Here is a 144,179-nt window from a genome sequence, read left to right as displayed (position 1 = left end):
GCCGATGGCCTGCCTGACCGGCCTGGTCTGCCGTGGTGAAGTGGTACCATGGGCTGCTGTCTCTTTGCTCACCCCGAAACTACTCAGATCCCTCTCTTAAATTAGTTTCCATGGCATCCAAGGGACCCGGGGACCGGTGGGAAAACGCAGCCTTCTCCACCAATCGCCTAGTCAGACCGATCAGGCAAGTTGACAGAACCCAAAAGGGGCCAGAGTTTGTGTGACAAGAAATGGTCGCAAAAACACCCCGCACAGAAAACAAAATTGACCATGACTAATGATTATTTGCCCCCGATACAGCCAAGCGTGACAGACTGCGTGACAGTGCACAAAGGGACTGTCAGGTACGACGGTGTCAGCTGGGCGAGAGCACATGTCCGAGGCGCCGTCGCGGTCATTCTCCCACAAAGGCTCCCCCGCATCGATGAACACATAACAGTCCGGAAAGAAAGGGACCCCGCGGTATACTTCCTGCGCGACAGTATCCAGGTTCGACTGTATCAGGTTCATTATATGCTGCGCAAGATCGCCATGGCACACAGACATTTCCGTGTTCCTGCCCGTCATCACCAACGCTCAACCGTCCACAGAATACTCAGACATTATAGCGCTCATTTTCATGATCTCGGTATTTTTCGAAACTCGCTATTATTGCTCTTTTCTGAGCTTTCCTTTCTTGTATCATAATTTCCCACATTGTGCAACTACACGTCTCATCCTCTTTCTTTTGTTTTCACCTTACGCCTTGCTTTATGTATAGTGTTCTTAAAATTGGTTTTCTTAGGGATTGTTTTTTTTTAGGTATATACCCCTGCAGTTTCCGGCGTTTTTTTACTGTATGTAGTCTCTAGCGCCCACACAATACGGTTGTTCCTGGGTAGGGTATAAAAATTATTATTATTATTACTATTATTATTATTATTATTATTATTATTATTATTATTATTATTATTAGTAGTAGTAGTAGTAGTAGTAGTAGTAGTAGTAGTAGTAGTAGTAGTAGTATCAGCAGTAGTAGTGTTTTTTCATATTATTAGGGTTATACGGGATGAAAAGTTTCACATTGAGTCATTGGAGAAGAGCGCCTCTAACAGGCAACTGTACTTTTCTATATACTTTCGTATGCACTGTGAGAAACGTGGAAATCGTATCGGCCTGCTCGACTCCTGTGATGAACTAGTGCAAGCAGTCACTTATTGTTTTTCGCGGCACATTTCTCTCTCATATATAAACCACCAGCTGACAGCACAGTCCATCAGTCCCGCTCTTTTGCTGGAACTTGCAGCTGGGTACTGCTTGACGAGAATCTCATCAGCGAATGCCTTAAGCGCATGAGGTCCCCTTTATTCTGCAGCCCTGATGACATCCTGGCTGCCATTATAGGCACCTCTAGATTAGACATATTTTAGTTACCTCTGGCAGTATATTTTTCGCCGTAATGACATCAATCTTTACCAAGTGTCTAAATAATTTCCTTAGCGCTTCACTGTAAGACCGCTGGCATTTTTTTTCCCTTTCTCTTGAGTGTTTCGAGCTATCAGCCAATGCTGTTAGTTCGGCCATCGCCGAGCTTTCTGAAATAGTTATTCACAGTTCACTGTGGTTCAGTTCAAAAAAGAGATAATGTCGTTAAAAATCAGCCTGGACTTCTTTCAGGCCGCTCATCGATTACCAACCTTGTCAGATTGATAGTGGAGGTTCCTATGCCTCTAGTGTAAAAGAGAAAGGTTGTTTCAATGTAAGCTGCGTCCTAAGCAATGCCTTTTGAGTAGCCTATCATAACGTACTGCTCGAGAAACTTGCGCTTTACAGTGTTGAAGCTGCTACAGTACATCTGCTACGCAGCTATCTCATCGACAGGGGCTGCTTTGTTAGCGTCAATGATCAATGTTCTGTTGTCCATGTGGTATGTTGTGATGTGCCCGAAGGTTCTGCGTTAGGTACGCTTGTCTTCTGAATTTTTATCAATGACCTTTAAACAGCAGCCCAGAAGTCTTCGTTTCTTCTTTACGCTGACAGCAACAAAGTATTTAAGGAGATACCCATTATTCAGGACTGTTGCTCTCAGGAGGCCATGCTTTTATCATTTTCGAACTTCTGGCAAGTCAACGGATTCGCTTTACCTTAATTTGAAATGCTAATTAAGTCATCTGAATTTTGTATCGGGGCGACAAAGAAGGACCGAGTCTATAGAACAAATTGTTTACAAAGGACAGAAGTTAGCACAACAGGAAACGGTCGAACAGTTTAATAAACATTTTGTGTATCGCGATACCTATGTTACTTCTGCAAAACTTCCTGACCTTACTTTCCCTCCAACTCAAAACACGCTCTTTTTCCAGCCTACAGTTGTTCATGAAGTGCATACAGTATATTTTAGTTGTAAAAACTCGTCATGCATTGATCCTGATGGGATACAAATAAGACCCGTAAAATTTGTGCTCCATAAGATCACTGGGCTACTTGCACAGATATACAACTTATGCATCTCAACTGGTGTTTTTCCTGCAAAGATGAAGAGTGCGAGAGTAAGAGTACTCCATAAGCAAGGCAACAAGCTAGATATAAATAATTACCGGCCCATATCTGTTCTCCCTACTTTTTCCAAAACTTTAGAGAAAATAATATTTGCACGTTTAAACTCATTCTTTAATAAGCACAACTTAATTAGCGAATCTCAGTATGGGTTTCAAAAAGAGAAGTCTACAGAGTTAGCCCTACTGCATCATAAAGAATATATCCTTACCAATTTCGAAAACAAGCTCATAACTCTCGGTTTATTTGTAGATTTTAGTAAAGCGTTCGATTATATTAGCTACAATATTATTTTTCATAAGCTCTATCGTTATGCAGTTAGAGGACTTCCTCTTGAATTTATTAAGTCGTATTTTCAAAATCGACGCCAATATGCACAGATAAATAATTTCAGGTCCCAAGAGAGGTTTTTACTTTCTGGAGTACCTCAAGGGAGCATTCCAGGTCCTTTGCTTTTTGATCTATATGTTAACAATATTGTAAATATTCATTTCAATGTAAAATTTTTGATTTACGCAGACAACACCAGTGTATTTCTAACATCACGTTCTTATACCGAGCTTATCACAACATCAAATGATGCGCTCCTGAAACATAGCACATGGTCTAAGAAAAACTGTTTATGTGTAAACCCAACCAAAACTAAAGTTATAATTTTTCGTCCAAAAGGAAGCACCTCCCCTTTACTACATGGCATAGCCTATAATAATGCTCCGATTGAATTTGTAGAGCGCATGAAAATTCTAGGCGTGTATTTTTCTTCATCGCTGCTATGGAATGACCATGCAAACTTTGTAACGCAAAAACTGAGTCAGATAACAGGTATAATAAGCCGTAACCGTTACCTTCTCCCTATATCAGTTAAAGTACTACTATACAACGCCTTATTCGCCTCTCATCTTAATTATTGTCACCTCGTATGGGGCACTACAACTGATACGAATTTAAACAAATTATTTTTATTACAGAAAAGGATAGTACGCGTCCTAGCAAATGTTCTGTATGATTCACACACCGAGCATTTATTTGACAAGTTTAAAATTATCACAGCTCACGAAAATTAACAGGAAAAACGATCTATCCCTTGTTGAATTATCATGTGTAGAAAAACGTGTCCCCTCACGTTTCACAAGAAACACAGAACCCTGGACTGTGCACCATTTTAGGACTAATTACAGCTCACAAATGCTAAAAAACAACTTACCAAGGCTTTTAAATGCTTACAACAAATCTGGCATTGATATATATGCCCTTACCCCATCAGAATTTTCTCGACTAATTCAGTGTGACTAATATTAATGTTTATATGGCCAGCTCTTTCAGAAGTGCAGATTAGATGAGCTTACAGCTTTTTGTTCACATTTATATTACATGTATATTGTGTATATATGTTTTTTTTGTCTGTCATATGTGAAACGTTTTGTAACTTCATTACGCGCAACTACTCACTTTTTATGCATTCTTGCAAAACTGTGTATTTTTTTTATTGTTAAAAACACGCGGCAGCTCCGCGCTGCCCATGTCTTGTGGTCATAGGGGGCAGGGTGTTTTTTCAAGCTGCACTTGCAGCTTTTCTTCCCTGTCTCCCCCAATCTGTTGGAAATAAAGATATATTCAATTAAATTCAGTCTTCGTCCAAACTCATATTATATTCTCATACTTTGTTTATCTTACAATGTAGACCAGCGTTGCGTTTTCGACAGCACCTTAAGCTTCTCCTCCAAAGTACGTAGCAACGCGAGGCCTGCGGCACCTCGGTTCTGTTTGCAGATTTACAAGAGATTTTACCTCACTGGGATGGAATGGAAAATAACAAGTCTGATGGCATAATTCCCGAGCATGTGCAACGAAGTTCATGAGCATAGCGTGTGTGTGAGCGAACACATTAAAAAATTCTTGAAAGATTGCCTGTGGCATTTAGCACAATTCCATTCATTTGCCAGGTCTACTCGAAAAGGCGGACATTACTCGCACGGTAAAGTGAAGTGCATGATCGATTGGTTAACGAAAATGCACTAATTAGGTATTTATTTAATTAATTACATTCAGGCACATATTGCAGTTTATAAATTGTAGCCGGTGAAACTGCAGGCATATCGACTTGAAAACAATTGTGAAGATGACACCATTTGCGATGCGCGCCATCAAATTTACGTTAAGAAAAATTAATAGGCGTTACACTTACTTTCTTAACAAAACATCAGTTTAGGCATTTAAGCACAAGAATAACTTTACCTCCAATGTGTTTCTTCGCAAAGTTTGAGAATCAATATCTCGAAAGTGGTGTAATCCCCAAAATTTGTTTGAAGCGGATCCACCTTGCGCACTCCACGGCTTGAATTTGTAACTTGCAATAACAGCCTCGAAGTAATTAGTTAAGCACCTATTTAATATATGATTGCTAAATATTGAAACATGCAATTAAATTTGTCGTGCAAATAATGTTCACCTTTTTGAGTAGACAAGCTGAAGGACTGAAATTGTTCTATCTGCCATGGGCAATTTTTAATAATTTTTAAACGTGCTCGCGCAAACATCCAGTATATGCACGTCCTTTTAAATAAAAAAAAATTCAAGTTTGAATAATTATCCCACACTTCCTTCACTTAGCGGAAGACATAATAGTACTGACATCTTCTCTTTGTACCTAAGTCAGGTCATTTTTAGATGCATGGGTCTGCAAACTTCTGTTTTACTGCAGGTTTCACAGAAGACTGCCAGCAAACATAGACCCTTCCATATTCCTGCCTCGTTCAGCAGATCTAACCACAAAATGTAAATTATATGAAAATGTAATTTCTCCATCTTGACAGTTTCAGAACGTGTTTTATTCTTTTTGTCCCTTGCATCGCACGTTACTTTAAGCCTTCTTTCTAGCTGCACTCCTATCTTCTCAAGTTTTTTCGGTCGTTCCAAATATGTACTGTCTCTCAATTTCGCGTTATGGCTGCATTGTCGCTTATTGTGTAGCAGCTAATCCAGTCCTTATTATTTTATTTGCTTGCTCTGAGCACCAGTGTTTAGCTTTCAACGGTTCCTGGACGTAGATTCATTAATCAAATATAACTGCCATATTATAGTTATTATTATATTACAAATATTGCGTCCAATAGCGCACCAACATGACCTGACAGAACATCAGACACGAAAATAATTGTCAACACAGGAATGGCGTACAGAAAGCAATGCCTGTAAATGTACTTCACCTGTAAGTAACCTGACGGGCACTTGTCACCGGAATGTGGTAGAACGTGCCATCAGTAGGGACTTTTTCACACGCCGCTCGAATGTCGTCTTCGGGCCACGCGTCCGGGCATCCCACGACCATGTAGACCCTCAGGTGGAAGTTCGCCTCCGGAACGCTCACGCACGATACACTGGGCGTTTCCGTGACCGAAGTCTCGCTCAGCTGAACGTCCCAGCAGCAATCCCTGTAGACGTTACAGTTGGGCGCGCGCGAACAGGTGACCACGTTAGCGTCGTAGTAGTGCGACCTGATGTTTCCTTCTGAATGACTGCTGAAATTCGTGGGACATTCCTTGAGCGCCCGCAGCAGGTTGTCCGGAAGACCTCGGTGCACCGTCTCTGCTCCTGTCCACGAAGAGTTGCCAGTCCGGCTGCTGCCCTGAACACTCGGTGTCACATGTGCCGCAGTACTCGCCGAGATGAGCCACGCTACGCACGAGTACAGAGCTTGCACGCTGCGTTGTGACGAAAAAAAAAAACGTTCCATTCGATTACCTTTCATTTATTTCCGCCTTCAAAGCCCAAAGGTGTTGCCTAAGGGGCATGTTGTTAGTAGCTCAGAACTCTAACGGGACAATAGAAACAGTAACAAACTAAATGGTATGAAACATATATATATATATACATATATATATATATATATATATATATATATATATATATATATATATATATATTCATGTTGTTCTCGAATTGTCTATAATAATAATAGATTAATAATAAAGATTAATAATTAATTAGTACTAATTATGTAAAACATAATATACATATTTATCAGTCGCGCGTGGTGAACCACGGGGGCCAGAAAAAGTATTTGAATTTGCATTTGTTAGTCATAAGCATATAAGATCTCAAGATGATGCGGGGACAGAAGGCAATTAGTACCTGACTGAAATCCTTGACCATGCAAGCAGCGGCACTGCAGCGCACACTAAATATGCGCATTAGCTACAAAGAACTTTTAGAATTAAATAAAACATTGCACTTGATGTTTAAGTGTACAGCGGAAATGTATCTCTAGTTAACGTAATGGTATATAGTCGATGTTATACACAACGAAGTACAATCAGCATAAATAACTTGCAATAATATAAAAAAGTCAGTGGATTTGTTCGACGCTGGAGAATAACAACAGAATTTCAATTGAAGCCATTTCTTTCGAACATTTGCAATACTTCCTTCAGTTTTCTGTAATAATATCGCATACTGTAACAAGTTACTCGCATGCAAATCTTTAGGTCACTTGTTCTGAAGTTTCAAAAAGCCAGTAATTAATCAACACACGTTACCTCGCTATAACAATTATCATGGTGTCCTCCCTCCCTTGCCCACACAACTTGCGCTACATTTGATATCGGAGGAGTTCACCGTTCTCATAAGGCAGCGCAATAAATTCTACACTCATAAAGCTCCACATAGCTTGCATGCGTGAATTTACAGCAAATGTCGTAATTAGTCAACTGTCTTTGAAGTGTACCTGCATATTGCCTATAACGCGCCCTTAATTTTCCTTACATATAAGCAAAGTGTCTTGTTTAGATCATCGGGAACATCGCTGAAACCAACTATGAACGTCTTATGACGCGTGAAAATAGTGGGAACGACGGATCTCTAATTATTTGCAACGCTTCTAGCTGGACTAGGATGGCGGCCAAATGTGATATAGAAGATAGCAGCCACGTCACACGCTGTATAGCTCTTAAAGACGAACTTTTTTTACGGAGAATGAGTTTGATCCGACCGCATTTACCTTCGCCCAGAAATTCGATAGCGTACGACGAATTTTCTATAAATATGGTTTTGTGAGTTTTATAGTTCTGTCAGGGCAGTGGGCTCAGTTCTGCTCCGCTCGTTATAGACATCCCCACAATGCTCTAGAGTGCTTGCATCCGTAATTTATTGCGAAAGCGCCATTTTTTTTTCGCTTGGGTTTCCACGCGGCATAACGTCGGTATGAAACATGTGATCTACTTCACGATACATACGGCGTCAGGGTTTGCTCTTAGCTGCCGAAAAATGTGCTGTGGTTGCATTCACGCGCAAATCCGTCTGCCGCTACCCGATCTCCATTAACGGTGTCCTAATACCTTATGTCTCCCACCACAGGTTCTTGGGCATTATCATCGACCGCGGTTTGTCATGGTCGAGGCATGTTAATATGTTGAAGCAAAAACTTAGTCTCTTTTGCCATGTTCTTCGCTTCGCAGCAGCCATGAAATGGGGCCCCACAGAAGGCTCATTACTAAGACTTTATCAGTCTCTCTTCGTAGGCTACATTGGATACAGCCTTCCGATACTCTCAAACTTGAGCATTTCCTGCTTACGGACATTAGAGAGCGTTCAAGCACAGGCACTCAAAATATGCCTCGGGTTCCCACGGCGTGCCTCCAACAAAGGCACAATTGAGTAAACCCGCGTATGCCCATTATCGATATACCTGTCCCACGAACCACTTTGTGTGTATTTACGCTTACTGACACGACACCATTGCCATCCATTGACGTCGGTTCTACATGAGCGGCCATACAGCAGTTTAACAAGTGCACTCCGCTGCCATCTACCCCATATGCCATCAGTCTATGCCCTTCCATATCACCCCGTCAAACCACCGTGGGTGATGGTTCAACCTTCCGTATGCGTACATGTCCCCGGCATACTAAAGAAATCATTGGTTCCCGTCAGTGGACTACAACAGCTTGCTCTCGCGTACATCTGTTCAGAATACCAGACATATGTTCATGTTTACACAGACGGCTCCGCATCACCAAAGGCATCGACAGCAGCTGTGGTGATACCAGGCCAACAGATGACTCGAGGTTTCATTCTAGATCATAATTCTACATCAACCGCTGCAGAGCTTGTGGCTATTCGGGCAGCGATTCGCCACATCTGCGGGGAAAGACCTCAAGAGTGGTGCATTTTCACGGACTCAAAACCCGCGCTGCAAATTTTGGGATGCTTCCTGCGCTCCACCGCATGTCAGGTTCTGGCACTGCAGATCACCGAGCTACTTTCTTGCGCTCAAGAAAAACACCACCGCATAGTGTTCCAATGGATCCCGGGACACTGTGGGCTCAACGGTAATGAGATGGCCGATACCGCAGCAAGGCGTGCCCTCAGCAATGGCCTGCGAACTGTAGTGCCATTCTCCAGACCGGACATCACATGCCTCCTGTTGGAATTAATGAGGAGTGCGACGTGAAGATACTGGGACCAGCCATATGCTCGTCACGTCCGCGCTAAAAGGCTGGATCGCGATATGAAATTTCCTATTCTGCGTGGCATTCCACGCCCTCATACATGCCTGATACACAGACTGCGATTAGACGTCGCCTTCACGCGCAAATATTTGCACAATATTGGACAGACAGACTCCCCGGACTGTTCAGTGTGTGGCGCTGGAGGGACTATAGAAGATGTGCTCGTGGTGTGCCCTGAGTATGCGCGAGAAAGGCTGACGATGGCAGATACCTTGAGACATTTATACAATGGACCACTGTCGGAGGACCTCTTGCTAGGCGCATGGCCACAGAGTTGGCAGACGACACAGACAATGCGTGCTCTTTCACTTTCCCTAGGCGACACGGGCATGGACTCACGCCTGTGATACCAGTTGTGTAATGTGTCCTTCACCTCGTTCCTCCCATTATCATCCCCCATTGCGACCCTTTTTCTTACCCTCTTCCCCTTCCCTTACGTAGAGTAGCAGGCCAGATGCTCCATTATCCAGCCGATCTCTCTACATTTTCCAGTCATTAAAATACTTCTTAATTAAATCCCTAAAACAGGTATATTTTGAACTTTACTTGTACATTACCCATTAGCTGGTCCTTATGGTCAGCAAACAAGAAGAAGCTGCCTCCTTTAGTTCCGCAAGAAGACTAGACGGACCTAATGCACCACGCCTGAACAAGTAAAAAAAGCGATGGCTCAGTAGCTATTTCTAACGCTTCTAAATAAGCTAGAAATGTTAAAAGTACGCGATAAATTGCACGAAAATGCTGCATATTCCTTCAACGAATAAGATATCAGAAATGCAGTGTTCTTTTGGGGACATTGGGAAACAAAGCTAACAGCAGCGTGATACTTTCAATTACTTGCTTGCAATTTTGTTAGAGTGTATTTGATCAACACGCATTTACCATAGCACATAGGCTTGGCGTACTGTTCCCCCTATTTTGTTCCCCCTAGGCGCTTTGTCCGCAGAGAACCATACGCATACTAGTCAGTATCCTACACCAGCGACACAAAAGATTTACCGGAGAGGTTGCAATGACATCGTAGGGAAAGTGATTCTCTGTAGCAAGTACGTTGCCATCCGTCGAGTCCCCAGAGTGATGGCGGCGAGTGATTGTTGTTTCCTTTTCTCGTCTGCTATACCGAAAGTGTCCAAAACTCTGCCATGCGAAAGTCCACTTGGCTGGAGAGAAATGAACACGCGCCGAAGTGCGCCACGCGGTGGTCGGGGCAACACGAGAAAAACGCATGGGCTCTGGGTAGCTCTGGCAGGGCGCGGGTAGTGAGAACAAGAAAATTGATAAGGCTCAATGTGTCCTCGTCTGTAAAAATCAAAGTAGAAAAAATAAATTAAAACGTAGTTACTGTACTGGCTTTCGTGTCCTGACATGGTTGCGTTATTGCAGGTGAAAAAAATGTTTGTATTCTTTTCTGTGACATGACGGCGGCACTAAACTACCACAATGCGTCGTCTTATCAGACCTCGCTGCGTGCTTTGCCTCGTCTCGTTAATTGACATTAAAAAAAAGATGACGGTGGGCAGGTCATGTAATGAGTAGGTTAGGTAACCATTGGACCATTAGGATTACAGAATGGGTGCTAAGACAAGGGAAGCGCAGTCTAGGATGGCAGAAGACTAGGTGGGCCGATGAAATGAACTTCGCGGGCGCTTGTTGGAGTCGCTTGCTGCAGGACACGGGTAATTGGAGATCGCAGGGATAGGCCTTCGTCCTGCAGCAGACATAAACTAGGCTGCTGCTGCTGCTGCTGCTGCTGCTGCTGCTGCTGCTGCTGCTGCTGCTGCTGCTGCTGATGATGATGATGATGGTCCCATGTACGACTTTAGAAAATTCATTGACCTTTGGCGTCATATGTTTAGGAAAACATTAACCCCACAAAGTTCCGGATTTGAAAATATAACGTGCGGCTTTGCTAATGTCAGTGCACCTTTCGCATCAAAAGTTTGTGAGAACTTTATGCCCCTGCAGTTTCGGAATTGAATTCCATTCGCTCCGTGGATATCGCGGCGTACACTATATGCGGCGACAAGCCCGCTCGCCATCAAAACGCCCTTGAAACTGCGCTAGCATGGGGCTCCTTGCGTTGAATGCGGCTCTATAGCTGCATGGGCGTTGTCACAAAATCCAAAATCCGGCCCGAATTCGCGACATTCGCGCCGAAATGTGTTTTCGAGCGCGAAAAAAAAAGACATCCCAGACATAACCCAGAATGATTTACGGTGCTGGGGGTTGTTGTGGTCGGCGGTGCGTGACAGCACGAACAATATTCCGGGTGGTAGGGACTGAGCAACTCGCCCCTCCACCCCCCCCACCTCCCCCGGGTTACGTCTTTGTCTCATAGTGCGTGGGACCTTCATAATCGTTTGGCCAACCTGGGCACTCTTTGGATCGCATGGTTTCTCACGAAACTTACTGTCGACATTTGTGGCGCTTGTGTCTACGAGAGATGTAAGCTTGGCTGTTCACGAAGCCCAGCGTGCGGATTGTGTTTAGTTCACGGATTTCGACGTACACTTCGTCCTTCTGGATTGAACGACGTTATCAAGCACTTGTTAAATGAACGTTCTCAGCAATAGATCGTGTTATAATTGCAACGATTGGCAGTAATTAGGCATGAGTGGAGAAATCTATTGCCTTCATGTGATTACAAAGAAAAGTTATCAGTCCTACTACGGCGTCCCTCATAATCAGAAAGTGGATAGCGCACGTAAAACCCCATAGTTTACATAAATGAAGATACATGAATGCCTGAATCCGCGAGCAAGAGGACCAGACAAATTCATGTAGCACCAATTACTCCCATGCCAGCTGAAAGATTGCGCCACCCTATTGTTTATATTATTTTTTTTGTACCAAAATATATTTCGAAACACGCCCACGGTTCTTTCCGGCCGTCGAGACTACGTAACAGATAGCACGTGAAAAGATTGGCACTGGTAAACGCACTTCCCTAAAACTGCAGACTCCTATCTCGTAAGAGAATACGCAGAAAAATATCCGTGCATTTTGCTGTCAAACAAAGGTATTTAAACTATATATTTTTTATGCGAAGCATACTACGAGAGCTCAACCCAGCTCCTCAGGCGCGGTGGTGTCGCCTTCATTGACCTTTGACCCCATGCCATACCACGTGACAGCGTGACGTCACGACAGAGGAGAAACGGGACTCCAACTCGCGCCGTCGCTCGCGGCGTCGCGGCGGTATATAAGCAGCTGCGCTTGTTTCTAGGTGGCTTTGGCTCAACTCTTGCAAAATGGGCTGGGTGGGAATCGAACCAGGGTCTCCGGAGTGTGAGACGGAGACGCTACCACTGAGCCACGAGTACGATGCTTCAAAGCGGTACAAAAGCGCCTCTAGTGAATGCGGTGTTGCCTTAGAAACGAGCTGTTTCTAACGCTCAGGCGTGCGTCGCTTGCTCAGGCGCACATTTCGTTGCCGCGCCGAACGCTGCGTTGCTCGACGCTCACCGCGTCCAATGCGGGGCGCGCAGTCGCTGCGCCGTAGCCCATTGTCTTACACCCCTTGGCGGGTCGACGGGAACGCTGTCGCGTTCCACTCTTGAAGGTGAAGCAGAGTAACGCATGAGTTGTTTCTTCGTCTAGCCGAACCAAATATAGCCAAGCAACAGCAGTTCACCAGGCTAAACAGTGGTTCAACAACTAAAATAAAGGCTAGTATGCTTCGCATCCTGCGCTTAACCTTAGCTAAGCCACAACCATTTTTATATCCTATACATCAATAAAATAATATGCCGCCCCAAGCTGTGTCATCTGCTTCAGATACGCAGGTGCTGAAATAGAAATGATTTTTCAATTTAAAATTGTCCTGAAAATTTGTCAATTTAGAGAGTTGTGCTTGCTTAGTGTGTTTGTATGGACTGACTTTATGTATGGCTTCTCAGTGTTTCCCCACTGCGGTTGCCCAAGGCTTCACAGCGGTAATTCGATTTTGTTCATCGTGTTGAAGAGTAATGGCATATTCGACTGGTTGTATGAACGTGCACTGGAACGTTCCAAAAAAAATCGCGTAAATCAATACCTATGCTTTACAGCGTGCGTAAGCGGGCCCCAATGGAAATTATTTAGCCCAGTTAAAGACTATTGGCTCAGATTTTATTACCATACTTTAGATTTAAGACTGATACATGCCACAAGAAACCAGAGTGCTCCAGATTGAGCAGTCGAATATGATTCAAGAAAGTTTGACGCACGTGCTTTCATGGTAAAAGTGCTACCTTAGGAATCGCGATTAACAGCGCGTTATCACTGACCTGATTTTTCGTCGTTCTCTGGTCTTCCCGAGCATCATCGTCTAGTCTAGCGAGTGGCTGTCGATGTGATGCGTTTTGTGCCGTATCTCTCCTGAGGTTTATGTAGGGCGTTATCTGCTTTTGCGCATAATGCCATCAGAGACTTGCGCAACTTACGCTTACCGCCTAGCAATGGAGAACGGACATTATTTGCATTATGTATCTTTGCTCTGTAGACATTCTGGCGTCAGCGAAAGCTTCTTTCCTGCTCCTCACAATCTCGAAAGAGCAATAAGCGGAGTTCTAGGTTTCGCGGATTCACTAATTTGTCGTCGCTTCCCTTTGAGAACACTCGGTCTTTGTGGATACTGCACTAGATTGCGTGGGCGCGTTCGGCTGTCGCATATCGCTCAGATAACGATTCGGAGAACGGGTGAGGTGGTTGCCAGGGTGCTGTTTAGCGGCCTCAATCTGCCCTTTGGCAGCTTCATGTAAATGGGTATATTATATGATGCGTAGGACAAGAATAGGGAGCAGACGCTAATAAGCGCAATTTTTTCCTCCTTGGGCCTTGCGTACGCAGTGGAGGCGGCCGAAGCATGCGCGCGGAACATTCACGTGGTCACGCAGGACATGTTTGTATAGGGTGCGCCAGCTAACGCAAGCCAAGCTATTTGTTTAAGGTGTTTGATTTGTTTAACATAGTGCTTGCCGAAGAGAACAGATGGCCGAACACTGTATAGACCTCCTTATTGTGTTTCCAAGGTTTGTTTCCAACTGTGTTTCCAAAATTGCCTTCAAGTTTGATACAACAATGAGTATTTTTCCGGTCTGTTTCATGCAATTACTGATAGGTATAATACGGTATATAATATTGAGCATGCCTACGATGCTTCATGCATATTTCGGCGTCGTTCATTAGAGAGTCTTGTGGCCCTTTTGTCATGTTAATGTTCATGATTTCACTTTTTCATATAATTTTTAATTAACTTTTTTTTATATACGCATACACTTTTGTATGAAACACAGTTTGCCCGCAATCACAAAAGAGACAACTTATGCAAAGAATGCAACGGAATGCCGTTCGCGCAACTCGAAGGTTAGTGGAGGGCACAATATGGGCGTCATACAACCAGGAGGTGGTGCCTTGACCGTCTTTGCTCTTTCGTAAAAATTTTCACCAACGAAGAACAAGAGAAACACTCTTCCGGCATCCGCGACCCCTGGCATGCTCTATGAAAACATGTGACCTCTCCCCTCTGCATTCCACTGGCTGCGTTTTTCCATCTTACATTTCTCACGCCTTGTAGACACCCTTGAGTGTACGCGTGTTTCTGTTCACAGGCTGCCTACGCTCTTTTTTTTTTCTTGCTCAAATGAAAGTACGCGTGTTGGTAATCATCACACCGCACGTTTTTTTTTTTTTGCTTCAATCTTGCAAAGAAAATGCATTAGGTGAGCTCTGGGTGCGTGCAATCACACATTGATGAAGGCCGGACTGGCGGCCGAAGCGTCTAAATTAAATGTTGATCTACGCTTTGCTACGTGAGGCTGCACTTCTTCCAGTATATATATATATATATATATATATATATATATATATATATATATATATATGCCAAGCACAGCGGCGGATGACGCTGAAGACGGTCAAAAGGCGATGACGCTCGCTGAAGCCGCGTGGACTGCCATCTTGCATACTAGTGAGGGTTTTGTCAGTACTGAAGGATATAGCTGGTAACATGCAGGAATTCTATAGCATTAACGAGAGGGTGACAGGTCTTGTTGCGAAACTTAATAAGAGGTGCAAATTTAAGGTCGTACAGGTCTACGCCCCTACATGCAGTCATGATGACCAGGAAGTCGAAAGCTTCTATGAAGACGTGGAATCGGCGATGGGTAGAGTGAAAACTAAATACACTATACTAATGAGCGACTTTAATGCCAAGGTAGGCAAGAAGCAGGCTGGAGACAAGGCAGTGGGGGAATATGGCATAGACACTAGGAATAGCAGGGGAGAGTTATTAGTAGAGTTTGCGGAACAGAATAATATGAGGATAATGAATATCTTCTTCCGCAAGCGGGATAGCCGAAAGTGGACGTGTAGGAGCCCGAACGGCAAGACTAGAAATGAAATAGACCTCATACTTTGCGCTAACCCTGGCGTCATACAAGATGAGGACGTGCTCGGCAAGGTGCGCTGCAGTGACCACAGGATGGTGAGAACTCGAATTAGCCTAGACCTGAGGAGGGAATGGAAGAAACTGGTACATAAGAAGCCGATTAATGAGTTAGCGGTAAGAGGGAAAATAGAGGAATTCCAGATCAAGCAGGTATTCGGCTTTAACTCAGGAAGAGGACGTTAGTGTTGAAGCAATGAACGACAATCTTGTGGGCTTTATTAAGGAGTGTGCAATGGCAGTCGGTGGTAACTCCGTTAGGCAGGATACCAGTAAACTATCGCAGGAGACGAAAGATCTGATCAAGAAACGCCAATGTATGAAAGCCTCTAACCCTACAGCTAGATTAGAACTGGCAGAACTTTCGAATTTAATCAACAAGCGTAAGACAGCTGACATAAGGAAGTATAATATGGATAGAATTGAACATGCTCTCAGGAACGGAGGAAGCCTACAAACAGTGAAGAAGAAACTAGGAATTGGCAAGAATCAGATGTATGCTTTAAGAGACAAAGCCGGCAATATCATTACTATTATGGATGAGATAGTTCAAGTGGCTGAGGAGTTCTATAGAGATTTATACGGTACCAGTGGCACCCACGATGATAATGGAAGAGAGAGTAGTCTAGAGAAATTCGAAATCCCACAGGTAACGCCGGAAGAAGTAAAGAAAGCCTTGGGAGCTATGCAAAGGGGGAAGGCAGCTGGGGAGGATCAGGCAACAGTAGATTTGTTGAAGGATGGTGGGCAGATTGTTCTAGTGAAACTGGCCACCATGTATACGCAATGCCTCATGACCTCGAGGGTAGCGGAATCCTGGAAGAATAACATAATCCTAATCCATAAGAAAGGCGACGCGAAAGACTTCAAAAATTATAGAGCGATCACCTTACTGTCCGTTGCCTGCAAAGTATTTACTAAGATAATCGCAAATAGAATCAGGCACACATTAAACTTCTGTCAACCAAGCGACTAGGCAGGAGTTTGTAAAGGCTACTCAACAATAGACCATGTTAACAATGTGAGTCAGGTGAGAGAGAAATGTGCGGAATATAACCAACCCTTATATATAGCTTTTATTGATTACGAGAAGGCGTTGATTCAGTCGAACCTGAGCAGTCATGGAGGCATTACGGGATCAGGGTGCAGACGAGTCGTCTGTAAAAATACTGAAAGATATTATAGTGGCTCCGCAGCCACCGTAGTCCTCCATAAAGAAAGCAACAAAATCCCAATAAAGAAAGGCGTCAGGCATGGAGATACGATATCTCCAATGCTATTCACAGCGTGTTTACAGGAGGTATTCAGAGACCTAGATTCGGAGGAATTGGGAATTAGAGTTAATGGAGAATAGCTTCCTAACTGGCGATTCGCTCAAGATATTGCCTTGCTTAGTAACTCAGGGGACCAATTGCAATGCATGCTCACCGGCCTGGAGAGGCAAAGCAGAACGGTGGTTCTAAAAAGTAATGCGCAGAAAATTCAAGTAATGTTTAAAAGTCTCGAAAGAGAACAGCAGTTTAGATAGGTAGGGAGGCACTGGAAGCGGTAAGGGAATACATCTACTTAGGACAGGTAGTGACTGCAGATCCAGATCATGAAAGTGAAGTAATCAGAAGAATCAGAATGGGCTGGGGTGCGTTAGGCAACCATTCTCAGATCATGAAAAGCAGGTTGCCCTTATCCCTCAAGAGAAAAGTGTATAACAGCTGTGTCTTACCAGTACTCACGTACGAGGCAGAAACCTGGAGGCTTATGAAAAGGGTTCTACTTAAATTGAGGACGACTCAACGAGCTATGGAAAGAAGAATGATAGGTGTAACGTTAAGGGATAAGAAAAGAGCAGATTGGGTGAAGGAACAAATGCGAGTTAATGACATCTTAGTGGAAGTCAAGAAAAAGAAATGTGCATGAGAAGGACATGTAGTAAGGAGAGATGATAACCGATAGCCATTAAGGGTTACGGACTGTATTCCAAGGGAAGGGAAGCGTAGCAGAGGGCGGCAGAAAGTTAGGTGGGTGGATGAGATTAAGAAGTTTGCAGGAACAGCATGGCCACAATTAGTGCATGACCGGGGTAGTTGAAGAAGTATGGGAAAGGCCTTTGCGCTGCAGTGGGCGTAACAGGATGATGATAATGATGATAAAGATGATGATAGCTTTTTGTTTGCATCTTCCTACTTAACATATCTGCTTGAGGTGGACGTTCCCTGTACCTCATCACGGACCTTCGCAGTGGTCGGTTCGTCGAGCCTTCTTTGATGGCTGCCGGCGATGACAACTCGACTCAGCCGCCTCTGACTCCTGCTAACACTTCGACGAGCTACATCTCTCCTCCGCTCCACCTCCGCTCCTCCGCTTCTCGTGATCCTGGCGTATTTTCGGGCAAAGATGGGGAAGACGTCGAGGACTGGATCAGCCTGTACGAACATGTCAGCCGTAATAACCGGTGGGACCATACTATCATGCTCGCCAGCGTAGTCTTTTACCTCGGTGGCACACCTCGAGTTTGGTTTCGGACACACGATGATGAGCTCACCAGTAGGGATTCGCTTAAGGAAAAGCTCCGAGACTTGTTCGGCAACCCGTGCGGTCACCAACTTGCCGCGCAGAAGGTGCTTCCCGGCTCTGTGCACAAGTCAACAGAGCCCTATGTCACGTACATTCAGGACGTCTTCGCTCTGGGCCGCAATGTTGACGCACACATGACTGAGTCAAACAAGGCTTCCGACATCCTCAAAGACATTGCCGATGACGCTTTCAACTTGCTCGTTTTCAACAACGTGGCGACGGTGGGTGCAGGTATAAAAGAGTGCCGCCACCTGGAACTGGATAAAAGCCGACTTATCGACCAGCAGAGTGTCCCTCTGCCCAACACCCCAGCGACATCTTCCTATGCCGACGCTCCTCGTCCTAACAACTCTGGCGATGTTACCCGGTTCGTCCGACGTGAGATCGAGGACGCCTATCCGGCTGCCTTCGACTCCAGCCCCATCAAAGCACCTGCAGTCACGATTTTCCTGATCCAGGCAGTTGTCTGCGAGGAGTTCGAAAACATGGGTCTTCATACCATCTGCTCGGCCCATCGCCCTCATACCCACCCGGCTTCTTCGATTCCGCGTGGTCCCGTATCGTCTTATTTACGACGTCTCCGCAACCCATCGAAATGGCGCACTGCTGACGACAAGCCCATTTGTTTTCACTGCCGTCGAATCGGGCACATTTCTCGGCACTGTCGCAGTCGCTGGAGTTCGCCGACCCGGTGTACTTATACTGCCTACTCTGACCCCTCAGGTGGCCCTTCTCGTCCCTATTCCGCACACTCCGATAATGCCGCCACTGATTATCCTGCGCCGAACCGCCCCTATCCTCCTTCACCAACGACCAAACGACGAGAATCTCGCTCTCCCCAGCTCCGTCGCTCCTTTTCGCCGACTCTCTTCGGACGCCACTCCCAGCCGAGAAACTAGAGCATGCAGATACTCGAGGAGACGCTGCATTGCTCCCTGCGCCACCAATCCTCTACTGACGTTGCCCACTCATCCTAACCATCTTGACATGCAAGTCGACGGTGTTTCTACATCTTCTCTTATTGACACTGGGGCGCATTTGTCAGTCATGAGCGCTGACCTTCTTAACCGCCTGATGAAAATAACCACGCTCTCCACGACACCTGTCATTCGTGTCCCCAATGGCAGAACAGCCCCCGTAATTGGCATGTGTGCCGCGCGCGTCTCTTTCGCCGATCGCTCACTATCGTGCTATTCACAGTCATCGCCCACTGTCCCCACGACTTCATCCTCGGCTTAGACTTCCTCTCCGCACATTATGCTCTCATCGATTGTTCCGCCAGTACTCTCCGCATTGACCTGCCTCTTCTGGATCCCGCAGAACCACACCCCAGTCGCCTCAGTTCCATCGACGTGGTTCGCTTGCCACCTTCGGCACTGACTTACGTTGACTTGGTGTCATCCCCGCCAGTGCCCGACGTCACTACATCGCGGCTCCCATGAAAGACCTCCTGCTTACACACGGGTTCGCAGTACCTCAGACCGTTCTATCGATTACCGCGAATATTGTCTGCCTGCCAGTGGTCAACTTTGGCTTAACGACACAAGGGCTGTCACGCGGGATGTCTCTGGCCCAGCTTTGCTCATTCAAGGATCAATTAGTAGCATCTTTCGCAGTAGACGACAATTCAGCCGATCGTCCTCTGCCATCGCGGTCGGCTACTTTTACCATCGCCGACTTACAGAAAATGATTGCGCCCGACAGGCCGTCTGAGCACGCTCGTGAGCTCTACCACGTTCTGTTTTCCTGCCACGATGTTTTTGACTTTAACGATCATCCTTTGGCTCAAACTACAGCTGTTAAACACCGCATTAATACCGGTGATGCCCCTCCTATTCATCGCCGCCCGTATCGAGCGTCACCGGCGGAGCGTCAAGTTATTCACGCAGAAGTTCGCAAAATGCTTGTCAAGAACATTATTGAACCGTCATGCAGTCCATGGGCGTCACTTGTTCTACTGGTAAAAAAGAAGGACGGCTCATGGCGCTTCTGCGTGGATTATAGGCACCTTAACAGGGTTAGATCTGTGCTTATTGTTCCAAGAGGAGCGCGTCTGTTGGCACTATTAGGCTAGGGCAAAGAAACCACTGCTTGAATTTTCTTTTTGTTATTCCAAACTTTTTAAACAGGGGATAACTTACTCAGCTCTTAGGTCTGCCAATGCTAAATCATGTCCACGCAGTATGCAACAAAGTTTTTCACAACAGATAGATAGCCTCACGAAGGCTAGTTATCGTGTGCATTTATTATCACTAAGCTGCGAAAAGCTTTTAAAATGCGTAAAAAGCTCCACTAAGAAATAGCAATAACAGAAAAGAAAAAAAGGTTTCCGGCGATGCCCTAGGAACATAGGTTATCCCGTGGTTTACGGAACGTGGCCAACAGATATGACATCAATACAGTTTTCTCGGCCCCCCTCAAATTGTCTATCATGTGTCGTACGATAAATAGGAAACTTGAACAAGGTGGCAAAAAAGAAAAGAAAAGAGTAATGCGCGTTAGACATCGGTCCCTTTTTGTGCCTTGTAACGCTGGTATAGTTTATCAGATTCCACTCAAGTGCGGGAAACTTGCATTGGACAGAGCGGCAGGTGCAATAATATTAGACTAAAAGAAAACCAACATCTTCTTAACAACCTTGAAGGTTCACATGTAGCGTCACATTGTTTCAATTGCGGTTGTAAACCTTTGTTTGAACACACAAAAATTATCTCAAGACACAAAAGCCAAACCCCACGGGAAATAATTGAGGCATTCCACATCAAAAGATTAGGAGGGACTTGCGTTAGCCACGCATCTTTGTCTCTGTAGAATGTGAATTACAGTATTTTCGCAGCACGTGTGTTACTCTAAAGTAGTGTCTTTTTCGTGTGTCTATTGAGAGTTAGCTCTCGTCCTGTCTGCTTCTAGTCTGTGTCCGTGTCACTTCGCGCTACGATATAAGAGTATGTATGCTAAGCACAATTAAGGATAAACTCGCTATCATACGCTTTTCTTGATTGGCGCATTTCAATAGACTCGCGCATGCGTTTTTAAGGCATTCCTCCGCGGAGGAAACGTGGAGTAGCGTTGCTCAAATGCAACGGTGCCTTGAATGAAAGAAGGCCTCTCTCCTCAACTTGGCTGAGTCGAGCGAAAGCGTTGAGTGAAGGTGTGTTTAATCATACGGGGGCTAGTGTAGAAGGTCACGTAAATTGAAGTTCAGCAATCACTTTGAAGCGAGAGGCGCCAGTACGCCGCTGCTGCCGCTGCTGCCGCTCTGAATTACAGCAGCTTTGTAGTAGTAGTAGTATAAGAATTTTACTCAGCCCAAAATTACAAGCCGAGCACTTCGACCGCCTGGGTGGCCAGTCGACGCTGTTCTTCTTCACCTTCAGCGCCAAGCCAGTCGAGCCAGGTGGTGATGGAAAGCGAAGTGGGAGGATAGGAACTTGATTACTAAGCAGCCGGACAGTAGAATAGGCAATGGGATAGGTCTGCAAAAGTAGTGGGGCAGTTGGGACCGGAGGGGTCGGAGCGATAGCGATAGACAAAGAAGCGGGATAGGGTAACCAGGGCATTCATTTGGACGTGCCCCAGAAGGCCAGCTTCCGGCATAGTGAGTGATTGATGAGTGGGGGGGGGGGGGGGTTGTGGTAGCGGCGCTTGTCGAGCCTGAGGTGGACGTAAACTTCCTTGACAGAGCGGCGTAGTGAGAGTCCCCCAGAATCCTCTGACGGCCTGGACCCGGGGAATCAACGGTGCCCGGTTAAAAGCGTGATGGGCGAGCTGATGCCCAGGGGCCCAGCAGAGGAAAACGGTGGAAGCTTGCAGTGCGGTGATCGCTCATTCGACCACCTGTTGGAGTGAATGGGGTAGCGTGTGGTTCTGTACAATGGCGGCTTGGGAGTTGGTGTACATTGTGTACTCTGGGAGCGAGGGAAGGGAGGGAAATGATTGTGGGACATGCACAATGGCAAGGACCTCGAGAGAGAGAGTGCTTCCGGAGGGTGTAGGTACGGACCACTCACGTGAGCTTCAGTTGGGGATGGTAGATAGCGTAGCCGCAGGGACGTCAAGCAGCTGCCAGAAAGGCATCCGTGTAGGGTACCTCTCTGAGGGAAATGATGCTGCGTAGCCGCGTGACCACGGCCGGCATGCAGGACAGGGGACAAATTGGTCGGGAGCGAGAGGATGTGAAGATCGGGGGCCGGGGTGGATTTTGGAGAGGTAAAGGTGGAAACGGGAATGGGAGAGATACCCGCCTTGGCCAGTAACCATTGACCCTGACGGGTAAGAGAAAGCCGGGCAAGTTGGGAGTCATGTTGGAGAGAGAGAAGAGAACGAAGAGGATGGAAGAGGCCTGTGGTAAAGAGCTTGGCAGTAGAGGCGGTGACAGAGAGGTTGAGAGCTGCCTTGTAGAGGCCCACAAGGGTGGTATCGAGGGTGTTAAGCTGAGTGTGGGTGAAGGAAACGTAAGGTACAAAGTACAGGAACTTGTTGAGCGGGAGCGCAAGAACAACTCGGCACGCATGTGCCCCGTGAAGGCCCGAGCACCGAGTGACAGGTCCTGACAGTGGGGTGGAGGGCTTGCACACCCTTGGCTGCATGCAACGGAAAGCCAAGAACTTTGCATTGGGGGACAATAGGAATGGGAGCGCCGGCAGGATGGAGAGAGATGAGTGCATTGTGGCAGCGCTGGTATGAGGAGAAGTTAAGAAGATGCTCGGATTTCTCCGGAGCAGGAGACAAGCCAGCGGTGGAGAGAAAGGAGTTGATGAGATCGAGGCCACGTTGCAGGTTGTCCTGTACGTGACCGGGAGAACCAGACCAACACCAGAGGTTGATGTCGTCGGCATAAACGATGTGATGAAGTTCAGGAATTTGGGCTAGTTGGGAGGAGAGAGGGGTTTTAGCAAGATTAAAAAGGGAAGGAGAGAGAACAACACCTTGAGGAGCGCCACGGGTGAGCGGGCGGGGGTCGGACAGATGTGGTGTCCACTCGTAAGCGAACCACTTGGTTAGAGAAGAAGGAGCGGAGATAAGAGTACATGCGGTTGCCGCAGTCCAGCAATGAGAGTTGAGACAGGATGTAATAGTGCTTTGTTATCAGTAGAGAATGAATTAGAGGCAAATGCCTATTTAGATCGGATGCTTTGCCACGCTTGCCTGACATCGTGCTTGCTAATTTTTCGTTAGTAAGCGAACACTTATGCAGTTTTTACGGCTAATAAATATACGAGCGTTACGGTTTGTAGTGGTTAATTACATTGCTATCAAAAGGGCGAAACTGCGACGTTCTTTTTTGTTTCGATGGCACAGCAGCTTGCTTCTTCGCGCATGATAGATACCGATAACAGACGCGTCTAGCTGCTAAGAGCATCGCGCTTGGAAATGTGACGTAGCAGATAGGCGTTTACGTTGACAACGTTAGCTGAGCTTGTGAGGGCACCTTAGTATCTGCCTGACATAGGTTAGCATTGCCGCAAAAAACGAGGCCCAAAAGCCTTCTTTCGCAGCGAGCAACCACTCCATGTTACACTGAAGCGGAGAATTTGAGAAAGCTGAGGTATTTCGGAAAGGTGTACTGCTGCTGACTGTAGCTGGGATAAGATGTTGACTGCAGACTGCACTGCGCGTGTGTTTGGCGGAAGCGTACAAGGTTCACCGGAAGTACTGTACGAGGTACTTGCGTGGCCGCCATTTTCAGTATCCTTCGTTGTTTATGTGGTTGTGCGGATGTGCCAGCCAATCGCGATCTACCTGAACCTTACAATAGACCAGAAAAAGAGCTCTGCTTCTCTGCAGTAAACTCTGCCTAGCACACAGCTCTCCGCCGCACTTATGTAAATAAATGTATGCGAAGGAGAATATACTACTCCTGTTCAAGCGTGTAATAAGATGAAAAGCACCGTGTGAAGAGTAAATACATCAAAGCACGAAAAGTGCCTAAGAAAGAGTCCTTGTCAACAGTTCGATAGTCATCGCAGAATTTCGGCAGCAAGTGTCGGAAAACTGTATGCAAAGGGCATGTCCGCCTTGTGCATGAAGCATCTACATTGTTTACGCTCGAAGAAATTCAGTAAGTTCCTAGAAGCGACAAATAGATGTTCAAGCATGTAATCCAGATGAAAAGAGGTGCAGAAACAAAAGGACAACAAAAAAGTGGAGGGTCTTTTTTTTGTCGCGCTGGAAAATCTCTTTGTCCAAATTAAAACTCGCCCAACTATCTGCCTTAAATTCCTTCCAGAGTGCTGGAACCGTGCCAAATATATGAAAACACAAAAACGCCCCACAAATCTCCATCTACTTCCAGTTGTAATCTTCGTGTGCAAGGCCATGCGCAGGCTTTGTGGCGGCGCTGCCAGTTTGGCATAGTATTCATAAGGAAGCGCCGAGGGAGGATTTCCGCTGCAGTATAATGTTCTTCATACATAACGCGCTTGCAATCGTGGGGATGCGTTGTATCCTTATAGGGTTTCAATGCTAAACACATTACCGTCGACGCTCATCGTGAGATGGGTTGTGCCGAAATTATTTTAGAGCGTAGATCTTAGGCGCCCGTTCCTGTGGCTAGCGTCGGCGTCAGCTTTGTCTCTCGTAGCCGAGTGTACGAACACAGCGAAAGGTGAAAGCAACCGCGGAGCCCAGCGGGATATGAAAGTCTCTTTCCAGCGAAGCTGTTGAAAACCGCTACTACAAATGTTGAGGGGGTTACGCAGTGCTTTATGGCTTTAACCTAACCTAACCTATAGAGTAATGGCAGTAGTGCTATTTTAGAGTAATGGTAGGAATAGGAGTAATAGCAATTTTGACAGCATGTCTTCACCCACATCGGTACTCCAACTACATTGAAATCAGTTGCTAGGCAGGTAAATTTTTGTATGAAAGGCTAGCGACGTCCCACCCCACGTCGCAACCTAGCGTCACCATGGTATGCTTGCGAATCTTTACATGAGGAGCGCTCTGCGTGCTTTGTGTTAATATCCCGAGCGCCTTATCATCAATTATGTGGCTCGGCTGCTTGTTTTAAGCTTGTCCCTTATTGAAACGTGTGCTGTTCTTTATGTTGTACGCCTGATACCAAAGAATGAATGCCCGGTTCGCTTCACTTTGCTGAGTGCTTATAGAGTCTTCGTTACAGAGCTTTGAGCCATTTCATTATTGCAACCAAGCTGTCAATCGCTAACCTCCCTAAAAATTGTGGCGGCAAACAGAAAACGCCTTGCGGCAAAGCCAACTTGCTCGAAAATGCTCAGTATCTCTCAATATTTATTTATTATTTATTTCTTATTTATTATTTATTTCACAATAGCCCCAAAGGCCCTGTAGGGAGAGCATTACACAGGATAAAGGTTACGCAGATGAGGCAATGAACAGTGTAGAAATGCAAATAGAGCAAAATTGGGAAAAAAATTAAGTACAGTGAATCAACGTAAAAACACAGAAGAAACCAAATAAAAATAGTTAACAGTACAGCAAGTTTAAAGGATTTGCTCCAGCTATGAAAACGTCACGGAGACTTTGTTTATTGGTGAAAAAAATTCACTTTACAAATCAGAGAGTGAACCGTTATATATAAGGTATTTATGTTACTGCGCAGAGCATCTGTAAATTTCGAGGAATTTATTTCCGTGACGTTGTGCGATGGCAGATTATGCCATTCGATCGCGGCGCGAGGTATAAATGACTGATCAAATGCGGGAGAACGACACATGATGCATTCCACTTTGCAAGAATGATCACGACGGGGATAAATAGCTGAAGGTTTACACATAAACTCGGTTTGAAGAGATACGTGATAGTAAAGCTCATGGAATAGTGTTATACGAGATATGTTACGACGAATAGAGAAGGCTTCAAGCTTGGCGCGATGTTTTAATGCTGTTGCACTCGTTTGCCGTCAATAATCTGAAAACATGAAGCATACAGCATGGTTCTGCAGGGATTCTAAGTCAGTTATTAGGTATGTGGGATGGGGATACGATATGGCTGAAGCGTACTGTATTTTAGGACGTATTAGTGTTGTACAATCGCGTGTTGACAATTTCCGTCAGTGCACGGGAGCAAGTTTGATGATATGTTTAAGGAAATCAAGCGAACTAATGTAGATATCTGGTAAAATATTATAGGGAAATTGGTCACTAAGACGAGTTTATCATTACGAAGAGTTTCATTTACTGGTCATAATTAGTTCACAGTGAAGTTGTAAACGTTACAGAATTATCGTCTGCTGTCGATACATGGGCATCTACGGAGGGAATGTGGCTACAGAAAACAGCTGCAACTCTTGTTTTATGTAAACCATCCCTGAACGAATTATACGAAAATTACCCGCTAAGGTGACTCATACGTTATGCCGAATTTCATTTGCTTTTCATGAATACGTAGTTCACAGTAAAGTTATAAATATTGTTAAATTCCCGTCTGTTGCCGATACATGAGCTTCTAGGGGAGGGCAACGGGCGGCCACATGTTTGTCCACTAGAATGAAACTCTAGTCTTTCCAAGTATCATTCCGCTAAGCAACTAGGAATAACGCAAAATCGCTAATTACAAACAAACGTGTTTTGTTTTGTGCACTCCATTGGACTGCGCCCCGGTCAATGCCTATCGTCGCTCGCGTCGAGGCTCGGCTTAACCGCCACCTGCGTCTAAACGGAGCTCCGTCGCAGCTGTGTCGACAACAGCTGCGTTTTCAGAGCGGCGTCGTAAAATCCTTTCGGTGGTATATTTCTGTTTATGTGTTCCGTAGAGCATGACATAGTGCGCACCTGATATTTTTTTTTATTTCACATGAATCACATAGACATAATTTTATTTACAGTTACACACCAACAAAACTCTATACCAACATAATTTAGTACCAACAATAACATAAAAAATAATGCCAGCAATAAAAAATTAACTGCCTATGTCGTAGTACGGTTACGATTTTCTGACGTGTGACCCACATGCAGTGTGCGATGCCATTTATATATATTATTGGCAGTACTTTCGTTAATGATGAGTCGCGTGATCGACAGACGCGATGAGCAACCAGAGCCGACAACGTGCGTTTTCCGACAAGGGGTGGCTCAAGTGCGTAGCCGTGCATCTACTGCAGGTACGTGGCGTTGTTCCCACTTTCAAACAGACTCCTCGACGGCGGCTGTTCCTGCATCCCTCATTAGTTACCATCGACGACACACCGAATAATAAGCTGCCAGCACGATAACGTGGAGCCGCCACGGTTGCTTAGTGGCTACGGTGTTGGGCTCGAGTTCGCGGGATCGAATCCGTGCCACGGCGGCAGCATTTCCATGGGGTCGAAATGCGAGAACACCCGTGTACTTACATTCAGGTGCACGGTACAGAAGTCCTAGTGGCACAAATTACTGCAGTCGCCCAATATGGCGCGTCTCATAATCAGACCGCTGTTTTGGCACGTAAAACTCCATAATTTAATTTTTAATTACAACAATGTCTGCTTGTGGGGGTGTCTGTTTGGGGAGGGGTGTGGCAGAGGGCTCTCATAAAGGTTGTCGTTAGCTTCTTGTGGTTATTGTTTGCGTGAATTTTATGCAGCCGCCTACACTTCCTGCTCACATATTCTTTACCTTTAGCATCAAGTATGAGTTACTCGTGTTGCTACGGGATGTGCAAATTCATCAATATTGGCTATGCATGTGGAATGCGCGGAGTTGTGGCAATTTTATTAAAACTAGCTTCATTAATATCGTTATTTTACGGAGGCCATCACAAATGTTTCGATCTACATACAAACGTCTTTTTCTTCTTAACAAGTTAACAATTATGCCAGCAGCAACATAAGAGTGATGTCACGCTTGCTTGAGAGCAGTTCTTCGTGGTCCAGCTCTTTCACAACAGAAAAATTTACATGTTTTTTACCTATTTGCCCCATTTTCACGTATATATTCATCAAGGAATCCTTCGTAAAACCGTAAATCCGCAATCCACACCTACATTACGCTAATGCGCGTAAACTCCACGTAGCACCAAGAATGGGCTTTTTGTCTGCAGCCTAAACATTTTGCGTGGCTATGTCGTGTTAAAATGCCGGTTTGATGTCATTTCGATAAGAATAAACGAAGCACTGGGGATCGACTTCATTGTGACCTTAGTGGAGTTCGCAGGTGTGTCTGATTTGAACACGTGAAACGCCTGCTTTTGAGCATTCGCAAATTTCGAAATATGGCGTGTACGTGTATTTATAAACGCATATGCCTGCTGTCGCTATCGGAACCATCGCACGAGTATCTAATGGCGCCCGGAGCGGGGCACATGTATGTGACTAAGAACGGCAGCCTTTCAGTGGAGCGGAATGTCTAAATTTTGTCATTGCGCTGACATAATACATCGCGGTCCAGCAGCTTCCAAAGTGTGGACCGTCATCGCTCCACGGACTAGGATCAGTCGGTCTCCGCAAGTGCGACGGTTACTCTCCACGCAGCTCGTCTGTGGAGTGACAACTCTCCGGAGCCCGACTGTCGAACGGCTTGGCCGGCACGGTCAGCACGACAGTCATGTTGTCGCGGAGCCAACGGCGCAGTGGAAGGTAGAAGGCCCTGCGGTTGTGTGGAGAAGTAAGTCGCTTGATTTGTAACATGCCCGATAAGATACGTGACACCGGTAGCGTTTCAAAATATTTTTTCGCCACAGCCAATGTGATGACACGGCGCCCCTGTCCACTATGGCCCCAAATCGAGGTACATCGTGCCAATGACTTTGTGGAAAAAACAAAACAAAAACATTTTCAACCGCTCTAGAACTTTGCAAGAGCATTTTACGAACAGCACAGGAAATGTGCCCAATCTCCTGAAAACTAAAAGGACCACAATGCTGGCAATTTTTTTTTTGGAATAAGAAATATCTATGGAGTGATGCGTGGGCAAAGCTTGAAGAGAGTGTCGATTGTTAGATGTCAAATCACAATTTTCCCTTTGACGAACCTTCTTCCACCTTCTGGAATTCTACAAAACTAATTTCGTATATTCGATGTCCCTGTGCTTCTAGTTGTTGTAAAATAATATGCCCTCATTCTGCTATCTGCTAGCCTCCTGGTTACCTCAGTTACTAGAGAAAACCCACCAGAAAAACAATTTGGGAGAAGCTTTTAAGCTTCACCTTTACCTATAGAAGCCGATTAAAAAACCCCTGACTGCTTCTCACGCTTCCCAGCAACTGCAGCTTATTTAACCGTTATGTGTTCCAGGAAACGCCGGAGGTGATGTGGGCCGCATATGCACGTAGGCGAGCGCCATCTGGATGGTGTTGCAATGAACCGGGCGCGCTGGTGTATGAACGATAGAAACGCTGGAAAAGGGGCTTGTGTTTGAGTTTCCGCTTGAGAGAAGTATTTTTTCAGGTACATTCAAATTAATATCCGACGCTATCATGTGTGTAGGTTGTGCGTAAATAGTACTTCAGGATTTTTCTGACGCAGTTTACTTTGACAAAATCAATTCATTCGGTAACGTCCGTGCGGTACACGTAGCGCCTGCGTGGTTGGGTATGCGTGGCTTGGAAACATTTCTCGCTCACAAGATGCTCGACGCTGGCCGCTGGATTCGGGACATCAACGCCCGATTTTGTGCAAGACGGGTCCTTCAGGTTATCGCGTTAAAAGTTGGTCCAGGGTTGGATCCTCCTGACCAGGATGAATTTATTTTCAACAGCGAAGCTTTCTTTCTGGCATGCGCATATGAATTTTCTTTTACGTTTGCGCTACAATCAAGTGGAAGAAAATTCGCCATTTCAAAAGTCATACTTTGGTCAAAACACAAATTGCACCAAGAAAATCACAGTACTGTGCTGCACAAGCAGCTCTGTCATAACGCAAGCTGTAGGAGCGCCTGCATTTCCATTGTCGGCAGCACACACTAGAGGGTCTTCGCGGCGAAGTCTCTTCGTGTCATTTTCAGGAGGACGATCTGAACTTTCCGCCTGGCATGGACAGAGATTTGTAGCTTGTGCTGCTTTCTGCACAGAAGTCTGTTGAGCCCGACGTTGCCTGGTTGCAGCCGCGTGTAGCTCTACGATTCCCTTCTTCAGCTGCGGTTCATACCTTGCGCAGAGGCGCCATGACATATACCAAGAGTAAACACAGGTGGCCAGAGTATGCGGCGCACATGTAACGTCCCTTGACCTGTGGCACTATACGGTGCTGTTGATGATGGCGATGATGATGTATTGACATTCCATTTGAAACGGGGTGACGACAAACAGCGTGCTTGAGTTGACCAGGTCCAGTTACATGCAGCACGCAACTGCTACATGCAACTGTTACATGTCGGAACACCTAGTGGAATACAACGCAACTGCAATGCAGAGTTAGCACATATCAATGATATGTGGAGCGAATCTCACATCACGTGACAAATAGCCCTATGCGATGATAATAATGATGGTGATGCTTCATTGCCATTCCTTTTGAAATTAGATGGTAACAGCCACCTAGCCTGACTGATCTAATAGGGTATGGTGCGTCTGTTTTTCATTCCATAATTTTTGTGCACATCACCCTAATCTTCTTCCTCAAGCCTTTATCTACCTTGTAATGCTACCTACGCAAGTGCTACATGGCGCGCCACCTGCTGTAATAATATGCCACGGCAGTAGAATGTGTGTACATATCGACGCTACAAGGCGCGCCTCTCACATCGCGTGACAAGTGGAACGATACAATGATAATGATGATGATAATGATGATGTCGATAGTTATTTCTTGCCGTTCCCTTTCAAGCAGGGTGGTGACTGTCAACTAATAGCTTGATTTAATCCGGTATAGAATACATGTTGGTTTTTTTCACTCTAGCATTTTTGTATTCATCTCCTTAATCTTCTTTTTCTTCCTGGTACCTTCTCTATCGCTTCTTGCCTTTTCTGCTATACTTTTGTCTTAGTAGAGGCCTAATTGTGCTTCTTGCAGGTGAATTAGTCCGAGGCGATGACAGACAGCGTGCCATCACTTGCATCAAGCGCGCCTCTTCGCACTACGTCCCGCTGGGATATGGTGTAAGGCTTTCCACGTGGACATGGCAAAGCCCAGTTCCTGTTTCTCCAACAGCGAGCCAATGGACCCCGACAACGACTAAACCGCCGCGAAGGGCAAGCGATTGAAGGGAAAATAGCTCAAGACAACCAAAAACGTGAGTGAGCAGGGCCCCAACTCCGAGTTACAGCATTGCTTTTGTGCTTCTCGACGTCTCTAAGAATTTAAATTCTGTACACAGACAGATTCTTAACGTCTACCTTGGTAATGTGGCTCCCAAAGGAATTAACGAAGTGCGTTTCAGCAACAATAAAAACGTACTCACAGTGGAAGTAGCGACGCATTAAGCCGCCTTAGAAAAGGTGGTAACCGTGCGCATACTAAGATACATAGAAATACGGTCGTTCATCTTGCACAGTGGTCACAATAGGCAAGTTTTACTTCCGAATTGACATCAGCGACGAAGAGCCACAAAGGCTTCTGTCTTCAACAGTGAAGCTCATCGACTTTCACCGCTTCGGTCGCTCGACGAGCGTGAAGCTTCTTTTCGAGGCAGACGCGCTACCTGATAATGTCAAGGTGGGCTACGTGAGTCACCCGGTGAGTCCTTATGTGCCCCAAGCACTCCATTGTCAGAAGTGCGTAAAGCTAGGCCGTGTTAGCGCTGTCTGCACAGGCCAGGCGGCGTGCCTCCGCTGTGCCGGCAGCCATGGCGTATTTTCATACACAGTAAAAGAAACGAAGTGTTGTAATTGCGAGGGACACCACGAGGCTAATTCCAAGTATTGTTCTAAAGAGAAAAAGGAGATAAAAATACCGAACAAAATGAGCAACAAAAGTATATCCCACAAGGAGGCGGCAGCGTCAGTGTAACAGCGGAGGAGACGAACGCGTCATCGGCGTGGACAAAGTGTAGGTCAAAACGAGAGCTCTCTGGCTCCGATTCCACAGGCCCCGCAGAGTGTACTTGAGTCGGCATCAATAGATTTCTCTAAACCATTGCGTCAAACCATTGCTTCAAAGCATTGCTTCAAGCCCGCCGCGCAAACGTGGAATCGAAAGAAAGGCCCCGCTTTCCGCCGCGCACACGGGCCTTAGACTGTCATCGCGAGCAAGGACTCTGTACTCAGATATCACCATCGGACTCTATCATCAAAGCTATACTGCGACAAATAATGCACGCCCCGCAACTGCTACTGTCTGCTTTAAATATGCCAGTGGCGCTAACAGTGACAAAAATTATGAAAGCTATAGACAGTCTCCTAGCTACACTGCAGTAACTTCTACCTCAGCCCGCGAAGACAAATGTGCTGTGCTGTGAAGCGTACACGTACGCGTTGCAGAGAAACAGTATGTTGTGCTGTCCTGATCATATTCAGCATACGACCACCCTCCTTCGTCTTCACAGCCTATCTCTGTTATTCCCCCCTACCCCTTGCCCAGCGTTGAGTAGCAGGCTAGAGGCACTTCACTCAGGCCGGCCTCTCCCTTTTTCTGCCATTAAATACTCTCTCTCTTATATTGATACCTACGCAACGGCTACATGGCTTGCCACCTGGTGTAATAATATGCAACTGCAATGGAGAGTGTGCACGTATTGACCATACACGGCGCGCATGTCATATAGCGTGAATCGCGTTTCTTCTCGCGCGATAGGGCGCGTTTTCGCTGCAAGCTGGCAAGCGCTGGCGTGGCTCTGTGGTACAGTGAATGACTTCCGCGCAGGTGGCGTGGGCTGAATCCTGACGGGGAATGGGCATTCTTTTTAGTCGTTCCCTGCGATAGGTGCGACGGACACAGGCGGCAGCAATGGCGGTTATCGCCAACCGAAACGGCTATAGGAAAGAGTCCATAAGAGCTTACGTTGTAAAAATAAGTTATAGGAAGATATATACGAGGTTTTCAGCAGTTTTGGAACTGTTTGCGTTGCATACGTTGTCATGGGCCATGTTACGCCTGTAAAACAATAGTAGACCCGACAGTGCACATTCTTGTCGCACACTGGTATACAATAGATTACATTTGTGACTACAAATATCGAAAGACTCTGGAAGGAGGATATCCATACGCGCTATCAATGATTGCTGTGGTGTCTATCGTCCACGTCTTCGTCACCCGGTTGCATCTTCCATTATCCCTCGTGACGGACGCCAATGTATAAAATTAAATATTCTCTGCGTGCAAGTGAGCTCTCCCCTCAAGATATATCTTAGCTGCGCCGTATTTGCAGATTTTTAGTTGACAAACTAACGGGTATACGTCACTCAATGTGGGCGAACATTTGTTTTTTCCCTGCACCAGAATATTCCAACAAGGCATGTAGTAAAACCATAATGCCAAAACTGACGCTATGAGCACAGTACCGGGGTCGGACGACGCCACAGGCGTAATTGAAACAAAGCCACAAGTGGCTGGAATACTAAACTTAATGTGTTAAGCTAGGAAATGGCGGGTCTCATTGCAGCATGTCTCCTGTTCAGTATACTGATGTGAACCGGGGACATGCTGCAATTACCACCCTGGTAAACAGGGTGGCAGGGTGGTACTCCTTATTCCAAAACGTATCGCCATTAGGTGACTGTCTCCGCAGGAGCTCTTTTGGCGTGCGCACCTTCGACGCTAAACTTGCAAAGTAAATGATTCGCTCACAGCCTAATAACAGCACCCATTTCAATAATCTTCGTGTAATTGTGCCCTGAAAAAGGTTTGTTCACTTCCTTCGGCGCTCATTAGTATTTGGCTCAGGAATCGAATAGCTCTGAATTTTTATGGATACTCTGCCTCGAGTTTGCTTCCTTTTAAATAGCCTCCGCGAAAACGCATTGTTTTGAAAGCACCTACAAAATAGAAATGAAACAATGCGTGCATTCTCTGTTATTTTGCTCCATTTTTATGGAGACAAGAGGCCACGGTTCTTATAGTAAAGATCACCTGCAGCGAAATTCCCTATGGTGCCGGAAGACCACTTTCGGATATAAACGAGACTCCATGCAAAAATGAAATGCTACGGGAGCCGTCATTAAAAATGAAGCAAAAATATATATTATTTGATGTCAAAACTTGAACGAAGCGCTGTCATTAACTATCATCGAAATAAAACAACCCCGGAATATCGAAAGCAGTGCAGCTCCACGATTGCGCGGCACGTACGGCACACTGGTAATGTGTGAGTTCATGATCTGTCTTGACAGATCAAATAAACAGTGGTCGGTTGCCCTCAAAGAGATTTGACCGGCAGAATTTCTTACGAGAGTCATTTCGATCTCTTCCATTTTGGTTTTTGCTTACGAAATGGCTGTACAAATGAAATAACCACCAAAGGATGTTGACCCTGTTTCTATGGTAGAATCACATTTCGCTAAAGTACATTACTGCCTCATGTAGTTTGCCTGCATGCAATCTCGCTACCAGAACCGACCTTCTGATAATACCATTGTAGCGTAGCATAGAAGTGCGGAGCACGAGAGGTATCTGCACGGTTCAGAAAAACACCATAGTGTTAGCCGGCATGTATAGCCAGAATCGTACTAAAGTAAAGTGGTCAAGTGCCAATTTGGTCGCCATCTTTAGAGTAATAAAGCATAGGTGGACGCCACAATGCGACCGCGCATGGTCATGCCTCATGCTCTGTGCACACGCCATAAAACAAACAGACCTGGGCCCGTTTTGACGAAAGCATTCTTATGTTATAACCGTTCGTAAGAGCAGATGCTAGCTAATATTTATGCAAGACATACCAGTAGAGAAAGCCGTCGGTCAATGGGGGAAACATCATAAACGTAAAACTTCGCGAATTCAGTCCCTTGGTCCTGCATCTACATAGAGGTAGATGCTGGGTTCCACTCCAGGCAAGTCCGATTTATACAATGAACAATTGTGACTTTTGTGGTGCATACTTTTAGCGCCACCATTTTATCGAAATGTTGGCACAGAAATGCGAACAATTTTAGCGCAGGTGGTCATCTGACGGCGCTTTTTCTATACAAATTGCACCGACGTATTCTCAAACTGTGCGACATTTGTCTAGCGATGCTTTTACGCCACTGATTGCAATGACAGGTGCAGGAGCATTAGCTCAGCAGGGCGTCAGGAGACGTTGCCACCCCTGCTTCCGCTCGCTTCTCTGCCACGGTATTCCGCTCGATAGCTACAATTAAAACGGTCAGAAACCAACGCGAGCTCACTAGCGTCGGCGGCAGCTCACCACAGGTCCATGAAGAGCAAGGTAATCCATAAGAGGGCGCACGATCCGCAGCAGAATGCGGTGAGCATGCCCATCACCAGGGGCGCCTGTATCACCATCTCGACACCCTTGACGACCGCGATGACGATTATGATGGTGTCGCACAGGTACTGGGTGAGCATGGACAGCAGCTGGAAGACGTCCCGCCGGTGCTCCTCAGAGACGAGCCACATCACCACGGGCTGCAAAACGAGGCGGTGCACTGATTGGTTCACTCGAAACACTCGGTTTTTTAACCAGGACTAAAGGCTAAGCGTATGCGAGTGTTTTTTTTTCTTATTATTTTGTCATCAGAATCAAATGGTCGCGGTCAAGAGTGGAACAAACGACATTTTCCTCAGGAGCAGAGCGCTACGACCCATGACTAAGCGGAAGGTAAGATCATTCGGCACTCACGCTCTCCCCACAACCTCTCCTTGACGTAGAAGTATGCATTTGGTGTTTAATAACTGTGTCTGCTGAAAGTGTTCTCCGACCTACTTTACAGAAACGCGTACGGATAAAATGGGTGGCGATATCAAAGTATCAACTGATAGACAATGGACTCGTATATTTATTTTCAGTATAGATTGCAAGAAGCGTTCGCTCATTACCTAAATAGGCGTCATGCCATGCGCACAGACACACAAAGAAGACACACCGCAAGAATTTGCTGTCGAAACGATGGCGTGATGTGTAGTGCCGACAGCGGTAAATGCGTGTACTGTGTCTAAGGGGGAACGTTGCGTCGCCCCACTTCGTTCCCTTGAGCTTCTTAAGATATTTTTTAGGAAGAGCCGCAGTTAACCCCCTCATTCATAACATCGGATGCACGTCAACCATAATGTACGCCCAATTTTGCCAAATTTCAATGCTGTGGCTTATAGATTTATCTCAATCCAGTTCAACCACACACTTCTCAATCGTGTGTGATTGAACGCAACACTTCTCATCTCAATCAATTCAACCACACACTTTTAACTTTCCCTACATATCACGCATAATTTCCTATTTTCGCAAAATATAGCCAAATTTACGGGTTTAGATCACCGAAGACTTTATGGGCACATCACATAACCCACAAATACAGCGTAAAAATTGAACTTTCAGTTAATATTTTCATAAGCGAAACGTTAAACTTGCCCCATACATCAGCCGTAACCTGTCTCCCATTTATAGCGAGAATGAACTTGGCGTCACGTTCTGTTCTCTTGGGACGCTGGGAAACGTTGAGGATATTGTTCATATATACTAACGCTCTCAAACAACATTTTAAGGGATTTCTTGTATTTGCTTTAATTTATGCACACAAATTAGCCCGCTGAATTATGTATGAATAGTAGAACGCACTTCTAACGCTTGGGAGGGCTTGCTTACGTAATTTATTGCGATGAATCTAATATAACAACACACTTTATACTTCTCTTACGGATTACCTATAACTTCGCTCCTACGTCCATGAAATATGAACACGGTGGCTTGCCAAGTTCACTGAGGGCACCATTGGTGCCTTGTATAACGTATGAAAATAAGTAACGACGTTTTAGAAAATATTTCCAGAGCTAAAGGTCCCGTAACGATAATGTTTTATCAAACGTTACATATACCAAGCACCAAAGTTTCTTAAATTATGGACTCATTGTCAAATGAATTTCTCTCAGGGCATTGGAAAATCCGGCGTATAACGGCCATCTACCTTTCGAACACATTCCATTAAATTTTTCACAAAGAATAATTTATCCAATTGATCCAACTTCCCATTCTTCTTGGCCATAATTTATTTGCAATTTTCAGCAAAATTTTTTTTGCGGGCCGACACAGTGCTCAGAGTAATGAGCCATATATTGGACTGTGGTGTAAAGGTTATAAATAGAGATAAGGGGGCCTCGAAAGGCTGGCCAACCGTCTAGAATGTGCCGCTTTTAGCAAACAATACATAGGTGAGACTGGGCAACCAATTCAGACAAGGCTCAACCGTCATCGTGCAGTTACAAAACACAATTTGCCTAAAGCACTAGCCAGCCACTTCAATGAACATGGTCACATATTCGACAAAGCAACGCTCTATATACAGTGTGCTGAATATTTCGCTGTGCGTGTTCAAAAAAGAAAAGAAAGTTTTGTGCACGCCACCGCACTGTTTTTGCTCAGATTTTGCAGAACAATTGCATTTGGGCGTCAACTTTTTTTAGTATAAGAGTTGGCACAATTAATTTCCAGGTTTTTAAGAAGGAAGTGCGCAAATTTGCCTGCACATATGGGTATGCGAGCTGCTGCCGTGGCGGCGCAAGCATAAACTTGTCTCGCCGCGTCTCGCCATCGGCATCTTCATCACCGTTCAGCGTGGATTCGTCCATGCTGTCCTGGGAACACACTAAATCACTTCTCAAGGACAACTCATCTGCATTCTCTTCGGTTCATTTTAACATCCGGAGTCTCCGAAACACCACGATGACCTCAGTACTTTCAATCATCAATCATACGTTTTCTTTCATATGCTTATCAGAGACATGGTTGTACGGTTGTACAGAGACGGTAACTTGTACGGGATTTCCGGCTATGTGTCCAAATATTGTCATCGGGAGAGTAATCATGGCGGTGGTTCTGCTATTCTTGTCAACACTGTATTGTCTTGTCGGCACCGGTTCGACTTGTCCTTTAGGACCTCACTCTGTGATTCAGTGTGAATAGAAATTGACCGTAATGATTTGCCAATGAATAACGGTAACACCATCATAGCATCGATTTATTGCTCACCTTCTTCATCATATGCAGAATTTTGCTCAGAATTTCAACTAATACCCAACGAATTAATTCAGGAGAACGAGAACATTGTAATCTGTAATGACATCCATATTAACATTGCTGACCTAAACAGCCCATCCTGTTCTGAATACGTGCACTGCTTCCCTAGTTGCGGGTTTCCATCATTAATACAAGCTCAAACTAGGTGTGACCCAAATGTTCTGATACTTTGATTGATCCTTTTTAATCAGTTTTACTACCGACTATAATACAGCAGGAGTGCTAGATTAGGCTATAACAGATCATTATTCTGTATTTTTATGTTTTGGTTTCAAACAAGTTTTTTTATGTTAGAGATAACGTGCGCATCCATTTTGACTCTAAAAAGTTTGTTTACATCATTCGAAAGACGAAATGAAACTTTGTATATCAGGACAAAAACGCAGAAACTGCATTTCATTCTTTCTCAGCTCACTGCACCTGTCGGTCAGTGTTCTTCTGAAACTAGAGTCATGCATTGGTTTCGTACACGTAGGAATCGTTGGATCACTAAGGCACTTATGCATTCGCTAATAAAAAAAACAAAATCTTCGTAGGAAGCTTGAGGCAGAACCGTTCAATTATTCCCTAAGATGTCGGCTAAAAACTTACGCTAACATACTTACTGCATGCTGCCCTGAAACATGCTAAAGGCGAGTACTGTCATAACAAGAATAAGAAAAACAGTAACGATACCGGACAGAAATAGGATGTAATTTAACAGCTTCTTAACACCAACGACTCTAAGTCACGCCCAGCCAGCATAACTTCTAATAAAAATTGATACACCGATGCTAATGACATAGCTAATGCTTTCAGCTCTGATTTCAGCGGCCCATTAAATGCAGATAAAGACACTCAGAACTCACACTGCCCAGTCTTCCGCACACTCGCCATTTTTCTTTGTTTCTCTACCCTACAGTAACAGAGGAAGTTAACCAAATTAGCCCATAACTAAAGCGAACTAACCCCGGGATTGATGAAATTTCCCTTGCCAGAATTAAATTGGTATCGAAAAGACTCTTGCCAGTCTTCGCCCATTTAATCAACAGACTTTTTTCCGCTGCTGTGTTTCCTCAAAGCCTCAAGGCTGGAAAAATAATGTGCATATTTAAGAAAAGTGACCGTCAATGCATTAACAATTGTTGCCTAATTTGCATTTTACCATTCTTTAGCAAAGTATTGAAAAACTCATCTACAACCGTTTAACGAAATATTTATCTAAGTTTACCTTATTATCCGATGATCAATTAGGTTTCCGACAAGGCTCTCTACTGAAATCGCTCGAATAGCTTTCACTGACATAGTTAAACTAGGAATTGATAAGGGCCTACTCTTTGGAGCTATGTTTATTTATTGCACTAAGGCATTTTATACAATTAATCACCACATCCCCTTTCACAATCTTGATTTTTACGGCATATCTAGACCACCTTTACAGTTTATTCAAAGCTATCTTACTAATCAAACGCAGGTTCTTCACATAAATGATTGTCTCTCAAGACAAAAAATCACTGACATAGGCATTGCCCAAGGATACATCTTGGGGCCCCTTTTGCTCTTGCTATTCATTAACGATTTACCGCTCAGACGGAAACACACTAAATATCTCCTTTATGCTGATAATACCGTTCGTTATCGGAATTAACCAGACAAATTGCTCCACCCACTAAGAACGGCCATACACCACCATCCACCGAATCAAAAAAGAGTTCTCAATCTGTCAATCCTCGCAGTGTCCGGGCCGGGTAAGTTTTCCCGTGTTTTTGCTTAGGGAAAGTTACTACGTGCCTCCTGGAAGGTTTGAGCTTACGCTGAAAACGAGTACTTAGTAATTATATCTTGCAAGAATCTTAAATCAGCCAGACATGTTAGACTTTCCACACAAGTTGCCCCGAAGATTGCTTCCATTTTTACTAAAACCGAACTTGGTATCTAGTGCAGCTACGCTGTGGGACACTGGGAAACATAGCGCATGACAGCCGGTGGACGCTTCCAGACACCTGGGGAAGAATGTTGTTTTTCCCGAATGGTATAATTTATTCAAATACTTTGATATAAACCACTCATTAGCCGTTAAGTTCACCTTATTTAGACCAAATTTGTTATTGGCGATTACTTACAATACTTTTAGAAAAGATTAAACATTGCGTCGTTCGTAAACCGCCCTTACAACGCACCAGAGTGCTTAAATTCGTAATTTAGGGCAAACTGTGTACTATACAAATTGTGTTATCTGAACGCAGGCTTGAGATCAACACGATACCACCGCGCAAGCTCTCTGCCACGTGCTTTTTTTTTTTTCATTCTTCGCGGGCTTTTCTGCAACCCGGGAAAAAGGACTACGCGAGACGTATCGTAAAGGAAACAACTCGAATGGTGGTTTCTGAACGCGCTCTACAAATATGCGTATCATTCTTCGGGTCCTCAGCCAATAAGTAAAAGGTTGGGTAATTAATCTTAATTAGTGAGTTATGGGGAAAACAAACAATGCTCTGAGTTACTAACGCTTACTGCGAATAGTATGCGTTCAGTTCAATTCGCTTCCGACGCGCCTTCCGCATTTAGATTCTTGGCTCAAGTTATGTGGGACACCCTGTATAGATAATATTGTGCAAAAACCGTAATCAATATATAAAATTTTAACTTTTGATACACATCAACCATAGCATTATGCCCGTTGTCCTCTAACGCAAAAATGTTACCACTTTTGGCTCTCTTATGAAAGCCGGTAAGCTTTGCAAGCATTGCATATAACGCTTCTAATCAGGCAAGAAACGATCGTTCACCAATTTTTACTGAGCCCCTAGTTAACCAATATCCTCTAAAGTTTTCCTGCATACCATAACATGGCCACTAATGCTCTAAGTATTAGCTCCGTGAATAATTTACATCTCCCAGAACACCATGAAAAGCAGCATATAGCATTTCCGAGCCCTTCTAGTCCTCCTAACAGTTTTGGTGTAAAATCTTTGGCGTTAAGTATAAGCCACAAGTGAAGGTTCTAAGTTCTGCATCACAAATGTGGCCCAAAAAACACCGTTCTATTTCTTTCTAATATTTAGAAGACTGAATACCGTGCGCTACAATAACTTTACTACTTTTCCGGACACTGTAAAGAAAGTACGTCAAGCAGATATCGTTCTTTCTCTAAACAAGGAAAGCTTGCTTTTGCTGTATTAGGATAATGAAGGCTCTTTAAGGGCTCCTTATTCAGAAAAAAAGGGTTCAGTGGCGATTTAGCAACACGTGCAAGAGAGCTGCATCAGCACTACGTCGTACCTCTTCGAAATCCCGAACTCATGGTTTAGACCGCGTTCACCACATTGCAAAGTGTTTTGCAGGAATGGAATGGAAAACTTTATTGCCTCTTTAAAGGTTTTAGCGGGTCGAGGCCGAAGTCTTCATTCTTGAAGCTTGAGTCCTCTTCAGCCATGAATGGGCCCCTAGTCCAGGGCTCCACTGTGCCGGGCCGCCTCGCACGCGTGCGCTATTAGAGCTCTTTGAGTCTCTAGCTCGCAGCTGGTGAGCCAGCTCTCCCATTGCTCCGCACTTGGTGTTTTGTGTTTGTGAAATGCCTGGTTTCTTGTACACTCCCATGTAATGTGGTATAATGTTGGCTTAGCTCCACACTACGGACAGGTTGCGCTATACTGCGTGGGGAACATCCTACTTAGTATGTGTAAGTTTGCAGGAACTCACTCGACACACTTCCTGCCTCTTCGAGGAAATAATTGCAACTAACAGTGACCCAGATAAGAACACCTTAAAATTAAATTATGGGGTTTTACGTGCCAAAACCACTTTTCTGATTATGAGGCACGCCGTAGTGAAGGACTGAGAAAATTTCGACCACCTGGGTTTCTTTACCGTGCACCTAAATCCAAGTACACGGGTGTTTTCGCATTTCGCCCCCATCGAAACGCGGCCGCCGTGGCTGGGATTCGATCCCGCGACCTTGTGCTCAGCACCCCAGCACCATAGCCACTGAGCAACCACGGCGAGTAGAAGAACACGTCTGTTGCACTGCTATATAAATATATACTTGGTGTCCCAGTTAACTTGAACTAAGATTAAAAAAGAATCCCAAGAGCTCTAGAGAAATCGTGGTGACTGCATAGTCTTACCATAGTCGTGTGTACTTACAGCCAGTATTTTTTTCATCACGAAGTATTAATTAATTGCTTTTAATTGGTGAAACGTTTATGTATTCCTTGAATCGCAAACATATCAACTACAAAATTATAGCGCGACTCAAATAACCTCCGAATCAAGCATATCTTTCGTGCGTTGCTTTTTCCTAGAAAAAACAAAAGCGCAAGAAACATCCAAAATGCGAAATAAATATGTAGCTGCAGTGGCAGCTTGATCCTTATTTTGTATTTTCGGTGTTTCTTGGGCACGACAGCTCGATACAGGGCTTATCGCTATGTGATGCTGCTGTGATGAAACGCCGCTGCCGCATTGATAAGCGTAGCAGAGCCGTAGTGGGGGAGGGGGGTATTTAGAAGCTTGGAAACCGTGAGGGCGCACTTGGGACCGTAATTTGGCGCGCTCATCTTGTTCTGTAGATAAGGGTGCCCAGAACGTACGTTCTTTTTGTTCCGTTTAGCAATAGAAACAAACCTAGTACAGGCTATGTGCGTCTGATGCGTTTTGGCGATTCTGTATGGACCGCATATGCTGTTGTCGATTACGTAAATCATTTTTGTTTGTCGTGACAGTGGACAAATAATAACGGAAGATCTCAATGGTACCACACCAGTGACCTCCTCTTTAAGAAGGCAATCATGCCCTTCACGAATGATCAGAAGGCTAAAATGATCCTTGCTCTCGGGGCGGCGCACGGCGACAAGAGGAAGGCAGCCAAACTATTTCGGATGTCGCATTGTGGAGGACGCCCTAGTTCATCAACAGTACTTAGAACGTACGAAGTCCTTTGTGAAGTGGGTTGCTTCACAAGAAAGCTGCACAGGACTGCGACGGTAGTTTAAGAAGCGGAAACGGATGCTTTGGCATTATTTGATGCTAACCCTAGCGGTAGTTTGCGCGACGCCAATGTGCAGGCCGGAACCTCAAGGTCATCAGGTAGGAGAGAGACAGAGAAAACAAGGATAGGAAAGGCAGCGAGGTCAACTAGAAGAGCATTCGGTTTGCTTCATCAGTCTGTAAAATTTTAATAAAAGGTCATAGGCACGCTTACCATGTACATCTTCATCAAAAACTTGAATACCGAGATTTTGAAAGGAGACTTGACTTTGTCAATTGAATTATTACGAAATGTGAAGAGGAACCAGACTTTCTCACTCGCCTGCTTTGGACGAATGAGGCTAATTTCCTCAGAAACGCACAAGTTAATCTTCACAACGCACCATAATGGTGTGATAGTAATCCCAACTGGCTGGCACAAACACGACAGCGATACCTGTGGTCGTTTAATGAGCAGTGCGATATTTTTCATGGCAACATCATGGGACCCATAATTTTTTACAACATGCTAACAACGCAACCCTACGTCAACGACATCCTCGGGGGCCCAGTGAACGACGTCTGCGGCAAGGTTCCACTTACACACCTTCGGAACATCTGGTTTCAACACCATGGCGCTCCTGTGCATAGCAGTAGTTAGCCTCGAGCGTGCCTCGACAAGCTTTCTTCTGGACAGTGCATTGGCCGGAACGGACCGGTAACCTAGCCTGCGAGGTCGCCGGACATGACACCACTGGACTTCTTATTGTGGGGCTACGTGAAAGATCGCCTGTATAGCAGCGAAACTGCCACACTAGATGCCCTAAAGACAAAAATATACAGAGCCTGCCGCGATATTCCAACGTCGTTGGTGAAAGCTGCAACAGCATAAATGTTGGAAAGAAGCGAGTACTCTACTTTACTTCAGACTTTGATCTGCTTCAGCACGTGCTATAAGTGGCAGTGGAAAATAACCGCTCTAAACTGATATAAAGTGTGAGTAACGCACCTTCATGATATCACCATATCGTTACATAAAAAAGCTTGCGACAAAGATAGAAAGAGGTAGAGAAAACTTCTTTGTTTTGCCTCTTTTCTGAAGTTCAAGAGACAGAAAGGGTAAATGGCTGAACCAGTTGCACCTTTAGATGTTTCTTTGTGGGCCACTGAGACGCCTTACGTGCTTTTGGTTTATTCTTTATATAAATAAATTCCTGAGTAGCTCTGTCCTGTTCTTCCGAGAGTTGCCTTTTTTTCTGTTTTGGTACTCTTTTCCACACTGTTTCTTTTTTAAATTGGTTGAATTTCTCTTGTAGCTTTGGTTTATTACACGTCAAGGTTAAAGCTATCCCGAGTGCCTCATGATCGAGCACAGCCTTCTTGCGTCCGCAAATGCTGACGCTTATCGTACCCCGCTAGTTAGGTCGCGAAACCTCTCGAGCCATCCCACATGATGAAGCCTTGTAAGATGCGTCGATAAACGAATCCAGCCGTATGTCTTTCAAAGGTTACTTAGAGGCGTTTGAGAAGAGGATCGCGAGCGCACATGTATTCCATGTATCGTGTATTTCACGTTCTTGCGTTTTTTTTTTTGAAAAAAAAAACCAGGCACACTTCACCACGAAATAAATGCTTGATTCGTAGGTTACTTAAGGTGCCCTACAACTTCGTAATTGACATGTCTGCAATATAAGCAATAATTAAGAAGGTTCATTAATTAAAATCAATAAAGTATTAAACACTTTGGGAAGAAAAAAACACTGGCAGTATGTACGCACGACTGCCGCTACTATGCAGTCGGCACGATTTGTCTAGAGCTCTTGGGATTTGTAAAGGTATTGCTTCAAGTTAGCTGGGACACTCGGTATATATATATATATATATATATATATATATATATATATATATATATATATATATGTATACATATATATATATATATATATATATATATATATATATATATATATATATATATATATATATATATATATATATGCGCTGCCCTCCTCGTTGCTTTTGCTGCAGCGATAGCGATATCTCTTTTGTTTCGGCTCCGCTAGTCTCGCGGCAATATTGCGGTGTCTATAGATACCTTGGTCTTGACCTTGTATTCGTACTTGTAGTTGCAGAGGTAGCAACGCGTCACGCCGTTTTGTAGAATACGTTTCTCGAGGCATGACTTGTGCGAAGTGGATATCGTACCTGGGGAAAGAAAGGCGAAGCTCTGTTGTCGTGTTTCATTGCACTGTCTGTATGGTGATTGAGCTTTATGTTTCTATCTCTGGGAGCTGAAACTCCGGCAAAGCGTATACTCAACACCCTTGCCAAACCCTTTGCTAAAACAACAATGTTTGTGAAATAACATCCGACCTGTATGCATTCAATACTTGGTGAACGATGGCCTAAACCTGGGGCGCGATAACGTAAATCTATTACAAATTGTTTCTATACCATTTCTTAAGCCAGTTCTCCACGATTCGTTAAACATTTTTCGCACCACCCCTCACTTCCTGTCTTTCACGCGACATTGCAAAAACAGCAATTCTCCCCATCTGCTGTTTACACATCAATTAGGCATCATTATATCAAACAAAAGGGAAACAATGTCACACAATTTTGCACCTTGCTAACCATAAACACTTTCTCGATGGGTCAAGATGCTTCTGGGTAGCGCCCACTTCGCATGTCTGTCATGCGACGTCACAAAAGCCCATTAACTCATCACACAAAGTTGTCTTATACGCATTAACAATGCACTAGTAGGAGGAGCAGAATCGTTTTTTTTTTTCGCCGAATATCCGTACACTGCTCCGTTCGGAAAGAAAGAATAGAAAATTCTACTACTGATCGCACTGGCACTGGCTACTCGAAGCTGCGCAGAAGAATATATTTGTTTGCCCACAATAAAATTTTTGTGCAGCAATATAACGTTTTCGAGCCTTTTCGACACATATAGATCACTCTACCAACCCTTCTGCGCTGAGGATTTGTTTTAGCGGCATTTTAGAGCACAGCCCTTAGGCGCCCATTCCTGCGGATAGCATCAGCATCGCCGTCGGCGTAGGCGTGAGCGAGCGAACGAGCATAACAGCAAAGGATGAAAGAGCGAACGCGGGGCGAAATATGAAAGACGCGATCCGCGAACGGCGAAGACCAATGAAAGCAGCCCCTTCAGTGACGTGTGCGGTTGAAACTGGTGCCATGCGGACCCGCCCGACTGCTCGAGGCGTACTCGAATCTGGCCTCAGCCGGACCGCTCGTTTCGTACTATCGTCTACTCCCGTCAGCTCTCGCTCGCGCTTGTCGGGTTTGCTTCGTTTGTCATCATTCGCGCTTGTTTCGGTTGTGATGGTTTCAGATTCTTTCTTACAATGATGAGCCGAAACCGAGACGTCCTCACGAAATGTTTTCTTTTTTGGAGAAAGTGGGCCATATCCGATTCTTTACGACCAGACAGACCCTGATTACAAAGACGCGCAGGCGACACCCAGTTTCTCATTCTCTTTGACTTTGGAACGTGGTATGCCGCAAAGGGAGAGAGCACACCAACATGATGATGAACAGGGGCAACGACGTCATCATTTTATTAAGACATGACTCGCATTAAGCACGAATGAAGAAGAAAGTAAACATACAGCGTACCCGTCAGCAGACGAAGGAAATCGCATGAGACATCTCGGATCTACAGAAAGGAGGCGAAATTTTTGTGCTGTCACCTGAATTTCACATTGGCTCGCCGCCAGTTTGTGAGGCCTGCTCCACCACAGCTGCGTTTTAACGCCGGCAACGTGCCGCGCGCGCTTTACCGCTAGTGTGTATGGAGATTTCTGTGGCGACAATCGCTCCGAGAGAGCGCCAGAGTAACGAGCGTGGTCTGTTCACCGGTGGGGCTATCTATAAGCCATGCGCAGAGCACATCAAAACAAAGCACTGCATGAGCGGAGGTCTGTCTGCGGCAGCTTCTTTGAATCGCGCCCAGGCGTCAGCCGCGCGCTGCCTCTTGTGGTCTCCCGCTAAGTGAGACGATTCATTGCTCCACACTTCGCTCATTTGCAACACGAGACAGAGCTACACTAGACAGATTGTCCGCGCCAGCTAATATATCGCACAAAGAAAACACGCATGGAGCTGAGATCATATTTCGCATTAGGGAGTATCGTAATCGTCTTTGAGTTTTTTACAGCAAAGGTGTCGATGGCTGGAATCTGGGATTTTATGTCGCCCCAGGGAAAAATTCTCCCGTGAAATTGAAATGCAAAAAACCAACAACAAAGGGAAACGTATATCGACTCTCGCATCAGAGCTTGATTTGACTGCCACCTGTGTTTAAAACGGCGCTCCGTCGCAGCTGTGTCTCTGCAAAGATATGACGTAGTGTGTGATGTAGTGTGCGCCTAATAAAGCGACCAAGGGAAATTTTCGGCACTGCTGCGCTCCGCCATTGCTATGGAAAACCCACACGTGATCCGTGCGCCTGAAGAGCAGCGTATTCACGAGGAGCGACAGCGAGAGAAGCGGCAGGAGAGAGAACGTCGACGTCGTTCCAGCCCGGCGGCCCGTGAAGAAGAGCGTACCCGTGATGGGCTACATTAGCGACATGCAAGAGCTTACGATGCCTGTCGCGACACCGAGAATGTCGCAAAGAGACATCGACGCTACGAGGGCACGGTGCCGTGCGATGCTTACGTCGGAGGTTGGCTAAATAGAACGCCAGGAGATTGCAATAAAAACCAACGGGAAAAGCTTTACGTTATAAGTTTCTTGGACTGTGCTGTATTGTATTCTACTGAGTAACGTACATTGTCGGACTTTGTCAATTCAAAACCATCGTAATAAGTACTCAGTGCGTAGACAGCTCATTATCATACACGTCTTTTCTGAATAATACGCTTTAGACCATCGTCGTCACAGGAACGAATACATAACGTTCAGATGTACGTGATATCGTGGCACTGTTTTTATCAAATACTGATGCAATATAGAAGCTAACCACAAGATGAAGGAAATACGCCATTTTATGGGCTTCTTTTTTAAATACTATTACTATTTATCGCACAACGATGACCGACTTCGTACTGCTCTCTACGCGTCCGCAAAACTTTTGGAATGCCTTCATGCAAGGGTGATGCATCTATAGCAAATTCCACACCTTTAGCACCCTGAAGCAGTAGAAACTTGTGATAAGGGTGCATTGAAGGTGTTTTGCAAATAAATACACCCGCTGTCAAAATCTCAAGAGTGCAGGAAGGATATTTTGATAGTCAATACATTCGCAAGAGTACAAGAGTGCAACTTAGTGTATGATATTAGCGGCACTGGCTCACAGTGTCTACACGGAAAAGCCATTTTAGAGCATGTACATAGATCGCCACGCAACGCGGCACGTCTATACATTTATGACATAATTGTGGCCTACTCACGATGTGAGAAAACAACGTTAGTCACTGAGCATATTGTGCTAGCTGGATGCATAATGTTTAGAAAGCTTAGGTCGAGCTTTGAAGTAGCAGTTACTACGTTGAGGACTGCCACCCGTGTTCCCTTATTTTGCCTTGTGAAATAAATTACCCGTTTGCTTCTACCTTGCAACAATACGGCGGCTCAGAACGAAGGCCCATTAGACTTAATTTTGCTATCGTCGTCCTAGGAATTGCATATAGTAGGTATACTCCCATTTCCCCGGGTCAGCACGTCGGTCCTGCCTACCTGTAAAAGTCGAGTTCACGTCCTGCCGTGCACGCACGTCGCGTCTTCAGTACAAGTCTTGATTACGTATGCGTTCCACTCGTTACGTTTTGAAGCACGTGCAGTGTGCGCGTAGGTATGACGCTCAGGACCGTAACAGTTGCGTTTTTTTTTTTTGCGTCGAGTTTCAGAATGCTCGTTGCCTACCTTCGCAGTTGCAAGGCGTCACCAGCGGCTCGCTGCTGCTGTCCCCGGCGCAGAAGCGGCAAAAGCCGTCTCCGTGCTCGTCAGGTGCGGCGGGTACGATAGCGGCAGCCATACTTTCGTCCTTCTTCTTTTCGATCCGGAAACGTTTGTGACCCAGGATAATGGCACATACCCACTGTGGGAGATTGGCCAAGCATGTAGAGCTGCATTCGCAAAATTTGCGATAGATTGTCTTTAAAAATTTTAATGGTGTATTCGGCTGGTCGCTTTCGAGCCCTCTATGGCGGCGTGCTTTAAGTTGGGCGGGTTGAACTCGAGCTCCAGTTTAGAGCCACTCGCCGTCACCTTGGATACGTTCGAGCTGAGTGGACCTGGGAGTGCGACGGATATTTGGCGAATTGCGGTCACGTGGCTACTACAAGTTTCGCGGTTGGTCGGGCGTTAGTCGCAGCGGCTGTGGCCATGGCTGCGTGCAGTGTTTAGACAGGTCGTTTCTTTAAAATTTCGTTTTAAAGCGAAGCTTTACTTGCGTTTTCTCCCAACTTTGCAGGCGCTACCGCTTCTGTGGTGGTCTTGCCGCGCGTGCCACTGAGTTTCTTGAAGGCCACCAGATGGCGCTCGCTTCCGCGCATGCCGACATTTTGAAGTGAGGGAACCTCACAGTAAAATTGAGTATGAAGAGCGACTGAGGAATATGGAAGAAATTAAATGGGTTGGGAGAGTGTTGAAGTACCTGTACAGGAAAAACATTGATTGGCAGTGGAGGAGAAAAACTAGGAAGCTTACCAGCAAGTATGCGGCCTGTAGGGTGGGCAACACAGCAACAAAGAACGTCAAGCGAGAAGTGAGAGAGGCTGAAATAATCTCATGGATGGCGACAATGGAAAGAAACCTGCCATGAGTAACTACTTAAGAGAAAAAAAAAATGGCTGTGGCTTAGCTAAGGTTAAGCCCAGGATGCGAAGCATACTAGCCTTTATTTTAATTGTTGAACCACTGTTTAACATGGTGAACTGCTGTTGCTTGGCTATATTTGGTTCGGCTAGACGAAGAAACGACTCATGCGTTACTCTGCTTCGCCTTCAAGAGTGGAACGCGCCAGCGTTCCAGTCGACCCGCCAAGGGGTGTAAGACAATAGGCTACGGCGCAGCGACTACGCGCCCCGCATTGGACGCGGTGAGCGTCGAGCAACGCAGCGTTCGGCGCGGCAACTAAATGTGCGCCTGAGCAAGCGACGCACGCCTGAGCCTTAGAAACAGCTCGTTTCTAAGGCAACACCGCATTCACTAGAGGCGCTTTTGTACCGCTTTGAAGCATCGTACTCGTGGCTCAGTGGTAGCGTCTCCGTCTCACACTCCGGAGACCCTGGTTCGATTCCCACCCAGCCCATCTTGCAAGAGTTGAGCCCAAGCCACCTAGCAAATCAGTCTCTGTAGCACGCCGCAACCTTCGCTTCTCATTATAACGAGCAGCTCTGTCTCCAGGAGGCATCTCACCTCGTGAGTGTCTAGCAGAGGCAAGCGCAGCTGTATGGCGGCGAGGAGTTACGGAGTCGCCCTCTATCGGAAGCGCCTCGCTGGCGTAGTATGACGGATCACGTGGAGCGCTCCTCATAAATTTTGCTGTCAGCGCTCACTGAATGCACCACGCGCGAGCTCTCGCGGACATTTATGTGTGTACTTTCGAAACGAGAGAAGTTTCTTACTGTCTAAATAATAATCTTGGGCAAACTGAAAGCACACAATCGTTTACAGCCGCTATCTCTTTACCGAATACGTACAGTGAACGCCACTGCACACGGTCGCCGCGATGGAGTCTCCCGAACCGGCTTCTTGCGTAAAAGGTAGGTAAACGCTAAGAGCAAACTATGTGAAATATGGTCTTATAGTGTTTGTATAACTAAATGGAGCGTAATAGAATGAAGACTCAATGCAGCGATCGCGCAGATTCGCAGCGACCGACTGCGCGTCTGCATGCTTGTCCGCGCACTGTTTCGCTTAATCCGCGCGCGCGTTTTCGCACCGTGCCATCAGCTTAAGGCCGCAGAATATGAGCATTTGACAGTATACAAGCAACCATTGTTGCGTGGGCGCTATCAGAGCTGTTCAAAAATAATTTCATTGTACAGACTTCGACGCCTACGGGACTGTGATGTGCCGTCGCGACAATTCAATCTTTTTTTTTCTAAATTCTTTGACCTTTCAATACTATTTCTCGAGTTGCGTCGCACTGTATGTTTATCGGCGTTCTCAGCGTGCAATTTCCCGCTGCTCCTTTTTTGTAATCCAGTGCATTAATTCATAACACAAACATGACCATATGCCATGCTTTCTTTAAATGTGCTTCTTACCGCTGCCTTTCCACTCCACTGAACTTGCCAGTATCTATAGTATCGACAAGTTAATAGACTAAACCGTCATGACATTAGTCGGGCAGCGGACTCGGGAGAGCGTCTCAGTGCGCGTTTTCAGAACATCGCAGACCGGGCGCCGTAGCAGAAATCTTCCTCGCGTCTGTGCTTGCTGTATACCCGAGTGGTAGCCGATGACTGTTTGCCGGTTTTATGTTTTGCGAGCCAAGCTTCACACAGCTACTTGTCCTGCGGCTACGTGCGAATAAGGCTGACACCGGCCTCCATTCCGTGCGTCCATCCCTGCGGCACCGAGCAATAGCCTACCATGTCGCGCGCCTTCAAAGGCAGCCATTACGTATTGTAGTGCTTCCAAGCGTTGTAAAGGAGACACTCGAAGCGGGAAAATTTCGCCACTAAATGAAAAGCGCAGCGTACGAGGGAATTTAAGCTCGTTTCCAGCTCGCTTCGGCGCGCCCGAAGCAGCCGACGCGGCCGCTATGTCCACGTGATCCCTCCTAGCACGTCACGCCGACGGTGGCGCCAGCTTTTCCAGTGGTGGAGCTCGAGGCCATATTACGCCGCGAGCGACGGCGCGAGTTGGAGCACCGTTTCTCCTCTGTCGTGACGTCACGGTGTCACGTGGTATTGAAGGCGACACCGCCGCGCCTGAGGAGCTGGGTTGAGCTCTCGTAATATGCTTCGCATAAAAACGAAATCAGGAAAGAAACAATTTATGCTAACTCAAAGGAAAGTTCATCACTTTTCGAAGCGAGATCGGGGTGCCTCAGAACACGTACCTATAAAGCGAGATATAAGAAGGAAGAAGCATGTGCTTACTGCCGTAAAGCTAGGGAAAGTATAGATCTTGTTTTTTTAGAATGTGAAGACGTCAGCCCAGCAGTCGATTTAAGCAACACTGGCCCCCTTAAAGCTGTTGGGTTCAGCGAGAGTAGTGGAAAAGTAAACATGTCCGCAATAGTGATTGGTAAGAGGCGATTGGAGGTTTGGTGGAAGGAAAGTAGGGAAACGACAAAATCGAAGATGCACGAAAGCACAGTTCGCAATAGTGGATCAGAAAATTTGGTTGTGAGAGCTCATTGTGTTTTTTTTTTATTGTTTAACCTAGGTAGGACATTAAGCAGTATAATAGCAAGAGCTTGGTGACGCAACCCACCGCCCCGTTCCAAAGGGGACGCTCATAACATCCATCCATCCATCCAGCCGACAGGCGCCGCTGCGACAGGGTTTCACAGTTTGCGCGTATGGCACATGCCCTGCTTGATTTACTATGCGACAAAATGCAGGTGCTGGGCTGTGGGAGTCGCGTGCTGGGCTGTGATAGTGTAAAGACCACAATCGTCCATAGCCTGAAGAAAGCGCTTGGAGCTGGCGTCTCAACAGCGCGCTGGCCACGTAGCAGAAGGAGCTCGTAAACACGCGCCATCAAAGTGACTCCAAAGCGTGTATTTATCGTCGAGGACACCCAGGCCCGAAAGAAGCGTCTTTGCTACGCAGCAAAACGTGGTACATACTGCGAGTATGTGTACCCAATGTATACATACAATTATAATAATTCATTGAATTATGTACTTCCCTATTATTTCATTAAATTTTAACACTTCTGCCACCAGGCGATGTGCCACGTGACGCAACGCCAATGCTCAACCCTCTCAAAGATTATGAACAATGACGCACAACAACGTCTCAATCAAACGCGTCTCCATGTGTATTCTGGGGATTACGCAGACAAACAGTATTGGTGCAGGAAAGTTAACGTTTGACATCAACTCACCACTCCCATATTGGACTAAACGTTGAAGAAATTACACATTCGCCACCAACATCACCGCTAATTATCGTCAAGCAGAGTGAACAGAATACAAAGCTTCGCTTACATCGATTCCAACAGTGCTCGAGATCCGCATATTTTTGACAGCGGAAGAAGCGCTGACATGTTTCTGTCTCTGGCTGTAGAACGCTCTGGCAAGCGGCCGAACATTCTGCGGGGGCACGCTTTTTAAGTTTATTATCTACATTCACCAACACATCTTTGTGATCCGAGTTGCCGTTGCGGAAGAGCCAACCGAATGTTCACACCATAAATATTGTACGTATTTCAGGCGTTGCCTTCTTTCGACGATAAAGTTATTCTTTCAATGAGCGGATTGTCCAAGGGAATGCGCAAAGAAATTTTCTGACAATTGTGTAACGAAATTAAGGCAGTGAGCTTTGGGGTTTTAAAGCAGTGAGAGGAGAAATGTGGTGTTGTGAGGGGAATGGGAGTTTTGGAAAAATAGCTTCCAACCACTGCGGTGGCCTAGCAGCTGTGACGATGCATGCTAACCGCAAGGTCGAAGGTTTGATTGCCGCCCCTGGCAGCTGCATTCCAAAGGGGTGAAATGCAATAACACTCGTGTACGGCGCATTGGGTGCAGGTTAAAAATGCTGAAAATTCCACTCTTTGCACATGGAACGGCAGCGAATTCTGACGCAGAAAATGTTGCTGAAAATATGACAAGACGCAGAACATGTTGCTGCCGAAGAGTGCGTTTTCGAGATGTCCGTCATTGCAGTGTTTGTGTCGGAATAATGCCTCTGAAACACCACAAGATAAATATTATTTTATCAGCCATTACCAAAACTGCGACTTCCAAAATAGTTTGCTTGCAGACACCCTGTGACAACGTTTACTCAGTATTTCACTGTGCCGTTCAAGCGAAGAAGCAATCTTAGGCATTGTTTCATGAAACATAACCTTGGCCGTCGTATACAAGCCATTCGTTGCTCACCAATACGTCTTCAAGAAAGCCGACATTTTACACTTCTCCGATAGCTAGACGAGAGCTGCACGCTTGGATAGCAATATACTTTTACGTTACCAGAGAAATACTGTCCATGAACAAAGCCTCTGCGACGGTTGTATTATTTTGCGCACACAGCGCTTCTTTGACTGAAATGAATCCATACGACTTCTTGTGGGCCCCTCACATAGAAAGAGCATGGACCATTGTACAACGATTCACAAGGATTATGTTCCAGTTAACCTTTATGTGTCTTGACGCACCTTACTAGCACATATTCAGTTCTGTGATCCTCTCCGCTGAAACCATGTAATTTTAAAATTACTGGCCGTGTATATTTGTACGGTCGACACGTAGATTTGAAAGTAGTCGACATCTCACGTGTTTTCACCCCAGATAAAGCCTGCGCGTAGAAGCGGCAAGCCCGTATGTGTATATTTTGCGCGACCTATGTTCCTCATGACATCGATACCAAGTTCTGCACCATTCGCGTCGCGCATACATGAAATCAGATTACACAAGGTTCGGAGACAACACAAAGCGGATAGAACCATCGCTAACATTCGAGAAATTTCGGATACATGCGCTCTGTGACAACCTGCGCTGTGCGACAACATTCGTTAAGCGGTGAAACCTGGTCACCCGATCAAGATGAACCAGTACACGTCTCAATACGACAACTGTAAGTAAAAACACACTACGCTCTATTTTTCTGACGCCATCATGGGTGCTATAACAGAAAGCTATTCCAAACTTTTCTATTCCAATTCTGCAATCAGCCCTGCGTGATTTGCCAAAAACGTTTTGGACCACTCCCTTTCGCCTGTCTGTCAGGCGATGTCACGAAAACCGCGATACCTCCCCATCTGGCATGACGTGTACACACTGATTATGAATGATTCGACCGAACAGAATAAAAATAATTATTTGTGATTAGACACCTCTTGCCCATTAACCCTCTGCTATTAGCGTGTCATAGCCACGCACGCTTATATCGCCTTCCGTTTCTCTACCACGGGTGTGCTTTAAAACCACGGCGCTGCAATTTTGCTTTCCTTTCCTTCATTCTTCTCCGCCCTTAAACTGGCTCTCTTCACTACTACACGCAGAGACAAAGCAACAGCGCGCGCATGCGATCCCATAGATGAGATGAATACATATATATAGAAAAGTATCAGTCATAGCTCTCGTAATATAGCCTTCTGGGCCGTTTCGTTTTTTTCTTTTTTTTCTTTGAAAGTAGTCCTATTAGGGTTATTATAATTACACGAAAGTATTTTGCCCACGTCAGCAGCAGTCCTTGAGATAGCTATTCTGGCGGCTAGCTTCCCACGCTATGCGTGCCGCCCTCGCACCTATTTAAGCTTTTCCTAGACGCTAGAGTTAGTATACTATGTCCGCGCAACCTTGAGTGATCGGAAAGAGCGTTTTCCCCTCTTGGCCGGCGGAGAGGGGAGGCTTCGTTCCGGCCGCGAAGCTCTCCACATCTCAGTAAGGTGCCTGGTGGTGGTCTCATGCCGACGATGCCCTCTCGGTGAGCGCATATTTCCCCCCTCATCTTTTAAGAGGTTCAATACATACAAGCATTTGTTCCCAAACCATATTTATTTCAAGGGAATTTTCCACGTCTCAATAATTTATCTCTTCCTATTCGAGTGCTGATTGCCGTGTTATAGTTTGTTAACAAAGCTTTCCCTCAAGTCTAAATATTTTAGGGCAGTTTGTCGTGTGCGTATCATCGCCACGCACGCTTATATCGCCTTCCGTTTCTCTACCACGGTTGCGCTTTAAAACCACGGCACTGCAAGTTTGCTTCAGAGACTTTCCTTTCCTTCCTTCTTTTCCGCGCTTAAACTGGCTCTGTTAACTACTACACGCAGAGACAAAGCAACGGCGCGCGCATTAGATCCTATAGATGAGATAAATATTTACAATTATTATTAGGGTTATAATTATATTCGAGTGCTGATTGCCGTGTTATAGTTTGTTAACGAAGCTTTCCCTCAAGTCTAAATATTTTAAGGCAGTTTTCCTAGTTCCTAAAGCCGCTCGAGTTCACTCTTCTCCTCTGGCGGCCATTTTTCTAAGAAATTATGCCTTCCAACCACTCGGAATCAGCAAAAATCGACTATCACTATATTTAAACATTTAAGGCAGCGGAAACGGACAACATCAGTCCCTTTCCACGTGAGTACGAGGCTCGGAGCAGGAGCTATGGCGCTTGAAAGTAACCTGGGGCCTGACGAAGCAACCGACTGAGCTATCTTTCCGGGCTACATCCAAGGGTCATGAGTTAAAATCACCTGTCATGTTCCTTTTTCCCCCTTTTTTCTTTTTTTTCTTTCTTTTTTTTCATATCTTTTCTTTTATTTTATGACTGTACGGGAACCCTCCTAAAAAATTATTATTATACACATCCTCAATTAGGTATGGCGACACATGTGCAAAGCATAAATACCAGGTTCTCTAGCCGAGTGCCATCCGTGCGGTATAACCGTGATCAGATTGGTCAACCTTGAATGATCAAATAGGGCACCACTGTAGGCTAAATGAGGCGTACAACTCCTGCGGGACCCGCCGTGGTTGCTCAGTGGCTATGGTGTTAGACTGCTGAGCACGAGGTCGCGGGATCGGATCCCGGGCACGGCGGCCGCATTCCCATGGGGGCGAAATGCGAAAACACCTGTGTACTTAGAATTAGGTGCACGTTAAAGAACCCCAGGTGGTCGAAATTTCCGGAGTCCCCCACTACGGCGTGCCTCATAATCAGAAAGTGGTTTTGTCACGCAAAACCCCATAATTTAATTTTTTTAATTTAACTACTGCGGCGACGGTAGAGTATCCGTCTCCCGTGTAAGAGGACCGTGGTTCAAATCCCGGTGCCGCGCAATTCTCCACCGGAAAATAAAAAAAAACGTGTGTTGAGAAAATTGCACAAACAGGCCTGGAGTGCGGCCTGATCCCGGTGACCAGAACCGGTAACGCACTCTCTCACCAGAGCAGGATTGGACACCCTGGTGCAGTACTTGGCCACAACCTCCCATATGAATACAACAATCAAACCCCGGCCCTCAGTCCCCAGCAGCCGCGAAGCAACTGACCACGGCGGCGGTCAGATCGGTGACGCTGCAGGGGGTGCTAAGAATACCTGGATCCGGACAGGCCGCCATTGGAATCTGAACCTGGCAACGTTTAACCTTAGAACGTTATCTAGTGAGGCGAGTCTAGCAGTGTTATTGGAGGAATTAGAGGGTAGTAAATGGGATATAATAGGGCTCAGTGAGGTTAGGAGGAAAAAAGAAGCACATACAGTGCTAAAAAGCGGGCACGTACTGTGCTACAGGGGCATAGCGGAGAGACGAGAATTAGGAGCCGGATTCCTGATTAATAAGGAAATAGCTGGTAACATACAGGAATTCTATAGCATCAACGAGAGGGTGGCAGGTCTTGTTGTGAAACTTAATAAGAGGTACAAATTGAAGGTGGTACAAGTCTATACCCCTACATGCAGTCATGATGACCAGGAAGTCGAAAGCTTTTATGAAGACGTGGAATCGGCGATGGGTAAAGTCAAAACAAAATACACTATACTGATGAGCGACTTCAATGCCAAGGTAGGCAAGAAGCAGGCTGGAGACAAGTCTCTAGGAATAGCAGAGGAGAGTTATTAGTAGAGTTTGCAGAACAGAATAATATGCGGATAATGAATACCTTTTTCCGCAAGCGGGTTAGTCGAAAGTGGACGTGGAGGAGTCCGAATGGTGAGACTAGAAATGAAATCGACTTCATACTCTGCGCGAACCCTGGCATCATACAAGATGTAGACGTGCTCGGCAAGGTACGCTGCAGTGACCATAGGATGGTGAGAACTCGAATTAGCCTAGACTTGAGGAGGGAACGGAAGAAACTGGTACACAACAGGCCAATCAATGAGTTAGCGGTAAGAGGGAAACTAGAGGAATTCCGGATCAAGCTACAGAAGAGGTATTCGGCTTTAACTGAGGAAGAGGACCTTAGTGTTGAAGCAATGAACGACAATCTCATGGGCATCATTAAGCAGTGCGCAATAGAAGTCGGGGTTAACGCCGTTAGACAGGAAACCAGTAAGCTATCGCAGGAGACAAAAGATCTGATCAAGAAACGCCAATGTATGAAAGCCTGTAACCCTACAGCTAGAATATAAGTGGCAGAACTTTCTATGTTAATCAAAAAGCGTAAGACAGCGGACATCAGGAACTATAATATGGATAGAATTGAACAGGCTCTCAGGAACGGAGAAAGCCTAAAAACAGTGAAGAAGAAACTAGTAATAGGCAAGAATCAGTTGTGTGCATTGAGAGACAAAGTCGGCAATATCGTTACTAATATGGATGAGATAGTTCAAGTGGCTGAGGAGTTCTACAGATATTTATATTGTACCAGTGGCACCCATGACGATCGTGGAAGAGAGAATAGCCTAGAGGAATTCGACATCCCGCAGGTAACGCCAGAAGTAAAGAAAGCCTTAGGAGCTATGCAAAGGGGGAAGGCAGCTGGGGAGGATCAGGTAACAGCAGATTTGTTGAAGGATGGTGGTCAGATTGTTCTAGACATTTTGGCCACCCTGTATATGCAATGCCTCATAACCTCGAGCGTACCGGAATCTTGGAAGAACGCTAACATAATCCTAATCCATAAGAAAGGGGACGCCAAAGACTTGAAAAATATAGACCTATCAGCTTACTGTCCATTGCCTACAAAGTATTTACTAAGGTAATCGCAAATAGAATCAGGAACACCTTAGACTTCTGTCAACCAAAGGACCAGGCAGGATTCCGTAAAGGCTACTCAACAATAGACCATATTCACACTATCAATCATGTGGTAGAAAACTATGCAGAATATAACCAACCCTTATATATAGTTTTCATTGATTACGAGAAAGCGTTTGATTCAGTCGAAACCTCAGCAGTCATGGAGGCATTACGGAATCAGGGTGTAGATGAGCCATATGTAGAAATACTGGAAGATATCTATAGCGGCTCGACAGGCACCGTAGTTCTCCGCAAAGAAAGCAACAAAATCCCAATAAAGAAAGGCGTCAGAGAGGGAGATACGGTCTCTCCAATGCTATTCACCGCATGTTTACAGGAGGTATTCAGAGACCTGGAGTGGGAAGAATGGGGGTAAAAGTTGATGGAGAATACCTTAGCAACTTGCGATTCGCTGATGATATTGCCTTGCTTAGTAACTCAGGTGACCAATTGCAATGCGTGCTTACTGACCTGGAGAGGCAAAGCAGAAGGGTGGGTCTGAAAATTAATCTGCAGAAAACTAGAGTAATGTTTAACAGTCTCGGAAGAGAACAGCAGTTTACGATAGGTACCGAGGCACTGGAAGTGGTAAGGGAATACATCTACTTAGGGCAGGTAGTGACCACAGATCCGGATCATGAGACTGGAATAACCAGAAGAATAAGAATGGGCTGGGGTGCGTTTGGCAGGCATTCTCAAATGATGAACAGCAGGTTGCCACTATCCCTCAAAAGGAAAGTGTATAACAGCGGTGTGTTACCAGTACTCACATATGGGGCAGAAACCTGGAGGCTTACGAAAAGGGTTCTGCTGAAATTGAGGACGACGCAACGAGCTATGGAAAGAAGAATGATCGATGTAACGTTAAGGGATAAGAAAGAGCAGATTGGTTGAGGCAACAAACGCGGGTAAACGACATCTTAGTTGAAATCAAGAAAACGAAATGGGCATGGGCTGTACATGTAATGGGGAGGGAAGATAACCGATGGTCATTAAGGGTTACGGACTGGATTCCAAGGGAAGGGAAGCGTAGCAGGGGGCGGCAGAAGGTTAGGTGGGCGTATGACATAAGACATTTGCAGGGACAACATGGCCACAATTAGTACATGACCGGGGTGATTGGAGAAGTATGGGAGAGGCCTTTGCCCTGCAGTGGGCGTAACTAGGCTGATGATGATGATGATTCAAACTGCTTTAGGCTGCACGCACCTCTCCTGCCGCTCACTCGACGTCGCAAAACCGCAAAAACCTATTGCTTCCAAGTGATGTGTACGCGTTACAGATGCATTAATATGCCGAACAAAATTTTATTTTATTTTACTCTGAATAGCCGCAGGCTGCCCCGTTTTGAAAGGAATATAAGATGGCTGCCGCCGATTGCTCAGACACTGGCTACTCACACATGCCAGAGAACATCGGTTTATTCGCGTATAACAATATTTTTGCGTGGCCATATAAGGTTATCAAGCCCTTTCAGCACGTGTACAACACAGCTATGCCAACTTCTTTTTTCCTGAAAATGTGTTTTAGTGGCATTTCTATCCTGCCGTTGCACTCCCGCGCGATTTTCGACCAGCCACCTCAAGCCAAGTAAGGGAAACGGACCGATCGCAGACGCCAATTTCTCCCTCTTCATCCGGTGACCTATTTTCCGTACGCTGGCTCGGCCCCTTTCAAACGCTCTCCACTTTAAGGTGCTCTTTGCCTCTTGTCAGCAAATTAGGTAAGAAAAACCGTTCAATGCAGGCAATGTTCGTTTTGAAAGCAAACTCAAGTGACCTCCTATAAACGAGGAGAGCGTTTATTTCGGCGGTTCAGGCAACAATGAGGGTCACCACCCGAAGCTTGCGTCGGCCGTCCCATAAATTTGATGTCAGGAGGGTGGAATAAAAGCATATTGGGATACATTTACGTTATAGGGACCCATGATACCATTACTTTTGCGCGGATGTGCTCCTCTGAATACTAATATGCATTTCATCAACTGCATTTTATTTATGTGTTTTTATTATGCATGAAATAATATTTTGTGGGTCATGTTTTTATTGTGAAATGTATGTTGTTTTGTTTTTAATGCTTCTGTGCTCACATAATATTTGCAATGCAAGAAGGTGCACTTCTGATTTCTTCTACTGCATGTCTTGTAAAGGGAGCCGGAATCGCTGTCAAGTGAATTCGTTTTCACTATTCCATCGGGCTTTCCTTCATTCAAAGCGGAAACAATTCAATTAGGTTCAAGGAAATAAAGGCCTCTTTTTCGCGTTTACTCTGAAGCTTATGATGAGATATTCGATGAATTTGCACGAAGCAATGATGCCTATTCTTCATCATCAGAGATACGTGTGCGTCGTCGTGGACCGCAGTTGCAATTATGCACACTCTATGTGTTGTTGCACATTAGACGGGGCCCTTGCGAATACTTAATGCCTGAAGTTTACCAGAAATTTCTTATCAGTCACACATGCTAGGAAGTGCTGGTGCTCACAAACATACGGCATTTTCAGGATACGACCTTGACACTTTTAGCATGCGTACACTAATAAATATTTAGGCTCAAGCACTACGTGTTCGCGTACTTCTACCCTGCAGCACACGAACCAAACAAGCGACCTAATAAATAAAGCAAATGATTGCGTTGCTGAATGCATATCACACGATCTTATGTGCAACACACTTACTATAACTTTTCCGCCTGCCCTAATCACAACTTATACTGCAATTTCGGAAAAGTCATGTAATTCGACGAGAGACGGAGACCATTTTTTCAGCCATGGCGAGATGTAAAAAATAGCCAACTTTGAACCTGCCTAGATTGTGCTTACCACTGCAGATACATGGAATTACGAACGAACTGCCTGGTCAATATTTTATACTTAGGCAGTTTACTTTAGGACGCATCTTGAATGCATGATAGCGCTTATTGCTTTACAGTTACCTCTGTTGCAACGTCGTAAACTTGGCAGCGCATTTTATGCGATTATCATTCTTGGAAAACTTTACTCACATTTTGTCGTCAGTTTGAACGAACCTCCCTTCACCCAGTCACCCAAGTTGTCTAATAGCTTGGGCTACTCAGCATGTGCTCGCTGCGATCTTGCCTAAAAGACCACAAAGAACATTTGGTATGGCCGAATAGAAAACTGGCTACTGGCTGTTGTCTGGCACTGTAGGCAACCTGGCTCACTGCGTTTGTGCCACTGGGTATGCGTCGGAACCGACAGCTTCGGTAGTGCGCACGTTACATAAGGTTACGTTGGTGTGTACAGGTTCTTCACCTATCCCGTGCTCTAAACTGGACATCACGTTCCTTCTGGCGGAATTAATGAGGAGCTCGACGAGAAGATAGTGGGCCGAGCCAGACGCTCGTCTCGTCTACCTTCACGCATTTTTCTTTGCCGCGTGGAATTCCACACCCTCACGCTTCCCTGATGCGCAGACTGCGCTTAGGCGTCGCTTTGACGCGCAGGTACTTGCTGCTCATTGGATTGGCGGACTCCCTGGACTGTTCAGCATGTGGTGTTCTTGAGCATATATGATGTGCTCGTTGTGTGGCTTGAGTTTGCGTGCGAGAGAATGACACTGGAAGCTACCTTGAGGCATTAAGCCATCAGACCACTATCGGAAGACCTCTTACTAGGCGCATGGTCGGACAGTTGGCACACGATAGAGGCAGCGCGTGCTTTTTCACGTTTCTTAGGCGACACGGGCCTTAACTCACGCTTGTGACGATAGCACTTATGCGAGGTGTCTTTTCATCTCGTTTCTCCCATCATCATCCCGCATGTTGTCCCTCTTTCTTCTCCTCTTCCACTTCCCTTGCGCAGATTATCAGGCCAGATACTCCACTTTCCGGCCGACCTCTCTGCCTTTTCCAGTCAATAAACTTCTTCGTCTTGACCAAACCCCCAGAATAGATGAACCAAGGCAAAACAAGGAGTATGTAGCCATAAGAGGAACCTTTAGCTCGGGAGCTACACAAATGGGTGTGTAGCCATAAGAGGAGATTTTAGCTCGGGAGCTCCTATGTAAATACATTGGAAAGAATAAATTGCTGCAATGAAAGTGCTCAAGTTTGTTGCACTGAAAAGAAAGAGTTAAAGTATAGCGGCTGTTGCAAGTAGATCTTTATTTACGTATCTGACGTTCTAATAAACATTTTGAATATCGCAAGTTCTCGGAAAACGAAACTATGAAGTTTACAACTCTGTAACTCACCAATGAAAAACGACATCGCAATTCTGTGAATTGTATGAAATAACACATCTAAAGCCGATAAAATTGGTTATACATGGTTCTTAAGTGCACCCCTAACATGTCAGTAGGACATTTGTAAAGCATTTGTTAACATTTTAAGGAATTCCCGTAAATTGAAAGAAATAACATGTTAACTTGGTCCGCTTTGAATGTTCTGACGTATGCAAATTACAAAACTGCGATATCTGTTTTTGGTGCGCAGTTACCGATTTGTGAACTGACTGCTTCCATCTTTTCTAACTTACCGATTTTGGACAATTTCTGTAAAAAGAAGTCATTTATGCCCTAAGTCAAAATCTAGCTTCCAACAGTCACTACAAGTTAAGTTTTTCTGTTAAATGCAAGAAATTTGGTTAAGTTCAGCCAGGTGGTTATCTTATAAAAGAATTTGTGCGTTTTAGATGCATCTGAACAGATGACGTTAGAGTTGGGCACGAGCTAAAGCTTTTTCCCAAGTAAACTGTAATGAACAAATAGAGCCCTTGCATAACAGTTATCTTTGTACTGAGCTCGGCCACGTGATGGATAGCCACTGCAACGAATTTGCAGCCAAGATCCATGCTATTAGGGATACTACACAGTTTCAATTGGGCTACAGTGATTACAAGATTACTACGTCGTGGTATCAGTGGCATTGTAGTTGGCAGTGAGATCACCAAATTGTGTGTTGACGTGGCAGTACGGAGTGTCGCTACTTCTGTTAAGCGATAATTGCATGAATGTCGACATTCATCGTGAGCTGTGTTCTGCGGGAATTTTTTTTTCAGCTACCTTTGTATTTTTCAAAGTTTCATAGAACGTTGCCTTTCACGATCCGAACGATCCATTTTTTTTTTCACGTCGGGCACGGTTCTTTGCGTCGGTTCATAAAAGAATGCCGAGGTTGATTTTGTCAGCGCCAGCCGCAACTGAAGATGTTCGCTGCAGCCAAGGCGGCGGAATCAGACTGGTAGTGCCTTAGTGTCGCCTATACCAGCCTAACATTGATTAGATGATTAAGTTATTATTCCATGCCGGCAACCAAGGTAGCTAGGCTGTCTATGCTCTGGTGAGCGAGTGCATACATTTTTGTTGCAGTCTAAGCCGCACCGGCCACTCCCCTGCTGAGAGATCCATGTTGTTAGCAGAGTAAAGTCCCGTTCGTCTCTTGTCCTCGCTTCTCCGTTGGAACGTGAAGTTTCTTGGGCTATGATCGGCAGTTGTTCATCGAATGCAGACAGCAGGCGATGGAGATTAGGTGTACAAACATATTTATAGGTAAACTTTTCTATATACATGCCAGATAAAACAAATGCATTGCAACTTGAATAATTTAGAAACAATGTCGTACTCTTTGATTGTGTCAATGACTGTTAAAGTCCAGACTTGTTTTAGCGTACATGGTACAGAGCCTCACTGATCTATCAGCAATCCTGATTTCAGCCCAGTCTGAGCGAAAGCATATCGTCCCGATAATTATGACTCAAACAGATAAAGAAAAGGTGCGGTTGCGCCGTTGGCCCCTCGTACAGATTCAATTGCCAATGAGAGTTAAAGGTTTGTCAAGCCACAGTCCAAAGGGTTGTGCTTGCTCTTCAAAGCAAACCTATTGGTAAAAAAAAATTACCGACGATTACGTTACTTCCTAATGCGAAATTTGAGCGCAGCAAATAAGCTGTTTCACCTTTTCGATAGATTGAGGCTTCGGCGGTGCGAACGGCAGGGTCTTCTCGGCGGCGGCGATGAGCTTCTGCTTCAGCCTCGCTTACTGCTGGTTGCTCTCGACGGCGGCGATGAGCCTCCGCTTCGGCGGCGCGAACTGCAGGGTCTTCTCGGCGGCGGCGATGAGCTTCTGCTTCAGCCTCGCTTACTGCTGGTTGCTCTCGACGGCGGCGATGAGCCTCCGCTTCGGTGGCGCGAACGGCAGGGTCTTCTCGGCGGCGGCGCTTAAGGGCAAGATATAGTCCGGCGTAACGCGCGCGCGCGGCCACGCGCGTCGCGGTTAAGCGACGTCGGTGAAAAACGCGCACTCTACAGTCCGGCGTCACGGCGTAGCCGGCGTGCCCAGGCGCGCTTGGCGAGCACAACGCCGCCGGCGTGGACATAGAGCGTGTTCTATTTCACGCGGCTGCCGCTAGACCAGAATGCACTGCGCGCTGCAGCGGCAGCGAGCAGAAGGCGGAATGGCGGTCTGCGGCGCGCGTACTGACAGTGCGGCTGTGGTTTTTTGAACATCCGTGTGGGATGACAGCGCGAGTGAGGACGCCTGCTTGAAGCGATTTGCAACCTTCCATGTGTATACTATGTGAAACGCATGGACCACCGCGACACAGAGCGCAAGAACAACGCGTGGGAAGCTATACGAAAGCAGTGTGGTCTCGCCACAGGTAAGCTGCATTTCGCAGCTCCTGTACTAGCTGGTGGTAGTCGCCGAGTTGAGGGCGCTTGTCGAATAGCTTTCGCATGTACATACATGGTCCGCTTCCGTTTTTGACGTAGCCGAAGTACTAGCAATATGAGTGCGATGTTCTGGCTGTCAGGCGCGGCGGCCGCATTTCGATGGGGGCGAAATGCGAAAAACACCCGTGTGCTTAGATTTAGGTACACGTTAAAGAAGCCCAGGTCAGAAAGAAAGTGGTTTTCGCACGTAAAACCTTATGTTTTTTTTTTCTGGCTGTCAGGACAAGTTAACAGCATCCCGCAAAAGTTTTCATTTTAGCGCACAAACAGCGCGCGGAACGAGAAGCGCGCGCGCTACTCGAACGACGCGCATGCGCCATGTAAACAGCTGTTCGCCGCGGCGGTGAAGTTGCGCTCCCGGACGCACAGATGGCGCCAGCCTCGAGCTGCGCGTAAAGCCCCTCAATCTCCCAAAGTAGCGCCATTCACTTCTCTCCTCCTCCGCTCGGCGCGGCCTCGACGGTGGCGCCGCCGGCAGTGGGCCTGCCGTAGCAGACGACGGCTAACACGCTACGGGAGGAAATCTGCGGAAAAGTTCGTTCGAGTCCTGCGGAGCAGTTTTTTCAATCTAGATCTTGCTTTGTCAGTCGGTAACTGGCCTTAAGAATGTCGTGTCGGATTTGCGGAAGAAATAGAGAAAAGCACCATTATTCAAGGCGTATTTAAGGCGTAAAGCGCGCGCACGTTGAAAGTTCGTGTTGCTGAAACACGACACAAGCACGCGGTGTGCTCAGACACGCGAGTAATTACCAGAGTTTCAGGTTTTGACAGCGCGAAAGTATGTGCACGTGGTTTCGTAGGTTAATTTACGTACCTGCAGGATGCTTTTGTTCGGCCGGCGCGTGAGAGATTCCGACTGTCTGCGGTCAGCAATGCCTGGCAGCAGGGCCGTTTCTGTTCCGCGCCTTTTACAGATGTACGTAGCTCATGCACAGGTTGTGGTGGCCATGAGCAACGTTTTCACACATAGGCGGTATAGATAATTTTAACAACTTACCAGCATATGAAATCGTTATTTATTTATTACAGTGCAAATGGTTAGAATTTGATAGAAAAGAAAGAAGGAACTTGATGGGACAACTGGAAAGATGTTCAGAAAATAATTATCCCCCTCCCTCATTGGCACCAGCAACACTTTTGTTGAAGTGATAATTTTATCTCTGTATACTACGTGCGTCTGTATTCTTTTGCGTTGTAAGTTTTCACAAGGAAGCAGTGTTGCGTTAACTGGAACAGTCAAGGCACACAAGACAGAAGAAAAGTTGATTCTTGGGTTTTACATCCCAACACCACGATCTCATAAGGCACGCCATAATGGGGGCTCTGGATTAATTTTTTTGCAGCTGGGGTTCTTTAACGCACCCCCAATGCACTGGACACGGGCCCGTTTTGACACGGGCGTCAAAAGAAGAGGTTGGAGGAGCCGTGTCACTTAACAAAGCCGCGCGTTCTTTGCCACTTGCTCGAAGTCAGCCCGCCCGATCTTGTGAATCCACACTTTTCTTCGTTTTGCGTTGCGCCCGGCGGATGGTAAAACAAAAAGCTTTTTGCCGTCACTGGGTCTGTTGTGGCAACCGTAGGCGCAGCAGCACGGCATCGCAATTAAGCACTCGGCCCTAACACATTGTATAAAACTACCGCGCTCCTTCAAACCGCCTGCCGTACTTCGTCGCGGAGGCCCAAAAATGGGGGTCGCAGGCCCAAGATTGGGGGTCGCAGCGCGCTGGAAAGAAACGATATACAAAAGCGCGGCGCCTGCTCTGCGCCGGAAATAAAAAAATATACAAAAGCGCGGGGCCCGCTTTCACGTGACACAGATTGGCCAATGGGGGAGCGGAGGAGGCTGGGGCGACAGGAGGAGTGGAGGAGGAAGCGCCTGGGTGAGCGGGGTGGCGGAAAGATCTAAGAATGGCGCTACTTTTGGAAAATTGAGGGGCTTTAGCTGCGCGCGCACGCCGAACTCTAGAGGAAGCAAATTTCTTGCACCCCTGGCGTCGCTAGCGCAGCGTATCCGACTTCGCCTGTCGCGGCCTGGCGCGCCGAGAACGCCGGACTATATCTTGGCCTTAGCCTCTGCTTCGGCGACGCGTACTCCTGGATCATCTCGACGGCGGCGACGGTAAAGGCCAAGATATAGTCCGGCGTTGTCGGCGCGCCAGGCCGCGGCAGGCGAAGTCGGATACGCTGCGCTAGCGACGCCAGGGGTGCAAGAAATTTGCTTCCTCTAGAGTTCGGCGTGCGCGCGCAGCTCGAGGCTGGCGCCATCTGTGCGTCCGGGAGCGCAACTTCGCCGCGGCGAACAGCTGTTTACATGGCGCATGCGCGTCGTTCGGGTAGCGCGCGCGCTTCTCGTTCCGCGCACTGTTTGTGCGCTAAAATGAAAACTTTTGCGGGATGGTGTTAACTTGTTCTGACAGCCAGAAAAAAAGAAACATAAGGTTTTACGTGCGAAAACCACTTTCTTTCTGACCTGGGCTTCTTTAACGTGTACCTAAATCTAAGCACACGGGTGTTTTTCGCATTTCGCGCCCATCGAAATGCGGCCGCCGTGCCTGACAGCCAGAACATCGCACTCATGTTGCTAGTACTTCGGCTACGTCAAAAACGGAAGCGGACCATGTATGTACATGCGAAAGCTATTCGACAAGCGCCCTCAACTCGGTGACTACCACCAGCTAGTACAGGAGCTGCGAAATGCAGCTTACCTGTGGCGAGACCACACTGCTTTCGTATAGCTTCCCACGCCTTGTTCTTGCGCTCTGTGTCGCGGTGGTCCATGCGTTTCACATCGTATGCACATGGAAGGTTGCAAATCGCTTCAAGCAGGCGTCCTCACTCGCGCTGTCATCCCACACGGATGTTCAAAAAACCACAGCCGCACTGTCAGTACGCGCACCGCAGGCCGCCATTCTGCCTTCTTCGCGCTGCCGCTGCAGCGCGCAGTGCATTCTGGACTAGCGGCAGCCGCGTGAAATAGAACACGCTCTATGTCCGCGCCGGCGGCGTTGTGCTCGCCAAGCGCGCCTAAGCACGCCGGCTACGCCGGGACGCCGGACTGTAGAGTGCGCGCTTTTCACCGACGTCGCTTAACCGCGCCGCGCGTGGCCGCGCGCGCGCGTTACGCCGGACTATATCTTGCCCTTAAGCTTCTGCTTTGGCGGCACGCACCTCTGGATTCTGACGGCGACGGCGCTGGGCCTCTGCTCTGGCAGCTCGTTTAGCAGCAGCAGCAGCAGCAGCAGACGGAGGACTTCCATCGGTCGTCTCGCTCATGGCTCAGAAAGAACTGGCAGATAATTTCGCAGTGGCGAACGGCAGCGGCAATTTCGGCTCGGGCGGTGCACATATACAGATCCGCCGCCACCGATCTGGCTCTCTGATTGCCACCGCACAGGGGTTGCATTGGAGGAGGAGCGAAGAAAGGAATTAAGTTCGAGCCGGCGCCCTGACAACCGGAGACTCGCAGGAAGAAGGGGGAGGGGGGCGGCGTGTACACCCAGCGGCAAACGATGGGGGCAGAAGCGCGCGCAGCAAGCGGACAACACGATAAAGGGAGGAGGGAAGAGATAGCAGCGACTGACTGATGCCGCTGACGCTGATAGTGAGTCAACCCCAGCTGCGGAGTTGGTTTCAGGGATAACGCCGCCGATGCCGACACAAACAATATGATACCCTCGCTTCCGCAGCGCTAAGAACCAGGTCTAGCCGTGGGAAGGTGGTCACGTATTCGTCGACGTGCCGGGGCCTACGTGAAATAACCGGCGCGTGGGCAACTGAAGAGCACCCTATCCGCCACACAAGAACAGGGGGGGGGGACCCTTTCCTCCTCTTTCTGCATGGCGGCGACGGTGTTCTATGCAGTCACGTTATCTTGACTCTCTAGCGGCGTCAGCGGCATCCAGCGGTATCAGTCGGTAGCTGCTAGCGCTGGGGGGATGAAAGGGGGGCGGAGCTGGTTACGAGGCCGACGACGACGCGAAACCCAGGAACGGACGCCAAAGAGCTGCGCTCTAAAAACTGTTTTCCTCCTTCCTAAAACTTGTTCGACTCTCATTTCTACGTATTCAGTGACAGCCACAACAAAACACGCCAAGCCCACACAATTTATTGCTAGGCCGTCTGAAACCCTGGTGGCGTCTCTAGGCCGCAAATCACTCGGAAGCTGGGGCTTCAAAACCGCGTACCGCGCCTCCACTCAAGGTTTGTCCGCGTAGGAGAATTGTGACCGTCCATGGGATCCGTTGCTTATTGTCTACAAGAGGACGTTCTCCGCATGCGTGCTTACGAGACGACGTTGTCCGAATGCGCTCTTCACATGCGCATTGCATCTCTACAGCGCACACTGTAAATCGTCATTAGACACCACGCGGGCTTTCCTCTGCACTCAGCTACATAGCCCGACGGTTGCCTTTCGGACGCGTAGGAAAATAGACACCTGCTCTGTACATGCAGCACGTGGTCAATATTGCTAGGCGCTTCTCAACTTTGACGGCGTCTCCAGCAATCCGGGGACAAGGGAGCTGGTGCCACAACACCGCGTACCGCAGTCCAACTTAAGGTTTGTTTGTGTCCACCTATTATGACCGTCGGTGGAATGCCAACTCAGTGCGCACAATACCGCTTTCTCTCAATCTGCACCGGACAACCCTGGCGGCAGCCTGACTCGTCAACCAATGCGGGCCTTCTGACCCCTCATAAAGCACAAACGGTTCTCCCTCGGACTTGTAGGGTAGTGGACCCCATTCTATACGCAAAGCACGTGGGAGACTCGCGGCACTTGTGAAGTAGACAAACAATCAACGCGGCCACACAAGCAGGATGTAACATTTGCCACCCGGCGCAAGTGGCTACGAGGGACAATCATACCAAACAAGCAACGCTTACCGAATGGCTTGCAGACATATGCAGGATGCTCATTCATAAAGCCTGAAGTGCATGTTGCGCTCACTGAAGACATGCTCGTATAGTGGAGGGCTTACGTATACATGTGGCTAGTCGTGAACCACTTGTGGCCCAGAACGATTCAAGTGGTCGCATGCACCCACCGTCAAGTGCTTGACATGCCACGACGGAGCGCCACCTACCACACGCCACATGGTCGGGGATTGGCCAGAATTCCAAGGCGCCCTTAACTGGTATCGCCGCACTGCGGAAACTCAGGAGGATTGGATCTTTCCATGTGCCTTGGTAGCCAAGGCTGTCCTACAATCCCTGTGGGATTTGGTCGGGGAGACTGACGTGGCTGGCCAGATCTAGATCTTCAGCGGCGGGGTAGGATCTTTCGTCACCGTCGGGGGCATCGAGGTTCTAGTGTCTGGTCTTAGAAGGTGACAATGAGCTTCACACTAGCTGCTCTTCTCTATACCATAACCATCTTCCCACACCCCAGCACAGGCTACCGAGTCATCCCTTTTTAAGCAAAATTTATCAATTAATTCGTTTTAAGGCTTTTATGTAGAAGATGGTTCCGCGTGCATTTGGGCACAGGCTGATGATGATGCTGATCCCTTATTTAAGCACAAGTTCTCAAAGTTCTGAGCGTGACTTAACAAGGCAGTAAGCAAGGTAAGACAACTTCCAGGTGTGACATTAAGGGAGTAAGAAAAGATTGTTGTGACATCGCTGATTTGCAGTTGCCGAATAAGTCCGTTATTGATCATTCAGTGGATGCCGATGCCGATAGCTCTGTATCATATACCTGGGTGAATCCTCATCTGAGTGCTCGCCGAGCCAATGAATAAGTAGCCACTTCATAACCACGGCGGTGAAAAATTGCGGACAGAACCGTTGTAAGCATTTTAAATCGCCCATATCATGTCATTTGGCGGGAATAGTTCCACCATGTAGATAAAATATCAGCGTTTAGTGACGCTTCAAGTGCTGAAACGTGTTCAATTATAGAAATGGAGAAATGTAGATTCTTATGCAGCGAACATTCTGTACATTTTGCTTGATGCGTATAATGTGTTTCTATTCCTGCCGCCTAGTCTATAATTGCAAAAGTGATAGAACATTTTACAGCGAAATTGTCAATGGCTACCATCCGGAAAAATCCTGGCCGTGAACGAAAAACGCCGTGCAGCAAAGCCAACTTTCTCGCGGATGCCCTGTAGCTCTCAATCTAATGTGGGTATCTCAAAAAAGGTCACGCTGACTTTTGCCGCTAAGACGACCATATCGTTACGCGGAGTTTAATTTAATTGTAATATTTAGTTAGTTCACAGCGCAGTTGAAAACATTACATAATTTCCGTCTGCTATCAATTCATGGGCATCTACGGAGGGAGTATAGCTACTGAAAACGGCTGTAACTCTTCTTTTCTTGAAACTATCCTCAACGAAATAATATGACATTAAGCCAATAAGATGACTCTAAGATTACACCATTTCATTTACTTTCATAATTGCGTAGTTCACATTAAAGTTGTAAATATTCTAGAATTCCCGTCTGTTGTCAATACATGCGCTTCTATGGGAGGGAAACGGACAGACGCTGGTTTTGTACACTAGAATAAAACTCCAGTGCTTCCAAGTTTCATTCAGCTAATTAACTAGGAAGCATGCTCAATCGCCAATTACAAACAAACGTGTTTTGCTTCGTGCACTCCATTGGACTGCACCCCGGTCAACGCCTATCGTCGCTCGCGTCGAGGCTCGTCTTAGCCGCCACCTGCGTCCAAACGGCGCTCCATCGCAGCTGCATCCACAACATCAGCGTCTTTAGAGTGGTGTGATAGCGGCCCTTCGGCGGTAGTTATGTGTATGCATGACGTAATGAGTGATGTAGAGCGCGCCTGATATTTTTGTATTTCTCATAAATGACACATACATATTTATACGTATAGTGGCATACCAACAAAGCATTGTACCAACATAATTTATACCGCCGTAGCAGCTTCACTGGTGAACAACCTTCGCAGGGTGGAGTGGCTCCTCATTTATTTCATTTGCATCAATGCTTTCGTACTCATCATGTTGTACTGATATGTATGAACCATGATTACATGCGAAGCTGAAACAAAATGACTCGCAAGTTGGGTTTTCTCTAGCGTGCGCCCTCGCTTCACTAGTTAACTTTGAAAACTTAAAACACACACGTTAAGTGTAGGTGATGCATTATGTATCATGTAATCGAGGTTGTTTCTAACTCATGCCTGAATAGAACGGCCGCTCGGGGTTGAGGTGTTCTTGAAAATTTTGAGGATAATAAGAAAAGGTGGTCAATAATACTGCGCAACGTTTAATATATCATTGCTAAGCGCATTGCCCGTCATGTACTTCGAAACATGACCCCATTACCTCATTACTCGTAAGGGCTTTTCCTATGAATACCTGAAGCGTGCACGTGTAATACCAAATCTCATGCTTTTTCCTAAAGCCTTAAGCTTCAGCTTAGTGACGTGGCACAAAGCGCACTCTAACATGGCTCAATTTCTCAAGAGTCGTGCACTGGTCGTCGATGTCGTCCTGTAGCGGCTCTTCGAGGACGACAGAATACTTTTGTAACAGAAATGTGACGAGCAGGAAGATTTCCATTAAGGCAAACACCTCCCCTGGGCATGACCGCTTCCCTGTAATGCAGTGAAAAAAAAATCAATCTTAAGAATGAGAATGTAAGGGATCAAGGAAATGCAGTTTTGAATTTTAACAAAGGACAATACAAAGCACAATTAGCGTGAATGCATTGTGTTATAGCATGAACAATAAGATAAACAATTAGAGTTTCAACATTACGCAAGTGAAACAAATCTTGGCACCAAATTGGTGGGTTTGATAAACGTATAGTTCACCTCCAGCTAAGTTGTACACTCTGCTTTCTTCACATAGTCAAAACTGTTTTGCGTGTAATTCCAAGGTAATATTATAGGCGAAAGCATTTCACATAACATAAATAATGATATCGTATAGATTTTTATGTAAACCTTAAAATATAGATATTGAAATTCGCCATATCAGAATGAAATGAAGTGTAAATGCAGTTGTCGTCGGGTAGGATGCTGACGACCAGTGTATGGTTTGCTATGTGTCGAATTTGTTGGCTGTGCTACGGAAGGCAGTATAAAACGAATATCATTTTTCCGTGGTCAATAAGACTAGATTATAATACACCGAGAGTCCCTGCGAAGATTCTACGTGATATTCAAAATAGGTGTTTTGAAATAGTATGAAGGTTCCTTCGGAGTCCTGCTCTCGGAGGTGGCGCCCACTGGGTGACGTGTGATACATGGCAATTAGTCGCTAATTAACACAAATTAATCATTTGTCATCCAACATTTAAGTTCAGGGGACTCATCATCATCGGAAAATTGAAGCGAACCCTTCTTACTACACATATCGACTTCCGGAACGTGAATAATCCGATTACTCGTGTAACTGGGGCACGACGAATTTCGGCTATTAGTTTTCGATAGCCTAAACTGGGAGGTTGCAGCGAGCGCAAAGCCGTGCAGTAGGCCGCGAGGTGGTATTGAGCTTGCGTAACCCACAGCGTGCCGCTAGTGCGCTGCTGCAGCAAGGAGCCCAGAGAAGCAACGTGCTCGCTGCCCGCTGGAGATCATAGCAATTCCTTCCGCTCGGCATAGACAACACCATGGAAGAAATAGCCGAGGCTCAGGAACGGGCCAAGCTGACTCGGCTATCCATCACGCCGGCTGGCAGGCGTATCCTCGAGGAAGTGTGACTCGCCCCGACCAAGAACATGGCTGACAACACCCAAATCCCCAGAGAAATAAGCGAGATGCTCATAGTCGCACCGTTGCCCCACAACGTTCATCCCGTGCACAACGCAGGTCGTCGCAAGGCAAGGGCGTCGAATATACTTAAACAAGAGTACAAGGACAAGGTCGAAGCAAGCTTCGTGGACGCCGCCGCGTGCCGAAACGACAAGGCTTTGGCGGTTTCCGTCGTGGACACGCTGGGTAAAGTCATCAACCATGCGTCGGTTCGCACGACGAACCGCGAGGTGCCTGAGCAATAGGCATTGCACTTGCCATGCAAGACGGTCGGAGAGACAGGACGTATAGCGATTCGAAAGTGGCCGTCGGGGCATTCCATGAAGGCCGGGTAGCCTGGCAGGTAGTTCAAATTCTCAAAGGCGCTGGACACGGTGACAACTCCATACATTCCATCCTTTGTTTTCCTAGCCATGTCTCGGGGCGATCGAGGGGGTTCCTCAGAACCTAAACGAGTCTGCTCACGAGGTTGCGCGTGGCTTTACCGACGGCGCTGCCCTCGGATCGGGTGACTCTCTCCCCGTACACGGATACTCCTATCACGAACAATGAAATTAATAAATTCTTTCACTTAGAAAGAAGGGTTTTTCCGCCGCCTCATTCCAAGCTTATTGGGCCGTAAGCGGTCACGCTCAAGCTTCTGCAAACTAACTCCAACCCAAATCCGGTGACCCTCACTAATAGCATATATCCTCACGTTTACGTGGATTGTTCTTGCGTGGCCTGTGGCGAGGCTGCTACTTTGTCTCAGATGCTCTGTGAGTGCGGGTCGTTGGTCCCGAAGTTCACCACGAAAGAGTGGGACGCGCTCCTACAGTCTCATCTTTGAAGACCAAATCCTGGCTGTCCAGCGCACCCGCGATCGGGCCGGTAGGCTCGACCTGTTAGCCTCGTCGTGTGATTAGCCGGGTGGGCGTTTATCGCGTTTTCCTGGACCCAAATAAAATTTATTCACTCACTCACTCACTATAACACATCACCTACCGCCTCATATCTCAAACATTTACTTCATTTTGTATAGGAAATTTCAAAACTGTTTTGAGTTATAGTCCTCAATTTCTAACCATTTTATTAAGTATTACGTTATGGAATCTCTTTATGTTCTTAAATCGCAGCACCCATCGGTCGAAGGGAGTTCTCAAAATCGCGGCATGGTGTAAACATTTCTGTGAATTGTTCGCCAACCAGACTATGAGTTTCTACTAATAATTAACTGATGAAGATTCTCAAGATTCAATTGTAGATGTGTAACTAATAAAGTATCTGACAACTAACTGAACTCACCTGCTGTAAATGATACCATATTATCGAGCTTTTCACGTAAGAAGCATCCATCTTTGTCAAGAAATCGGCTAGCGTCGAAGCGATGTGGTTCAGGCCAGAGATCAGTGTCGTAGTGTGCGGCCCACAGATTGAAAACGACAACAGTGCCTCTTGGTATGACAAAGCCATCGACCACGATGTGCTCGTTAGCCCTGCACGGAAGCGTAGTATTATTCCTCCGGGGCTAAAACATAGCCTGCAACTTTGCTGACGGAAAACAGAGGCCGAGCAGTGAAACCAATGACAATTTCTAAACGTTTTTGAAGCGCATTTTATGCTATGTAAATTCAAGACGAAATCTTGCGTGACACAATCACATGCTCGCCGCACGACTGAAAACATGGTCATATGATAATGGCACGCCTCATTTTAGTTCACGGTAACCAGGATTCGAGGGAATACTGTGGCAGGTCCGGCCCATCGGGTTACCTTGTTCATAGTGGGAATGGATAGCAAAATTATCAGGTGTTCCGTGCAAAAACTAGGATTTTATTATAAGGCACGTCGTAGTGAGGGACTCCGGATTAACTTTGACCACCTTGGTTTCTTAAACATGCATCCTATGCATGGTACGCGGGCGTTTTTGGATTTCACCCTCATCCGGAATGAATAGGCACAGCGTATCTGAAAAACCTTCGATTCTCTGTTTTTCCGAAGTCCAGAAGTGGTGTCGCGCCATTTCGTCGCGCCTATCGCAGGAAGGATGCGTAAGAACCCAAGGAATGGAAGAAGGACTGAGACACTTTCGAGGTCTTTCCGTCCTTCCTGGCACAGTGCAGTTAAGTAGCCATAATTGGAATTGTTTTACTACAATGCAATCGAAGGAAGCAAGTACATTGAAACGGACACAGTGTATATTCTTCTCGAATTGACTTTGTAATTGATTTGGGGTGTGGCTACAATGCAGTACAAATGAGTTTCCACAACGGCTTTCACACTGAGAGCAGTCTAGCGACTGCAGTTAAAGTTAGCGCTCCGATTTGTTTGAGATATCTGTAGCATCAGAGTTCCTTCTGTGGAGTTTACGTCTGATGACCTCTTTCTCCGTAGTAAAATTTGATCACTAGAACTATCTTAACTATCAAGGTGATGCATTGTGTGGCACCTACGCACTTCCTTTGACCTAAGTGAAATATCAGTCCGCAGAGCTGACGTATTTATGTACGCGCCTGCATATACAGCCCGAGGACGGCGACAAACATTAGGGAACATTTGACCTATATCATCACCGTGTAAAAATACTATTGCAGCCATTTATGCACAACACAGTGTGTTTAACCGCGTCTACAGGTTAAACTAGGTGCTACACATCGAGCAGTAGTACAAGCTTGCGCTCAGCGAATGACCACACGCAAGCAAACAGAGCATTCCGTTCCACTTACTCCCTCGGTACACCAAGAGGAGGTGTCGGCTTCCATCGGAGGATTTCCCAGATGCACGCCATGGTGTAATGCATGCGCCTTCGATCTTCCCATGTTGGCAACCTCTCGGTACCAATCACTTCGTCGATTTCACGCTGCACTCTACTTTGTACGTCTCGTCTTGTGGCAAAGTTGAGCAGGTGCCATTGCGTAGTGTTCGTCGTGCTGAATATCCCAGCTATTAGGAAGCTTTTGACGTTGCCTACCAGAAACCGCTCTGTTGAATAACAAAAGGTACCAAAGGGTCACTCGACAATGCAGGTTGCTGTATAAATTCATAAACTGCGCACTTGCCCTTTGCACCGGCACGGAAGTAATTACGCGTGTGATTCAGCAATAAATAGGGGCTTAATTCACAAGGCTTTTCCTTCGTTAGTGCTGTTTTTCATTAGCTGATCGCCTTCGCTAATAGTATGTCCTACATCACTATTGGCTGTTCCAAACTCTTTTAGCTTAAGAACGTTTTGTGGATACGGACGCTGATGTGTAGGCTGCATCTTTAGGCATTCGTTCCAGCCTATATTTCCCTTTACGTTTTTATATAAAAAAAAACTGCGTTTTTCACTGATCAATTGGCACTTAACACAATGCAGACTCGAATTGTCAACCGCCATCTGTCGGCTCTTGGTGAAGCACAGTCACCCACTTCGGTTATGACACAGCCAAACGAAACTGCTCGCTCGATTGCATAGCACACGCATAGCTGCTGCTTTCAACAATCTTTTGTTGGGTCCTCCTGCAGCTGTTCACTCCTATAAGTATAGCAAGATAACCGCGGTAACACAGGCAACCTGGGCCTGTTTTTTTTTTAGATCACTAACCGCAATAAAATGAGCAGATAAGCTCATATGCACATGCGAAACAGTGACCCGCCTAGATGTTGTTGATAACCGATTTGTGATAATACTGCATAAAAGTAGCATCTAAGAGACATCACTTTCTTCTTCCTCTCGCGTTTTTATGGTGGCTACTGCAATAGTTGGCATCCGAGAAAAAAAAACTTTCTGCAGTATTTTCTTACCACTTCACCCGTCATTAAATTTTCCCAGAAAGGCAACCCTAACTTTCACACAAAAGAATTACTACAAAGTTACATGTTTAGCCTACAATCATGCATTCACAATATGTAAAAATAAAGTAGGTACTGTTATTGCACATACACGTAGCAGCGTACACTAAATATGCGCTGAGCTCTCTCTCCTCAAGTTGTCGCCGCTTCAACACGCAGTGCATTGCTGCATCCTATGGGCGTCCTGTTTCTGTACTTTTGTTTGCATTTAATCACCTCCTCTTTCTTCTTTGACGGCTCCCCCTATTCGGACACCACACTACAAAGCGTAGCCGCGCGCTTGCAGGGTAGGGTAGCACGCGTTACTGCCCTGTGCTTGCAACAGGTCGAAGAGCTCAAAAATGAGCTAAGTATGGAGCGCGATTCACGGGTGGTAGAGGAAGACTTCAAGAAGCCGAAGAAAATCAGAACAGGAGCGCCATCGTGAGCAAGAATGGTCGTCAGAATGGTACGCAGTCTCCTGCTGGAAAGAGCGGCACCTACCTTGAGGCCGCCACACACAAAAAAAGCAAGACGGCAGGGGTCAATGCTCCTTGTGAAGTCCGAGTTACGCGGAAAAGGACAAAGGGAAGCAGGGAGAGGTAGGAGAGAGTGAAATGGTGATTATCACCGGCGACTCAAACATGGCTAGGTGCTCAGGAGCGACTGCAGAGATGGTGAAAGGCAATAAAAAAGTGCAGTAGTGACATTTCCAGGGTGGACACTGCGTTCTCTCATGGAGCGAGCAAAGGCAAAATGCGCGGAAAAAACCCACGTGTGCAACCTTGTCATAGTAGCAAGTGGGCTAAATGACATCTTAAACAGGAAAACGACAGGCCTAGCCCAACGCTTGGTGTAGGGGGTGGACGACTTGCACGAGCTGTCCCCTCAGGTGCAGATCGTGATATGCCCGGTGCCGGAGGTGCCTGTACGTGACAGTCACGTACGAAGAGCCGTAGTGGCTGCTAATGAGGTGATATGGAAAATGATCCGAGATAAAAGTTGCTGAAGTAAACACGAAAGTGAGAAGGTGTGGTGGTTTTAAACGAGACGGGATCCACTTCAGTTGCAGGCTTGGACGAGAAGTGGGCTGGCGACTTGCTTGTCGCGCTGTTGCTTTTCTAGGGGGCCCACAGGCACTCAGAGGCCAGACTAGGTGGTAATGAAGAATGTGCCCTAGGGGAACTTTAGTATAGCATAAACGCCAAACACAGTAAAATGAGGAAAACAAGAAAAAATTTCACCATGTAATAGGCTACATAAACATTCAGGGCGGCAGAAGAAAGGAAAAGTGGGCAGAGATTGAAGAGCATGTAAATAGAGAACAAATATGGGTGTATGCGGTTGCACAACCGCACCTTAAAGACTTGGAAGAGTCGCCAGTGATTGACCGTTATGTTTGGGAAGGGTGCCACAGAACTAAGTCGGAAAGAAAGGGAGGGGGAGCCGGAAGGCTCATCCATCAGGGAGCCAAATGGAAAAGAGTAAATTAAACATGTCAAGAACATGGTTATCAGGTGGAATGAGTGGAAAGATAACTTGGCCGGGTGTAACGTATTTGAGGACCAGAAATAATTGCACAGAGAAGAATGAAGAGTTGGTGGCATGTCTAAGTGCCCATATTAAGGGTTGCGGAAATGGTACCAAAATTATCCTATTAGGCGACATGAATGCCCAGATGGAGATGGCTGTGCCAACAACAACGAGAAATCAGTGCTAGATCTTTGTGAGTAGCATAACCTTGTTATCGTTAATACAGGGCCTAAGTGCGACGGGCAGACCATGTGGGAAGTGGGAAACCGGCAATCAGCCATTGATTACTGTCTGATGACAGAAGGAATTCATTATAAAGTGAGAGAAATAGTCATCGACGAGGAATGGTATAGCAACGTAGGGAGTGACCATAAACGCATTATTTGGAAAATGGGATATATAGTTGGGAAAGAGAGCAAGGAGCATAAAATAGCCTGTTCAGATTGGAACGCTGAGCAAATAACAAATAGAGTCACAAGCCTCTAGCAAGAACTTTGCAAATGACCAAGCAAAGAGTGGCTATATATTGAGCTTCTAAATCTAATAATGACAGAAATACAGAAAGAGAAGCAGCATCTTCGCTGGAAAGGAAAAAATAAACCGAAAAGCACGTGGCACAAGGAGGTACCAGAAGCAATCGCCGAACGTGATAAAGCATCCCGAGAGCACAGGCAGACAAAAAAATCGCACTTGCCGCAGAATGAAGTAACCAGAAATTCGCACATACCGGGAGAAAAAAGCTATGATTCAAATAGTAGTTCAAGCAAAAATAAAAGGTGAAAGTGAATTTCGTTGTCAGAAATACGTGAGAAAAACAAACGCGCACTTAGAATATTTTGTAACCACATAAACTTATTAGGCAGGAAGTTTGGAACAAGACGACATATCCGAGACGAAGAAGGAAACAAACTGAAAGAGGACGCGGCATTAAATTACATTAGAAAAATAACAGCAGAACCTTTCCAAGGGAATGACGAGGTTGTAGTTCAGGAAAAAGAGAATGAAAGAGAACAAGATGGAAAGGGAGCTGGTGCTGACAAATTTCAACTGGAAGAAAGCCGAAGACAAAATTCCGAAGCGCTTAGCCAGAGGGCTAGACGTGGTTCCCGTGAGGCTGAATAATGAGCTAGGTCCAAAAGGTAAGGAAGCACTGTTGAAAGCAGTAGAAAAAAACGTTTTAAAGATAGATAGATAGAAAGATAGCAAGCATGCGATCTGTATGGTGAGCAACTTGGTAACAAAGAACATCAAGCGGAAAGTCCGATAGGCTGAGATAATCTCGTGGGTGGCGGCAATGGAAAAGAAATATGCCAGGAGTAACTAATTAGGAGGAAAAAACGAAATTAGGAAAGACATATTTTATGATAACTCAAAGGGAAGTTCTTTAGTTTTTGAAGCGAGATCAGTATGCGTTGGAACATGAACCTATAAAGCGAGATATAAGAAGAAAGAAGAAGCATGAGCTTGCTGCGGTAAATGTAGGGAAACAATGGAACATGTTTTACTAGAATGGAAAGTTTCTGCCAAGCGGTCGATTTAGGCAACCCTGACCTCATTGAAGCCCTTGGGTTTAGCGAGAGCATGGGGAAAGTAAACATGTCCGCAGTAGAGATTAGTAAGCGGCGATTGGAAGATTGGTGGAAGGAGGGAAACGACAAACAACGGAGGCATGCAAAATAAAGTGCACAATAGGGATTTAGGAAGTTTGGTGATGGGAATTCATCTTGGGTTCTTTTTACTTTTTATTTTTTAACATAGGTAGGACATTAGGGAATATGTTAACAAGAGCCTGGTAAGGTAACCCACCGCTCCGTTTTAAGGAGGACGCTCATAACATCCATCCATCTGGGGCCCCGCCGGCATGAGAGTGGGCCAATCAGAGGGCGGGCAGTGGAAGGGTGGAAAAGAGGGGTGTAGGAGCAAGTGCTTCGCTGGCACGCGCCGTTTCGCCCCATGGATTCCGTTCGGCGAGAGAGGCAGCGAGAGCTCGCATGAGAGCAGGAGCCTTGGTGTAGCGAAAATCCCGAGATTCGAGAGCGAGAAGCGGAAGTAAAGCGCTGGCGAAGGCAAGCTAACCCACAACTTCGAGAATAGGAGGCCTTGCACAGACGGCGACACGAAGAGATTCCTCCCACGGAGGGTGCCGATGAACTGTTCAAGAGAGACTTCCTCGACCGTGTGTGCGGCTCCAACTGCAAGGTGTCTGATATGTCGTGGTTTGATCACAATCCCATGCAACTGAAGAGTGCGCGCAATCCAGAAGCGAAGCTCCAATCTAGAAAAACCACAACAACGAAACAAAAGACTAATGAAAATCGCGCTAAACACGAGCTCAAACTTGAGAAAACACCACCAGTCTCGCTGTTTTGACAGCTTTCATTGCGTGGAACAGGCTTTCTTTTATTAGGGATGTCATACGAATCTAACAAACAAAGACACCAAGGACAATACAAGAGTATTTACTTGTACTTACTAATTGAATTAAAGAAATATTTAATTCTTTTTAAGTTAAGTTCTAAATTTTTTATTTTTTCTAATAAGTAAGCAGAATTTCTCCTGTGTAGTCCTTGGTGTCTTTGTTGGCTTCTGATGATATGCCTAATAAAAATCTGGCCCAAGATTTCGCCGCCAAGGTTTGTGAGTGGTGGCGCTAGCTGACACTCTTAGGGTTAGTTCTAGTATTAACACATAACAGCCCTGAAACAGGAGTGGAAAACGGCGCCGCGGTAGCTCAATTGGTTGGAGCACCACACGCGTTATGCGAAGACGTGGGATCTTTCGAAATTTGCGGCAAGTTGCTTTTTCGATCATTTTCAGTTCCATTATTTATCATTTCTTTAATTCAATTAGTAAGTAGAAGCTATTTCCGCAGTGTTGTCCTTGGCGTCTTTGTTTGTTAGAGTCCTTCGAAGCAGCATGGCTACGATCACCAAGCCTCACAAGAGACCCACATCTGAGCCGTAACTAAGATGACAGACATGACCATTGTTGCCAGAGGACTATCCATTTCGATTATCTTCTATTATGTGCCAGATCAGATTCCTCGGTGAGCAGCATCAAGGATAGGAACTGTTGACATTGCTTCCTTAGTCACCAATGAAATACATGAGCGATCACCCTCTCACGAGCATCAGAGAGCTTCCACACAGTCGCGGGCAGGCTGCAGTGGGCACTGCCCAGTTGTTGTTTCGGCTGTTTCAGCTTCCTGCAGAATATGCCCACGCCGGCCCCTTGGACTACGACAGAAAGGACACGACATTTTGAAAAGCAAAGTTTTATGAGGGGCCGATCCCGTTTGCTATTCAAGAATGCGGTAAAGATGATTTGGGAAGGTACGTATTTGTGGCAGTATGTTGCACTATATGTTATGGGTGGCACTCGTTACGACTTTGCCATACCTGTACGTGGGAGCCAACCGGTACTACGAGTGCCACTTCCTCGCGGACTGGTTCGGAGGACAATGCAGCGTGTGCGACCACGTCTGGAGACGTACTCTGCGACGATCCACTTCGGCGATACTATCGCCTTGTCCGCACCTTGGCCATTTGGCGCGCGCTGATTGACTGGTTGAGCAAAATCCGATGACCTGATTGGCGGCTTGAGGTCGGCGTTATGCTCAAACAGCCAATCAGTGCCCTCATGACGGTGATGCTATCACCAAGGCGACATTGTCGCAGAAAGTTATCGTCAAAGAATAAGTCCCCTGGTCGCAGATACGTCGACCAGAGGAGCAAAGTCTGAAACAACGTCGCCTGCCTCTTGGACAAGAGGCGCAGCTCCTCAACGACCGCATCACAATACGCTTGCTCTTACGAGGAAATAGCGAGAATGCTCCTATTACCACTACATTACCGTGCGGAAACAGTAGCCTGGAAATCGTGATTATTTCCCAAAGGAATCCACAGCAATCTCCCCGAACTGTGCAAGGCCCACGTCACCTCCCAGTACAATCGCCTCACCCGCACTCCATCGGGCAGGGCTATCCTACACCGCGTTAACATGGGCTTGAAGTCCTTAGACCCGGACCCCGTTCAACTCCCACCACGCATTCAGAACGCGTTTGAAATGAAACTACTTCCGAAGAATGTGCAAGCCATTCATCATAATGGTCGCCGTGCGGCATGAACACGTGTTCGCCACGCCAAATATGGCCAGTACTCCAACACACTCTATGTCGGCAAAGCCGAATACCCTTACCACGATGCGTTCATGCTGGCAGCGGTAACTGGGACCGGCACCATCCTCGAGGCTGCAACCATATATTCAACCTCCGCCGAAACAGCCGGTAAAGCAGTGATCGCTCTCGCGATAGCTAGCAAAGGCGCCATACGCAACTTTGCGAAGGGCCGCTTATGGCCCATCATCCTCCACCTCCTTCGTCACATCGCATGTCCCATCCAAGAGATTGAACTTATCTGGGTACCAGCCCATTCATCCAACCCCGGTAACGAGGCAGCCCACACTGGCGCCCGAGGATTCGTAGGCCAGGCCGTGGACGTCTCTGACCTGAGGTCGGCGAGAGATAGCCTGGTCTCGTTTCACGATATAAGGTAGCACTATCGCCTTAATAGGCAACTCTACCCACCCCCTCACAAGACCTTATCCAAGACCAAGGAAATCATTTAGCGCTGATTAAAGACGTATTCCTTCCCCAGCCCGGCAGTATACTCTCAACTACATACTGTTTAGTTCTCTCCCCTCTGCATTGTAGCGATAGAGCCACATTACATCACATGCTTTGGAATTGTCTGGAATTGTCTCCGAAAGTGGTCCAGCTCCTTACTTGTGGGAGGTCATGCTGCTCAACTCCGACCCGGCAGTACAACTCCGGGCCCTCGAGAGGGCCAAAGAGGTCGCCGAGAGCCAGGGGCTGCCGGCCACCTAGTGCGACTCAGAACGCATCATCTCCCAACGTTCTGTCGATGAACAACATTTTTTTTTCATTTTTTTTTCATTTTTCATTTTCTTTTTATTTCTACTCTTGCCATACAGCTTATCAGACACTGACTGAACCCATAGCCAGAGGCTAGTGTGGGGTTCTGAAACAAAAATACACTATGGCAATGACACAACACTTGTGTAAAATAGAAAGCCCAAAATCACGGCGAAAGAACAAAGTACACTATACAATGAGGAGAAAATAATATAATATGCATTTTACAGGAGAATGAATAAAGATCTGTAATGAACACTGTACAACAAACACAAACCGCGAACGACTGTCACATAGATCAAATAAGGCTCAAAAAGACACGCTCACACAAATCATATAAAATCAAAAACTCTTTAAAGGCACCAATCCCAATAACGAAAACAAATTTCACGCCCAGACTAACAAGACATAATCAGTGCTCGCTTTAGTGTATGCACATTTCTTTTTTCTGAGGCGGAAAAGCGCAATCTTACCTTGAAACTTTGGTAATGGCTCCTGTCTCGCTTCTTCAATTTTCTTCATATAGGCTTCAATGAATCCTCGTTCATCATTTTCATTCGTGTTGGACTTGTAGCTTTCAATCTGGTCTCTAGGACAGAGTTGGGTCATTTCGCTCGGTCAGCTTTCTTACCATCAGTAACATACAGCATAAAGCATCCTGAGATGCTGCATATCCTAAGTGCCAAGAGTCTCAGGACGGCTCCATTCTTTTAAAAACGCACCGATTTAACGTCGTGTTCCTATAGAAGGAATTACTGGCACTTGACAACGCTATTCAATGATGCCACCGGTCATGGTTGCTTAGTGGCTTTGGTATTGAACTGCAGCGCACGTGGTCGCGGGATCAAATCCCAGCCATGGCGGCCGTATTTCGATTGGGACGAAATGCAGATCATCCGTGCGCTTGGAATTAGGCACAAGTTAAAGAACGCCAGGTGGGCAAAATTAATCTGCAGTCCCCTATACGGCGTGCCTCATAATCAGACGGTGGTTTTGCCAGGTAAAACCCAGTAGTTTAATTAATTTTTTCCATGGTGCCCGAGGCCAAGTAGAATATTTAGGATTTTATCTGCAGGAGAGGAGCAACACCTTTATTTAGTGTCTAAAAAGGTCACTTTTAGTGAAAACGTGAGCCTTTTCACACTTCATTTTTAAACATAATGTTCAGTTGTCCTTCCAGATGTGTTACCACTTTGCCCGTTTGCATCTGATATTGGCACCTAAACGCTTGTGGTGATGTGTTTAACAATTTACCTCAAATAGCACCAAGTTTCCCACTCACAGTCACTTATTAAAGCTGAAACACAGTTTTTTTTTTCTGGCGTGTCCGGGACATACCGGCAAGCTTCATGAAGTACGGCGCTTGCGTCAGTATTGTGCCTCAATTATCCTCTCTAGTTCTGTAGAATGCTACAGTAAGATATCTCGAAAGAAATCTAAGGCGAACGTATAGATGCATGCTAAAACCATACTAGAGACTTGTCAGACTGTAGCTTTTTACGTTTTCAGGCAGGTGACTAAGGTAATTTGAGATTGCTAAAACTGCAGCGGGAAGGGGCGGTTCGTCAACGTACGCAACGGAAGTGCATCCGAGGTGCAGCGGTAACACGCACTTTTATTAACTGGTGCGTTCAGTGACAGCCTTCTTGAGGCTACATCGACGGAATTTATTCGGCTATGTCATGTGTATTCATCGGTAGCCATTTCACGATAATGTGTAGCGGCATCGCGCCGTGAGTGCTTTGAGACCAGGTGCGCACGAACAATGTGTGCCTATTACTGAGGTACAGAAAGGGCATAATGCCGTGAGTAGAAAAAAGAACGCTTGAGACATCGCATTACTAAACTAAATAAAGCGGCTACTTGACTCACTTCCTACAACTAACCTACGTTGGACTTGTCTCTGGGACGCACGTCGCATGTATGCGGACAGGGTTGCACCAAACCCCGGTAACATAGCGTATACATGACTATTTCCATGGGCGTCCACCCCTTTCCTGCAACTGTCACCGCTCTATTTGCGGTCCGGCATCGGAACAGAGGGAAAATTGCAGCCGCGAACTTAAGCCATCGTTTATTGTTGGTTAAGAGGTAGGTATAGATTGGCAGATCCTATCTATATACAGGGGAAAGGAGAAATCGTTTTTCACAGCAGCCACTGCACCAAATTTGGCGAAGTTTGTTGTATTCAAATGAAAATTTAATATCTAGTGACTGCTGGAAGCGCATTTTTCATTTAGGGTGTCGATTTTTGAATACACATTGACTAGGATCGCAACTTTACAGAAAACGGAACTATCGTGTTTACTACTGTGTAACTCATCAATAAAGATTGATATCACAGTTCTGTAAACTGCATATCACAGAAAATCTAAAGTGGACAATATTAAGATATTGCCACTCGGCAACGTAGCATTCTTGTGTAAGTATTACTCGGGCAAAACCCTTGTAAACATTGCAGCAATTTCACGTAAGCTCTAAATTAGTGTATCGAATTTGTTTGCTTTAGATGCAGTAATGAATGCATTTTAGAGAACGCTGATATCTGTTTTTGATGCAGAGAGACAAATATGTAAACTTGAGGCCTGCATCTTTTTTAATTTCTAATTTAAGAAGATCTTTATAAAGCAGTTTACGCACTGAATAAATATTGTGCTTACAACAGTCACTGCGATTTCACATTTTTTAAGATGGAACATATTTCATTACCATCCGCCTACGGGTTGCCTTAAAAAAGCGTTTCTGTGTTTCTCATGCATTTGAATTGGCGGCATAAGAGCTGCACCAGAGCTAAAGAGAGAGAAATGGATGCACAAATAGGCAGGGGAACTAAAGCTTCCTCTTAAAGCAAGTCTGTCAAGTCTCGTCTGCTACTGCATCTCCACGGTACTTTCGAAAGCGCCCGCTAGGTGTCCATCCGTGGCGCCTCTACAGGTGGTGCGCTACGCGTATATCGAAGGCGGCCAGCTGATGCTCTTGAACGACAAGTCTTGAGATTTCATCCCCCGGTTAGCAGTGTCGGGTGCTGAATTTAAAACATTCTAGTTGTACTGGAGAAGAACGAGCAGCAGGCCCTGCTCCGAGAAAGACGACGACAACGAGTTGCTCGAAACCTTGTGCCTGTGTTGCCTAAGCTGTGTGACTTCTTGCTGCGGTGTTCTGTGCTCCAAGGGCTTCATTACTTAAACTATAATGCCTCTCGACATAATAAATTCGGACGCAAAGTTGGTCATGGTAAGGTGGTTTGAAAATACTACGAAACGAAAATATGCATTTCGCTTACCGAATAAAGTTATCCAGTTCATTCATATTTCGCTCCACTTGTGCATTCCTTGAGGAAGGAATATAGTAGAGCAGGTTTCGGATAAAGGTAGGCAATAAATCATTGTTTGTACCTCCCATCATTAAGGCTTTCAGTGCGTCGAGGATTCTGGTCACCTTACATAAAGCTTTGTCCCCACCGAGAAGACCGTTAGGATAAAAAAAAGACGTGACATTCTTGGTGAAGCAGGAAATGAGGATCGGGCGAATGCTCACAGGCTGGCCTTTTGTATCGCCTATACAGGCCTCAAATTCACGGAAGGTATCCTGCAACAAGAAAAAAGAAATTTAATTACACGTTGATATTTCGTCGATTTTTTATCCACTGCAATTACCTGATACAAAAAAAGCGACAAAACATATTTCTCCTGTATCTCCATGTGAAGCAACGGTATTTCTCATTAAAGGGCGTGAGTTATTGGCAATATTTTAAGGGGGTACTGTCATAATGTTTTCGGCTTTTTGTTTTTGGTCCTGGACATTCAAACCACCGAAAAGAGTATGTGCACGCCTCAGAGCGCCTTCAGTATTTCACTGTATTACCTGTTCTACGACCCAGTTTCAGTTATGTTTCCCAGAAGCTTTATGTGCCATGCCTTCTTGACGCAGAACCTGGTCACGTGGAAAGAGGATGTTGCGACATTTTGGCCCTAGGTCTGACTCGATCAGTCGTCTGCTGTCCTGCAACCTTTCTTTTTTCTGCATATAGCCAAATTGAGACAAAACAGTCCCTAAAGTTTTTATAGGCGTTGCTTCAAGCTGCTAAAATTGTCACTAAAGCTGTCGAGCGAAATATAAGTGACTGTGTACAATCTTACGGAAGAAAATGTAATCGAATAGCCCGAAAGAGCGAACGAGAGAGCGAGAGAACGAACGTTTTCTTTGCGGAGTCCCACCACCGATCCCCGACTGTAGACCAACCACGAAAACCGCCGAAGGAGACAAAGAAGGGCATTTGCTTTATAATGTAGGCGTTTTGAAACACTTTAATTTAGACTAACATGATGTAGTGCAGCTACCAAACTGCTTCACGTTCACCTAGTCTCTCTGGAGGTAAGTAATAAGCGGTGAGACTGCCAGCGGGGTGTACAGAGCTTGTGCTTTCACTTTAATAATATATTTGCAAAACAACGGATGATGACAGCTGTAATTCTCCGTTTAGATTCAGACGGAAGATTAGGGGTCCAGAGGTAATAATTTTCCTAGCTTGAAAACACACTTGGTACGAACACAGGAGGCCTCGAAATTTTCGACTTCCCTGCACTCGTAATAAAAAGGATTGTTGTATTCATATAGGAGTACATGACCGCGGTTATTGGAGAAGTATGGGAGAGGCCTTTGCCCTACAATGGGCGTAACCAGGATGATGATGATGATGATGATGATGATGATGATGAGGAGGAGGAGGAGGAGGAGGAGGAGGAGGAGGAGGAGGAGGAGAAATAAGAAAGGACTAATGTGCGCGACGCGCCTTTTCTTAGGTTAACGCATCTATGATAATTGCGTGACCTTCATACAGGTCCAATGCTAAGGTGCTTCTCCTTGATCAACCTGAAAGCTCCGTGCAGTATCGATCACCCCGAATGCCGCGAGGAACACAATCAGGGCAATCAGCTTGGCACTCACACGTCCAGCCGCTCCGATATATACGAAGCTTGTACGGGACGTCACACTCTTCGCCTGTCCTGACTATCCGCCAATGTATTGTCGCATGTACGCCGTTTGTACCGAGGCATACGCGTTGTACCTTTATGTGTAGGAGCTTTGCAATAGAAATAGTTAAAAGCCCTGCACTTCAAATCTTCGTACATGAACGGGTTTGCGGAGCCAACGCGGCAAAAGCCTAAATCTGCGACGGCGTAAAACTGTAAAAACTGCACGTCGTGACGGAGACGAGTGCAGACAGTGAGGTGCTGCCAACCACGACGGACGTGGATAATGTTATCATTACAAAGATAAGGATAAGATAGCTCAACAGGAAATTAAGGGTATGCGATGCACTGTATAGCTTCAGAGTTATTTTAGGAGATGAACGTAGCAGCGAACTGCCTCTCGTCCACTCTCGTCACCCTCCTCCACGGGATGACTAGATGCAAGTACGTTCCCTAATGCGGGGTCATCATGATCATCACCATCATCATCATCATCAGCATGGTTACGCCCACTGCAGGAGAAAGGCCTCTCCCATACTTCTCCAACTACCTCGGTCATGTACTAATTGTGGCCATGTTGTCCCTGCAAACTTAATCTCATCCGCCCACCTAACTTTCCGCCGCCCTTTCCTACGCTTCCCTTCCCTTGGAATCCATTCTGTAACTTTTATTGACCCTCGGTTATCATCCCTCCTCATTACGTGTCCTGCCCATGCCTATTTATTTTTCTTGATTTCAACTAAGACATCATTAACTCGCGTTTGTTCCCTCACCCAATCTGCTCTTTTCTTATCCCTTAGCGTTACACCTATCATTCTTCTTTCCATTGCTCGTTGCGTCGTCCTCAATTTAAGTAGAACCCTTTTCGTAAGCCTCGACGTTTCTGCCCCGTACGTGAGTACTGGTAAGACACAGCTGTTATAAACTTTCCTCTTGAGGGATGATGGTAACCTGCTGTTCATGATCTGAGAATGCCTGCCAAACGCACCCCAGCCCATTCTTCTGATTATTTCAGTCTCATGATCCAGATCCGCAGTCATTACCTGTCCTAAGCAGATGTATTCCCTTACCACTTCCAATGCCTCACTACCTATCGTCAACTGGTGTTCTCTTCCGAGACTGCTAAACATAACTTTAGTTTTGTGCAGATTAATTTTAGACCCACCCTCCGGCTTTGCCTCTCCAGGTCAGTGAGCATGCACTAGAGTTGGTCCCCTGAGTTACTAAGCAAGGCAATTCATCAGCGAATCGCAAGTTACTAAGGTATTCTCCATTAACTCTTATACCCAATTCTTCCGAAACCAGGTCTCTGAATACCTCCTGTAAATACGCTGTGAGCAATGCGGGGTACCTAAAACGTTCTTGCATAATTAGTAATGAAGCACCTTCCTTCACGAACGGTTCTGCTTGTAGCAGATTGTTTAACCATGCGTGCACGGTTCATAGAGTGTGCGTGCGTGCGTGTGTTTGCACGCAAAACACACACATTGAGTGAGTTTTGGTTTACCAGTCTGTTCAAGAATGCAAAAATTAGGAAAACTGGCTAAGTGTTGTTCTTAGGTGCAGCGCAAGGAACGAAGACAAAGTAAACAAGCCAGTGCTCGCGCGGTGTTGTTTTGCGTTTGTTGTCTTCAACACTTGCGCTACCCCCAACCATGAATGCATTGCCTAAATCGGGGGAAAAAAATGTGCATGTCCTGCAAGGGGTTCTGATTTATGCGGGCTAGCCAGAGTCACCGACTTTTTTCCAACTGGACTGTGGGCTTGCGCTTACCTGTTATCACCTTGAGCAAACAGTAAAGGTTGCTTCCTTGCAATATGCCTGGTTCTGCGTAGTTTAGACTCTTGGAAGCGTCACTCCTAGCGCGGTAACCGAAGAATTACCCATCGACATGATCCTGACGCGAGCACGAGCCTGTGATAAACAACCACACCAATGTGCGAGGAGCCATGTACACCCTGGTACCTGGCAATTGCAGACACCCTCGCGGGAACGCTGTCTTTTTAATTTCATCATAAAATGGAGTTGTTGCGAGTATTATTGACGAAAATTACTTACGTGCTAGCGAAAGCTGAAATATCGAATGTATTCAATCAAACTGCAGCACAGGCTGCACTAGGACACATTCCGTTGAATTTAATAAAGAATGAAAAAAATCATGTATCTCGCACGCACACTTCGTCGCAATCAACCCCAGTGTGTGGAATCTGCGAATGGAGACCACCCTTTTCTTCATCATGATGACAGAGCCTATGCGCCTGTTACCGTTGCCTACTTGTGCTTTTCGGATATTACAATACAGTTTATTCATGCGCTTCTAACGCGCCTTCATAACTTGTGAAGTCGCTAATATGTAACGAAGTGTTCTGTCACGTTGATAGAAACTTCACCGCTCGCTAAATAAGACAATTTTCAGGTAAACAGACAAAGAAGTCCCTAAATCTAGCGGCTATATTGCTAAGATGACAACAATCGTCATCTGCTATGACAACAGTCATTGCTCAGCCCGATCATGCACCACATCAGAACGTCAAATGAGCCGTAGCAAGAGCCAAAACGTCGCGATATCCTGCTCTCGCATGACTACCATATTTGACTTGACGTCACGGCACATGCACCTTCTGAAAAAGGAAAATAAAGCTGGTTTGCAGGATAGCTACATAGTAAATTTGTAGCATGGTGCGAGACCTGCCGGTATCTTACTTTGGGTTTCGAAGCCCAAGACCATCATTATGCGCAAACAAAAGAGAAAAAACAGCAGAAGACAGACAAAGCACCGGCTACCCAACGAAATTCAGCAGCGAAGCTGTCTATGGCTAGGATCCCGGGATTTCTTTGTGCCGCAACGTCGACAGAAAACTGTCATGAATGGATCACACCCCTAAATGCAATGGTTCACACACCCGTAAGACAAAGGCTAGAAGCAACTCAGCAAAGTGAACAGCGCGTAGATTCTTTGGAATCACACGTACAACATATAGAACAGCATACGTTTCCGTAAAGAACAAGCTCAAAACAAGCATACGAAGGTGGTGAAGAAGAAGACGACGAACCTGCTGCTAGCCTGTCTGAGTAGCTCTGCCTACATTTATCGTTATTTTCTAGTAATATTACTGCTAAGAACGGTTCAAGACGTCTGTCGACTCGAAAAGGTACCTTCCGTATCGGAGACCGACGGGTGCTGCCCCACCCGCCGCCTTACAAGGTGCTAGAAGGAACCAAGCTGGCACCGACGAGCAACCCGCCATGACCACCCAAGGGCTGACACCGGGTCAGAAACGCCAGCTGGTTTGTACAAGCCAGCCTGACTGCAAGCCACAAGACACTGGTGAATCTGAAGACGAGTCAACTATCATCGACGACGACAACGTGGCAAACCCTTCAGACCTGGACATGGACGAGGGTGCTTTCCGAATTGTGCGCCATCGTAAAGACAGGGCGGAGGGCATTCCAGTGTTAATCACTGCAGCATCCGAAAGAGATGATTTAAGGCAAGTAAACCCTATTGTCCTCTATTCTGAGCTTGAAAGGATTCTCGGTGGAGCACCAGTGAAGAGCCACTTCACAGCACAGGGTGCATTGCTCTTAGATGTAGAGACAGAAGGACAAGCCAACGTCCTTCTAGAGACCAAGAATATCGGCGGCATAGTCATATCTGCCCGTGTCCCACACAGTTACATGAAAAATACGTGCATTGTTAGAGGAGTCCCTAAATGGTACTCGGATGAAGAGCTACTCACCTACCTGAGACCTCAGGGCGTGTTCCATGCAAGAAGAATCATCCGTCGGGTCCAAACCTCGTCATGTGAGTGGGAGTCAAGGCGCACTAACACGGTGGTTCTCACATTTGCTCCAAATTCTGAACGCCCGGAGAAGATCAACCTTGGTTTCACCAGACACGAGCTTGTCGACTACGTGGAAACACCACCACGCTGTTTTAAGTGTCAGCGCTTCGGACATATCGCTAAGTACTGTCGTGGGGAACAGAGGTGCAAGCGCTGTGGGGGACCTCATGACTTTAAGACGTGTGCTAGTAAAGACAACTTTGTGTGTGCAAATTGCGGCGGTGACGATCCTGCTAGCTACGGTCGATGCCCTGCGCGGACAGCTGCTCAGCGAAGAAATACGTTGTTTGTTCTGAGTCCAAAGAGTGCAAGCGCACCATCGAACACGAAGAAGACATCCAGAGCGCCACAACTGACTGGTTTGGAAACAGAATACGCATCCCACTTCCCGCGTCTCACACCGATAAATGAAGTTACTGAGCCAACGCAAACGGTCTCAGCGGCTGAGAAACCTGTTCGCAAAGAGCCCGAAAAACGCACCTATGCGGCCGCAGTAAACCGACCTCAAGTACCACTTGGCAACAGTCAGCAGGAAAACTGCCAGCATGTGATACGCGCTTTGTTCACGGCACTACGTTCCCACGTTGCGAAGATGCCTGCTAGTTCGACGAAGGATATGCTGGAAGCAGTGCTGGCTCTTGAGTCAGTAATACTCTGCTCTACTTCCACATACACTCAGTAGCATAATGGCAATGTCTCGCCCACTTGGTCCATTCCGTCGTCCAAAAGTGCCCTTAATTATGCAATGGAATTGCGCTGGTATTCTACAGCGTCTTTCTGAACTCAGCCTTTTCCTTCGAGACATACCTATACCAATTCTAGCCCTCTCGGAGGCCGGTCTCCCAAATGGAAGGACGATCCCAGGATACATCAGACATGGAAATCCGAGTATACCATCATTTGCAAATGGAAGTGCGATGATATACATCAGGCGAGAAATACCTCACGTCACCTTACCAGTGCAAGACCTTTGTTCTACTTTCTTGGAAGTCGCCGCTGTGCAAGTGTGCCTCGGAAAACGAAAACTCAGTGTGGTGTCGGTGTACATAAGTCCGCGCAGGAAGGTCTCCATGGAGGCGTTCATAAGGGACCTTTGCATTCGTTGCCCCTCTCCTATAATAATCTGTGGCGACTTTAACGCACATCATTCGCTTTGGGGAGATAAGACTGCAGATTCCCGAGGCAAGGAACTTGTCACAGCCGCGGATGCTGCTGACTTATGTATCGCGAACGATGGCAAACCGACTTTCTTCAGGCCACCAGATTCATGGAGTGCCATAGACCTCGTTATCCATTCTCCAGACCTTGTCGTATCGTCAACAACGGCCCCAGACAGGATGGGCAGTGACCACTTTCCAATCTTCACGAACATCACCGGATTTCACACTGCTGGACGACAATTCTGTGCTGTGACCCACTGGGACACATACAGAGAAGCGTTGGACGAATCCCCTGGTGAGCTGTTCGCAGATATGCTGCGGAGCAAAAGAGTGGCTACCTCAATGTTGACACTGCCAGATCATTTCCCTACTCCTGATTTGAAACTAAAGAACCTCTGCGCAGCGCGTAGGAGAGCGGAGCGGAAACTGTTGAGAAAAACGGGCAATCCATCTGCGAAAACTGAATTCAACAGGATAAACGCTGTCATCCGTCGTCACACAAAAAGGTTAAGACGAGTTCAATGGGCTGCTTTCTGTGAGAGTTTATCGGCGTTTACTCCCATGACAAGGATATGGGGAGTAATGAATAGCCTATCCGGAAAGATTCGCCTGCACAGGCCATTCGAAGCACTGGCTTTAAAGCAAGGAAAAGATTTGCAAACCCTTGCAGAAGATTTTGCAGACGTATACACATCTGGCAGATCAGCAGGAGTATCGAACCCTCTGTTGTCTGAAGCATCACATACCATGGATACGCCGTTCACCTTTCGTGAGTTGGATTTGGCGCTTAGCAAATTAAGCAGACGCTGTGCTGTGGGTCCCGATTCGATCAGCAATCAGATGCTGACAAATCTGCCATATGAACGAAAACAAGCACTTCTGGACATATTTAATCACGTCTGGAGCACAGGAGAGATCCCAGAAGCATGGAAGACAGCATGGGTGGTGCCAGTGCTCAAGTCTGGAAAGGATCCTGCAAACCTCACCTCATACCGGCCAGTATCGCTAACATCATGCGCATCAAAGTTGATGGAAAGACTAATATGTACGAGGCTAACATGGTATCTCGAGCACGGAAATAGACTGCCATCATGTATGACTGGATTTCGTCCACGGTTGAGTGCCCAGGACAGTGTCTTGGATCTACTGAGCCATATCGAGCACCATCGCGCAGACGGCCTTTCCACACTCGCCATCTTTATGGACGTTGCCAAGGCATACGACTGTGTGCTTCATACAGGCATCATCAACGGACTCCGAGCCGTGGGCGTCTCGGGAAATGCTCTTCGATTCGTCCATGAATTTCTCAGTGATCGATGTGTCCAAGTTAAGCTCGGAAGTGTAATGAGTGACAAGCGACGAATTTCCCTCGGCGTCCCACAAGGAAGTGTCCTAGCCCCCTTGCTTTTTAACGTTGCCATGGCCAGCCTTCCAAATGCCCTGAAAGTAGGTCGGACGGCAGTTAAAATGTCCATCTACGCAGATGACATCTGCATTTGGATCACGGGGTACCAGCACAAACGTTTGGCCCGAATAGCCCAGGCCGCAATCTCCACTATCGATCGCCACTTATCGACGCTTGGCCTATCTTTATCAGCAGAAAAATCGGCCTTCATGCTTTTCCCGGGAGTGAGACGCAAGTCAACACGTCTGACGCTGAATATCAGAGGGCATTCAATTCTTCGTGCAACTCATGTTCGTTTCCTGGGCGTCACCATCGACAACAGGCTGCTATGGCGTGGTGCGGTCGAAAGTGTTGTGGCTGCATCAGTGCAAAGAATCAACGCACTTCGTCGATTGGCAGGTATACGTTGGGGTAACAATCCTATATCCATGCTTAAACTGAACGCTGCACTGATAACAAGCCGCATTCTCTATCAGCTCCCTCTGATATCACCGTGATCGAGTCAATTCGAGCGCTTGGAGGCAGTGCACAGAAAGGGACTTCGCTTGGCGATGGGAGTTCCAACGGCGGCTTCAAACAAAAAAGTCACTAATGAGGCAGAGTCTCTTCCACTCCGCCTCTTGGCATCTCAGGCCTTGCTGACGCAGCTATTAAGGCTGGGCGAGTCACGCGCAGGCACGGCGCTTCTCCGGCGGCTAAGAGCAAGAACTCGCTCACATTTCCATGCGGCGCTGAACACCTTCCGATTTTTAGGATTGGAATGGCCTAAACGAAGTCGCCTTGACCCGCCATGGTCTTTTCCGGACGTTACCTGCAGCCTCAATGTACCCCACCTACCGACGAAACGCACCATTTCAACTGCCGAAGCCAAGTTCATTGTGCTGGACCACTTGAGCACTGTGTTTCAAAGCCATCTACAAGTGTACACAGACGGTTCGGTGTGCGCACAAACAGATAGCTGTGCAGCGGCATTCTGCATACCATCCCTTGATGTGTCATGGTCTGGCCGACTGGATCGCGTAGTTTCCTCTACAACAGTCGAAAGTGCCGCAATCACCGCGGCTTTGCGGAAACTACGGGCCTTTTCTGCACGAGATGTCGTGGTGCTGACGGATTCCAAGTCAGCATTACAGAGATTACATCGGGGCCTACCTCTAGAGAAATTTACAAGGCAATCTCTGGCACTGATCGACGACCTAACGAGCAAAGGATTTAACATAAGGTTTCAGTGGATTCCATCACACGTAGGAATTGATGGGAACGAGGAAGCTGACGCTCTTGCACGCCTAGCGCTGACATGTGTCCCAAAGGTGAAAGCTCCAAAAGCTTTTCGAAACCCTAAGGGTGCAATCCGCCTTCACTTTAGAGAGATGTTCAAGAATCCGCACGAACCCTGTGTGACCCATGGATTTACACGTGAACAAGCGACGCTTTTATACCGCATCAGGACCGACTCCGCGTACACCCCAGCTTGGTTATTCAAGACTGGGCTTCGCGCTTCCCCACTCTGTGTTTTCTGTGGTGACATTGGCGACATCGAGCATTTCATTTGGCTATGCCCTCAGTTTGACACAGAACGAAAAGTAATGGTCGACAACCTACAAAAAAGCGGTCTCACGCACGGGACCTTTGAAGATGTTGTTTTCCCCGGCGGGCCCGCGGCATTGAGGAAGAGAGCGCAACGACTTCTGACAGCCTTCCTGCGAGACACGGGGCTCATCGACACCTGGTGACACACCACAGATCTCAACTCAAAGGAGGATCAGGCGGAACAATTGCCGGCTATGTATGCCAGGCTAACCCCGCCTGCTTCAACATCACCACCACCACCACCAAGCATACGAACCACATAATTAATACATAACCACATAACCACACAAGGCGATCCTGCGCCTACATGCAATGCGAAGCTGACAGCGGTCCACGCATGCGCTTCGCGGTAAAGATTACTGTTGCGCAAGCTACCGTGGCCAAGGCAATTTGACTGTAGCTTACGAAGAAGGGAGTGACGTAAGGACACTTTCGTACGTAAAGGAAGAACCCGCCTAGCAACTGGTTTTTGTTGTGACAGTGCTGTGAGAAGGACACGCGTACTGAGGACTCCTGAAGAGGAACGTGCTTACGAGGCGGGGCGAATTTCTCTTCTCTGGTCAACGCTTTCTAGATGTACGAAGTAGCGGTGGAAGCAATGTCGCAGAGTGTCCAAACGTCTTAGGCTAATAACCAGGTAAAGCTCATGTGAATGCCGCCACGTGAACGCCAACCTACATCGCAATGAATAGTCGTCTTAGTTGTTTACAGCTTCGCTGTCGAATTACGTTCAGAACGCGGATTGAAGACCATTTTTTTTCTGTTAACGACAGGCACTAACGTGGCGCTTTTACGAAAAAAAACCCCTTGTAGAGCGATCATACGGGCAGGAAAAAAAAAGTGTAATTTGTGATTATTGAGGAACACTACTTCTTTTTCGAGCGCGGCCTGTAACAGCGCACTGATACACTTTTTACAAAACTTACAAATGAAAAAGGGCCATGCAATTTCAAATTAAGTTTACGCGTCTGCATTCATTTGCGGAACGGAGCCTTGCATAAAAGAGGAGTGCAAACACACCCTTTACAGCAACTGCGACTTGAATGCCGTGTTTGTTTATTTCGTTGCTCTTCGTGCTTCCTGGCACGATCATCCAAGCATTGTCTCCGCTGTCCTAATGAAAGTTTCTACCGAGCAAGACAACTCCGAAACAACGTGGAACCGGACAAGACAACTTTTGGTGCCATGTATTTGCTGTATTGAACCTTTCTTTTTTTTAAACCTATCGTTGAGTATTCGACAAAAGAACAGCTCCTCCTATATGTAGGTGTAAGGTGACCTCACCGTCATGCGCTGCTCCATCGAAGATTTTGCAAAACCAAGGTCGCGCAGCACGCTCAGGCAATACCTTCTGTTCGCTGTCCAGCATTCCCCGTTTAGCGTTACGATTCCTGGAAATATTGAAAGCGATATGTTTGTACCCTAAAGACACATAAAGCACATGAACAATGTCGCAGATTGTGGGTTCCTGATAATTGATAGGAAATTAAGATTGAATAAATAAAACATTTACTTCAAAGGGCGGAAAGGCTATTGGTCACTATTGGGGATTAGGTTGGTTCTGTATTAGATAGGTAGGTAGGTTCGCGGCGTTACGAGACCTTTGGCTAAAAAGCATATACACTTCAGTGTTTGTTCTGGTCTCTGTTGGACCCTCGTGTACCTTACAAGGTGCGTGTTCCATTCGGTCGCTCTCGAGTGGGCCGGTTGACCTCTCCCACCTCACTGGAAAAAAGACACATGCCTCGCTTGCTTCAGGGTTATAGCGTATTCCATTTGCTAGGGCTCAAATGTCCCCGTTGAATAAGCGTTGGACACCGGATCTCCCATGTGAGAAGGTCTAACTACAAGCCCAACTTTGCCTACTTTTTTTAAAGCTGTGCAGCTGCAAATAAGGTGACGAAGATCTGCTGCGCACGCTTCCTGACAGGGAATGCATCGTGTACAAATGCTTTCTGCCGTAGCTTGTGTGGCTTCCTGTCATTTCTCAACATAAGAAAACTGTGCAGATTTCAAGTACTGTGAAAATAGTTGTATGTGAAGATTAAATCCTAAAACGACAAGACACGCTCATCGGGTTTCCACGGTGAAAGGGTCCCGAATAATCGTGACAAGGTGTCCGCGGAGAAGTCCGTCGTCATTGCAGCTGGTGCTCGCAAACGAATCAAGCACAGCGCTGTAAACTGGCTGGCACGAGTTTCCCGCTGAAAAGCTCAGTCATGCACGTGCTATAATATATGCACAGCGGCGTCGACATCCACTTCGTGGCAGAGAGTGCGCTTCAACACTAGGTGCGCGCCACGTCGGCTTTTCGCGAACTCATCACACGCGGGCATGGCTGCTCGCAAAGCACGACCCTCCAAGTCTAATACGCCACTACGGTTGAGGGGACGCTACACGCCCTTCCGCTCATCACACTCCGGAAACCGCAGTGGAAACGACTCGATGTGCAGCACAGGAAGGGCCCGACGATTTGCCTGGGACTACCGCGCGCGTCGCAGTGCGCAGCCGCTCGGGCGGAAGTGGGGTCTTGGTGGCTGGTGCTCATGTCCACGCAACGTGCACTGTACTGCATTCAGAAACTGCGCAGAGCTCCAGATGGCGGTGCCCTTCTCCCGAGCCTTTGAGAACATCGCCGTTAGAGAATGAAGTGCACGTTCCGGGGTCCCCCTACGGACAACTGAGGAAGGACGAGCCACCATACAACGCTTGTGAGCCCTGTCTGAGAAACGAAGATCACCGCAATGTGTCATAGAGCAGCCCACGCAAGCTGTCTTGCAGAAGAAAGTTCGCGGCCATCTGCTGGTGTAAACCGACCGCACACAGGTGCAAGGCTTTGCGGCGGACGTCAATCCAGCGCTCCAGCGCTGCGAACACCAAGGAGCGACAGACCAGGTGTCGTCGACAACAGCCCATATCTGTGGCCTGAGTCCACGACTCAGCCTTCTGCAGGTTAGGCCAGCGCCACTGAAGAACGTGGGTCTGTGCGACCCGCGCGTGGCGCTCAGCGTTATTCTGTGGGTGGGCTCTGCTGCGCCAGGTACTGCAGCGAATTTTCTGCACTTGTGCAGAGGATTGTGTGTGGGTACATGAAGGTACAGTGGATCGCAATTCAATGGGGCGCGCTCGGCAATAAGCACGCCGACGAGCTACAGGCAAGCGCCCACCAGGTGCCGCCCGCAGACGTTGCCGCAAAAACCAAGACGTACAGTCTACCGCAAAAGTTTATGGGACTCAGGATCTGCTAAGAAGCTGAATTTTCGCGAAGCGTGGTCACACAGCCTCGAATTAAATTTTCCAGCATGTAGTAGCATTCGCCACCTTCGATTTATTAAATATGATGTGCCATGCTTTAACAGTGCAGAAATTCACATTTGAAGGGGAAACCGCATTCCGTAAACATTTGCTGTTGACTGTACATCTCATTAAACAGTTTTAGCGGAGCGTTGTTTACGCCCCGCTTCGCTCATATTGCACGAGCACTGTGACTGCATGGACGGCGTTGATTTCGCTTACTTAACGAGCGCCTCTCACAGAGGCGCTAGCGACGCACTCTCAGCTTGGATGTCAAACAAAAAAACCAAGTATAGACGCAGCTTGACGCTCCGCACAATCTGCTTCGTTGCGGAAGGTGGGCAGCCCTCTACACTCGTAAACAAATGCACACCCTTTGAGGTGTACAGTTGCCACACAACAGTAACCGTCATCTATTTCGCTTACGTTTCCTTTCTTGAAAACGCTGCGCTCGCTACATTCCTGTAGGAAATGCTGTGTCATGCTGATAATGCACATGCCGTTCGTGACTTGGAATTACCGGGCTCGCAGCGGTAAACAAGGGAATGCGGACAAGGCAGATTACGATAACTGTTGTGCAGCAACATACGATCCCAAGGGTGTAATTTTGCTTAACAGTGTACCAGGGTCCCTCTACACTTTCCTTTTGGTGATAAAACTTCCCCCGAAATACCATACAGGGACAGAAGGCGGCACCAGAGGCGCAGGCGTAGTTAGAAGATGATCAATCTGCCACGCCAGGTGGCCAGGTTACGCGATCATCTATATAGTTCACCACGAAAGGCACCTTTCCCACATTTATTTCAACACGTTTGCGGAAAGAGCATGCGATGTGAATTTTTCGACAAAATTATTTAACGTTTCCGTCTTTTATTTAGTGATGCGTTTCCGCCGAAATTATTAACGGCAGCGTTGTGTGAATAATATGCCCCCTCCCCCCTCCCTAGTAGCATTCATTGCACAAAAAGCTGGTAAGTTAGCTTTGCTATTAGTTAGGCATTTAGTTCATTAAATCACTTACGTTGATTAGCGTATGTTGGTTAGTTTGGTTAGTAAATTAATTAGTTATTTGTTGGGTAATCGGCTTAGTAGTTCAGTTAGCTTTGTTACTATAATTTTCTATGTTAGTATTTATGTATATGGGTGAGTTAAGACCATTAATATTGATTTTAGCAATTCATTTAGTCGTTTTAGTTAGCTGAGCTTGTTATTAGTTACGGAATTACTTCACTTAGGAAGTGTACATAGTTAGGTTACTTAGTCATTAATTTGAATGTAGGCAAGCTATTAACAGTTATATTTGGTTAGTAGGTTAGCTAATATGAAATGTAGTTGCATTAGTTCTTCGCGAGCTTAGTTAGTAAATTAGTTTATTTAGATGTCTTAATTATTAGTTCGTAACTAATTAATAAATTCAGCATGATTTGTTAGTTGATTGGTTTACTTATGTATGATAGATGTTATCTGGTTTAGGTAGATGAGCAAAACGTGAGCAAGGTGAATGCAGGAACCAACGTTTCGACAAGTGGACTTGTCTTCTTCAAGGCACGATGGAAATTCAAGACGATGAGCAAAACGTGAACAAGGTGAATGCAGGAGCCAACGTTCCGACAAGTGGACTTTTCTTCAACGTTTCGTCAAGTCCACTTGTCGAAACATTGGCTCCTGCATTCGCCTTGTTCACGTTTTGCTCATCGTCTTTAATTTCTGTCTCCCGCTTTCTCCGTATTTTCCCTGGTTTAAGTAGGTAACTTCAATGCTGTGTTGTATTTCTATTGATACGCCCCCACATCCAATGTTCTTCGGGGCCTGTATGGTATAAGTAAATAAATTAGTGCGTTCAGTTGGTTAGGCAGTTTAGTTAGCTTCGTTTGTTATTAGTAATGAAATCAGCATAGCTACTTAGAAAGTATAGCTTTTTAGTTATTATAGTTAGATAGTTATAAGTTCAGTTTATATGTTAGGTTAATTAGGTGCCCATGCAACTTCACCCACACGCAGGCACACACAAAATGTTAGACATTGTCGCTGTCACGAATGGTGCTGTGACTACACGGAGAGAGATGTGCCATAATAACCTGAAACGGGAGCAGCTAAAAACAGCAATGCAGGCGTCTTACGGGTAATTACGCAAGAATGCCACGTGCAATCGCTCTGCAGCCGGCTTCTAAGGATGAAGTTGTCCCAAGTGTACATTTGGAATTCTCAAGTGCGCCACTGCTAAACATGTACGTGAAAATAGAAATGCAAAAAAGAAGAGCACGTTGTAGTTGTTCCGGAAATGCTGCGGTAAATTTCAAAGCACTGTTAGAGACGTGGCGGCGATATGCACTTTGTGCCAAGAATGTTCACGCGCAGATAATGGCAGTCAGCCGTTGCGGTAATACTTTTACACGCTCAGAACGCCTGTGGCGTACGTGCGGCGTCCGCTCCGACGCTCCTTTAATTGCGCCCGAACTGCGGTGCGACCGCTGCGGGCGCTGTAGATTCTTTTCACGGCAACCCCGTGGGCGCCGCCATGTTTGTTCACGTGGTGACGCGTCCGCTTCTTGCCTCATATTTTTATGCGAAGTATATTACTAGAGCTCAACGCAGCTCCTCAGGCGCGGTGGTGTCGCCTTCAATACCACGTGACACCGTGACGTCACGACAGAGCAGAAACGGGGATCCAACTCGCGCCGTCGCTCGCGGCGTCGCCCCCCGCATCGGACGCGGTGAGCGTCGAGCAACTAAAGCCCCTCAATTTTCCAAAAGTAGCGCCATTCTTAGATCTTTCCGCCACCCCGCTCACCCAGGCGCTTCCTCCTCCACTCCTCCTGTCGCCCCAGCCTCCTCCGCCCCCCATTGGCCAATCTGTGTCACGTGAAAGCAGGCCCCGCGCTTTTGTAGATTTTTTTCTTTCCGGCGCAGAGCAGGCGCCGCGCTTTTGTATATCTTTTCTTTCCAGCGCGCTGCGACCCCCACTTTTGGGCCTGCGCGACGGAAGTACGGCAGGCGGTTTGAAGGAGCGCGGTAGTTTTATACAATGGGTTAGGGCCGAGTGCTTAATTGTGATGCCGTGCTGCTGCGCCTACGGTTGCCACAACAGACCCAGTGACGGCAAAAAGCTTTTTGCTTTACCATCCGCCGGGCGCAACGCAAAACGAAGAAAAGTGTGGATTCACAAGATCGGGCGGGCTGACTTCGAGCAAGTGGCAAAGAACGCGCGGCTTTGTGAAGTGCCACGGCTCCTCCAACCTCTTCTTTTGACGCCCGTGTCAAAACGGGCCCGTGTCCAGTGCATTGGGGGCGCGTTAAAGAACCCCAACTGGAAAAAAATTAATCCGGAGCCCCCAGTATGGCATGCCTTATGAGATCGGGGTGTTGGGATCTAAAACCCAAGAATCAACTTTTTTTCTGTCTTGTGTGCCTTGACTGTTCCAGTTAACGCAACACTGCTTCCTTGTGAAAACTTACAACGCAAAAGAATACAGACGCACGTAGTATACAGAGATAAAATTAGCAATTCAACAAAAGTGTTGCTGGTGCCAATGAGGGGAGGGGGATAATTATTTTCTGAACCTCTTTCCAGTTGTCCCATCAAGTTCCTTCTTTTTTTTCTATCGAATTCTAACCATTTCCACTGTAATAAATAAATAACGATTTCATATGCTGGTACGTTGTTCAAATTATCTATACCGCCTATGTGTGAAAACGTTGCTCATGGCCACCACAACCTGTGCATGAGCTACGTACATCTGTAAAAGGCGCGAAACAGAAACGACCCTGCTGCCAGGCATTGCTGACCGCAGACAGTCGGAATCTCTCACGCGCCGGCCGAACAAAAGCATCCTGCAGGCACGTAAATTAACCTACGAAACCACGTGCACATACTTTTACGTTGTCAAAACATGAAACTCTGGTAATTACTCGCGTGTCTGAGCACACCGCGTGCTTGTGTCGTGTTTCAGCAACACGAACTTTCAACGTGCGCGCGCTTTACGCCTTAAATACGCCTTGAATAATGGTGCTTTTCTCTATTTCTTCGGCAAATCCGACACGACATTCTTAAGGCCAGTTACCGACTGACAAAGCAAGATCCAGATTGAAAAAACTGCTCCGCAGGACTCGAACGAACTTTTCCGCGGATTTCCTCCCGTAGCGTGCTAGCCGTCGTCTGCTACGGCAGGCCCACTGCCGGCGGCGCCACCGTCGAGGCCGCGCCGAGCGGAGGAGGAGGGAAGTGAATGGCGCTACTTTGGGAGATTGAGGGGCTTTACGAGCAACGCAGCGTTCGGCACGACAACGAAATGTGCGCCTGAGCAAGCGCCGCACGCCTGAGCCGACGCCGGCGACACCGGCTTTTCTGCGACACGAGCTCCTTAACGCTGTCGCGTTAAAATAAAGGCTAGTATGCTTCGCATCCTGAGCTTAACCTTAGCTAAGCCACAGCCATTTTTTTTCGTTAGCTCCGTGTTTTCAATTGATGTGCTTGAGGTCCGGTGCGGTTCAGCAAACCTCTGTTCCAGCGGATATCGGAAACGATGACGGGGTGGACGACACGAAGCTTTGGCTACAGCTTCAGATGACGTACGCGCTTTCTGCGCTCATGACGCCCGGTCCAAACAACGCGTTCAGCGTATTTAGTGCTTATACTAAAGTGGTGGCGGAAAAATATATCCCAAGCTGTCCCAACGTTTCACTTATCAATTAAATCGGGGTCAGTATGTTTTGCTCTTCATTTTTTATTCGGGAAGCACACTGAAGCAGCGGCCTCCAATATTTCTGATTCAGTAACGCTTTTCGGCGCATTCGCTATCTGGCGGAAAACTTTATTTTCTGTCTAATCGCTCACGGGTGTGCTCTGTAACGATTGATTTATTCTTGCTAAGCACGACGCTTGAAACGTACATGTTTCATACTTTGTAATAGCTTGCATCGAATAAGTTTTATCGCTAGTAACTAGCTTACTCCCTGTGGACGGTCAAAAAAGGTTAAGCTTCGCACGTTTGTGCGTAGTCCTTGTAGTCACCGTCACAAATGCTTGGGTGCATTGATGACAGTGCGCACCCACTCCATTCTTCTTGGTACGTTGGCGATATAGTTGGCATAAGTTAGCGTGTGAGTTGGGGTGTATGTGTTAGGTAAAGTGCTAGAAACTATAGCTATGCCAGAAAGCGGCATTCACTAACTGCGACATTCTGGGGCTGAAGCTCCTTCTTGGGAGGTTAGCGATGCAATGCTGTCAGATGAATGGATGGATGCAAAACTTTTATCAAGATCCTGAGGTACGCGACTTAGCGCGCTGGGGGCCGCCCCCACGTTGGGACAGTCAGGCCGTGCTCGACCGCCGCATCGTGGGCCCTCTGGACAGCACATAGTTGCGTCCCGGTATCGGTGCTCTTGATAGCGGAGAGCCACTTGCACTCATTGATTTGTTCCGTGCCTCGCAACGAGAGGCAAGGCCAGAGCATATGGTCTAGGCTAGAGAACTCATTGCAGTGGCTGCAAGAACTACTGTCATAAGTGTCGGGATAAAGCTTGTGGAATAAGGCCGGCTGGGATACGAGCCTGTTTGCAATAATCTGAGGGGCAATGCCTCGGCTCTATTTAACTTCTTGTGAGGAAGAGGAAAGTCTCTCCTGCCGAGATAAAAGTGCTGCGTAATGTAATTGTATGTGGCCGGTTGATCTCTGTTCTCCGCCACTGCGGGCCGGCGGAGGAGTTCTCCATGGTCACGGAAAGCAAGACCTAGCTCACGCCTTGGAGTGGGCGCGCTCATTGAGGTTTGTGGGGCCTCCCGTGATAGGTCCCACGTGAGCTGGGAACCACGTGCGAATGTGGGTGGCGATGCTTTTGCCATCGAGGATGTGACAGGCTTCCTTAAACACGACGCCAACACAGAAGGCGCGGATGGCTGCTCTGGAGTCGCTGAAGATATTTCCATGGGTTCGACCGTTAACGCCGCTTCGGCACGAAGCACGTCGTCGCGTGCGGCCGAGCAAGTGGTCATTGCCTTGGCCCTCCTGTACGACAAACTTGCTAGCGGAAGAGGAATTTTTTTCACACTAGAGGAAAGCTGTGCATCGCGAAGGGCCGGCTACACGGGCAGTCCTTATGTAGCAGCGGTCTGTGAACTTGGCCACACAAACTCATTCCATGCCTTAAGAAGACAGCCGCTATATTTTGCAGCCAACTACAACCCACGTCTTCAGTCTGCCGTTCCACATTTTGGACCATGAAGGGGGCAAAGTGAGTTAGCCAAAAGCCAATTGCATTTCCGACAGCTAATAGCACAGCAGCGGGGCCGAAGCGGCAATGTATTCGTACACCTGCGCTTTCACTGAGGCAACGACAGGCGCGCCACCGCAAGCGCCATCTCGTTGCTACAGAGCAAACAGTTCTGCGAAAACGGTGTATATGAAGCGCCCCCTTAGGGTTACGCGGAAGTGTCGCGACCAAAAGATAAGTACCGAGCGACCCTGGTTTTACGTTCCGCTGTAAGTATGAGGGTTGTGCGCACGCGCATTAGCGTTTTCTATATGCGTTTCGCTGAGCAGCTATCCGCATATTGTTAGGCTATGCCGGTCTGAGAAGAGCGAACAGTAAACGTTCTGCTAAAATTAAGGGTGTCTACCAACAGGAAAAACCAGGCCAACCGGAAATACTCAGGGTGAAGTCAGGGAATTTGTGCGTCCATTAGGGGAAAATTAGTTGTAATTTTATTCAAAGGAAATGTAATTTCATTGAAAGGGAACGAAAGTCGCGGCAATGCTGGCTCGAGTAACAGAGAGAAATCGTAACAAATCTTGTCTGACGCCGTCTCGTCGGCTTGAGGAATTGCCAGTGTACAGTCAACGACCGACTGTTTGGACGCCCGCTCATTCGGACGGCTTCGCTGTACCACCACGCAGCCCATAGAGCATATGTATAAGAACATCTGAAATTTCGGCTGCAAGACCCCTTCGCCGTCCAATTTTTCGGACTTCTTGCCGTGACCTCAGATGCGAAAAAACATAAATCAAAGCCACCACCATCGCCATTCTGAATATCTCGCCACCCCGAATTCCAGCGGACCAATCCGCTGGCAGCCGTAGCCACCACGGCAGCAACGCTAGCTCTAGCTGGTTCGACGTTCGCTATTAACCGTTTACTGCACCTTGCTGCATTTTCTCAACATTCCGACGAACGGCGTTAAAAACAGAAGCAAAGTCCATTTGGAGGTGCCTGTACACCTTGTTGCCTTTCTGCAACATTCGTCTGAAAAACGCGCCACCTTGTGCTGCCATCTGTGCTCATCTTTTGCATCTTCTACCAAAACGAACCTGGCGGAGGCTGCGCGCGCCCGCGAGCATTGATGTAGGTAAGTTCTGCCAATTGTAAATCTATTTCATCATAAGACAAAGCGCAAAAAAGATTCTTACGCTAAGCTATACATCCTCCTGACTCTGTAGATTAAAAAAAACATTGTTATCTCGCACAAATTTGTTCCTGGCAACGGAACGTTGCTATGTTGCGCAAATGCAACAACGTGTATATGGTTTTCTATCTTCTGATGTGTGAAATGGCTCCTGAATGCTTTTATATCCGATCAATTCCTTTTGATAGTGAAGACGGCGACCTTTCCGGGAGTGACGACGACCACGAGTGTAAGTCCGTTCCGACACCGTATGTGTGTAAGTTGTTTTGTCATCGAATTGTCTTTTTTTTTTTCGAGAAGATGCGGTGGATACGCACGCTGCCGTGTTGCGTCATCAGGGGCGAAACCTTACGTCCGTGCTTCTATGTTCTAAATTTGGATGACAATGCGAAAACGCTGCATTGTTTCCTGGCTGCACGGGAATCTGCGTGACGCACTGCACGAAGTTTGGGAACCACCTGTGCTGCTTACGTAAGTACAACTGCTTCTTTTTGTTCCACACCAAAACACAAGTGCACCAATGATTGTCACGTGCAAATAAACATCTGAGCATGAATCGCACTAAGTCTATCTTTCACCTTCAACTTCTCGTTCATTTGCGTTTTGTTGCAAATGCGCAACGTACCCTTTCTCTACAAATTCAAACCACAAAAATCCGCTAAAGTTAGTTTCCATGGTAGTACAGCAACTGTTATGCTTCCCCTGCAACTCCATGAATATTATTATGAGGAAATAAAGAAATTGTGCTGTGAAGGGTTATGCTTATTGTCCTTTGGTGCCGTGTTATTTTATTGAAAGCGCCACTGCTAGCTATGGCAGCTACTCCGCCTTTGTTATCTTCGCGATTGGCTTCGAATCTCGGAAAGCACGACGCGTCACATAATACCAGTTCTGAAAAGTCGCCTTTGCCTCAGTACAGCAATCTTACGCGGCGAAGCAAGCGCAAACGTACTGCGGTGAAGCATAACAATTTTGAGAAGAGGCGATTGTCACGGGAAACAGTATGTATTCTCATTATCCATGCGTGCACCTCACATCTCCTGTCACAGTACGAGCACAGATATGCCTAATAAGTGTACTGGTAGGCCTTCAGAGCTTTTTTGATGCGCCTACGGCAAGCTTAGCTGTTAAGGGAAGTAAAAGACATGCAATAATTTTTCCCGAATGCCTCATTTATTCGATGTTTTCGCGGCTCCTAGGGAGTCCGAAAAATCTGACGATGACTGCAACTGACCAAGAGGATGCTTCAACTGGTCCGTGGGGTGAACGCGCGGCGGTAGGAGAACGAGATCAGAAAGGACTTACGCATTAAGGAATGAAAGGGAAAGGAAGCGTGCTGGTGCTTCTTTGGGGAAGCTAGAGCTCACAACATATCGGCTGATGCCGAGATGCAGGTGTCCCTCAAAGAACCAAAATAACCTCTTTAAAGCAGCGAAACGTAACACTGAAGCGTTGTTTGCAGGTTGAGAGTACGTCAGGACAGTTGTGTTTAACAGCAGTTGCGAGAGAGTCTCACTTGTGACAAAGTTCGGGTCTCACTTCAATGAGCTTGCTGTCCGTTCATAGAAGGATTCATCTTCGAAACTATTTGTTTCTGTATGCATCTCCTTCACGCAAACAGATCACTACATCGCTGCTGACCACATCATCGCCCACTAGCGCTCAACAGAACCATCGCTGGCGTCACCACTCACTCATCGGTGATTATAATAATAATTTTGCCAACTGCTTTTAAAGTCTGTAGCTTCAGTTCAAATACATCTCCAGCACTATGCTTTCTTAGCCACGTTCAGGGACCAATATCTCTGATGGTGTAATATAAAACATAAATGTTTATGAATCTGCGTTATGACTAACGTAAGACGTACAGCAAGTACTACTGATTTATTAATGGTAACATCCGCCTTAGAAAAGAAAGTTGATGGTTCACTTTATTTGCATGTCAAATACATGTGCAAAGTAAGCTCGCAATTACGAAATTTTAAATAACCACTTACTCATTACTTCCAATAGTTCCTTTACGCAATTCGAGACTTTTCTTGAATCACGAGAAATACCTGTAAATTAACTCTTATTTACTCTCCTTAACAACGGTATTTCTTAGCGTTTGTAAGTATTATGGACGTTATCATAGCGCACGTAAACCTCAGAAACAAAATAACATTCCGAGCATGCGCAGTGAGCATGACGCCATTTCTTTACGTACGTGATGCTTTTACGTCCGGTTGCAAACGCTAAACTAAAACTGTCTTATACATGGGCATCTGCGGAGGGAGTACGCTTATAAAAAAGGGCTCTAAGTATTGTTTTATCGCAACTGTCCCAGAATAAATTATATGACAATCAGCCGCTAAGATGACTCTAACATTACGGCGAGAATCATTTACGTTTAATAATTATATTGTTCATAGTGAAATTCCCGTCTGCTGTCGATGCATGGGCTTCTACAGGAGGGAAACGGACAGCCCCATGTTTGTCCGCTAGAATAAAAGTGTAGTCCTTTGAAGTTTCATTCAGCTAATTAACTAGGAAGTACAGGTACGCTCAACCGCCAATCACAAACGTTTTTTTTTTTTCGTGCACTTCATTCGACTGCGCCTGGGTCAACGCAAATCGTCGCTCGCATCGAGGCTCGGTTTAACGGCCACATGCGTCTAAACGGCGCTCCGTCGCAGCTGAGACGGACGCATTCTAGTCGCCCTCTTCCACCGAGGACACGCCCGTCGTCGACCCGATGGCAAGTGGCTGCTGTCCTTTGTGCTCGAACAGTTTGATCTACAGTGTTACAGTGGCCCCAAAGTGTCCACGATGACGCGTCAACGGCCGTGTATAGATTTGACGCTAGCCAACTACCTAACTGGCGTCCTCGCAGAGCAATTGGCGGTTTATCACAGCGACCACAAGGCCAGCATCACTTGCCTGACAAGATAAAAATAAAATGCAGAGAAAAGAGACAAGAAAACAAACGACTGCGAAGAATTTTATATTTTGCGTAAATGTCATATACATGACAATATATGTAGTTACATACCAACGAAAGCCTGTGCCAACATAATTTATTCTACCATAGCACCTTCGCTGGCCAACCACCTTCACAGGGTGCAATAGCTCCCAATTTTTCGTTTAAGGTCGCGTTTAAATGATGACTACTTTCTTTCACAAATTGTGTACGTTTACTTTTCAACGGTGAGGGCAATACTAAATCCAGTGCTTGTATATATACTCAAGCTTGTCATTTCTGGGAATAAATTCAGCGGATACTTCCAGTCGCTATCAATAATACAATGATTCTTAAAGATGAGTTAAGCTCGATAAACTCTACTGTGCGCTATGTTTTCATCGACTTTTGACATGAATTTGTCGTGACAAACATCGTCCTTGGATCGCTATTGTTGCCTACACAGTCGCTGCATCGTTTATTTGTGACTACTGCTTTGATATCGACTCATAACACATAACAGTAGTGTTTCCGAGCGTACTGGCGAAAGGATCTTTCATCAGTTTCTAATCTTCTGAGGAAACCGTGTCTCATTCCCGCTGCCTGTTTCTTAGTGTTGTAGAACTCGGCTGATATTTAAACAAGCGTCATTAATCTATAGTAGATGATTTAATATCTAGCAAAACAGTCTCAACGCCATATAACGCCATACAACCGTTAAAAAAATTGGTGTCAAACTTATCTTCCTGGTGCCGTCGGAACTCTACGAAGCTTCGATCTTTATGGCAATACGGCTTGGATCGTATAAATAAATGAATCTACGTACATACTCCCTAAAAGGTAGCTACATGCTCTGTAAATGCCTTCAAGCGCTAAAAAAATTGTTTTGCATTGCCATTCATGCATCATTGTCTTACCTTGGTTGTAGTCGCGACCGACGATAAAACAACCAGAACGAAACAGACCGTCGTTATTCTTACAAAATGTCTTGATACTGTGTGCGTTGCTGAGCACAACCACATTGGTAAAATTCAGGGTCAATCTGTGGAAAAAGAAAACCATGCCTGCCGTTCATATTAATACGGCATGAATTTTAAGCATTTCGTTTCTGGGTATGGAACACTGGAAGCCCGGCTAATAGGTTGAATTAAGGTATCTTAGTTTGTCTGGCTTCATAAGGTGCTTTGAGATTACAAACAGTAGGATAAATTTCCCTTTCTATATTGTTTACGCCATGTATTCAAGAAAAACTTGTTTTACATGTTGAAATTATCGAATTCTGCGTCGTTTGCGACATTTATTTAAGTATTCGCTGCCAAAGTCACTGTCTCAACTTGATGACAGGTGGTTCCTCCAGTAACCTGTTTTTATTGTTCGTACCTTGCACTTCCTCGCAAGGTATGAACCCTCTAGTTCTTGCTGCCGAAAATGCAGCTCTTATGGAGGCGAACCTGCAGCTTACGCTGTGATCATGCTGCTGCCATGCACAATCTTGGCTTACAGTCAAAGAGGTTGTTCACGAAAATGTTACCCCACTGGCGTGCTTCGTTCAGTGATAATTGGGATGATAGTGATGAAAGAAACAGCAACAACTGGGAACAGTAGACTGTCTCAAATTTTTTGAAGAGGTAAATTATATCAGTAGAGGGAGAACACATTTTAATAAAAATTCAACCTTCACGACCGTGTTATGCTATTATACATATATATAGCGCGTGACACGATCACTGTGTTTTGAAATGGTACTACATTTTTTTTTATCTTGGTTTACATGCACACATGCAGCAGCAGGCATAAAGCCAACCCTGTTTAGTGCGGTCAACATTGTACTCACGCTCTTTGACCCTTTCATTAACGCATATCGACCCGTCTGCCAGATGTAATATTTACCACGGAACAGGGGGAACCAATACACCATGTTGTTTGTGCAATCTATGAATTTGTTCTTTTGTGTGATAATGATAAGGAACCCTCGTTTGGGCCTAGACGCTGGGACACTCATTTTGCAAAGGTTGCCTCATTTCTCAGGGACAGAGAAGACAACTTTCAATTTAACACGCTGAGCGGCCTTTTTCAGATTCTGCTCGATTCTATGCATGTGTGAGATGAACGCAATTTTCTGTCTATACCGAGTTGCTCCATGTGGATCTGGAAAGGAGCGACACATATTAAAAGGCATGTCCAACTCAAAAAGTGCTTCCCTTGAAAATTCCTTTACTGCGAAAACTCATAAAGCTAACATGCCTTTTAGGCTCAAGTTTTCAGAAAATGGCACCTGGAAAAAAGTGTGTCGCTTTTTCTTACAGGAAACCCTCAATTGTTTAAACGTGGACTATCCGTTTCTTGTAAAAAACTCTGGTGCAGTCCAGCAATATTTCAGCTCACAATGCAATGAAAACCTGTTTGCCTTTTCAGTTGACGTTAAAGACTTTTACTATGATATACCACGTGTTTTACCACTTCACTGCATTGGTGAATGCAGTGATGAATTTGGCCCTTCAGAGTTCCAGGCCCACTCTGGTATCAGTGGCAGTGGCTTCTTTAGAATCACTTTAATTTTATCTACAGTTGAGTTACATCCATAGGGATGGTAAACCTCACCTTCAAAAAGAAGGCATTTGCATGGGATCATGCATCACTCCCATATTAAGTGAATTGTTTTTAGTAAAACTGCACAGATCTGTGTCAGATGCTTTCATCAGCACCAACGTATTAGCTGCTTTTAGATACGTGGATGACATTTTAAATTTTCTTGATAGTGATGTCAGTTCGTACGAGTATAGTGCTTTTTCAGTTACGGACACAGTGCGCAAATGGTTTAAATCACTTCAATGTACCCATGAATTTTCAGAGAATGGTGTAAAAAGGCTAGAAGTTAAGCTATTTATGCACGAAAACGGTTCTCGTTGGATACACTACCTACGCAGCAACAAGCCACTTCTTACATTCAACTCCGCGCACTCTAAACTTATATAACGTGGCATTGCTAGCTCATGTCGCAAAAATTCCTTAAGAAACTACTGCGGACATAAAATGATCGACAGCTTTCGGAGCAGTCTGAACTTCGGCAGGCTATCCATCTCCTGTACAACTCTCTGTTGCCGAAGGCCTGCTGCGCAGCTTTTCATCCATGGTGAGTGAAAATCCTCATGGAGCAACTCGGTATAGACAGAACATTGCGGTAATCCCATACATGCACGGAATCGCGCACAATCTGAAAAAGGTAGCTCAGCGTGTTAACCTCAAAGTTCTCTTCTCTGCGCCTGAAAAATGAGGCAACCTTTGCGAAATGACCATCGCAGCATCTAGGCCCAAACTAGGGTACCTTATCACACACAAGAAGAAATTCATAGATTGCACAAACAACGTGTTGTATCGGATCCCCCTGTCCTGTGGTAAATATTACACCGTACAGATGGCCGATGTATTAATAAAAGGCTGAAAGAGCACAAATGCAATGTTGATGGCGCTAGCATGGTTGGCTTTCTGCCCACTGCTGCATATGGTGATGTAAGCCAAGATAAAAAAATGTATCATCATTGCAGAACACAGTGATCTTGTCACGCGTGAAATAAGCTAACCGGAAAAAAAATTCTATGTTTAAAGGATGGGTACGTGAGCAGCCCCTTTGTCGCGCTAACTGAAAAGGAGGTCGATACCCCGGCCTATCGATGCCACGTTGAATTTTGTATGACTTTGTCGTGGCCTTTCGCTTATGGTTGATGTGCTAGCGTGTGACTATACAACTTGCTGCGCTTTCTGAAAAGAAAAATAAATTGTTGCATGTTAGCGCTCTGTTCGCTCATCTATCCTCTCGGCTGCCCCTGCGATGTTATTCGCACTTTAAAGCACAGAATCGAAATTATGCCAAAATCGTCTAGTTCAAGTAACTCAAGTCTCAGGCACACAAAATGTATGGGAACCAGCGCTGGCAAACAGGCACTACGAAATTTTGTGTCACGGTTTGTGTAACGAAAATAGGCTGACGCCGTCCGGTATGGAGGCCACAAGATTAGCTCGACATTTCGAACTATAACGTATGAGCGCCTGTATTGAGGGTACTAAAGTTTGCGTTAGCTCGATGCTTGCTGTTAAACTCTTTCTATGGCTATTCGCGTTGCAAGAAGAGCGTGCGCTTCTACGGTCCAGAACACCAGTTCCCTGTCATGTCAGAAGCTCGGCGCACAACCCACAAGATGAGTTACGAATTTCTGCAGTACGCATTCTCACAGCAAGTACAGCTGACAATTGCTACCGCCGCTCGCCGTAGGGAGCGCGGTATGGCATTGCTGTTGGCGAGTGAAGTGTCAGCGATGGTTGCCCGTTGCGTGCAGGGTTTCAAAACGTTTTGTCTGTTCCCATTTGTCTGTTCTCACTTGCTAACCACCCCGACTAATTTATATTTAGTTCAGCACGTCTATATCGAAGTACAACGACCAAAAACAAGCCTATGCCGCAGAATGTTAAAAATGAAGCAATACCAAAGAATACCATTGAAAATAGTGGTGTGAGTAACTGTGCGTCTTGCAAGCGCCCGCACTCAGGCACGCAGTATCATTTTGTTAGGTAAAGAAAGAGCACTTTCAACTTAGCCGTGTCACCAAGTGCAGTTATGTTTATCAACACGTGCGCTGTTTGCGAAGGTGAAAGTATCATATGCAGTGCTTGTGGATGGTGTGCTTATGTCTTTGGGTAGCATGTCTTACCGATACACAGGCCCGTACTCCTTGGCCCATTCGGCTGCTTTCGTGCAGTGGAAATAAGGCCAGTTGAGTTCTTCGTGTCCGAAAATAGTGCTCACAGGCGGCATTGGAGGATGCACGGTCCCGATAGGAAGGCTTCGCTCCTTAAACCAGCGTTGTATAACTAGCTTCCACAGAATGCATACAGCAAATGTCACAACAAACCAAACCATAGACATGGTGTAGGTTCCGTTCTTCTTTTGCTACGTACTTGTCTCCTGTAGATAGACGAAACGAAACAAAAATCAGTGGCTAAGGCTGGATTACTGCCTAACCTATTGCTGATTTTAGGTAAACCAACGTAGTGGGCGAATAAAAATGTGGAGAATCAAGACTTGCACCTGCATTGTTATACAGCTTTTAAGATCACCTCCTAATCTAGGCTTCACTGTTTTTAATTTAAGAAGAAGAAGAAGAATTTTATTTATTCACTCAAGAAAATAAAATCACAGTAAAAAGACATACAGAAGGAGGTCCCAAAGCGCAAGGCTGTAGGGGGACCTCCTGTTCTAATTAGAAAGATCAAAACAAGTTAGGTTACAGCAAACGCAGCAAAGTATTAAAGTTGTCTACAAATAATTACACATGACAGCAAAAGAACCGAAACATATGATAGTACAAAGAATGGCGTTCTGAACAAATAAAAGTCACAAAACAATTCAGGTTAATGCAAATACAGCAAAGAGGTAGAATTATTAACATGTATTAATGCAAGAAAACAAGTCAACTCAAAACATGGCATAACACTGTACAGAATTACATCATGTACTGAATTAAAAACAAAACAAAACATGGGAAGTGAAATGTAGCCAATGAGGCAGTGTTCTAACAAAAGCTGACACAAGGAAACAAGTGGACAGATATGATGAAATGTTAGTGAAATGGTGAAATGTGAAATGGTAAAGAGATATAATGGTTTACGCATAATGAAGCAAACAGAACATGTTAAATTACATTACAGCATTCACAAGTTAAGTAAATATAAGAGTAAATGCTTTTTAAAGCTTCCTATCCTAGGAGACAGCTTTATGTCCGTTGGAGAACAGTTCCAGTAAGACATCGCTGTGAACGAAGAAGTAAATTTGCCAAAATTAGTTCTGATTTTGGGTAATAAGAAGTTGTTAGCTAAAGCAAATCGAGTATTATTATGATTAGCAAGTTGTTCAATGAGAAAAATTATTTGGGGAATATTTGAGTGAAAGGAATTATAGACAAGGATTGCCATGTTTATGAAATAGCTATTAAGCCTAGATGCATTGAAAGCCACAAAAATAGCTATAATCGAGTACCAGAGCCTACCTGCTGCACTAAAGTATCAAATAGGGATAATATGTGTCGAGGACGCCATCAACGTATCCACTTGATTGATATGACGAAGCCAATATACACAGGCACCTGTATATTTAGGGCCGTGCCCACACTTTAGCCGAGATAATCCGCAAGCCAGCGGCCACTGACCTCAGACTTTTCAGAATACAAACACTTGTATTCTCAAGGATGAACCAGACACTTTATCTTGTTTGTTTGAAGGAATCAGCAATTAAGCCATAATGAGAGCTGGAACGTGTCAGCCTATGGCAAAATGGGGAACACTGAGTGTTTCTTGGTAGCATTTCTGTCCTAAATATTTCAATATACTAGTCAAGCAGCCCTAACTCTTACAGGAAGACTATATGCCGTTTTATAATATCCTTCGTCATTATGCTTTCCTTGCGCGCGTTCCATTTAACTGAAACTAAGGAAGGAGAATAGTGACAAAGTTAACCCGCTCTAATATTATGACGCTATTGTCCGTAAAGCTAACTGAAGATTTAATTTGACTGAAGTGCAATACTAAGGCTTCTGGATAAGTTCTTAACAAGGTAGCTTGCTAGGGTACATCGGAGAGGTTATTTAGCGCCTAAATGAGATTCTGGGAAATATTTGAACGGTCAAGGCGCAAAGGTACAAAATTGTTGATCTGTGTATCTAAATAAACAATATTTTAATGCAACATTGCGATATTTTTGTTTCAACAATGTGCAATTTAAGAGGTGGTGTTAGCAAAGGTGACTATGGTTTCATTGGATAAGTTCAAGCATTGTAATGTCTAGCAATATCTTCAGGATAACAAAAGTGTTGTCACTATCACATGCCATTATGCAGGGCGTTGTCTGTCGGCCTAACCACGTACACAACCACTTCATTACAATGACTTGCGGGAATCTGCCTAAGTGTGCGGACCTACATAAGTAAACATGAAGGAAGCGAATGTTGAACGACGCGATGTCTGTGGAGGCGTGTATTCCTCACGCACATATTGAAATCGTGATAGCTAAATATCACTGCTGTATATTTACTTTCACAACTTTAGTTTCACTGTCTTTAATTCTTTATTGTTTTCTAGCCTCTTAAGGTAGCGAAAGGACAAATTTCTGGAGGACAAGTATGTGAAAGTACCAGGATATTGAGAAGAAAATTTCCAGACGAATACAAATGGAATGAAGTATATACGGTGCCCGCTTTCAAGCTGACCTGCCGTGATCGCTTAGTGGCTATGGTGTTACGCTGCTAAGCGCGAGGGCGCCGAATCAAATCCCAGCCAGACCGGCCACGTATTGAAGAGGGCGAAGTAGAAAAACAACCATGTACATAAATTTAAGTGGTCGCTAAAGAACCACAGTTTGTCAAAATAATCCCCCTCCCTATGGCGCGCCTCATAATCAAATCGTGGTTTTGGCAAGGTAAAGCTCATAATGTTTTTCACTTTCAAGCTAAGCTTACAGTTACCGTTAAATTTAAAGTAGAAATCGGCAAATTCTACTAATGTCAACCCAGGCGACAAAGAATGGGGCTTGCAAAAGAACTTCAGGAACGACGATTATGAAGGACCGCGAAGCGAGCTGTGAAGTGTGGTAAGAGGACGACACTTACCCCCGTATGCAGAAATGCAACTTAAGTTGTAGGGGGACGACGACGAAGTGTTTCTATCATAGAACGCTTGTACCTTTAGATTGTCTCTACTTCTAACCATACGGAAAACCGCCTGCTTCTTGGCCAATCCCCCATAGTGGGTACGCGCCACTCTCGAGGCCACAAGACAAGACAAGACCTTTGTCTCGCTTTGTTTCTTTCCAAACTTTGGGAGCTGCTGCTCCCGTGTTGTGGCAATGGACGAAGAAGCCCTCGAAGACCTTCCTGGAGCCAAGCCATCACGTGCGGTCGCGTCCAGGAAACGTGGAAATGCGTCAAGTGACACGGACAGCGAGGCAACCGAGTTGTACTCGGACAGCGTCGACTCGTCGGACGACGATTTCACGCTTGTCATGAGCCGAACCACAAAAAGAAGACTACTGCGGAGGTCATCGTCGCCAAGTGTCTCTACCGTGAAGACAACATCACAGCGCTGGCCGCACACTATGCTCTTCATGCCTGTGGACCCAGTGTCAAATCTGCGACTCCTAAACAGGCAAGTCCTTTCTGCGTTTCTTGAGGGAGTCGCGCCAAATGAGATAAAGGACGTGAGAATAAACGCACGGAAGAATGTTCTTGCAGTCGATGTTCTACACCGTAGTGCACTGCAAAGCCTGCGGCACGTAACGGAGATCGACAAAGTACAGGTGCGATCCATGATACCTACTGGCTGCAATGGGACTATCGGCGTCATTTATGATGTCGATATTTCTATACCAACCGACGACTTACCAATATTAATAAAGCCAACTACAGAAGGCACTCTTATCACGCACATCACAAGACTTGGCAACACCCGTTGCCTGAAGCTGTGGTTTGATGGAGACAGCCTTCCCTCACATGTCAAAGTTGGCCACGTCCGCCACCCAGTGCGCCCATACATACCGAAGCCCCTGCAATGCTACAAATGCTGCAAGATGGGACACGTAAAAGGTGTCTGTAGGAATAACCTCGTGTGCCCACGGTGCGCCGAATCTCATTCAGCAGATGCCTGCCGCGCCACTGTGTTAAAGTGCCCTAACTGCCATGGTACTCATGAGGCCTCATCCAATGATTGCCCGCGGGTGAGGCACGAGCGAGCAGTACTCAAACGTATGGTACGGGACCATTCGACACACAAAGAGGCTGCCGCTACTCTCAGGCGACGACGACATCGGCCCCGAAGAGCAGCACGAAGAGATACGTCTACTGAAAGATGTACACCATCTTCCGGCAAAGCGGTTACCGTATCAACGCCGACTTCCACAAAAACAGATACTGCGAAAACGAAAACTGCCGCAGCACGCTCACCTCCTGAAGAGTGGCCTACGCTTCCAAGAGCACAACCTGCCTCTGAGTCACACCAAAGTACGCCGCCCACAATGACCTCACGAACCGCGGATGAGACGACGACTGAGGATCGCCAAGTCATAGTGATGCTGAAGTCACTTATGGACGCCATGCGCATTCTACTGAGCAGCATGAAAACCCCGTCGGCACAGAGCGCACTGCAGGTGCTGGACACCTTGAGTCCGGTGCTTGCGGCTCTAGGGTAAAACCATGGCCCGAGCGATGCCGTCGTTTCAAGAGGAAGTCAAGCATGCATCTGTCTTGCAGTGGAACGCCAGAGGGCTTAAGTCACGCATGTCCGACTTTAGACAGTTTGTTTTTACGCACCAGTTCCCCATTATCGTGATTTGCGAGCCCCACCTGTCAGCTCCCATCAGACTGTCCGGGTATGAGTGCTTTCTGTCCTCTACCCACGGAGAGTGCAGCAAGGTTGTTGTGTTTATACGCCGTGACTTGACTTATGTACATCACCCAGTGCCTCCTGACGAAGCAAATCAATACGTTTGCTTAACAGTGAAAAAGAAAAAGCTCACGTTTACAATTCTTGGAGCCTATTTATCTCCAACAAGCCGTCTAGATTGTGAGCGCCTACGGGGAATTTTGACATCTACTCCAGAGCCGTGGGTGCTCACTGGTGACTTTAACGCCCACCATTACCTATGGGGAAGCTCTAAAGTTAACTCTAGGGGCAGAACATTGGTGTCCTTTGCCTCTGAACGGGAATTCAGCTTGTCAAATGATGGTAGCCCTACTTATCTGCGTGGATCAGCGTATGGCAGCTGCTTGGACCTAACCTTCGTGTCACGGTCGCTTTCGAGAAGAGTGCACTGGTTTTCCGATTTAGAAACACGGGGTAGCGACCACATCACAACCTATTTGAAGATCGAAGGTTTCACTAGTTCCAAGTCTTCCAGAACCGTCCAGTGCACCGATTGGCCTAAATACAAAATAATAATGGAAGACTGTTGTCGTGACGGCGCCTCTTATAACCTACAGGGCGCGATAAAGGATGCCATACAAACAACCACGCATCTGCTTTCGAGGAGTTCTTCCCGCACCGATTTCGACATTGAACTATCCAAACTTCGAGCCATTCGCCGTCGTGCGGAGCGAAGATATAGACGCACGAAGTCAAATCATGATTTGAGATTGGCTAGACGAACACAACAGAAAATACAGCGTCACATGAACAAGCTGGCTTCGCGACAATGGGCATCCTTTTGCGAGTCCCTGGATCCGCGAAAACCATTGTCGCTTATATGGAGGACTGTTCGTGGCCTTCGCACAACCTCTGGTCAGCGCCACCCGTTTAAATCATTGGCACTTTATCTACAATGTAGAGAAATTGACGTCGCTGAATCTTTCTGCAGAAAGATTGCTGGCGAGGCAAATTCCGATGGAACGGGTACGGGAACCCTCGACCACCCACCGTTCTCACGAGATCCCCGCATGGAATACCCTTTTTCTATGGACGAACTAGAAGCTGCGCTGGCTTTGTGCAGGCGTTCTTCAGCGCCAGGACCTGACGGCATTACATACCGTGCCCTGTGTAACCTAGGAGACCAAGCTCGGAAGGCACTCTTGCTCCTGTACAACGACTCCTGGCAGACGGGTACGGTTCCGCAAGAGTGGAAGTCAACTCGCCTCATTCCACTTCTCAAAGCTGGCAAGTCGCCTTTGGACATTTCCTCATATCGTCCGATCGCACTTGCCAGCTGTGTCGGAAAAACAATGGAACGAATGGTATTAACACGTCTGGAATGGTACTTAGAGTACTATGAAATCTATCCACAAGCTATGGCCGGATATAGACGGGGCCGTTCGTCAACAGACAGCGTTGTTGACTTGATAACCTTTGTGCAACACCAAAAGGCCTGTAAGCGTCTATCTGCTGCTCTGTTTCTAGACGTTAAATGAGCTTATGATAATGTCACCCATGAAGCCATCCTTAGCACGTTAGAAGCCGTCGGACTTGGTGGCAAGATGTATATGTGGGTGTCCAGCTACTTACAGAGGAGATCATTCTACATGCACACAGAAAATGGCCCGACGTCCGAGCATTACGGTAGCCGAGGAGTCCCTCAAGGAGGAGTGCTTAGCCCGACTCTCTTCAATCTCACCCTCAGTGGATTAGTTTACAACCTGCCAAGCACCGTACGACTTTCCATCTATGCGGACGACATCTGCATTTGGGCATCAGGTGTGACACGACTTCAGCTTCGTGCTCGGCTTCAGAAGGCAGCCACAAAGACATCTTGCTACCTTCGTCAACAAGGACTTGAACTTTCATGCGGAAAGTGCGCAATGGTGGCATTCACGAGGAAGCCAATGTCTGGTTACGGCGTATCTATTAACGGACAACTTATACCATACAGCAGAAGTCACAGGTTCTTGGGAGTCGTAATTGACAGAGACCTGTCTTGGACTCCGCACGTCAATTACGTGAAAAAGCGGCTGACTGCTATCTGTCACCTGTTCAGGTTCCTTGCAGGAAAAAGTTGGGGAGCATCTATACACGCTATCTTACAGTTGTACATGGCGTTGTTCGTTGGATTCCTGCGCTACAACCTGCCTGCAATATCCAACACCTGCAAGACTAACCTGCGCACGATTCAGGGCATTCAAGCCCAAGCCCTTCAGATATGTCTTGGCTTACCACGCAGTGCATCAACGGCTGAAACCATTGCCCTAGCGCAGGATTACCCGATCACGACGCACATTGCCGTTGAGACAATGCGTATGCATCTCAGGCATTATACTAGGACCCCTTCCCACCACTTGGCGAGCCTCACTGCTGCAAGGCCCTGCTCGACATTTAGCGGCATTGTTAGTGCACATCGTGCGTCGTTTACCTCAGGGTACGCACCTGCGGCCACGCCAGCGTTTCCTCCGTGGTGTTTGAGCCGTCCACAAGTTGAGATAATGATTCCAGGACTGCAGAAGAAGACAGATCTACCGGCCCCTGCTCTAAAACAGCTGAGCTTACTTCTTCTGCATGAAAAGTACAGCAACCACCTGCACATCTATACCGACGGATCGACTACGTCGTGCAGTTCTGGTGGTGCCGTGGTTATACCAACGCGAGGAATGACACTGCGGTTCAAGACATCGCATGTCACGACCTCAACGGCGGCAGAACTAACGGCCCTGCGTCGAGCACTGGAATTCATTGATTCGGAAAGACCCAGAAAATGGGCTGTGTTCTGTGATTCAAAACCGGCATTACAGTGCACGCAGTCAGTTCTCCGACACGGATGTCATGACCAATTGACATACGAAGTAGTGAAACTTCACCATGACGTCCAACAAAAAGGCCACGAAGTCGTTTTTCAGTGGGTACCTGGCCACTGTGGAATTAGTGGCAATGATTCCGCCGATAACGCTGCTCGCACAGCTCATCAAGAAGAGCACAGCGTTCCGATTCCGCTTTCAAGGACTGACGCTGCAAGGCAGCTTCGACACCTGGCACGCAGCCTCACAGTGACCGAGTGGAACTCGCAAAACTTACGACTGACACGACTACATCGACTAAACCCCTCCCTGCAGCTCCGACCTCCACCCGGACTTCCTCGACGTGAAGCTACGCTTCTCTGTCGCCTTTGGTTAGGAGTGGCCTTCACAAAGGCATACTCTACATTAATTGGAGTGACTGACAGTGCAGCATGCGAGGTCTGTGGCACCGAAGAAAACATCAACCACCTGCTGTGCCACTGTCCAAGATATGCCCTAGAGAGACAAGAACTTGCCAAAGCTTTCCAAAAACTGGACAATCGGTCGCTTTCTGTGCAGGTGCTGCTGGAACACCGCCCCCATCGCCCGTCGGCCCATAAAGCGGTGAAGGCACTTTTGTGTTTCTTTAGGACGACGGGTTTGTGCGACCACCTGTGACTATTAAGGCAATTTTTGTAAAACCACACGCGTCAGCGAACTTGCCGCAATTTCCTTCTCTCCTTCCCTCCTCTCTCTCCCTGTGATCTTTGCTTTCCCCTTTCCCATTCCCCCGGTGTAGGGTAGCCAACCGGACGTTATTCTGGTTAACCTCCCTGCCTTCTTCTTTTCTCTTTCCTCCTCCTCCTCCTAAGTTGAAGCCCATGCTTGACTTGATCCGAGTGACGCCTATCGGGAACGCGCCGAAGGAAACGCAGTGACCGTCTTTGGGCACGTTAACGCCAGGCGTCATCTAAATCAAGTCAAGCATGTGCTTCGACTTAAGTTGCATTTCTGCATACGGGGGTTAGAAACGTGTGCACGGAGTTCGCGGCCGACAAGGGAAATGCGCCAGCTTTTGGTGCTTGAGTTCGGCCTGTGGGGCCGAAGAGCGTGGGAGTGCACCTGGTTGGTGCGTGTGCCGCAAGACATCAGTTGCAGCGATACGGCGGACTAACTGATAGAACGACGCAACACGGCGAGCTTTGGACGGGAGCCGATCGAATGCTGGGCGACGTCCAGATATCCCGGTCCTGTGCTGCGAATTGGGCCTCGCCCCGGCTTCTACCATCGCCGCGGCTTCTGCTAAGCAGGGCTCCGTCCCAGTTCTCACCCTCGCTGATGTGCTGCCAAGCTCGGGCCCCGACCCAGAGTCACCGCTTCAGAGCCTGGGCTAAGTCCTAGCGCCGCGTGCCCTGAACCTGATCCTGGGCGCAGCTGTCCAGCTTGAACCAGGCTACAAGCCGGAGCAGTGCTTCTGAGTCCGGGCCAGCTCCTTGGCCATTCGTGCATCGCAAGGCGAGAACCCACGGGGTTCACCGCCGTCGGGATCCAAGATCACCAAGCCATTGCGACGACACCACAGCTCCTAAGCCGGAACTGTGAGTGTGTCAATGTGGTGGTTGCTGCGTAGAACGAGAGCTTATGTTGATTGTTAAGTGTCCCCCGTGTTAGGTTCACGTGCCGTGTTTTCGGTATAAAACTATCTTGTGTGTCTAGGTGCTTCCTTCGTACATCTGGCTGATCTGCGCTCACATTCAAGTGCCACAGAAGCCAATTGATAAGTGTCGTTAAAACGCCGGAATATGGCAGTGCAGACTCGAAAGATAATGGGTGGCACTCATGTCCTACGATTGGATCAGGGTAACTAGTCTCGTCTGATCGGGGAGAAGACTGCCATTGGTATGTTTCTGTATTGGGGTAATTTATTACACTAAAAAACGCTGTCAAAAACGGCATGGGGTGCGATTAACTTAGGAAACTTACAGACTATCATGCAATGAGCTCTCGCAAAAGAGAGGTGATTGAGCCTAATGGAAGGCGCATTAATCGGACAATGGAAATGTAACAGGCTATTGGTGATTAATACTAGGTCTGACTGAACTACTGTGTGTAAATTACATCACGTTTATTTGCCCTACAACTCCTTCCCCGTCGAATAGCTCGTCGCATGCCACAGCCACAACAGTGCACTCTCGAGGCGGGATGACACCGTCATCGCTCAGGCGGAATGAATTGCGCCGTGGTTCTAAACAATCAACTCAATCAGGATTATGGCAAAATGTTACTTAACCATCTTGGATTTTGATGACCGCATCATATTCTCTCAGAAAGTGCACTCCGATAAAAGTATTTACAGCACACGGACAGAATAACGAAAGTGGCGAAGAAAGATGCACCTCCTATGTTGAATCGCGCCGGACATCGTCCGGCAGGCATCAGTAACTGATCGCCTGCAGTCCTTACATGGGGCCTTTCCCGCGGTGTTTTTACTTTCGTGAGACACATTGGGAGGCCTTGAGTTGTTATGCAGAAGTCTAAGAGCGGAGAGGGCGAAATGGTACGTATTGATGCCAGCAGTGGCGGCAAATGTGGCCGACACCACCACAGTTGAAGCAGAGTGGGCGCCGATCTGCAATCCGCAATATGTTTGCTTTCCGAAACTGCGAACATCTCAGAGGCTCTTCCTGGGGTGAGCAACGTGTGGTTGTCGATGGCTAGCGATACGGCGGTATCGACGTAACAGATGGTGGACGTTGGGAAGCGGCGGTGTAATTCATGGAATGCGGCTCGGGGCTAAGGTCCGGAGACGAGAGCGCTCGCTTGATTTTGTCACGTATGACTGCTGCGACAGACGCCACTTGCGGTTCCAATGGCGGAGTCGCGAGCTTCTGAATTTCTTCGCGAGCAATTTTTCTAGTCGGATCACGCATAAAGCTATGAGTTTCAGCTGCTATGGGGGCGGCATTGACCTATGATGCTATGGGACAAGCGATCGTACTACCTTCATCGTTAATCAAGTGCTCGCTCAATAGCAGTAGCTTCAAAAGAGTAAACATTTTGGCTGGTTGGTTGGTTCATGATTACGAGCAATAAAAACAGCGCTAAACGACGGGACGAGTGAAGGGACAGCGCCGTTGTCTGTGTCCCTTCACTCGTCCCATCGTTTAGCGCTGTTTTTATTGCTCGTAAGCAGTAGCTTCCTTGATAAAATCAGCCACGTTACTTGGTGGATTGCGCAGGAATGCGGCGAACTACTGCTTCTTCACGCCGTGCATGAGGTAGCACAACTTATCTTTAATGTCTGGGTGTGTTCTACGACACAGACGGGTCATGTCCTCGGCCAACATTGCGATGGTTTAGTGGGGTTTCTGAACCAGTAACTCAATCAGATGCTGGGCACGCTGGCATCAGTCGACACCCGCAAGAGTGTCAAGGAGCTGCTGGTGGAAGTTACTCACGTCGATAGACTAGCTTCTCAGTTTTCATACCACTTACGAGCGATATCGCCAAGCGCAAAGGAGACGTTGCTGAGCGTCTGCATAGAACTACACTTACTCATCTTAGCGATGCCCTGAAACTAGTCTCCGACGCCTTCAAGGGCGCCACCGTGAAAGCGATCCGGAATCCATGGAAGAAGAAGGGTTACCTGCGGCGGGCTGGACAAACGGACGCTTTCGGGGTTCTGTGGCGGGCTGGCGTTGGCCATGGGCGGTGATGGGTAGCGCCTGGACGAAGGTTTCTCTATGGGGGTGAGCTCCAGAGTAAGGCGTAGCAATCGACGACTGAAACGATGCACAGGCCTTGGAATGGGCGGCAGTGTGTCAGGGCTGGATGAACGGCGCCATGGAGGGGTTCGGAGCATCGGATAGTCGTGCCCCGCACCCCCACCAGTGTCGCGGTGCAATGCAACACTGGTGGATGTAGAGGAGGACACGTATAACAGAAACAGCTCGCTTTAGTAGTCAAACGTAGAAATGTCTTCTGCGTCTTCCAATCTCCACTAGGCCGACGCACGGAACAAAGCCTACTAAAGCTCATATCGTTGTCTTTCTAGTTGACATAGAAGATACGCGGCAGTATTAATATGCACTCGACTGCACTGTTCAATCCACTTGGGCTATAAAAAACATGAATAAATAATTGTATTTCGACCTTTAAATAGCCGTGAAGTTATTTTTGTGGGCTTATTAGCCGTCAAAATCTCTAAACACCATCGATGTAGTTTTTGCCTGTGTGATGTCTGGAGGCATCGAGGGCACATTTAGTTCACGGTGTTCATTGTTTTTTTTTTCAAATGTGCTTATTAAAGTGGCGAACATATTTCTTAATATGCAACTGCGCACCAATTTTTTTGTGGCAATGCAAGTAAGTTCTGAGAAACTCCGGAAGGCGCGGTAGGATTGATGAACGGAAGATAGTTACCCACCTGAGAAGCTAGCCAAGCGAAGCAGCAAACTCAATACGCTTGTGCTGTCTGTTTCTTCAACTTCTTTGTTTATTTTAAACCATGGAACTTTCTGAGAAACGGGTAATGAGTTTCATTGGTGCCTTTGCGCTATTCTGTGGATGATGACAATTTTGATGTTCATGTGGTAAGCCTTGTATTATGTCACTGTTACGGCGGCATTACCAGCGATAATATCCTATACCTCACAGTCCTGAAAATTCACTTAGTCTTCTGAAAGCCTCGAAATATAAATGTTTGTGTTTAAATACGCTCCCAACATTACAGAAAGAAATTTTGGACTAGTATAAATAATACTTAAGCATAGTCGTGATAACACATTGCGTTCGCCACCATTGCCACGCCAGTTTGATCCTGGTGACACTCGGCCCCGCCTCCCTCGACGAACTCCGGGCAAGGGAGGACCTGGAACTCCGTGCCACTCGCATGCTGGCTGAGTGGCTCAGTCAACGGGCCACCTCCGTCGATCTGCCTGTGGTCCCCCCCCCCTCCAACCTGCGGATACCCAAAGAGACGCCACGAAGCCGGCAGCCCCCGAGGTAGCCTCGGTGCCCCCCGAGTACGGTTGCCCAGCACACGAGGAGCCCCATGCTTAAATCCCGCTGCCTCCCTCTGACGACGAGGACATGGACCTGTCCAGTTCGAAGCAGAGAGCGACGACGAGGAGGCGACCGGGCGTCGCATGCAGCCGTCGAGCGCTGCCCCCAGCTCGGAGCAGCACGCGGCAGCCAGCGACCACGTGGAACAAACCCTTCCGGAAAGGGTGACAGCCACCTCCTTCGCGCCTCCTCCGAGCGAGGACGGGCCTGGCATCATCCACGACGTGCCGTCTGCTCCCGATGGTGGTGCGCCCCCCGCAGCGTCGTATGCCAGCTATCCGGCTGCACACGAAAACGCTACCAACGCGATGGAGCTGGAGGAGGATACAACCGCTGTTGCATCACCGCAGGGCCCCGTGCACCCCAAGGCGCGGTTCCTGAAGGAGTCGCAACGCCAGACTGCTCCGCGGCCAAAGCCAAAAGGGAAGAAGAAGCAGCAGAAGCAGATAAAAGAGCCTGCCGATGTCTCGCTTTCCTCTTCCGCGGCAACGGACGACTCGCGGCGCCAACCTGCTAACCCGGTCAGCCTTAGCGTGCCTGCAGCGGCAGTACAGAGGCGGACACCACCTGCCCAAGATTTAACGTCAGACGGCTTCACTCCGGTGCATTTGTAGGGGGACAGGCGGCGTGCGAAGGCCCTGGAGAATGCTGCGCTCCCGGTGGACCCTGCGGTCGTCGGTACGGTGTTCTTCCGTCCCTCGGCGCCCGGCAGAGCCTTCCGAGGAGCACCGCGCCTCGCACTTGCCGCGGCCCTCTCTTTGCAGCCCGGTGTAACAGCGGTTCGCGTCAACAACAGGCGCAACATCGTGGCCGCCGGCACCACCACCCAGGAGTGCCTGCAGGAGTTGCTCAAGCTCACCGAGCTACACGCGAACCCTGTGATTGCCCGACCGCCGGCCGAGCGCGGCAAGAGCGGGCTGCCTCCAGACACGGAACTACTGGGGGCCATTGAGTCCAGCATCCCTATGCTGTCGGCAACGATGGACGGGAGCACCGTCACCATCCCTTTCGCTGGACCGGTCCCTTCGGAGCACGTACGCCTCTTCAAGCTCGGCTTCAGGGTGAGGCCAGCCAGGCCCCACCCATTACAGTGTCGACAGTGCGGCCGTTTCGGGCACGTCCTGGAGTCCTCTCAGTGGCCGACCGACTGCATCTCCTGTGGCAAACGCTACGCGGCGAACGTCTCCTGCCAGACCGTACGCTGCAGGAACTGCGGGGGCTCGCACAGGGTGGACACTCCTGCTTGCCCCGAATGGCAGGAAGAACGCAAGGTGGCCACAATCATGGCTTCCTCTACCTCGCCATTCTCGAGGCGCGCTATCAGGGCCGCAGTCCGCGAGGAGCAGAGGCCGAAGCAATCCTGACCTTCGGCGCGGTCCTATGTCAGCGTTATGAAGGGCACCAGCCCGCCACCCAGGCCATCGGTACCAGCCCCTGGTGCCTCCCGCCGCCAGGAGACACAGAACACTGCCGGGCCTCCTGCCCAGCCTACCGTAGATCAGCTGGTATCGAACCTGCTGCTCATCACGGAAGCAGTCAGCACCATGCTGCCTGCTGACCACCCGCTGCGACTCATCTGCCTGCAGGCAGTGGCTTGCCATCAGCCAGCCGACTACCATGTCTGATCAGCCAAGAGCAAGGAAGTATCGCCACCGCCCGAGTATTCTCCAGTGGAACACTAACTCTCTGCGGCGGCGACACGCAGACCTTTCCCTGCATCTCCTGCAGAGCGACTCCGACGTATTTGCTCTGCAGGAGGTGCACGCGATTGCCGAGGACCTGCGACTCCCGGGATACACCAGTTACTCAGGCGCCACCACCTGCACGAGACGCGGCTGCACGGACGCACCGTGCCTGGACGACGCCCACCAGCCCGACAAGCCACGGACAGCCATCTACGTTCGGTGTAACCTGGCGCCCGCTGTGGTTCCAGTGGCCGACGTCGTAGGAGGCCCCCTGGAATGTCGTGTTGTCATGGTGCGTCTCGGCACCCAAGACACGACCATGGCGAGCATATGCATATGACTAGGAAATACATGGAACTCCTCCATCCTTGACCAGCTGGCTCTAGGCCTCGAGAGGCAGGAAGTCCATTTTGCGACTTCAACGCCAACCACAGGCTGGGGAAGTCGCCCCTGCTCCAGCCGAGGCCGAAGCCTCCACGACACCATCAGCAGAGCCGGGCTGGTAATCCTGAACAGCGGAGCAGCCACCTATGTCCGCCGAGGGGTGAACTCAGCCATCGATCTCTCGCTCACCGCAGAACAGTGCTCCTATTCCTGCGACACAACTCCGGACATTTGGGGTTCGGACCACTTCCCCATTGTGATCACCTCTGTATACGAAGGAAGCCAAAGACCAGAACTTTCCACGTCATAGACTGGCCTCTGTTTAGGAAGCACTGTAGTGAGGTGGCCCATCGTTGTGACTTTCTCGACGCCATCGCGGAGTGCACCCAGGTGGCTACCGTTCAGTGCTCTGCCCCACCGGACTCCCCTGCCCCGGATCTCCGCCTACTCAATCTCCGTGCCTCCAGGCGCCGCATGGAGCGCAGGCCAATTCGGACAGGGAAGTCAGAGCACTGGACTGAATACAGACGAGTGGACGCCTGCTGTAGAAGAGAGGCCCGGCGCAGCAGGAATCTGAGCTGTGTGAGCCTGTGCTCCAGCGTCAAGGACCGTTCAAGGGGACCGCTACCCTGGCGACTACTCAAGTCACTCACCGGCAAGAGGACGAGCCGTCAATCCGTCCGCGCTGTGGCCACGTCACTAGAAATCAGCGAAAAGGCCCTCGCGGAACTTCTGGCGCACGTGTTCGCCCCTTCCGAGCCAGAGTGCAGCCATCTTACCGGTCGGACACCCCCCAGGCCAGCTGCCCATCTGTCTACACATCTGTCTACACAGAGGCAGGTGCCTGACCCCTGCTATTACTCTTCCTGCAACCGGGGCTACGACACATTGATCGCCTACACCATGCTGCAGATGGTCAAGCACTCCTGGTGCGCCTATGCCCCCGGCAAGCATCACACATGAGACGGCTGTGTGGCCTCTATGAAGAAGTCATAGGGGACACGCCTGCAAACGCTGTACAGCCTCACCCACCACATCGACCACCAATCGCTATCTCGATGGAGCTGCCAGGTGTCTCGCAGAACCGTTCCTCTACATATGCCCTACATCAGACAGCAGCCTCTCTCCCACACGAGACACTTGGGGACCACCTTCACATCTTCATCGATGTATCCGTGATCCCGGAGACGGGCTCATCCACAGCAGCCTGTGTTGCAACGGCCCTACAAAAGAGCAAGCTGTGCCATCTCCCGGGACATGCAAGCTCTACCGCAGCAGAGCTAGCAGGTCTCTACCTTGCTGTGGACCTACTGGCAGAGGAGCTAGCAGCGACCTCGGCAGCCATCTTCTGCGACTCCAAGGCGGCGCTGCTGTGCCTGCAGAACCCTGACAGGCTAGCCTTGGGGTTGCGCTGCTCTCTTCAAGACTGACGGCCCTTCAGGACGCAGGATGCTGACTATACCTGTATAGGCTAGTGGCGCACGTGGAGATCACGGGAAATGAAGGGGCGGACCCTCTTGCAAAGAGGGCCCACCTCTCAAGCGTCCCCCTCAACCCTGCTGTAACGGCCGCAGACTACTCAAGACACAGGCTGCGCCGGCACATCATCACCTGCCACCCGGACAAACGGGTATCCACGGGCCGGCCTCCACGGTCTCTTCCACAGCACGGCCTCGTTGCCACTCCGTCTGTGACTGGGCTGCTACTGGACGACAGCCCACCGGCACCGCCTTGGGAAATCCACCTCTCCAGCCTGTGCCTCCTGCGGTGAACCAGACTCTGGAAAACCTCCTGGTGGCCTGCCCTGCTCACCTGCAGCACCGCGGCCGACTTCTGCAGGAGTTCCACCGCCTGGGGCTCCCATGTTCACGACAGGAAGATATCCTCTTCCCCTGTCGTAATCACCCCCCCACCTCGGGCTTCCTGATCCGCCACTACTTCGCTTCTGCTGGGCCACCTCCTACACGGTCTGCCTCCAGCCTACTCCTCCGGTCGAACCCACTGGGCCCTCCTGGCCGGGCTGCTCTGACGCTGCTAGGACGACCCTCTACCTTTCTCCCTCCTACCCTCTCTTCCTTTTAATCCCATCTCCACCACCCTGCTGGCGCATAGCCGTGTTCCCGCATGAGTTGCAGTACATAGTGCTAGCCTTTCCTCCTTCACCACAAGAACCACTTCGCTCCATACGGGGGCCCATCCCGAAGATATTGCAATGCCGGGCCAATCCGCGGCGCAGCTGAAGCAGGTGTTAAACACTCCCAATACGTGGGCCCATCCCGCAGATATTGCAATGCCGGACCGACCCGCGGTGGAGGTGAAGCAGACGTTAAGCGCTCCCCATACGTGGGCCAATCCTTTAGATCGTGCAATGCCGGGCCGACCCGCGGTGGAGGTGCAGTTCGCCATTGAAGCCCACATACACAGCTTCACTGGTCACCCTTCTCCACAGAGTGGAAGGGCAGTGAGTTTTTTTACCCAAACATTTCGACTGACACTGACCATGAAGCATTGCAATCAGACCTGAACGCATTGAATACATCGTGTTCAAACTGGCGAATTACCCCAAAGTTTACTAAAGCTATCTGCCCCTCATTTACACGCTCCTTGTCCCGTATTTCAACGTCATTCTCTCTTGATAGCAATATTGTTGAGCTTGCTACCACGTATAGATACCTAGGAATCAATTTGCAATCGGATCTAACATGGCGTCGTCACATCAACTTTGCTCTTGCATCCGTTAACCGCACATTTCGAATAATGAAATACGGATAAATGACCTGCCTCCACACCTAAAAAAACTCACGTACACCACAATAATCATACCTAAAATTGAATATGCATATGTTATCTGGTACCTTTGCTATCCGTCCTATTTCGTGATATATGGTATCCGAGCCAGGACTACATCGTGCGAGTCTTGAATCCTTGCAAAGCCATGCTACTCATTTTATGTTTTCAAGCTATTGCCCCTATACTAGCGCTACATTTTAAAAAATCGGGCCGAGTTGGTTCCAGTATAACTACGACGGAAACACGCGTGCCTATAGCTTTTTTTTACTGTATCATTACGAGTGTTTGCGTGATGACTTCTTTCAGTCGCCCTCTGTCATTTTCCCTCACCAAGATCACCCTCTCAATGTGAAACGCCCAGTATGTGACTCAGCTCTTTAGGCGCAACAATTTATACCCAGTACCATACTTGTCAGGAATAACCTATCGTCAGACATTGCTGCTGTAGTTCACCACGATAAATTTCAACAAATGCTGCGTTCATATATCATAATGTGACGTCTCTGTGCAACATGGAAATGTACTTTCGCTTTTTCTTTCGATTAGTGACTGTATGTATTGTGTTCCTGTGGTGCCGTCTCTATCTATCCAATTTTGTTCTCAAGTTTATCAATTTTAAAATTTCTTCTAATTTTGCGGTAACTTGGTTTTATCCGAACTTTGATTTTGCTACACATAGCCTTGTCCGCATAATTTCTCGCCTATTTTGACGCGCTTGTAGACTTTTTGTCACTAATTGTTATGGCTGTATTTTCGTGTGCCACCGCCTCTTTTCAGAGGCCCTCTTCCGGAGGGCCCTTAGCGGTACTTCGAATATATAAATACATAAAGAAATAACTTTCAATTACGAAAAAGAATTAGGTACCAATGAGAACTTTATATAGAGGAGACGCTCTATCATGAAAAGATGTGAACGTCTTGTTAGGACTACATGCACCGGTATTTACTTCGTTGAGGGTTTTCTGATGCCAATAAGAGCACGACATAACTGCACTGGTACCGAGCAACTAGTCACTCTTCTCGTAAGACTTCATAGTGCACCTACTAAATTACATTTGTTTTACATTATTTTCAGCACTAAAGTACCCTGTGAGATTGTATATGATTAGCATTGGATTATGTTTGGATTCTGCGTCATGTTACAGGCTTTATTTCTTCATAAGTAAGTTGCGTCTTCCTCTGGAGAGACTATGGCTGAAAAGGGTGTGCGGAATGTTGGAGTATATCTTGAAAAGGTAATGGCCCGGAGCTCGTTACTCTCTTCACTCGGTGAGTTCGCAATAAGTAGACTGACTAACTGTTTATTGATTGAGTATTGAGTATTTATGGTCTGAAATAGTTTGAACTGTATGGTACGACTATACGGTAAATGATCTTGCGCGGGCATCTGCAAATGCTTCTTTACTCTCATGGTCTCTCCCCCAAAACGCACATGTAAGACTTTGCTCCAGAAAAGCATAGGATTGCATGGTGTAAGCATGCCCCTTCATGAACTTCAACTTTACTTGCATTATCACAGGTGAAAAAAACAAACGGAATACAGCTTACATTATTAAGAAACAAATGCCAATTTAATAGTTTAGAGAACCGAAACATTTGTTAGGAGTGACAGAATTTTGTGAACTTACAGAAGCTGCGAGATGTTGGTACAGCGTTGAGTGTATAAACTGATCGAGAGAAGGTCTCTCAAGTGAATTGCTCTGGAATGAACAGAGAAAATGTAGCGGCACGTGGCGAATAACAGCACTAAAAATGGGCTGCTTTCATCCAAATTCCTTTTTTTCCGGTTCCGAGTCGACAACTCGCGCCTAGTAATACCAACCAAACCAACTGCAGATGTATCACATCCTATTTCTTTTTATATTCGCTAACTGGCAGACATCCGTTGAAAGCATTTTTTCCCTTGGCGAATTGTTCATCGCATCCGGCAAACACCACTACTCTTTGCCATACCGACGGCCCATGCGTTGTTGCTTAATTTTGCTTAGGCTTTTTTATTTCATTGAAATTGCGATAAAATATAACTGTCAAAGTTTTTGTGATAAAATATAATCAGAGGAAGTTGGCGAGCACCATATGTGGAATCTCTTCATATGCCATTTTATGACCTCATATATAAACTTTGCTCTTTCACCGGAAACTGCGACCGTATGTCACCATATTTGCAGTGTATTGCAGATTGGTTCTCAAGTCTCTGGAACGACAGTAGTGGTCACCATATACTTCAAATATTTCACTAAGTGTTTTACTAACACCGTCATTGTTTAAAGGCAACGTTTCGTGCAACCGTATGACATATAGAGAATAAACCAAAAAGAATGAGGTATGGTGCTTGTCAGAATCATCAATTTTCGTCATATGAAATCATCATTATCATCCTCATCATATGTCATGTCCACTGCAGGAGGGAGGCCTCTCCCTGCGATCTCCAATAAATGTGCAAGCGCTCCCTCTCTTGCCTTATCCGAAAAAGAGATAGCTTTCTTGCATGAAAGATGATGATGTAGCTGATTTTGCCGTTATATTTGCGAGTCATATACGCATGCCTATGCTGAAAAAGGCATAAAATGGCTGGAGAACTTCAAGTGATCTTCAAGTTGGCAGTGAGCGCTTCTCTATATTGTTTGTTTCCTCGTGTCGCTGTCTTATTCGCGCTGTTCAACCTCAGTTCTAAATATTGGCAAGAACGAGTTTGTGCCGCTGTGGACAAAAGGGCGGTGGGAGGAGAAGAGGAGGTTGAAGGGTCTCGACGATCGGTAGATAGCGTTACCCTGGCTACTGTGCTACAACCTTGTAACTGTATATATTGTAAATAAATACATTTTCTCCCCGTAACATTTTGGGGGAGGTGCGGGCCCGCATCAAGGTATATTACCAATATTGGTCATGCGAGTCTCGAGGTGTGAATTGTGAGCCTCGAAGGCAAGAAATTTCTGATCGGTTTTGGTTTCGAGGGCTGCGATTCTGTCGTTCGAAGCCATGTAGGCGTCGGCGTCCAAGAGGATTTCGACCTCGTTGGGGCTCCTGAACTTGGCGGGCGGAAGTCCTGCCGTAAGTCGAGGGCGAGACGCCACCACCGATTTCGCCTGCATGTTGTTAGAAACCTCCCTGTCCTCTGATGGATTGCACGTACTAGGCGTCGACGTTTTCAACGATTGGATTTGAGCGTTGATCCATGCTAAGTTGACTTTTAACATTACGCTTTCTAGTGCAAGTGAAACTGATTCGAGTAGCTGATTGGTTTTTGTGATGTGAGACGAGGTGGGAAGTGAGCAGCCACGGGATGCTACCTCAGCTCAGCTTACCTGGCCTTGCGATGATACTGGGGGTGAGGTCGATGGCGTCGGGAGTGCCAGTCAGTGCGCTTCCTCTTTTAGGGCAGGTGGCAGCGTCTCGCCTGTCTGCTTCGTATCGGATCTATCCTTCTCTGGAGGTGGAGGCGTCCTTCTCGGCGCGTGAGGCTACGGACACTGCACCGAGCCCGTGGCGGCGTCACCAGCACAGACCACACAATCAGGGTTGCAGCTATGGTTCGCGTCGGCGCTAGCCTACCCGCACTTTTCAAAAGTTGTAACACACACTACCGGGCACACATCCGGCCGATGTCCGATTTGCTTGCACTTCACACAGGCTTCGACCTTCTGTCGTAGGACTGGTTGAATAAGATATTGATTTCATTAACAATTAGGCATTGCTTATTTTAGCCTTTAATTTATTTGCTTTCGAGGTAGGATTTTTCATCAATAATTTGATGAATCGAAATTATTTCCGGGCACGTTAAATAGGCTGAAACAAAGTTATCTGTTTTTGTAGAACACTACTTTAATGTTTAAGAGGTCGAACAATGTTTGAAACACAAGTGTGTAAACGTCGAATAGATTAAAATCTTTAACTTGTTAAAGAATAAATATAGTTGCTACTTGTGGCGTTTGAAAGGATAAACAATGTATGCTATAATATGGCACTTAGTGCAGAATAAAATAAGATACATCGCACTAGTGATTCCCTGTACAGTGCAGTTCAAGAAGAAATGACAAAAATGCCAAAACTTAAAGAGGAAGTCTGACTGAAGTATGCAAGGAATAGCAGTATGCACAGGGGAAAAGACAAGTACTGGTTTAGGATTTTAGACCACATACTCTTTTCAACAGAGCGAAGGAATGTTACTTGGCTGGGATGTTCGGGTGAAACTGACGACTTCTTTGAATGGCCACGCAACTAGGATGCGATAGATGCTATGATGCTATATATTAGGTAGAATTTACATAAACGCCATGGCTAAGTCAAATGCATGCTCCAAACTCGTGCGCATATGCTGTTCCCTGCCTTCAGCGGACTAGGAGTGGCAGGGCGATCAACGGGTGGGTTGCTTCGGCCGGCGTGGTGGAGTCTGGGGGAAGAGAGGGGAAGCGCTGGGCTCGGCATCAGTAGGGACTCGAAAAAACGAACAGTCGCTCTACCACAGACCCGCACGACAGCCCTGTACGAGTAGATTTCAAAATTTTTGCAACACTCCAGTCAAACTCTTGAGATTTCCGTGACCCGCTGCAAGAACTCGGTGTATTGAAAGACGTGACCGGTATTTTGCCCTTCCAAGTGACGCATGTGTGGCTCATCAAACTACGAACTCCAGAGGTGAAGGAAAGGCTGGGTAAATTGGGTGGCCTGGATGTAAAATGGCGCTTTTGCGCCGTCATTGAGGCAGTGCAGCAAAACATCACACTCAAAGTGCACTGGGTTCCATTCCACGTTACCGGGGAAGCATTAAAAAGGGCTTTCGACCATTATGGCGAAGTGAAAGAAGTACGACAAGAGGATTGGAGGGTGAGGGGCTTCGAGCAAGCCGAGTCTACCACGCGTATTGTGTGGATGACGCTCCGATAGAACATAACACCGGACGCGCTGCCCCATTTGCGCAAGATCTTTGGTGGCTCAGTGCTTGTCGTCGTTCCCAGGAGAGCTCTAATTTGCCTTCGATGTCGACACAAAGTACGCATTAGAAGAGACTGCAGGGTGCCAAGGTGTTCTGAGTGCCGGGAATTCAGCCATGAATCACATGATTGCGTACGTACGTATGAAAGTGCTACTGGCAACATGTAACCTGACGACGAAGATCCCGAGTTGATGGAAGAGGAGGTAAAGGAGAAACTGACAGCGTCCTTGAAAACGCCGGTTGAACAGGTGGCAAGCGTCGCGAAAAAGGTAGGTGGTGGTGGAAAGCATTTATTAAGAAAGAGAGGTGTGGACTCACGCAGGAGCCCTACATACCAGGTGGAGTCCCTAGTCCGGGACCCCATTGGTCGAAGCCGCCAGCCTGGCCCTCTTGACCAAGGCCTTTTGGGCCTGAAGGTCTGAGCAACCAAGCAGGGCTGCCTCCCAGTCCTCTCGGGTATGGTTGGGGTTGGGGTGGGGGGTGAGAGCCGAATTTTGCTGGCAGGCCCACACCATGTGATAAGTGTCAGCCACCTCGCCACAGTGTTGGCACCTGCCAGTGATCGCAGGATCAAAATGTTTCATTACTGCCGCGCACAGCATTGTGTTGGTGTATAAGCGAAGGAGAACGCGTTCGTTCGCTTTCTCCAGTCCCTTAGCTGGGGCTGGGTACCGGTGATGGCTATCCTTATAATAGGTACAAATGTCTTTAAAAGTTAAGAGAATTTCGCCTTCTTGTTCCAGGACCTCAGGGGCCAAAGGGGACGCCCGGTAAGTGAGTGCTCGGGCTGCCGCATCAGCAGCTTCATTCCCTTGAAGGCCCTGATGGCCAGGAGTCCAAACTATACAGCGGGTCGACGGGAAGGATCGACATCCTTGCTGCAGGTTCTCAGTATTCGCTCGGCCAATAGGGTGACCCAACCAGCCTCGTAATTACGGCACGCGCCACGCGAATCCGTGACGATATGTTTAGAATTAGAGTCCGAGGCAGCTAGGGCGATCGCTACCTCCTCTGCTTGTGTTGTACCTGGTGCACGAAAAGTGAGCCCATCCACCTGTGTTCCCTGATGTATGACTGCTGCTGTATACCATCCCCCGTGGCTTGGCCCAGCGACATCTACATAGTAAACTCCATGTTTGTTGCCATAGTGACGCTCCAAAGCTTCCGCCCTAGCTTGGCGGCATCCAATATGGTCTTCTCTATCCATCTTGGTTGGAAGGGGTCGAACTCGGATGGCGCGTCTCCATAGTTCTGGCACTCTGACTCTTTCTTGTATGTGAAAATCGTGTTGGATGTGTAGCCGAGCCAGAAGTAGTTGGCCCTATCGTGTTTGGGCTAACCTTGTGTATTGATTTGTTAGATGAGCTTCTTTGAGCTCCTGGAAGGTGTTGACCATTCCAAGACCGAGAAATCGTCCGTTGGAAGTGGATACCGGGAGATCAAGAGCCCTTTTCATCATTTTGCGGAGGATAACCTCTACCCTGTCTTCATCGTGCTTCCGCAAGTGGAGGTAGGGTACTGAATACAGGATGCGGCTAGTTACGAAAGCGTGAGCGAGCCGCACCGCATCCTTGCTTCGTAACCCTCCTCTCTTATTGGAGACCCGGCGGATCATTCGACCCACCTGGTCTCCAATCTTCCGGAGCTTTTCAAGTGTTGTGTCGACCTTTCGCTGATGGTGTACAAAGAGTCCCAGAATTCTAATCTCCTTAGACTCGTGGATGGCGCCACTGCTGAGGGATAAGTGGATGTTTGTATTAGCCTTAGGGGAAGCCCTAAAGTGAACAAATTCTGACTTTTCTGGTGCACATTGGAGGCCGCAGTGCTCCGCGTAGCGATCTACCACCCGTGCTGCTGCTTGCAGGCTCTCCTCCATGTGCCCTAAGTTGCTTTCGGTGGCCCAGATCGTGATATCATCAGCATACAGCGCATGCCGTATGCCTTCAATATCATTCAACTGTGCCGGAAGGTGCAGCATAGCTAAATTGAAGAGCAGTGGGGACAACACCGCACCTTGTGGCGTGCCCCGCGTGCCCATTTGATAGGGTCCATGTTCGGTGTCTTGAATACGGATCAGTGCAGCCCGATCTGTCAAGAAATCTTTTATGTAATTGAAAGTGTTGCGGCCGCAGTGTGTCTCACTGAGGTGACTCAGTATGACACTGTGTTTAACGTTATCGAAAGCACCCTTCAAGTCCAAGGCTAAGATAACCTTGTCATTATGAGGCTGCTCGATAGGCTGTAATACATCTCTGTTAAGTTGGAGCAGGATGTCCTGCGCTGACTTGTGGGGGCGAAAGCCAAACATCGTGTCCGAGAAAGTGTTACGGTGTTCCAAATATTCTGAGAGTCTATCGCGCACCATCGTTTCCATCAGTTTGCCCACACACGATGTGAGCGAGATAGGTCTTAAGTTGTCGGTGTTTATAGCCTTGCCTGATTTAGGAATGAATGTAACTAGTGCTGTCTTCCAATCTAAGGGAACCGGCTTTTCCCCTTTCCAGATTGCGTTAATGTACTCGAGCAGGGCTTCATATGCTTAGTCAGGGAGGTTGGCCAGCAGTGTGACTGTGACCTTGTCCTTACCTGGCGCCGTGCCCCTGCGCATCTTGGCCAGAGCCGCCTTGAGGTCGTAGAGTTGGAACGGTTGGTCCAACTCTGGATTATCTTTGCCTGCATAAAGATATTCCGTGCCTTTGGGGTCCTGTTTCTGGCACAAGTACTTGTCCCGTAATGTCTCGGCCAGGTGTGTTGTGGTGCCTTTGAAGTTGTGGAGTGCACGTTGTAAATGTCTTTGTGTTTCTCCTCTTGATTGTGAGGGGTCAATCAGATGGCGGAAAAATCTCCATGTGCTCTTACCAGACATTTGTGTGGCTGCTGTGTTGCACCGGTCGACCCAGTTAGTGTCCGACAGGTGAGAGGCATATTCCGTGGCCTTTTGGGTGAGCTCTACAATTCGTCTTTTGAGGGTACGGTTGTGTTTCTGTCTATGCCAGCGTTTGGTAAGACTGCGGCGGGCTTCCCAGAGGTGGAGTAGATGGTTATCCACAGCTGGGCAGTCCTCCGTTGTCTGGATGTGCTTCTCGTATTGTTTGAGGGTTGAGGTGAGTATTCGTGCCCATGCTTCATATCCATTTTCAAAGAGATCGGTGGCTGGTAAGGACTTGCGGAATGCCTGCCACTTTGGGAGTCGGGCGTGAGTAAGTGGCCGCTTTAGAGGTCGTACATGTATTAATGTATTAATGATACAATGGTCACTGCCGAGAGTGTCCTCCATGTTGTGCCATTCAATGTTTTGTACGTGTTTGGAAAGCGTCAGGTCAGGGCATGTGTCCCTGGTGACGGAATTCCCCATACGCGTAGGGTGTGCCGGGTCGGTTTGCAGAGTGATGCCTAGCATTGAGATAAGCTCCGCTAGCTTACGCCCACGTGCTTCCTCCTTCCTGTAACCCCATAGTTGACTGGGAGCGTTGAAATCGCCCACAATCAACAATGGGTCTCGACCCGCTACCTTCAGCGCCCGACTAAATATGTCAGAGAAATTAACGTGTTTGAGTTTGGGTGGACAATAGATATTAAGAATATGCACTGATGAGTCAGAGCGCCGTAGGGGAAGCACGGTGATCATTGTGTACGAGTAGGCCAGATTAATGTCTAGATCCACTTCCTGTGCCGTGTACGATTTGTGTACAAGAATACAGGTGGATGGGTCTTTCTGGAATGTGTTGTACGCCGACATTTTGGCAGATGCACCAGGTTCTTGTAGAGCTACAATGGCTGCTAGGAATTCAAGAGTTTCGAGGTAGAGGCTGAAGTGTGCTCTTTTATGCCGATCACGGAATCCTCTACAATTCCACTGTATTAATTATAACGGTTCCCGTTTTGGTTTGCGAGGTGACCGATTAATTCCCTGAGCCATGCTGCTGACTCGAGGCTGCTTGGTCTAATCCGCCCACTGCCGCAACTGATCCGGCACTTTGCAAAGCTGCCAGGGGGGAACCATCATTTTCATCGTCATCGACAGACCGAAACATTTTTGATGGGCGGCTCAGCTCCTTGACAGGCCCTGCGCGCCTAAACAATTTTGGACTGGCCTGGATCCAGGCCTTGATGTTTTGAGTTACTTGTACAGTCACCTGTTCAGTTATAGTGGCTGCAATTTGTTGCAACCGAGCTTGAATGGTCTCCGCAATCAGAGCGGGAAGCTGCGCCATTTGTTCGGCCATGGTTTGCTCAAGCGCCGTTATGCGGCTTTCCAAGTTAGCGATTACAGGGGAGCGTGACATCGGAGCAAAGCTCGAGCACACAGACGCCGAGTCGTCCCCCTCATCCATTGTTCCTGGAACAAGCGGCTCTGCCCTAGCCTTTTCCAGTGCATTGAGTTTAGTTGCCAGTTGCGCGTTCTGACTTCTGAGAATTTCTAATTCTTTTCTCAGCTCCAGTACCATGGGGGTGGGGCAGGGTTGAGAGGAAGTAGAGGCAACACCCGCCCAGTTGCTCACCTGGATTGCAGTAGGGTTGTTGCCAAGCGGCGGAAAATCTTCTGCCTTGAAGGCTGGCGGCTTGGCACTGGTCCCGGACTTCACATGTTGGTTCTGAGAAGGTTGATGTCGGTTGGCTTGCCCGGACTTGCCCGTCTTCTTGTTGGCCGGGGTTACGTGGTCCTACTGGGTGACTGGTCCCTTCTTTCCCGTCTTCAGTGGTTGACCCCGTTCATTTTGGGTAGGTTGTCCCGGTCGCTGTAGCTTCCGAAACTTACCTACACACTCTCTGGAGCCAGTGAGGTGGGCCCCTCCGCAGATCATGCATGTCGGGGTGCACTCGTGTTCTGCCAGGCCTTGGTCCGCAGTTCCAACGTGTTGGCCGCAGTAGCCACACCGTCTTACGACTGGGTGGGGGGCAATTGTCCACGCGGTGCCCCATCGTGCCACATATGTAGCAGGCGGGGATCGTCTTTTTGTACTCCCTGACCGGGGTACACTCGCAGTTGTAGTGTATGTAACGTGGTAACCGCCGGCCCACAAAGGTCACCACCGCCACATTAGATGTACCAAGTTTCCGTATGAAGGCAATATCGCCTTCTCGCCATTCAAGCTTAGCCTTTAGCGATGCGGAGGTTTCGTCAGCCCGTACACTGACCACACCTCGGCACACTTCACCATTTAGTTTCACATGGCCCCGAAAGGGGAAGGAGCGTTCACCCACTTTCAAGTCAAATTCCTTGGCAAGTTTGTCCGCTGCTTGCACCACTTGTGTTCCATAGACGATGAGATTTTGGTCCCAGACCGGCCAGATGTTGAGAGCAGCTCCTGCCGCCCCACCCACATAGTGGGCCACTGCCGCTCCCACTTCTCCATGCCGAAAGGCCATCTTGAGGTCCAGGGTCACACGCGGCTTCAATACCACGATGAGATCCTCCGAATTCATTTTTGGCGTCTGCTTCGGGCGCCAGGTGGTTGCTGTCTTCTTGTTCAGCGGCAGCGCAACGCGAGCATTGCCGGGCTTACCCGGGTGGCTGGGATTCCTATCTGCCGTGTTTGACGTGGGAGACGCAGCTGCGGCGTCGCCCTTTGTAGCCGCCTTGTTCTGCTGGCGTCTCCGGCGGAGATTCACCATCATGGAAAGACACTCATCTTCCGTGGGTGGCAGGTCCTCGTCTTGCCCATGAGTCTCGATTTCTGCCAAGGCCATGGTGGTAGGGTCGTATCCAGCCATCTTGGTGGTCGCCATCGGCCGGTAAGTCCCGGGGAAACCCCGGCGCCGACGGAGTCAAAGCTAGCCCTCTTGAGGGTTAGCTATCCGCAACGTGGCGAAAGTAACAAGTTGTCGTAGAATGTCCAAATTTCGGCCCACCTGTACGAGACGGTTGTCGACAGGTTCCTCGTGATGTTGGGGATCCAGTAGCATCAAATTCAGGAGGGTCACATCCGAAGTTCCACGGATCCAGTCAAAAGTTGACGGAGCCGATGCATCG

General features: G+C 47.2%; 2 protein-coding genes across 4 annotated transcripts; both read right to left on the bottom strand.

Annotated features, from left to right (window-relative positions):
- Positions 1-27,692: 27,692 nt before the first annotated feature.
- LOC135917231 (E3 ubiquitin-protein ligase MARCHF2-like) lies at positions 27,693-49,014 on the bottom strand. Its single transcript, XM_065450770.1, has 4 exons — positions 48,882-49,014; positions 45,082-45,191; positions 35,217-35,437; positions 27,693-28,586 (listed from the first exon to the last, which is right to left on the bottom strand). Exons 1-4 carry the CDS (start codon positions 48,991-48,993, stop codon positions 28,457-28,459), a joined length of 573 nt encoding a protein of 190 aa, XP_065306842.1. The 5' UTR covers positions 48,994-49,014; the 3' UTR covers positions 27,693-28,456.
- Positions 49,015-72,652: 23,638 nt separating this feature from the next.
- On the bottom strand, positions 72,653-134,964 carry LOC135916847 (cytochrome P450 2J4-like). 3 transcript variants are annotated; one of them, XM_070521392.1, is made up of 10 exons: positions 134,901-134,952; positions 126,996-127,260; positions 115,823-116,076; positions 112,034-112,158; positions 98,770-98,876; positions 87,795-88,099; positions 84,985-85,100; positions 76,959-77,214; positions 75,538-75,728; positions 72,653-73,092 (listed from the first exon to the last, which is right to left on the bottom strand). In XM_070521392.1, exons 3-10 carry the CDS (start codon positions 116,035-116,037, stop codon positions 72,914-72,916), a joined length of 1,494 nt encoding a protein of 497 aa, XP_070377493.1. In that variant the 5' UTR covers positions 116,038-116,076; positions 126,996-127,260; positions 134,901-134,952; the 3' UTR covers positions 72,653-72,913. The 3 variants fall into 3 exon arrangements, with proteins under 3 accessions (XP_070377493.1, XP_070377494.1, XP_070377495.1); XM_070521393.1 differs by lacking the exon at positions 126,996-127,260 and having other exon boundaries at positions 134,901-134,964; XM_070521394.1 differs by lacking the exon at positions 75,538-75,728.
- Positions 134,965-144,179: the final 9,215 nt, after the last annotated feature.

Source organism: Dermacentor albipictus, chromosome 7, assembly GCF_038994185.2.
Source record: "Dermacentor albipictus isolate Rhodes 1998 colony chromosome 7, USDA_Dalb.pri_finalv2, whole genome shotgun sequence".
Classification (NCBI taxonomy): domain Eukaryota; kingdom Metazoa; phylum Arthropoda; class Arachnida; order Ixodida; family Ixodidae; genus Dermacentor; species Dermacentor albipictus.
The sequence above is the reverse complement of the archived record's forward strand: the minus strand, read 5'-3'. Positions and strand labels throughout refer to the sequence as shown.

Excerpts from the sequence above, each read along its gene's own strand:
- LOC135917231 (XM_065450770.1), bottom strand. The coding sequence starts at position 48,993 with ATGGCTGCCGCTATCGTACCCGCCGCACCTGACGAGCACGGAGACGGC. Across the intron at positions 45,192-48,881 it reads GACGCCTTGCAACTGCGAAG|GTACGATATCCACTTCGCAC; the intron begins GTAGGCAACGAG and ends TTCTTTCCCCAG. Across the intron at positions 35,438-45,081 it reads AATACAAGGTCAAGACCAAG|CCCGTGGTGATGTGGCTCGT; the intron begins GTATCTATAGAC and ends CTCGTTTTGCAG.
- LOC135916847 (XM_070521393.1), bottom strand. The coding sequence starts at position 116,037 with ATGTCTATGGTTTGGTTTGTTGTGACATTTGCTGTATGCATTCTGTGG. Across the intron at positions 112,159-115,822 it reads GAGTACGGGCCTGTGTATCG|ATTGACCCTGAATTTTACCA; the intron begins GTAAGACATGCT and ends CTTTTTCCACAG. Across the intron at positions 85,101-87,794 it reads GAACTGGATAACTTTATTCG|AGACCAGATTGAAAGCTACA; the intron begins GTAAGCGAAATG and ends ACTCTGTCCTAG.